A 136,534-nucleotide genomic window follows, 5' to 3' on the forward strand; every position below is an offset into this window, starting at 1 on the left:
TTAAGAGTTTGGGGTTAGAGCGTTGCAGAAAAACCAGCTCGAGGGGTAAGGAAATTGGGGTTAAGAGTTTGGGGTTAAAGCGTAGCAGAAAAACCAGCTCGAGGGGTAAGGAAATTGGGGTTAATAGTTTGGGGTTACAGCGTGGTAGGGAAACAAGCTCGAGGGTTAAGGAAATTGGGGTTAATAGTTTGGGGTTACAGCGTGGCAGGGAAACCAGTTCGAGGGTTAAGGAAATTAGGGTTAAAAGTTTGGGGTTACAGTGTGGCAGGGAAATCAGTTCGAGGGTTAAGGAAATTGGGGTTAAGAGTTTGAGGTTACAGCGTGGTAGGCTAAGCAGCTCGAGGGTTAAGGAAATTGGGGTTAAGAGTTTGGGGTTGGGGAAATTGGGGTTAAGAATTTGGGGTTACAGCGTGGTAGGGAAACAAGCTCGAGAGTTAAGGAAATTGGGGTTAATAGTTTGGGGTTACAGTGTGGCAGGGAAACAAGCTCGAGGGATAAGGAAATTGGGGTTAAGAGTTTGGGGTTACAGCGTGGCAGGGAAACCAGCACGAGGGTTGAAGAAATAGGGGTTAAGAGTTTGGGGTTAGAGCGTTGCAGGAAAACCAGCTCGAGGGGTAAGGAAATTGGGGTTAAGAGTTTGGGGTTAGAGCGTGGCAGGGTAACCGGCTCGAGGGGTAAAGAAATTGGGGTTAAGAGTTTGGGGTTCGAGCGTGGCAGGGTAACCAGCTCGAGGTTTGAAGAAATAGGGGTTAAGAGTTTGGGGTTAGGGAAAATGGGGTTAAGAGTTTGGGGTTACAGCGTGGTTCGGTAAACAGCGCGAGGGTTAAGGAAATTGGGGTTAATAGTTTGGGGTTCGAGCGTGGCAGGGTAACCAGCTCGAGGGTTAAGGAAATTGGCGTTAAGAGTTTGGGGTTACAGCGTGGCAGGGAAACAAGCTCGAGGGTTAAGGGAATTGGGGTTAATAGTTTGGGGTTACAGAGTGGCAGGGAAACCAGTTCGAGGGATAAGGAAATTGGGGTTAAGAATTTCAGTTCGAGCGTGGCAGGGTAACCAGCTCGAGGGTTAAGGAAATTGGGGTTAATAGTTTGGGGTTACAGCGTGGCAGGGAAACCAGTTCGAGGGTTAAGGAAATTAGGGTTAAAAGTTTGGGGTTACAGTGTGGCAGGGAAATCAGTTCGAGGGTTAAGGAAATTGGGGTTAAGAGTTTGAGGTTACAGCGTGGTAGGGTAAGCAGCTCGAGGGTTAAGGAAATTGGGATTAATAGTTTGGGGTTACAATGTGGCAGGGAAACCAGTTCGAGGGTTAAAGAAATTGGGGTTAAGAGTTTGCGGTTAGAGCGTGGCAGGGTAACCAGCACGAGGGTTGAAGAAATAGGGGTTAAGAGTTTGGGGTTAGAGCGTTGCAGGAAAACCAGCTCGAGGGGTAAGGAAATTGGGGTTAAGAGTTTGGGGTTAGAGCGTGGCAGGGTAACCGGCTCGAGGGTTGAAGAAATAGGGGTTAAGAGTTTGGGGTTAGAGCGTTGCAGAAAAACCAGCTCTAGGGGTAAGGAAATTGGGGTTAAGAGTTTGGGGTTAGAGCGTAGCAGAAAAACCAGCTCGAGGGGTAAGGAAATTGGGGTTAATAGTTTGGGGTTACAGCGTGGTAGGGAAACAAGCTCGAGGGTTAAGGGAATTGGGGTTAATAGTTTGGGGTTACAGCGTGGCAGGGAAACCAGTTCGAGGGTTAAGGAAATTAGGGTTAAAAGTTTGGGGTTACAGTGTGGCAGGGAAATCAGTTCGAGGGTTAAGGAAATTGGGGTTAAGAGTTTGAGGTTACAGCGTGGTAGGGTAAGCAGCTCGAGGGTTAAGGAAATTGGGGTTAAGAGTTTGGGGTTGGGGAAATTGGGGTTAAGAATTTGGGGTTACAGCGTGGTAGGGAAACAAGCTCGAGGGTAAAGGAAATTGGGGTTAATAGTTTGGGGTTACAGTGTGGCAGGGAAACAAGCTCGAGGGATAAGGAAATTGGGGTTAATAGTTTGGGGTTACAGCATGGCAGGGAAACCAGTTCGAGGGTTAAGGAAATTAGGGTTAAAAGTTTGGGGTTACAGTGTGGCAGGGAAACCAGTTCGAGGGTTAAGGAAATTGGGGTTAAGAGTTTGAGGTTACAGCGTTGCAGGAAAACCAGCTCGAGGGGTAAGGAAATTGGGGTTAAGAGTTTGGGGTTAGAGCGTGGCAGGGTAACCGGCTCGAGGGTTGAAGAAATAGGGGTTAAGAGTTTGGGGTTAGAGCGTTGCAGAAAAACCAGCTCGAGGGGTAAGGAAATTGGGGTTAAGAGTTTGGGGTTAAAGCGTAGCAGAAAAACCAGCTCGAGGGGTAAGGAAATTGGGGTTAATAGTTTGGGGTTACAGCGTGGTAGGGAAACAAGCTCGAGGGTTAAGGAAATTGGGGTTAATAGTTTGGGGTTACAGCGTGGCAGGGAAACCAGTTCGAGGGTTAAGGAAATTAGGGTTAAAAGTTTGGGGTTACAGTGTGGCAGGGAAATCAGTTCGAGGGTTAAGGAAATTGGGGTTAAGAGTTTGAGGTTACAGCGTGGTAGGCTAAGCAGCTCGAGGGTTAAGGAAATTGGGGTTAAGAGTTTGGGGTTGGGGAAATTGGGGTTAAGAATTTGGGGTTACAGCGTGGTAGGGAAACAAGCTCGAGAGTTAAGGAAATTGGGGTTAATAGTTTGGGGTTACAGTGTGGCAGGGAAACAAGCTCGAGGGATAAGGAAATTGGGGTTAAGAGTTTGGGGTTACAGCGTGGCAGGGAAACCAGCACGAGGGTTGAAGAAATAGGGGTTAAGAGTTTGGGGTTAGAGCGTTGCAGGAAAACCAGCTCGAGGGGTAAGGAAATTGGGGTTAAGAGTTTGGGGTTAGAGCGTGGCAGGGTAACCGGCTCGAGGGGTAAAGAAATTGGGGTTAAGAGTTTGGGGTTCGAGCGTGGCAGGGTAACCAGCTCGAGGTTTGAAGAAATAGGGGTTAAGAGTTTGGGGTTAGGGAAAATGGGGTTAAGAGTTTGGGGTTACAGCGTGGTTCGGTAAACAGCGCGAGGGTTAAGGAAATTGGGGTTAATAGTTTGGGGTTCGAGCGTGGCAGGGTAACCAGCTCGAGGGTTAAGGAAATTGGCGTTAAGAGTTTGGGGTTACAGCGTGGCAGGGAAACAAGCTCGAGGGTTAAGGGAATTGGGGTTAATAGTTTGGGGTTACAGAGTGGCAGGGAAACCAGTTCGAGGGATAAGGAAATTGGGGTTAAGAATTTCAGTTCGAGCGTGGCAGGGTAACCAGCTCGAGGGTTAAGGAAATTGGGGTTAATAGTTTGGGGTTACAGCGTGGCAGGGAAACCAGTTCGAGGGTTAAGGAAATTAGGGTTAAAAGTTTGGGGTTACAGTGTGGCAGGGAAATCAGTTCGAGGGTTAAGGAAATTGGGGTTAAGAGTTTGAGGTTACAGCGTGGTAGGGTAAGCAGCTCGAGGGTTAAGGAAATTGGGATTAATAGTTTGGGGTTACAATGTGGCAGGGAAACCAGTTCGAGGGTTAAAGAAATTGGGGTTAAGAGTTTGCGGTTAGAGCGTGGCAGGGTAACCAGCACGAGGGTTGAAGAAATAGGGGTTAAGAGTTTGGGGTTAGAGCGTTGCAGGAAAACCAGCTCGAGGGGTAAGGAAATTGGGGTTAAGAGTTTGGGGTTAGAGCGTGGCAGGGTAACCGGCTCGAGGGTTGAAGAAATAGGGGTTAAGAGTTTGGGGTTAGAGCGTTGCAGAAAAACCAGCTCTAGGGGTAAGGAAATTGGGGTTAAGAGTTTGGGGTTAGAGCGTAGCAGAAAAACCAGCTCGAGGGGTAAGGAAATTGGGGTTAATAGTTTGGGGTTACAGCGTGGTAGGGAAACAAGCTCGAGGGTTAAGGGAATTGGGGTTAATAGTTTGGGGTTACAGCGTGGCAGGGAAACCAGTTCGAGGGTTAAGGAAATTAGGGTTAAAAGTTTGGGGTTACAGTGTGGCAGGGAAATCAGTTCGAGGGTTAAGGAAATTGGGGTTAAGAGTTTGAGGTTACAGCGTGGTAGGGTAAGCAGCTCGAGGGTTAAGGAAATTGGGGTTAAGAGTTTGGGGTTGGGGAAATTGGGGTTAAGAATTTGGGGTTACAGCGTGGTAGGGAAACAAGCTCGAGGGTAAAGGAAATTGGGGTTAATAGTTTGGGGTTACAGTGTGGCAGGGAAACAAGCTCGAGGGATAAGGAAATTGGGGTTAATAGTTTGGGGTTACAGCATGGCAGGGAAACCAGTTCGAGGGTTAAGGAAATTAGGGTTAAAAGTTTGGGGTTACAGTGTGGCAGGGAAACCAGTTCGAGGGTTAAGGAAATTGGGGTTAAGAGTTTGAGGTTACAGCGTTGCAGGAAAACCAGCTCGAGGGGTAAGGAAATTGGGGTTAAGAGTTTGGGGTTAGAGCGTGGCAGGGTAACCGGCTCGAGGGTTGAAGAAATAGGGGTTAAGAGTTTGGGGTTAGAGCGTTGCAGAAAAACCAGCTCGAGGGGTAAGGAAATTGGGGTTAAGAGTTTGGGGTTAAAGCGTAGCAGAAAAACCAGCTCGAGGGGTAAGGAAATTGGGGTTAATAGTTTGGGGTTACAGCGTGGTAGGGAAACAAGCTCGAGGGTTAAGGAAATTGGGGTTAATAGTTTGGGGTTACAGCGTGGCAGGGAAACCAGTTCGAGGGTTAAGGAAATTAGGGTTAAAAGTTTGGGGTTACAGTGTGGCAGGGAAATCAGTTCGAGGGTTAAGGAAATTGGGGTTAAGAGTTTGAGGTTACAGCGTGGTAGGCTAAGCAGCTCGAGGGTTAAGGAAATTGGGGTTAAGAGTTTGGGGTTGGGGAAATTGGGGTTAAGAATTTGGGGTTACAGCGTGGTAGGGAAACAAGCTCGAGAGTTAAGGAAATTGGGGTTAATAGTTTGGGGTTACAGTGTGGCAGGGAAACAAGCTCGAGGGATAAGGAAATTGGGGTTAAGAGTTTGGGGTTACAGCGTGGCAGGGAAACCAGCACGAGGGTTGAAGAAATAGGGGTTAAGAGTTTGGGGTTAGAGCGTTGCAGGAAAACCAGCTCGAGGGGTAAGGAAATTGGGGTTAAGAGTTTGGGGTTAGAGCGTGGCAGGGTAACCGGCTCGAGGGGTAAAGAAATTGGGGTTAAGAGTTTGGGGTTCGAGCGTGGCAGGGTAACCAGCTCGAGGTTTGAAGAAATAGGGGTTAAGAGTTTGGGGTTAGGGAAAATGGGGTTAAGAGTTTGGGGTTACAGCGTGGTTCGGTAAACAGCGCGAGGGTTAAGGAAATTGGGGTTAATAGTTTGGGGTTCGAGCGTGGCAGGGTAACCAGCTCGAGGGTTAAGGAAATTGGCGTTAAGAGTTTGGGGTTACAGCGTGGCAGGGAAACAAGCTCGAGGGTTAAGGGAATTGGGGTTAATAGTTTGGGGTTACAGAGTGGCAGGGAAACCAGTTCGAGGGATAAGGAAATTGGGGTTAAGAATTTCAGTTCGAGCGTGGCAGGGTAACCAGCTCGAGGGTTAAGGAAATTGGGGTTAATAGTTTGGGGTTACAGCGTGGCAGGGAAACCAGTTCGAGGGTTAAGGAAATTAGGGTTAAAAGTTTGGGGTTACAGTGTGGCAGGGAAATCAGTTCGAGGGTTAAGGAAATTGGGGTTAAGAGTTTGAGGTTACAGCGTGGTAGGGTAAGCAGCTCGAGGGTTAAGGAAATTGGGATTAATAGTTTGGGGTTACAATGTGGCAGGGAAACCAGTTCGAGGGTTAAAGAAATTGGGGTTAAGAGTTTGCGGTTAGAGCGTGGCAGGGTAACCAGCACGAGGGTTGAAGAAATAGGGGTTAAGAGTTTGGGGTTAGAGCGTTGCAGGAAAACCAGCTCGAGGGGTAAGGAAATTGGGGTTAAGAGTTTGGGGTTAGAGCGTGGCAGGGTAACCGGCTCGAGGGTTGAAGAAATAGGGGTTAAGAGTTTGGGGTTAGAGCGTTGCAGAAAAACCAGCTCGAGGGGTAAGGAAATTGGGGTTAAGAGTTTGGGGTTAGAGCGTAGCAGAAAAACCAGCTCGAGGGGTAAGGAAATTGGGGTTAATAGTTTGGGGTTACAGCGTGGTAGGGAAACAAGCTCGAGGGTTAAGGAAATTGGGGTTAATAGTTTGGGGTTACAGCGTGGCAGGGAAACCAGTTCGAGGGTTAAGGAAATTAGGGTTAAAAGTTTGGGGTTACAGCGTGGTAGGGTAAGCAGCTCGAGGGTTAAGGAAATTGGGGTTAAGAGTTTGGGGTTGGGGAAATTGGGGTTAAGAATTTGGGGTTACAGCGTGGTAGGGAAACAAGCTCGAGGGTAAAGGAAATTGGGGTTAATAGTTTGGGGTTACAGTGTGGCAGGGAAATAAGCTCGAGGGATAAGGAAATTGGGGTTAATAGTTTGGGGTTACAGCATGGCAGGGAAACCAGTTCGAGGGTTAAGGAAATTAGGGTTAAAAGTTTGGGGTTACAGTGTGGCAGGGAAACCAGTTCGAGGGTTAAGGAAATTGGGGTTAAGAGTTTGAGGTTACAGCGTTGCAGGAAAACCAGCTCGAGGGGTAAGGAAATTGGGGTTAAGAGTTTGGGGTTAGAGCGTGGCAGGGTAACCGGCTCGAGGGTTGAAGAAATAGGGGTTAAGAGTTTGGGGTTAGAGCGTTGCAGAAAAACCAGCTCGAGGGGTAAGGAAATTGGGGTTAAGAGTTTGGGGTTAGAGCGTAGCAGAAAAACCAGCTCGAGGGGTAAGGAAATTGGGGTTAATAGTTTGGGGTTACAGCGTGGTAGGGAAACAAGCTCGAGGGTTAAGGAAATTGGGGTTAATAGTTTGGGGTTACAGCGTGGCAGGGAAACCAGTTCGAGGGTTAAGGAAATTAGGGTTAAAAGTTTGGGGTTACAGTGTGGCAGGGAAATCAGTTCGAGGGTTAAGGAAATTGGGGTTAAGAGTTTGAGGTTACAGCGTGGTAGGGTAATCAGCTCGAGGGTTAAGGAAATTGGGGTTAAGAGTTTGGGGTTGGGGAAATTGGGGTTAAGAATTTGGGGTTACAGCGTGGTAGGGAAACAAGCTCGAGGTTTAAGGAAATTGGGGTTAATAGTTTGGGGTTACAGTGTGGCAGGGAAACAAGCTCGAGGGATAAGGAAATTGGGGTTAAGAGTTTGGGGTTACAGCGTGGTAGGGAAACAAGCTCGTGGGTTAAGGAAATTGGGATTAATAGTTTGGGGTTACAGTGTGGCAGGGAAAGAAGCTCGAGGGTTAAGGAAATTGGGGTTAATAGTTTGGGGTTACAGTGTTGCAAGGAAACCAGCTCGAGTTTAAGAAAATTGGGGTCAAGAGTTTCAGTTCGAGCGTGGCAGGGTAAGCAGCTCGAGGGTTAAGGAAATTGGGGTTAAGAGTTTGGGGTTACAGCGTGGTAGGGAAACAAGCTCGAGGGTTAAGGAAATTGGGGTTAAGAGTTTGGGGTTACAGCGTGGCAGGGAAACAAGCTCGAGGGTTAAGGAAATTGGGGTTAATAGTTTGGGGTTACAGCGTGGCAGGGAAACCAGTTCGAGGGATAAGGAAATTGGGGTTAAGAGTTTGGGGTTAGAGCGTTGCAGGGAAACCAGCTCGAGTTTAAGAAAATTGGGGTTAAGAGTTTCAGTTCGAGCGTGGCAGGGTAAGCAGCTGGAGGGTTAAGGAAATTGGGGTTAAGAATTTGGGATTACAGCGTTGCAGGGAAACCAGTTCGAGGGATAAGGAAATTGGGGTTTATAGATTGGGGTTACAGCGTGGCAGGGAAACCAGTTCGAGGGTTAAGGAAATTAGTGTTAAAAGTTTGGGGTTACCGTGTGGCAGGGAAACCAGTTCGAGGGTTAAGGAAATTGGGGTTAAGAGTTTGAGGTTACAGCGTGGTAGGGTAAGCAGCTCGAGGGTTAAGGAAATTGGGGTTAAGAGTTTGAGGTTACAGCGTGGTAGGGTAAGCAGCTCGAGGGTTAAGGAAATTGGGGTTAAGAGTTTGGGGTTAGGGAAATTGGGGTTAAGAATTTGGGGTTACAGCGTGGTAGGGAAACAAGCTCGAGGGTTAAGGAAATTGGGGTTAATAGTTTGGGGTTACAGCGTGGCAGGGAAACCAGTTCGAGGGTTAAGGAAATTAGGGTTAAAAGTTTGGGGTTACAGTGTGGCAGGGAAATCTGTTCGAGGGTTAAGGAAATTGGGGTTAAGAGTTTGAGGTTACAGCGTGGTAGGGTAAGCAGCTCGAGGGTTAAGGAAATTGGGATTAATAGTTTGGGGTTACAATGTGGCAGGGAAACCAGTTCGAGGGTTAAAGAAATTGGGGTTAAGAGTTTGCGGTTAGAGCGTGGCAGGGTAACCAGCACGAGGGTTGAAGAAATAGGGGTTAAGAGTTTGGGGTTAGAGCGTTGCAGGAAAACCAGCTCGAGGGGTAAGGAAATTGGGGTTAAGAGTTTGGGGTTAGAGCGTGGCAGGGTAACCGGCTCGAGGGTTGAAGAAATAGGGGTTAAGAGTTTGGGGTTAGAGCGTTGCAGAAAAACCAGCTCGAGGGGTAAGGAAATTGGGGTTAAGAGTTTGGGGTTAGAGCGTAGCAGAAAAACCAGCTCGAGGGGTAAGGAAATTGGGGTTAATAGTTTGGGGTTACAGCGTGGTAGGGAAACAAGCTCGAGGGTTAAGGAAATTGGGGTTAATAGTTTGGGGTTACAGCGTGGCAGGGAAACCAGTTCGAGGGTTAAGGAAATTAGGGTTAAAAGTTTGGGGTTACAGTGTGGCAGGGAAATCAGTTCGAGGGTTAAGGAAATTGGGGTTAAGAGTTTGGGGTTACAGCGTGGTAGGGAAACAAGCTCGAGGGTTAAGGAAATTGGGGTTAAGAGTTTGGGGTTACAGCGTGGCAGGGAAACAAGCTCGAGGGTTAAGGAAATTGGGGTTAATAGTTTGGGGTTACAGCGTGGCAGGGAAACCAGTTCGAGGGATAAGGAAATTGGGGTTAAGAGTTTGGGGTTAGAGCGTTGCAGGGAAACCAGCTCGAGTTTAAGAAAATTGGGGTTAAGAGTTTCAGTTCGAGCGTGGCAGGGTAAGCAGCTGGAGGGTTAAGGAAATTGGGGTTAAGAATTTGGGGTTACAGCGTGGTAGGGAAACAAGCTCGAGGGTTAAGGAAATTGGGGTTAATAGTTTGGGGTTACAGTGTGGCAGAGAAACAAGCTCGAGGGTTAAGGAAATTGGGGTTAATAGTTTGGGATTACAGCGTTGCAGGGAAACCAGTTCGAGGGATAAGGAAATTGGGGTTTATAGATTGGGGTTACAGCGTGGCAGGGAAACCAGTTCGAGGGTTAAGGAAATTAGTGTTAAAAGTTTGGGGTTACCGTGTGGCAGGGAAACCAGTTCGAGGGTTAAGGAAATTGGGGTTAAGAGTTTGGGGTTACAGCGTGGTAGGGTAAGCAGCTCGAGGGTTAAGGAAATTGGGGTTAAGAGTTTGAGGTTACAGCGTGGTAGGGTAAGCAGCTCGAGGGTTAAGGAAATTGGGGTTTATAGATTGGGGTTACAGCGTGGCAGGGAAACCAGTTCGAGGGTTAAGGAAATTAGGGTTAAAAGTTTGGGGTTACAGTGTGGCAGGGAAATCTGTTCGAGGGTTAAGGAAATTGGGGTTAAGAGTTTGAGGTTACAGCGTGGTAGGGTAAGCAGCTCGAGGGTTAAGGAAATTGGGATTAATAGTTTGGGGTTACAATGTGGCAGGGAAACCAGTTCGAGGGTTAAAGAAATTGGGGTTAAGAGTTTGCGGTTAGAGCGTGGCAGGGTAACCAGCACGAGGGTTGAAGAAATAGGGGTTAAGAGTTTGGGGTTAGAGCGTTGCAGGAAAACCAGCTCGAGGGGTAAGGAAATTGGGGTTAAGAGTTTGGGGTTAGAGCGTGGCAGGGTAACCGGCTCGAGGGTTGAAGAAATAGGGGTTAAGAGTTTGGGGTTAGAGCGTTGCAGAAAAACCAGCTCGAGGGGTAAGGAAATTGGGGTTAAGAGTTTGGGGTTAGAGCGTAGCAGAAAAACCAGTTCGAGGGGTAAGGAAATTGGGGTTAATAGTTTGGGGTTACAGCGTGGTAGGGAAACAAGCTCGAGGGTTAAGGAAATTGGGGTTAATAGTTTGGGGTTACAGCGTGGCAGGGAAACCAGTTCGAGGGTTAAGGAAATTAGGGTTAAAAGTTTGGGGTTACAGTGTGGCAGGGAAATCAGTTCGAGGGTTAAGGAAATTGGGGTTAAGAGTTTGGGGTTACAGCGTGGTAGGGAAACAAGCTCGAGGGTTAAGGAAATTGGGGTTAAGAGTTTGGGGTTACAGCGTGGCAGGGAAACAAGCTCGAGGGTTAAGGAAATTGGGGTTAATAGTTTGGGGTTACAGCGTGGCAGGGAAACCAGTTCGAGGGATAAGGAAATTGGGGTTAAGAGTTTGGGGTTAGAGCGTTGCAGGGAAACCAGCTCGAGTTTAAGAAAATTGGGGTTAAGAGTTTCAGTTCGAGCGTGGCAGGGTAAGCAGCTGGAGGGTTAAGGAAATTGGGGTTAAGAATTTGGGGTTACAGCGTGGTAGGGAAACAAGCTCGAGGGTTAAGGAAATTGGGGTTAATAGTTTGGGGTTACAGTGTGGCAGAGAAACAAGCTCGAGGGTTAAGGAAATTGGGGTTAATAGTTTGGGATTACAGCGTTGCAGGGAAACCAGTTCGAGGGATAAGGAAATTGGGGTTTATAGATTGGGGTTACAGCGTGGCAGGGAAACCAGTTCGAGGGTTAAGGAAATTAGTGTTAAAAGTTTGGGGTTACCGTGTGGCAGGGAAACCAGTTCGAGGGTTAAGGAAATTGGGGTTAAGAGTTTGAGGTTACAGCGTGGTAGGGTAAGCAGCTCGAGGGTTAAGGAAATTGGGGTTAAGAGTTTGAGGTTACAGCGTGGTAGGGTAAGCAGCTCGAGGGTTAAGGAAATTGGGGTTAAGAGTTTGGGGTTAGGGAAATTGGGGTTAAGAATTTGGGGTTACAGCGTGGTAGGGAAACAAGCTCGAGGGTTAAGGAAATTGGGGTTAATAGTTTGGGGTTACAGCGTGCAGGGAAACCAGTTCGAGGGTTAAGGAAATTAGGGTTAAAAGTTTGGGGTTACAGTGTGGCAGGGAAATCTGTTCGAGGGTTAAGGAAATTGGGGTTAAGAGTTTGAGGTTACAGCGTGGTAGGGTAAGCAGCTCGAGGGTTAAGGAAATTGGGATTAATAGTTTGGGGTTACAATGTGGCAGGGAAACCAGTTCGAGGGTTAAAGAAATTGGGGTTAAGAGTTTGCGGTTAGAGCGTGGCAGGGTAACCAGCACGAGGGTTGAAGAAATAGGGGTTAAGAGTTTGGGGTTAGAGCGTTGCAGGAAAACCAGCTCGAGGGGTAAGGAAATTGGGGTTAAGAGTTTGGGGTTAGAGCGTGGCAGGGTAACCGGCTCGAGGGTTGAAGAAATAGGGGTTAAGAGTTTGGGGTTAGAGCGTTGCAGAAAAACCAGCTCGAGGGGTAAGGAAATTGGGGTTAAGAGTTTGGGGTTAGAGCGTAGCAGAAAAACCAGCTCGAGGGGTAAGGAAATTGGGGTTAATAGTTTGGGGTTACAGCGTGGTAGGGAAACAAGCTCGAGGGTTAAGGAAATTGGGGTTAATAGTTTGGGGTTACAGCGTGGCAGGGAAACCAGTTCGAGGGTTAAGGAAATTAGGGTTAAAAGTTTGGGGTTACAGTGTGGCAGGGAAATCAGTTCGAGGGTTAAGGAAATTGGGGTTAAGAGTTTGAGGTTACAGCGTGGTAGGGTAAGCAGCTCGAGGGTTAAGGAAATTGGGGTTAAGAGTTTGGGGTTGGGGAAATTGGGGTTAAGAATTTGGGGTTACAGCGTGGTAGGGAAACAAGCTCGAGGGTAAAGGAAATTGGGGTTAATAGTTTGGGGTTACAGTGTGACAGGGAAACAAGCTCGAGGGATAAGGAAATTGGGGTTAATAGTTTGGGGTTACAGCATGGCAGGGAAACCAGTTCGAGGGTTAAGGAAATTAGGGTTAAAAGTTTGGGGTTACAGTGTGGCAGGGAAACCAGTTCGAGGGATAAGGAAATTGGGGTTAAGAGTTTGGGGTTAGAGCGTTGCAGGGAAACCAGCTCGAGTTTAAGAAAATTGGGGTTAAGAGTTTCAGTTCGAGCGTGGCAGGGTAAGCAGCTGGAGGGTTAAGGAAATTGGGGTTAAGAATTTGGGGTTACAGCGTGGTAGGGAAACAAGCTCGAGGGTTAAGGAAATTGGGGTTAATAGTTTGGGGTTACAGTGTGGCAGAGAAACAAGCTCGAGGGTTAAGGAAATTGGGGTTAATAGTTTGGGATTACAGCGTTGCAGGGAAACCAGTTCGAGGGATAAGGAAATTGGGGTTAATAGATTGGGGTTACAGCGTGGCAGGGAAACCAGTTCGAGGGTTAAGGAAATAAGTGTTAAAAGTTTGGGGTTACAGTGTGGCAGGGAAACCAGTTCGAGGGTTAAGGAAATTGGGGTTAAGAGTTTGAGGTTACAGCGTGGTAGGGTAAGCAGCTCGAGGGGTAAAGAAATTGGGGTTAAGAGTTTGGGGTTCGAGCGTGGCAGGGTAACCAGCTCGAGGTTTGAAGAAATAGGGGTTAAGAGTTTGGGGTTAGGGAAAATGGGGTTAAGGGTTTGGGGTTACAGCGTGGTTCGGTAAACAGCGCGAGGGTTAAGGAAATTGGGGTTAATAGTTTGGGGTTCGAGCGTGGCAGGGTAACCAGCTCGAGGGTTAAGGAAATTGGCGTTAAGAGTTTGGGGTTACAGCGTGGCAGGGAAACAAGCTCGAGGGTTAAGGGAATTGGGGTTAATAGTTTGGGGTTACAGAGTGGCAGGGAAACCAGTTCGAGGGATAAGGAAATTGGGGTTAAGAATTTCAGTTCGAGCGTGGCAGGGTAACCAGCTCGAGGGTTAAGGAAATTGGGGTTAATAGTTTGGGGTTACAGCGTGGCAGGGAAACCAGTTCGAGGGTTAAGGAAATTGGGATTAATAGTTTGGGGTTACAATGTGGCAGGGAAACCAGTTCGAGGGTTAAAGAAATTGGGGTTAAGAGTTTGCGGTTAGAGCGTGGCAGGGTAACCAGCACGAGGGTTGAAGAAATAGGGGTTAAGAGTTTGGGGTTAGAGCGTTGCAGAAAAACCAGCTCGAGGGGTAAGGAAATTGGGGTTAAGAGTTTGGGGTTAGAGCGTAGCAGAAAAACCAGCTCGAGGGGTAAGGAAATTGGGGTTAATAGTTTGGGGTTACAGCGTGGTAGGGAAACAAGCTCGAGGGTTAAGGAAATTGGGGTTAATAGTTTGGGGTCACAGCGTGGCAGGGAAACCAGTTCGAGGGTTAAGGAAATTAGGGTTAAAAGTTTGGGGTTACAGCGTGGTAGGGTAAGCAGCTCGAGGGTTAAGGAAATTGGGGTTAAGAGTTTGGGGTTGGGGAAATTGGGGTTAAGAATTTGGGGTTACAGCGTGGTAGGGAAACAAGCTCGAGGGGTAAGGAAATTGGGGTTAAGAGTTTGGGGTTAGAGCGTGGCAGGGTAACCGGCTCGAGGGTTGAAGAAATAGGGGTTAAGAGTTTGGGGTTAGAGCGTTGCAGAAAAACCAGCTCGAGGGGTAAGGAAATTGGGGTTAAGAGTTTGGGGTTAGAGCGTAGCAGAAAAACCAGCTCGAGGGGTAAGGAAATTGGGGTTAATAGTTTGGGGTTACAGCGTGGTAGGGAAACAAGCTCGAGGGTTAAGGAAATTGGGGTTAATAGTTTGGGGTTACAGCGTGGCAGGGAAACCAGTTCGAGGGTTAAGGAAATTAGGGTTAAAAGTTTGGGGTTACAGTGTGGCAGGGAAATCAGTTCGAGGGTTAAGGAAATTGGGGTTAAGAGTTTGAGGTTACAGCGTGGTAGGGTAAGCAGCTCGAGGGTTAAGGAAATTGGGGTTAAGAGTTTGGGGTTGGGGAAATTGGGGTTAAGAATTTGGGGTTACAGCGTGGTAGGGAAACAAGCTCGAGGGTAAAGGAAATTGGGGTTAAGAATTTGGGGTTACAGCGTGGTAGGGAAACAAGCTCGAGGGTAAAGGAAATTGGGGTTAATAGTTTGGGGTTACAGTGTGACAGGGAAACAAGCTCGAGGGATAAGGAAATTGGGGTTAATAGTTTGGGGTTACAGCATGGCAGGGAAACCAGTTCGAGGGTTAAGGAAATTAGGGTTAAAAGTTTGGGGTTACAGTGTGGCAGGGAAACCAGTTCGAGGGATAAGGAAATTGGGGTTAAGAGTTTGGGGTTAGAGCGTTGCAGGGAAACCAGCTCGAGTTTAAGAAAATTGGGGTTAAGAGTTTCAGTTCGAGCGTGGCAGGGTAAGCAGCTGGAGGGTTAAGGAAATTGGGGTTAAGAATTTGGGGTTACAGCGTGGTAGGGAAACAAGCTCGAGGGTTAAGGAAATTGGGGTTAATAGTTTGGGGTTACAGTGTGGCAGAGAAACAAGCTCGAGGGTTAAGGAAATTGGGGTTAATAGTTTGGGATTACAGCGTTGCAGGGAAACCAGTTCGAGGGATAAGGAAATTGGGGTTAATAGATTGGGGTTACAGCGTGGCAGGGAAACCAGTTCGAGGGTTAAGGAAATAAGTGTTAAAAGTTTGGGGTTACAGTGTGGCAGGGAAACCAGTTCGAGGGTTAAGGAAATTGGGGTTAAGAGTTTGAGGTTACAGCGTGGTAGGGTAAGCAGCTCGAGGGTTAAGGAAATTGGGGTTAAGAGTTTGAGGTTACAGCGTGGTAGGGTAAGCAGCTCGAGGGTTAAGGAAATTGGGGTTAAGAGTTTGGGGTTAGGGAAATTGGGGTTAAGAATTTGGGGTTACAGCGTGGTAGGGAAACAAGCTCGAGGGTTAAGGAAATTGGGGTTAATAGTTTGGGGTTACAGCGTGGCAGGGAAACCAGTTCGAGGGTTAAGGAAATTAGGGTTAAAAGTTTGGGGTTACAGTGTGGCAGGGAAATCTGTTCGAGGGTTAAGGAAATTGGGGTTAAGAGTTTGAGGTTACAGCGTGGTAGGGTAAGCAGCTCGAGGGTTAAGGAAATTGGGATTAATAGTTTGGGGTTACAATGTGGCAGGGAAACCAGTTCGAGGGTTAAAGAAATTGGGGTTAAGAGTTTGCGGTTAGAGCGTGGCAGGGTAACCAGCACGAGGGTTGAAGAAATAGGGGTTAAGAGTTTGGGGTTAGAGCGTTGCAGGAAAACCAGCTCGAGGGGTAAGGAAATTGGGGTTAAGAGTTTGGGGTTAGAGCGTGGCAGGGTAACCGGTTCGAGGGTTGAAGAAATAGGGGTTAAGAGTTTGAGGTTACAGCGTGGTAGGGTAAGCAGCTCGAGGGTTAAGGAAATTGGGGTTAAGAGTTTGGGGTTGGGGAAATTGGGGTTAAGAATTTGGGGTTACAGCGTGGTAGGGAAACAAGCTCGAGGGTTAAGGAAATTGGGGTTAATAGTTTGGGGTTATAGTGTGGCAGAGAAACAAGCTCGAGGGTTAAGGAAATTGGGGTTAATAGTTTGGGATTACAGCGTTGCAGGGAAACCAGTTCGAGGGATAAGGAAATTGGGGTTAATAGATTGGGGTTACAGCGTGGCAGGGAAACCAGTTCGAGGGTTAAGGAAATTAGTGTTAAAAGTTTGGGGTTACAGTGTGGCAGGGAAACCAGTTCGAGGGTTAAGGAAATTGGGGTTAAGAGTCTGAGGTTACAGCGTGGTAGGGTAAGCAGCTCGAGGGTTAAGGAAATTGGGGTTAAGAGTTTGAGGTTACAGCGTGGTAGGGTAAGCAGCTCGAGGGTTAAGGAAATTGGGGTTAAGAGTTTGGGGTTAGGGAAATTGGGGTTAAGAATTTGGGGTTACAGCGTGGTAGGGAAACAAGCTCGAGGGTTAAGGAAATTGGGGTTAATAGTTTGGGGTTACAGCGTGGCAGGGAAACCAGTTCGAGGGTTAAGGAAATTAGGGTTAAAAGTTTGGGGTTACAGTGTGGCAGGGAAATCTGTTCGAGGGTTAAGGAAATTGGGGTTAAGAGTTTGAGGTTACAGCGTGGTAGGGTAAGCAGCTCGAGGGTTAAGGAAATTGGGATTAATAGTTTGGGGTTACAATGTGGCAGGGAAACCAGTTCGAGGGTTAAAGAAATTGGGGTTAAGAGTTTGCGGTTAGAGCGTGGCAGGGTAACCAGCACGAGGGTTGAAGAAATAGGGGTTAAGAGTTTGGGGTTAGAGCGTTGCAGGAAAACCAGCTCGAGGGGTAAGGAAATTGGGGTTAAGAGTTTGGGGTTAGAGCGTGGCAGGGTAACCGGCTCGAGGGTTGAAGAAATAGGGGTTAAGAGTTTGGGGTTAGAGCGTTGCAGAAAAACCAGCTCTAGGGGTAAGGAAATTGGGGTTAAGAGTTTGGGGTTAGAGCGTAGCAGAAAAATCAGCTCGAGGGGTAAGGAAATTGGGGTTAATAGTTTGGGGTTACAGCGTGGTAGGGAAACAAGCTCGAGGGTTAAGGGAATTGGGGTTAATAGTTTGGGGTTACAGCGTGGCAGGGAAACCAGTTCGAGGGTTAAGGAAATTAGGGTTAAAAGTTTGGGGTTACAGTGTGGCAGGGAAATCAGTTCGAGGGTTAAGGAAATTGGGGTTAAGAGTTTGAGGTTACAGCGTGGTAGGGTAAGCAGCTCGAGGGTTAAGGAAATTGGGGTTAAGAGTTTGGGGTTGGGGAAATTGGGGTTAAGAATTTGGGGTTACAGCGTGGTAGGGAAACAAGCTCGAGGGTAAAGGAAATTGGGGTTAATAGTTTGGGGTTACAGTGTGGCAGGGAAACAAGCTCGAGGGATAAGGAAATTGGGGTTAATAGTTTGGGGTTACAGCATGGCAGGGAAACCAGTTCGAGGGTTAAGGAAATTAGGGTTAAAAGTTTGGGGTTACAGTGTGGCAGGGAAACCAGTTCGAGGGTTAAGGAAATTGGGGTTAAGAGTTTGAGGTTACAGCGTTGCAGGAAAACCAGCTCGAGGGGTAAGGAAATTGGGGTTAAGAGTTTGGGGTTAGAGCGTGGCAGGGTAACCGGCTCGAGGGTTGAAGAAATAGGGGTTAAGAGTTTGGGGTTAGAGCGTTGCAGAAAAACCAGCTCGAGGGGTAAGGAAATTGGGGTTAAGAGTTTGGGGTTAGAGCGTAGCAGAAAAACCAGCTCGAGGGGTAAGGAAATTGGGGTTAATAGTTTGGGGTTACAGCATGGCAGGGAAACCAGTTCGAGGGTTAAGGAAATTAGGGTTAAAAGTTTGGGGTTACAGTGTGGCAGGGAAACCAGTTCGAGGGATAAGGAAATTGGGGTTAAGAGTTTGGGGTTAGAGCGTTGCAGGGAAACCAGCTCGAGTTTAAGAAAATTGGGGTTAAGAGTTTCAGTTCGAGCGTGGCAGGGTAAGCAGCTGGAGGGTTAAGGAAATTGGGGTTAAGAATTTGGGGTTACAGCGTGGTAGGGAAACAAGCTCGAGGGTTAAGGAAATTGGGGTTAATAGTTTGGGGTTACAGTGTGGCAGAGAAACAAGCTCGAGGGTTAAGGAAATTGGGGTTAATAGTTTGGGATTACAGCGTTGCAGGGAAACCAGTTCGAGGGATAAGGAAATTGGGGTTAATAGATTGGGGTTACAGCGTGGCAGGGAAACCAGTTCGAGGGTTAAGGAAATAAGTGTTAAAAGTTTGGGGTTACAGTGTGGCAGGGAAACCAGTTCGAGGGTTAAGGAAATTGGGGTTAAGAGTTTGAGGTTACAGCGTGGTAGGGTAAGCAGCTCGAGGGTTAAGGAAATTGGGGTTAAGAGTTTGAGGTTACAGCGTGGTAGGGTAAGCAGCTCGAGGGTTAAGGAAATTGGGGTTAAGAGTTTGGGGTTAGGGAAATTGGGGTTAAGAATTTGGGGTTACAGCGTGGTAGGGAAACAAGCTCGAGGGTTAAGGAAATTGGGGTTAATAGTTTGGGGTTACAGCGTGGCAGGGAAACCAGTTCGAGGGTTAAGGAAATTAGGGTTAAAAGTTTGGGGTTACAGTGTGGCAGGGAAATCTGTTCGAGGGTTAAGGAAATTGGGGTTAAGAGTTTGAGGTTACAGCGTGGTAGGGTAAGCAGCTCGAGGGTTAAGGAAATTGGGATTAATAGTTTGGGGTTACAATGTGGCAGGGAAACCAGTTCGAGGGTTAAAGAAATTGGGGTTAAGAGTTTGCGGTTAGAGCGTGGCAGGGTAACCAGCACGAGGGTTGAAGAAATAGGGGTTAAGAGTTTGGGGTTAGAGCGTTGCAGGAAAACCAGCTCGAGGGGTAAGGAAATTGGGGTTAAGAGTTTGGGGTTAGAGCGTGGCAGGGTAACCGGTTCGAGGGTTGAAGAAATAGGGGTTAAGAGTTTGAGGTTACAGCGTGGTAGGGTAAGCAGCTCGAGGGTTAAGGAAATTGGGGTTAAGAGTTTGGGGTTGGGGAAATTGGGGTTAAGAATTTGGGGTTACAGCGTGGTAGGGAAACAAGCTCGAGGGTTAAGGAAATTGGGGTTAATAGTTTGGGGTTATAGTGTGGCAGAGAAACAAGCTCGAGGGTTAAGGAAATTGGGGTTAATAGTTTGGGATTACAGCGTTGCAGGGAAACCAGTTCGAGGGATAAGGAAATTGGGGTTAATAGATTGGGGTTACAGCGTGGCAGGGAAACCAGTTCGAGGGTTAAGGAAATTAGTGTTAAAAGTTTGGGGTTACAGTGTGGCAGGGAAACCAGTTCGAGGGTTAAGGAAATTGGGGTTAAGAGTCTGAGGTTACAGCGTGGTAGGGTAAGCAGCTCGAGGGTTAAGGAAATTGGGGTTAAGAGTTTGAGGTTACAGCGTGGTAGGGTAAGCAGCTCGAGGGTTAAGGAAATTGGGGTTAAGAGTTTGGGGTTAGGGAAATTGGGGTTAAGAATTTGGGGTTACAGCGTGGTAGGGAAACAAGCTCGAGGGTTAAGGAAATTGGGGTTAATAGTTTGGGGTTACAGCGTGGCAGGGAAACCAGTTCGAGGGTTAAGGAAATTAGGGTTAAAAGTTTGGGGTTACAGTGTGGCAGGGAAATCTGTTCGAGGGTTAAGGAAATTGGGGTTAAGAGTTTGAGGTTACAGCGTGGTAGGGTAAGCAGCTCGAGGGTTAAGGAAATTGGGATTAATAGTTTGGGGTTACAATGTGGCAGGGAAACCAGTTCGAGGGTTAAAGAAATTGGGGTTAAGAGTTTTGCGGTTAGAGCGTGGCAGGGTAACCAGCACGAGGGTTGAAGAAATAGGGGTTAAGAGTTTGGGGTTAGAGCGTTGCAGGAAAACCAGCTCGAGGGGTAAGGAAATTGGGGTTAAGAGTTTGGGGTTAGAGCGTGGCAGGGTAACCGGCTCGAGGGTTGAAGAAATAGGGGTTAAGAGTTTGGGGTTAGAGCGTTGCAGAAAAACCAGCTCTAGGGGTAAGGAAATTGGGGTTAAGAGTTTGGGGTTAGAGCGTAGCAGAAAAATCAGCTCGAGGGGTAAGGAAATTGGGGTTAATAGTTTGGGGTTACAGCGTGGTAGGGAAACAAGCTCGAGGGTTAAGGGAATTGGGGTTAATAGTTTGGGGTTACAGCGTGGCAGGGAAACCAGTTCGAGGGTTAAGGAAATTAGGGTTAAAAGTTTGGGGTTACAGTGTGGCAGGGAAATCAGTTCGAGGGTTAAGGAAATTGGGGTTAAGAGTTTGAGGTTACAGCGTGGTAGGGTAAGCAGCTCGAGGGTTAAGGAAATTGGGGTTAAGAGTTTGGGGTTGGGGAAATTGGGGTTAAGAATTTGGGGTTACAGCGTGGTAGGGAAACAAGCTCGAGGGTAAAGGAAATTGGGGTTAATAGTTTGGGGTTACAGTGTGGCAGGGAAACAAGCTCGAGGGATAAGGAAATTGGGGTTAATAGTTTGGGGTTACAGCATGGCAGGGAAACCAGTTCGAGGGTTAAGGAAATTAGGGTTAAAAGTTTGGGGTTACAGTGTGGCAGGGAAACCAGTTCGAGGGTTAAGGAAATTGGGGTTAAGAGTTTGAGGTTACAGCGTTGCAGGAAAACCAGCTCGAGGGGTAAGGAAATTGGGGTTAAGAGTTTGGGGTTAGAGCGTGGCAGGGTAACCGGCTCGAGGGTTGAAGAAATAGGGGTTAAGAGTTTGGGGTTAGAGCGTTGCAGAAAAACCAGCTCGAGGGGTAAGGAAATTGGGGTTAAGAGTTTGGGGTTAGAGCGTAGCAGAAAAACCAGCTCGAGGGGTAAGGAAATTGGGGTTAATAGTTTGGGGTTACAGCGTGGTAGGGAAACAAGCTCGAGGGTTAAGGAAATTGGGGTTAATAGTTTGGGGTTACAGCGTGGCAGGGAAACCAGTTCGAGGGTTAAGGAAATTAGGGTTAAAAGTTTGGCGTTACAGTGTGGTAGGGAAATCAGTTCGAGGGTTAAGGAAATTGGGGTTAAGAGTTTGAGGTTACAGCGTGGTAGGGTAAGCAGCTCGAGGGTTAAGGAAATTGGGGTTAAGAGTTTGGGGTTGGGGAAATTGGGGTTAAGAATTTGGGGTTACAGCGTGGTAGGGAAACAAGCTCGAGAGTTAAGGAAATTGGGGTTAATAGTTTGGGGTTACAGTGTGGCAGGGAAACAAGCTCGAGGGATAAGGAAATTGGGGTTAAGAGTTTGGGGTTACAGCGTGGCAGGGAAACCAGCACGAGGGTTGAAGAAATAGGGGTTAAGAGTTTGGGGTTAGAGCGTTGCAGGAAAACCAGCTCGAGGGGTAAGGAAATTGGGGTTAAGAGTTTGGGGTTAGAGCGTGGCAGGGTAACCGGCTCGAGGGGTAAAGAAATTGGGGTTAAGAGTTTGGGGTTCGAGCGTGGCAGGGTAACCAGCTCGAGGTTTGAAGAAATAGGGGTTAAGAGTTTGGGGTTAGGGAAAATGGGGTTAAGAGTTTGGGGTTACAGCGTGGTTCGGTAAACAGCGCGAGGGTTAAGGAAATTGGGGTTAATAGTTTGGGGTTTGAGCGTGGCAGGGTAACCAGCTCGAGGGTTAAGGAAATTGGCGTTAAGAGTTTGGGGTTACAGCGTGGCAGGGAAACAAGCTCGAGGGTTAAGGGAATTGGGGTTAATAGTTTGGGGTTACAGAGTGGCAGGGAAACCAGTTCGAGGGATAAGGAAATTGGGGTTAAGAATTTCAGTTCGAGCGTGGCAGGGTAACCAGCTCGAGGGTTAAGGAAATTGGGGTTAATAGTTTGGGGTTACAGCGTGGCAGGGAAACCAGTTCGAGGGTTAAGGAAATTAGGGTTAAAAGTTTGGGGTTACAGTGTGGCAGGGAAATCAGTTCGAGGGTTAAGGAAATTGGGGTTAAGAGTTTGAGGTTACAGCGTGGTAGGGTAAGCAGCTCGAGGGTTAAGGAAATTGGGATTAATAGTTTGGGGTTACAATGTGGCAGGGAAACCAGTTCGAGGGTTAAAGAAATTGGGGTTAAGAGTTTGGGGTTAGAGCGTGGCAGGGTAACCGGCTCGAGGGTTGAAGAAATAGGGGTTAAGAGTTTGGGGTTAGAGCGTTGCAGAAAAACCAGCTCGAGGGGTAAGGAAATTGGGGTTAAGAGTTTGGGGTTAGAGCGTAGCAGAAAAACCAGCTCGAGGGGTAAGGAAATTGGGGTTAATAGTTTGGGGTTACAGCGTGGTAGGGAAACAAGCTCGAGGGTTAAGGAAATTGGGGTTAATAGTTTGGGGTTACAGCGTGGCAGGGAAACCAGTTCGAGGGTTAAGGAAATTAGGGTTAAAAGTTTGGAGTTACAGTGTGGCAGGGAAATCAGTTCGAGGGTTAAGGAAATTGGGGTTAAGAGTTTGAGGTTACAGCGTGGTAGGGTAAGCAGCTCGAGGGTTAAGGAAATTGGGGTTAAGAGTTTGGGGTTGGGGAAATTGGGGTTAAGAATTTGGGGTTACAGCGTGGTAGGGAAACAAGCTCGAGGGTAAAGGAAATTGGGGTTAATAGTTTGGGGTTACAGTGTGGCAGGGAAACAAGCTCGAGGGATAAGGAAATTGGGGTTAAGAGTTTGGGGTTACAGCGTGGTAGGGAAACAAGCTCGTGGGTTAAGGAAATTGGGATTAATAGTTTGGGGTTACAGTGTGGCAGGGAAAGAAGCTCGAGGGTTAAGGAAATTGGGGTTAATAGTTTGGAGTTACAGTGTTGCAAGGAAACTAGTTCGAGGGTTTAAGAAAATTGGGGTCAAGAGTTTCAGTTCGAGCGTGGCAGGGTAAGCAGCTCGAGGGTTAAGGAAATTGGGGTTAAGAGTTTGGGGTTACAGCGTGGTAGGGAAACAAGCTCGAGGGTTAAGGAAATTGGGGTTAAGAGTTTGGGGTTACAGCGTGGCAGGGAAACAAGCTCGAGGGTTAAGGAAATTGGGGTTAATAGTTTGGGGTTACAGCGTGGCAGGGAAACCAGTTCGAGGGTTAAGGAAATTAGGGTTAAAAGTTTGGGGTTACAGTGTGGCAGGGAAATCAGTTCGAGGGTTAAGGAAATTGGGGTTAAGAGTTTGAGGTTACAGCGTGGTAGGGTAAGCAGCTCGAGGGTTAAGGAAATTGGGGTTAAGAGTTTGGGGTTGGGGAAATTGGGGTTAAGAATTTGGGGTTACAGCGTGGTAGGGAAACAAGCTCGAGAGTTAAGGAAATTGGGGTTAATAGTTTGGGGTTACAGTGTGGCAGGGAAACAAGCTCGAGGGATAAGGAAATTGGGGTTAAGAGTTTGGGGTTACAGCGTGGCAGGGAAACCAGCACGAGGGTTGAAGAAATAGGGGTTAAGAGTTTGGGGTTAGAGCGTTGCAGGAAAACCAGCTCGAGGGGTAAGGAAATTGGGGTTAAGAGTTTGGGGTTAGAGCGTGGCAGGGTAACCGGCTCGAGGGTTGAAGAAATAGGGGTTAAGAGTTAGGGGTTAGAGCGTTGCAGAAAAACCAGCTCGAGGGGTAAGGAAATTGGGGTTAAGAGTTTGGGGTTAGAGCGTAGCAGAAAAACCAGCTCGAGGGGTAAGGAAATTGGGGTTAATAGTTTGGGGTTACAGCGTGGTAGGGAAACAAGCTCGAGGGTTAAGGAAATTGGGGTTAATAGTTTGGGGTTACAGCGTGGCAGGGAAACCAGTTCGAGGGTTAAGGAAATTAGGGTTAAAAGTTTGGGGTTACAGTGTGGCAGGGAAATCAGTTCGAGGGTTAAGGAAATTGGGGTTAAGAGTTTGAGGTTACAGCGTGGTAGGGTAAGCAGCTCGAGGGTTAAGGAAATTGGGGTTAAGAGTTTGGGGTTGGGGAAATTGGGGTTAAGAATTTGGGGTTACAGCGTGGTAGGGAAACAAGCTCGAGGGTAAAGGAAATTGGGGTTAATAGTTTGGGGTTACAGTGTGGCAGGGAAACAAGCTCGAGGGATAAGGAAATTGGGGTTAAGAGTTTGGGGTTACAGCGTGGTAGGGAAACAAGCTCGTGGGTTAAGGAAATTGGGATTAATAGTTTGGGGTTACAGTGTGGCAGGGAAAGAAGCTCGAGGGTTAAGGAAATTGGGGTTAATAGTTTGGAGTTACAGTGTTGCAAGGAAACTAGTTCGAGGGTTTAAGAAAATTGGGGTCAAGAGTTTCAGTTCGAGCGTGGCAGGGTAAGCAGCTCGAGGGTTAAGGAAATTGGGGTTAAGAGTTTGGGGTTACAGCGTGGTAGGGAAACAAGCTCGAGGGTTAAGGAAATTGGGGTTAAGAGTTTGGGGTTACAGCGTGGCAGGGAAACAAGCTCGAGGGTTAAGGAAATTGGGGTTAATAGTTTGGGGTTACAGCGTGGCAGGGAAACCAGTTCGAGGGTTAAGGAAATTAGGGTTAAAAGTTTGGGGTTACAGTGTGGCAGGGAAATCAGTTCGAGGGTTAAGGAAATTGGGGTTAAGAGTTTGAGGTTACAGCGTGGTAGGGTAAGCAGCTCGAGGGTTAAGGAAATTGGGGTTAAGAGTTTGGGGTTGGGGAAATTGGGGTTAAGAATTTGGGGTTACAGCGTGGTAGGGAAACAAGCTCGAGAGTTAAGGAAATTGGGGTTAATAGTTTGGGGTTACAGTGTGGCAGGGAAACAAGCTCGAGGGATAAGGAAATTGGGGTTAAGAGTTTGGGGTTACAGCGTGGCAGGGAAACCAGCACGAGGGTTGAAGAAATAGGGGTTAAGAGTTTGGGGTTAGAGCGTTGCAGGAAAACCAGCTCGAGGGGTAAGGAAATTGGGGTTAAGAGTTTGGGGTTAGAGCGTGGCAGGGTAACCGGCTCGAGGGGTAAAGAAATTGGGGTTAAGAGTTTGGGGTTCGAGCGTGGCAGGGTAACCAGCTCGATGTTTGAAGAAATAGGGGTTAAGAGTTTGGGGTTAGGGAAAATGGGGTTAAGAGTTTGGGGTTACAGCGTGGTTCGGTAAACAGCGCGAGGGTTAAGGAAATTGGGGTTAATAGTTTGGGGTTCGAGCGTGGCAGGGTAACCAGCTCGAGGGTTAAGGAAATTGGCGTTAAGAGTTTGGGGTTACAGCGTGGCAGGGAAACAAGCTCGAGGGTTAAGGGAATTGGGGTTAATAGTTTGGGGTTATAGAGTGGCAGGGAAACCAGTTCGAGGGATAAGGAAATTGGGGTTAAGAATTTCAGTTCGAGCGTGGCAGGGTAACCAGCTCGAGGGTTAAGGAAATTGGGTTTAATAGTTTGGGGTTACAGCGTGGCAGGGAAACCAGTTCGAGGGTTAAGGAAATTAGGGTTAAAAGTTTGGGGTTACAGTGTGGCAGGGAAATCAGTTCGAGGGTTAAGGAAATTGGGGTTAAGAGTTTGAGGTTACAGCGTGGTAGGGTAAGCAGCTCGAGGGTTAAGGAAATTGGGATTAATAGTTTGGGGTTACAATGTGGCAGGGAAACCAGTTCGAGGGTTAAAGAAATTGGGGTTAAGAGTTTGCGGTTAGAGCGTGGCAGGGTAACCAGCACGAGGGTTGAAGAAATAGGGGTTAAGAGTTTGGGGTTAGAGCGTTGCAGGAAAACCAGCTCGAGGGGTAAGGAAATTGGGGTTAAGAGTTTGGGGTTAGAGCGTGGCAGGGTAACCGGCTCGAGGGTTGAAGAAATAGGGGTTAAGAGTTTGGGGTTAGAGCGTTGCAGAAAAACCAGCTCGAGGGGTAAGGAAATTGGGGTTAAGAGTTTGGGGTTAGAGCGTAGCAGAAAAACCAGCTCGAGGGGTAAGGAAATTGGGGTTAATAGTTTGGGGTTACAGCGTGGTAGGGAAACAAGCTCGAGGGTTAAGGAAATTGGGGTTAATAGTTTGGGGTTACAGCGTGGCAGGGAAACCAGTTCGAGGGTTAAGGAAATTAGGGTTAAAAGTTTGGGGTTACAGTGTGGCAGGGAAATCAGTTCGAGGGTTAAGGAAATTGGGGTTAAGAGTTTGAGGTTACAGCGTGGTAGGGTAAGCAGCTCGAGGGTTAAGGAAATTGGGGTTAAGAGTTTGGGGTTGGGGAAATTGGGGTTAAGAATTTGGGGTTACAGCGTGGTAGGGAAACAAGCTCGAGGGTAAAGGAAATTGGGGTTAATAGTTTGGGGTTACAGTGTGGCAGGGAAACAAGCTCGAGGGATAAGGAAATTGGGGTTAAGAGTTTGGGGTTACAGCGTGGTAGGGAAACAAGCTCGTGGGTTAAGGAAATTGGGATTAATAGTTTGGGGTTACAGTGTGGCAGGGAAAGAAGCTCGAGGGTTAAGGAAATTGGGGTTAATAGTTTGGAGTTACAGTGTTGCAAGGAAACTAGTTCGAGGGTTTAAGAAAATTGGGGTCAAGAGTTTCAGTTCGAGCGTGGCAGGGTAAGCAGCTCGAGGGTTAAGGAAATTGGGGTTAAGAGTTTGGGGTTATAGCGTGGTAGGGAAACAAGCTCGAGGGTTAAGGAAATTGGGGTTAAGAGTTTGGGGTTACAGCGTGGCAGGGAAACAAGCTCGAGGGTTAAGGAAATTGGGGTTAATAGTTTGGGGTTACAGCGTGGTAGGGAAACAAGCTCGAGGGTTAAGGAAATTGGGGTTAATAGTTTGGGGTTACAGCGTGGCAGGGAAACCAGTTCGAGGGTTAAGGAAATTAGGGTTAAAAGTTTGGGGTTACAGTGTGGCAGGGAAATCAGTTCGAGGGTTAAGGAAATTGGGGTTAAGAGTTTGAGGTTACAGCGTGGTAGGGTAAGCAGCTCGAGGGTTAAGGAAATTGGGGTTAAGAGTTTGGGGTTGGGGAAATTGGGGTTAAGAATTTGGGGTTACAGCGTGGTAGGGAAACAAGCTCGAGGGTTAAGGAAATTGGGGTTAATAGTTTGGGGTTACAGTGTGGCAGGGAAACAAGCTCGAGGGATAAGGAAATTGGGGTTAATAGTTTGGAGTTACAGTGTTGCAAGGAAACTAGTTCGAGGGTTTAAGAAAATTGGGGTCAAGAGTTTCAGTTCGAGCGTGGCAGGGTAAGCAGCTCGAGGGTTAAGGAAAATGGGGTTAAGAGTTTGGGGTTACAGCGTGGTAGGGAAACAAGCTCGAGGGTTAAGGAAATTGGGGTTAAGAGTTTGGGGTTACAGCGTGGCAGGGAAACAAGCTCGAGGGTTAAGGAAATTGGGGTTAATAGTTTGGGGTTACAGCGTGGCAGGGAAACCAGTTCGAGGGATAAGGAAATTGGGGTTAAGAGTTTGGGGTTAGAGCGTTGCAGGGAAACCAGTTCGAGGGATAAGGAAATTGGGGTTAATAGTTTGGGGTTACAGTGTGGCAGGGAAACCAGTTCGAGGGTTAAGGAAATTGGGGTTAAGAGTTTGAGGTTACAGCGTGGCAGGGTAAGCAGCTGGAGGGTTAAGGAAATTGGGGTTAAGAATTTGGGGTTACAGCGTGGTAGGGAAACAAGCTCGAGGGTTAAGGAAATTGGGGTTAATAGTTTGGGGTTACAGTGTGGCAGAGAAACAAGCTCGAGGGTTAAGGAAATTGGGGTTAATAGTTTGGGATTACAGCGTTGCAGGGAAACCAGTTCGAGGGATAAGGAAATTGGGGTTAATAGATTGGGGTTACAGCGTGGCAGGGAAACCAGTTCGAGGGTTAAGGAAATTAGTGTTAAAAGTTTGGGGTTACAGTGTGGCAGGGAAACCAGTTCGAGGGTTAAGGAAATTGGGGTTAAGAGTTTGAGGTTACAGCGTGGTAGGGTAAGCAGCTCGAGGGTTAAGGAAATTGGGGTTAAGAGTTTGAGGTTACAGCGTGGTAGGGTAAGCAGCTCGAGGGTTAAGGAAATTGGGGTTAAGAGTTTGGGGTTAGGGAAATTGGGGTTAAGAATTTGGGGTTACAGCGTGGTAGGGAAACAAGCTCGAGGGTTAAGGAAATTGGGGTTAATAGTTTGGGGTTACAGCGTGGCAGGGAAACCAGTTCGAGGGTTAAGGAAATTAGGGTTAAAAGTTTGGGGTTACAGTGTGGCAGGGAAATCTGTTCGAGGGTTAAGGAAATTGGGGTTAAGAGTTTGAGGTTACAGCGTGGTAGGGTAAGCAGCTCGAGGGTTAAGGAAATTGGGATTAATAGTTTGGGGTTACAATGTGGCAGGGAAACCAGTTCGAGGGTTAAAGAAATTGGGGTTAAGAGTTTGCGGTTAGAGCGTGGCAGGGTAACCAGCACGAGGGTTGAAGAAATAGGGGTTAAGAGTTTGGGGTTAGAGCGTTGCAGGAAAACCAGCTCGAGGGGTAAGGGAATTGGTGTTAAGAGTTTGGGGTTAGAGCGTGGCAGGGTAACCGGCTCGAGGGTTGAAGAAATAGGGGTTAAGAGTTTGGGGTTAGAGCGTTGCAGAAAAACCAGCTCTAGGGGTAAGGAAATTGGGGTTAAGAGTTTGGGGTTAGAGCGTAGCAGAAAAACCAGCTCGAGGGGTAAGGAAATTGGGGTTAATAGTTTGGGGTTACAGCGTGGTAGGGAAACAAGCTCGAGGGTTAAGGGAATTGGGGTTAATAGTTTGGGGTTACAGCGTGGCAGGGAAACCAGTTCGAGGGTTAAGGAAATTAGGGTTAAAAGTTTGGGGTTACAGTGTGGCAGGGAAATCAGTTCGAGGGTTAAGGAAATTGGGGTTAAGAGTTTGAGGTTACAGCGTGGTAGGGTAAGCAGCTCGAGGGTTAAGGAAATTGGTGTTAAGAGTTTGGGGTTGGGGAAATTGGGGTTAAGAATTTGGGGTTACAGCGTGGTAGGGAAACAAGCTCGAGGGTAAAGGAAATTGGGGTTAATAGTTTGGGGTTACAGTGTGGCAGGGAAACAAGCTCGAGGGATAAGGAAATTGGGGTTAATAGTTTGGGGTTACAGCATGGCAGGGAAACCAGTTCGAGGGTTAAGGAAATTAGGGTTAAAAGTTTGGGGTTACAGTGTGGCAGGGAAACCAGTTCGAGGGTTAAGGAAATTGGGGTTAAGAGTTTGAGGTTACAGCGTTGCAGGAAAACCAGCTCGAGGGGTAAGGAAATTGGGGTTAAGAGTTTGGGGTTAGAGCGTGGCAGGGTAACCGGCTCGAGGGTTGAAGAAATAGGGGTTAAGAGTTTGGGGTTAGAGCGTTGCAGAAAAACCAGTTCGAGGGGTAAGGAAATTGGGGTTAAGAGTTTGGGGTTAGAGCGTAGCAGAAAAACCAGCTCGAGGGGTAAGGAAATTGGGGTTAATAGTTTGGGGTTACAGCGTGGTAGGGAAACAAGCTCGAGGGTTAAGGAAATTGGGGTTAATAGTTTGGGGTTACAGCGTGGCAGGGAAACCAGTTCGAGGGTTAAGGAAATTAGGGTTAAAAGTTTGGGGTTACAGTGTGGCAGGGAAATCAGTTCGAGGGTTAAGGAAATTGGGGTTAAGAGTTTGAGGTTACAGCGTGGTAGGGTAAGCAGCTCGAGGGTTAAGGAAATTGGGGTTAAGAGTTTGGGGTTGGGGAAATTGGGGTTAAGAATTTGGGGTTACAGCGTGGTAGGGAAACAAGCTCGAGAGTTAAGGAAATTGGGGTTAATAGTTTGGGGTTACAGTGTGGCAGGGAAACAAGCTCGAGGGATAAGGAAATTGGGGTTAAGAGTTTGGGGTTACAGCGTGGTAGGGAAACAAGCTCGAGGGTTAAGGAAATTGGGATTAATAGTTTGGGGTTACAGTGTGGCAGGGAAAGAAGCTCGAGGGTTAAGGAAATTGGGGTTAATAGTTTGGGGTTACAGTGTGGCAAGGAAACTAGTTCGAGGGTTTAAGAAAATTGGGGTCAAGAGTTTCAGTTCGAGCGTGGCAGGGTAAGCAGCTCGAGGGTTAAGGAAATTGGGGTTAAGAGTTTGGGGTTACAGCGTCGTAGGGAAACAAGCTCGAGGGTTAAGGAAATAGGGGTTAATAGTTTGGGGTTACAGTGTGGCAAGGAAACAAGCTCGAGGGATAAGGAAATTGGGGTTAATAGTTTGGGGTTACAGCATGGCAGGGAAACCAGTTCGAGGGTTAAGGAAATTAGGGTTAAAAGTTTGGGGTTACAGTGTGGCAGGGAAACCAGTTCGAGGGTTAAGGAAATTGGGGTTAAGAGTTTGAGGTTACAGCGTGGTAGGGTAAGCAGCTCGAGGGTTAAGGAAATTGGGGTTAAGAGTTTGGGGTTAGGGAAATTGGGGTTAAGAATTTGGGGTTACAGCGTGGTAGGGAAACAAGCTCGAGGGTTAAGGAAATTGGGGTTAATAGTTTGGGGTTACAGCGTGGCAGGGAAACCAGCTCGAGGGTTGAAGAAATAGGGGTTAAAAGTTTGGGGTTACAGTGTGGCAGGAAAACCAGTTCGAGGGTTTGGGAAAATGGGGTTAAGAGTTTGATGTAACAGCGTGGTAGGGTAAGCAGCTCGAGGATTAAGGAAATTGGGGTTAAGAGTTTGGGGTTACAGCGTGGCAGGGAAACAAGCTCGAAGGTTAAGGAAATTGGGGTTAATAGTTTGGGGTTACATTTTGGCAGGGAAACTAGTTCGAGGGTTAAAGAAATTGGGGTTCAGAGTTTGCGGTTCGAGCGTGGCAGGGTAACCAGCTCGAGGGTTGAAGAAATAAGGGTTAAGAGTTTGGGGTTAAGGAAATTGGGGTTAAGAGTTTGAGGTTACAGCGTGGTAGGGTAAGCAGCTCGAGGGTTAAGGAAATTGGGGTTAAGAGTTTGGGGTTACAGCGTGGCAGGGAAACAAGCTCGAGGGTTAAGGAAATTGGGGTTAATAGTTTGGGGTTACAGCGTTGCAGGGAAACCAGTTCGAGGGATAAGGAAATTGGGGTTAAGAGTTTGGGGTTAGAGCGTTGCAGGGAAACCAGCTCGAGTTTAAGAAAATTGGGGTTAAGAGTTTCAGTTCGAGCGCGGCAGGGTAAGCAGCTGGAGGGTTAAGGAAATTGGGGTTAAGAATTTGGGGTTACAGCGTGGTAGGGAAACAAGCTCGAGGGTTAAGGAAATTGGGGTTAATAGTTTGGGGTTACAGTGTGGCAGAGAAACAAGCTCGAGGGTTAAGGAAATTGGGGTTAATAGTTTGGGATTACAGCGTTGCAGGGAAACCAGTTCGAGGGATAAGGAAATTGGGGTTAATAGATTGGGGTTACAGCGTGGCAGGGAAACCAGGTCGAGGGTTAAGGAAATTAGTGTTAAAAGTTTGGGGTTACAGTGTGGCAGGGAAACAAGTTCGGGGGTTAAGGAAATTGGGGTTAAGAGTTTGAGGTTACAGCGTGGTAGGGTAAGCAGCTCGAGGGTTAAGGAATTTGGGGTTAAGAGTTTGGGGTTAGGGAAATTGGGGTTAAGAATTTGGGGTTACAGCGTGGTAGGGAAACAAGCTCGAGGGTTAAGGAAATTGGGGTTAATAGTTTGGGGTTACAGTGTGGCAGGGAAACAAGCTCGAGGGTTGAAGAAATAGGGGTTAAAAGTTTGGGGTTACAGTGTGGCAGGGAAACCAGTTCGAGGGTTTGGGAAAATGGGGTTAAGAGTTTGATGTAACAGCGTGGTAGGGTAAGCAGCTCGAGGATTAAGGAAATTGGGGTTAAGAGTTTGGGGTTACAGCGTGGCAGGGAAACAAGCTCGAAGGTTAAGGAAATTGGGGTTAATAGTTTGGGGTTACAGTTTGGCAGGGAAACTAGTTCGAGGGTTAAAGAAATTGGGGTTCAGAGTTTGCGGTTCGAGCGTGGCAGGGTAACCAGCTCGAGGGTTGAAGAAATAAGGGTTAAGAGTTTGGGGTTAAGGAAATTGGGGTTAAGAGTTTGAGGTTACAGCGTGGTAGGGTAAGCAGCTCGAGGGTTAAGGAAATTGGGGTTAAGAGTTTGGGGTTACAGCGTGGCAGGGAAACAAGCTCGAGGGTTAAGGAAATTGGGGTTAATAGTTTGGGGTTACAGCGTGGCAGGGAAACCAGTTCGAGGGATAAGGAAATTGGGGTTAAGAGTTTGGGGTTAGAGCGTTGCAGGGAAACCAGCTCGAGTTTAAGAAAATTGGGGTTAAGAGTTTCAGTTCGAGCGCGGCAGGGTAAGCAGCTGGAGGGTTAAGGAAATTGGGGTTAAGAATTTGGGGTTACAGCGTGGTAGGGAAACAAGCTCGAGGGTTAAGGAAATTGGGGTTAATAGTTTGGGGTTACAGTGTGGCAGAGAAACAAGCTCGAGGGTTAAGGAAATTGGGGTTAATAGTTTGGGATTACAGCGTTGCAGGGAAACCAGTTCGAGGGATAAGGAAATTGGGGTTAATAGATTGGGGTTACAGCGTGGCAGGGAAACCAGGTCGAGGGTTAAGGAAATTAGTGTTAAAAGTTTGGGGTTACAGTGTGGCAGGGAAACAAGTTCGGGGGTTAAGGAAATTGGGGTTAAGAGTTTGAGGTTACAGCGTGGTAGGGTAAGCAGCTCGAGGGTTAAGGAATTTGGGGTTAAGAGTTTGGGGTTAGGGAAATTGGGGTTAAGAATTTGGGGTTACAGCGTGGTAGGGAAACAAGCTCGAGGGTTAAGGAAATTGGGGTTAATAGTTTGGGGTTACAGTGTGGCAGGGAAACAAGCTCGAGGGTTAAGGAAATTGGGGTTAATAGTTTGGGGTTACAGCGTGGCAGGGAAACCAGTTCGAGGGTTAAGGAAATTAGGGTTAAAAGTTTGGGGTTACAGTGTGGCAGGGAAACCAGTTCGAGGGTTAAGGATATTGGGGTTAAGAGTTTGAGGTTACAGCGTGGTAGGGTAAGCAGCTTGAGGGTTAAGGAAATTGGGGTTAAGAGTTTGGGGTTAGTGAAAATGGGGTTAAGCGTTTGGGGTTACAGCGTGGTAGGGTAAGCAGCTCGAGTGTTAAGGAAATTGGCGTTAGGAGTTTGGGGTTACAGCGTGGCAGGGAAACAAGCTCGAGGGTTAAGGAAATTGGGGTTAATAGTTTGGGGTTACAGAGTGGCAGGGAAACCAGTTCGAGGGATAAGGAAATTGAGGTTAAGAGTTTGGGGTTAGAGCGTGGCAGGGAAACCAGTTCGAGGGATAAGGAAATTGGGGTTAAGAATTTCAGTTCGAGCGTGGCAGGGTAAGCAGCTCGAGGGTTAAGGAAATTGGGGTTAAGAGTTTGGGGTTACAGCGTGGTAGGGAAACAAGCTCGATGGTTAAGGAAATTGGGATTAATAGTTTGGGGTTACAGTGTGGCAGGGAAACCAGTTCGAGGGTTAAGGAAATTGGGGTTAAGAGTTTGCGGTTAGAGCGTGGCAGGGTAACCAGCACGAGGGTTGAAGAAATAGGGGTTAAGAGTTCGGGGTTAGAGCGTTGCAGGAAAACCAGCTCGAGGGGTAAGGAAATTGGGGTTAAGAGTTTGAGGTTACAGCGTGGTAGGGTAAGCAGCTCGAGGGTTAAGGAAATTGGCGTTAAGAGTTTGGGGTTACAGCGTGGCAGGGAAAGAAGCTCGAGGGTTAAGGAAATTGGGGTTAATAGTTTGGGGTTACAGTGTGGCAGGGAAACTAGTTCGAGGGGTAAAGAAATTGGGGTTAAGAGTTTGGGGTTCGAGCGTGGCAGGGTAACCAGCTCGAGGTTTGAAGAAATAGGGGTTAAGAGTTTGGGGTTAGGGAAAATGGGGTTAAGAGTTTGGGGTTACAGCGTGGTTCGGTAAACAGCGCGAGGGTTAAGGAAATTGGGGTTAATAGTTTGGGGTTCGAGCGTGGCAGGGTAACCAGCTCGAGGGTTGAAGAAATAGGGATTAAGAGTTTAGGGTTATATCGTTGCAGGGAAGCCAGCTCGAGGGTTAAGGAAAATGGGGTTAAGAGTTTGAGGTTACAGCGTGGTAGGGTAAGCAGCTCGAGGGTTAAGGAAATTGGCGTTAAGAGTTTGGGGTTACAGCGTGGCAGGGAAAGAAGCTCGAGGGTTAAGGAAATTGGGGTTAATAGTTTGGGGTTACAGTGTGGCAAGGAAATTAGTTCGAGGGTTTAAGAAAATTGGGGTCAAGAGTTTCAGTTCGAGCGTGGCAGGGTAGGCAGCTCGAGGGTTAAGGAAATTGGGGTTAAGAATTTGGGGTTACAGCGTGGTAGGGAAACAAGCTCGAGGGTTAAGGAAATTGGGGTTAATAGTTTGGGGTTACAGTGTGGCAGGGAAACAAGCTCGAGGGTTAAGGAAATTGGGGTTAATAGTTGGGGGTTAGAGCGTTGCAGGAAAACCAGCTCGAGGGGTAAGGAAATTGGGGTTAAGAGTTTGGGGTTAGAGCGTAGCAGAAAAACCAGCTCGAGGGGTAAGGAAATTGGGGTTAATAGTTTGGGGTTACAGTGTGGCAGGGAAACAAGCTCGAGGGTTAAGGAAATTGGGTTTAATAGTTTGGGGTTACAGCGTTGCAGGGAAACCAGTTCGAGGGATAAGGAAATTGGGGTTAATAGTTTGGGGTTACAGCGTGGCAGGGAAACCAGTTCGAGGGTTAAGGAAATTAGTGTTAAAAGTTTGGGGTTACAGTGTGGCAGGGAAACCAGTTCGAGGGTTAAGGAAATTGGGGTTAAGAGTTTGAGGTTACAGCGTGGTAGGGTAAGCAGCTCGAGGGTTAAGGAAATTGGGATTAATAGTTTGGGGTTACAATGTGGCAGGGAAACCAGCACGAGGGTTGAAGAAATAGGGGTTAAGAGTTTGGGGTTAGAGCGTTGCAGGAAAACCAGCTCGAGGGGTAAGGAAATTGGGGTTAAGAGTTTGAGGTTACAGCGTGGTAGGGTAAGCAGCTCGAGGGTTAAGGAAATTGGGGTTAAGAGTTTGAGGTTACAGCGTGGTAGGGTAAGCAGCTCGAGGGTTAAGGAAATTGGGGTTAAGAGTTTGGGGTTAGGGAAATTGGCGTTAGGAGTTTGGGGTTACAGCGTGGCAGGGAAACAAGCTCGAGGGTTAAGGAAATTGGGGTTAATAGTTTGGGGTTACAGAGTGGCAGGGAAACCAGTTCGAGGGATAAGGAAATTGGGGTTAATAGTTTGGGGTTACAGCGTGGCAGGGAAACCAGTTCGAGGGTTAAGGAAATTAGTGTGAAAAGTTTGGGGTTACAGTGTGGCAGGGAAACCAGTTCGAGGGTTAAGGAAATTGGGGTTAAGAGTTTGAGGTTACAGCGTGGTAGGGTAAGCAGCTCGAGGGTTAAGGAAATTGGGGTTAAGAGTTTGAGGTTACAGCGTGGTAGGGTAAGCAGCTCGAGGGTTAAGGAAATTGGGGTTAAGAGTTTGGGGTTAGGGAAATTGGGGTTAAGAATTTGGGGTTACAGCGTGGTAGGGAAACAAGCTCGAGGGTTAAGGAAATTGGGGTTAATAGTTTGGGGTTCGAGCGTGGCAGGGTAACCAGCTCGAGGGTTGAAGAAATAAGGGTTAAGAGTTTGGGGTTAGGGAAATTAGTGTTAAAAGTTTGGGGTGACAGTGTGGCAGGGAAACAAGTTCGAGGGTTAAGGAAATTGGGGTTAAGAGTTTGGGGTTACAGCGTGGCAGGGAAACAAGCTCGAGGGGTAAGGAAATTGGGGTTAATAGTTTGGGGTTACAGCGTGGCAGGGAAACCAGTTCGAGGGATAAGGAAATTGGGGTTAAGAGTTTGGGGTTAGAGCGTTGCAGGGAAACCAGCTCGAGTTTAAGAAAATTGGGGTTAAGAGTTTCAGTTCGAGCGTGGCAGGGTAAGCAGCTGGAGGGTTAAGGAAATTGGGGTTAAGAATTTGGGGTTACAGCGTGGTAGGGAAACAAGCTCGAGGGTTAAGGAAATTGGGGTTAATAGTTTGGGGTTACAGTGTGGCAGAGAAACAAGCTCGAGGGTTAAGGAAATTGGGGTTAATAGTTTGGGATTACAGCGTTGCAGGGAAACCAGTTCGAGGGATAAGGAAATTGGGGTTAATAGATTGGGGTTACAGCGTGGCAGGGAAACCAGTTCGAGGGTTAAGGAAATTAGTGTTAAAAGTTTGGGGTTACAGTGTGGCAGGGAAACAAGTTCGGGGGTTAAGGAAATTGGGGTTAAGAGTTTGTGGTTACAGCGTGGTAGGGTAAGCAGCTCGAGGGTTAAGGAAATTAGGGTTAAGAGTTTGGGGTTAGGGAAATTGGGGTTAAGAATTTGGGGTTACAGCGTGGTAGGGAAACAAGCTCGAGGGTTAAGGAAATTGGGGTTAATAGTTTGGGGTTCGAGCGTGGCAGGGTAACCAGCTCGAGGGTTGAAGAAATAGGGATTAAGAGTTTGGGGTTATATCGTTGCAGGGAAGCCAGCTCGAGGGTTAAGGAAAATGGGGTTAAGAGTTTGAGGTTACAGCGTGGTAGGGTAAGCTGCTCGAGGGTTAAGGAAATTGGCGTTAAGAGTTTGGGGTTACAGCGTGGCAGGGAAAGAAGCTCGTGGGTTAAGGAAATTGGGGTTAATAGTTTGGGGTTACAGTGTGGCAAGGAAATTAGTTCGAGGGTTTAAGAAAATTGGGGTCAAGAGTTTCAGTTCGAGCGTGGCAGGGTAGGCAGCTCGAGGGTTAAGGAAATTGGGGTTAAGAATTTGGGGTTACAGTGTGGCAGGGAAACAAGCTCGAGGGATAAGGAAATTGGGGTTAAGAGTTTGGGGTTACAGCGTGGTAGGGAAACAAGCTCGAGGGTTAAGGAAATTGGGGTTAAGAGTTTGGGGTTAGAGCGTAGCAGAAAAACCAGCTCGAGGGGTAAGGAAATTGGGGTTAATAGTTTGGGGTTACAGCGTGGTAGGGAAATCTGTTCGAGGGTTAAGGAAATTGGGGTTAAGAGTTTGAGGTTACAGCGTGGTAGGGTAAGCAGCTCGAGGGTTAAGGAAATTGGGATTAATAGTTTGGGGTTACAATGTGGCAGGGAAACCAGTTCGAGGGTTAAAGAAATTGGGGTTAAGAGTTTGCGGTTAGAGCGTGGCAGGGTAACCAGCACGAGGGTTGAAGAAATAGGGGTTAAGAGTTTGGGGTTAGAGCGTTGCAGGAAAACCAGCTCGAGGGGTAAGGAAATTGGGGTTAAGAGTTTGGGGTTAGAGCGTGGCAGGGTAACCGGCTCGAGGGTTGAAGAAATAGGGGTTAAGAGTTTGGGGTTAGAGCGTTGCAGAAAAACCAGCTCGAGGGGTAAGGAAATTGGGGTTAAGAGTTTGGGGTTAGAGCGTAGCAGAAAAACCAGCTCGAGGGGTAAGGAAATTGGGGTTAATAGTTTGGGGTTACAGCGTGGTAGGGAAACAAGCTCGAGGGTTAAGGAAATTGGGGTTAATAGTTTGGGGTTACAGCGTGGCAGGGAAACCAGTTCGAGGGTTAAGGAAATTAGGGTTAAAAGTTTGGGGTTACAGTGTGGCAGGGAAATCAGTTCGAGGGTTAAGGAAATTGGGGTTAAGAGTTTGGGGTTGGGGAAATTGGGGTTAAGAATTTGGGGTTACAGCGTGGTAGGGAAACAAGCTCGAGGGTAAAGGAAATTGGGGTTAATAGTTTGGGGTTACAGTGTGGCAGGGAAACAAGCTCGAGGGATAAGGAAATTGGGGTTAATAGTTTGGGGTTACAGCATGGCAGGGAAACCAGTTCGAGGGTTAAGGAAATTAGGGTTAAAAGTTTGGGGTTACAGTGTGGCAGGGAAACCAGTTCGAGGGTTAAGGAAATTGGGGTTAAGAGTTTGAGGTTACAGCGTTGCAGGAAAACCAGCTCGAGGGGTAAGGAAATTGAGGTTAAGAGTTTGGGGTTAGAGCGTGGCAGGGAAACCAGTTCGAGGGATAAGGAAATTGGGGTTAAGAATTTCAGTCTAGCGTGGCAGGGTAAGCAGCTCGAGGGTTAAGGAAATTGGGGTTAAGAGTTTGGGGTTACAGCGTGGTAGGGAAACAAGCTCGATAGTTAAGGAAATTGGGATTAATAGTTTGGGGTTACAGTGTGGCAGGGAAACCAGTTCGAGGGTTAAGGAAATTGGGGTTAAGAGTTTGCGGTTAGAGCGTGGCAGGGTAACCAGCACGAGGGTTGAAGAACTAGGGGTTAAGAGTTCGGGGTTAGAGCGTTGCAGGAAAACCAGCTCGAGGGGTAAGGAAATTGGGGTTAAGTTTTTGAGGTTACAGCGTGGTAGGGTAAGCAGCTCGAGGGTTAAGGAAATTGGCGTTAAGAGTTTGGGGTTACAGCGTGGCAGGGAAAGAAGCTCGAGGGTTAAGGAAATTGGGGTTAATAGTTTGGGGTTACAGTGTGGCAGGGAAACTAGTTCGAGGGGTAAAGAAATTGGGGTTAAGAGTTTGGGGTTCGAGCGTGGCAGGGTAACCAGCTCGAGGTTTGAAGAAATAGGGGTTAAGAGTTTGGGGTTACAGCGTGGTTCGGTAAACAGCGCGAGGGTTAAGGAAATTGGGGTTAATAGTTTGGGGTTCGAGCGTGGCAGGGTAACCAGCTCGAGGGTTGAAGAAATAGGGATTAAGAGTTTGGGGTTATATCGTTGCAGGGAAGCCAGCTCGAGGGTTAAGGAAAATGGGGTTAAGAGTTTGAGGTTACAGCGTGGTAGGGTAAGCTGCTCGAGGGTTAAGGAAATTGGCGTTACGAGTTTGGGGTTACAGCGTGGCAGGGAAAGAAGCTCGAGGGTTAAGGAAATTGGGGTTAATAGTTTGGGGTTACAGTGTGGCAAGGAAATTAGTTCGAGGGTTTAAGAAAATTGGGGTCAAGAGTTTCAGTTCGAGCGTGGCAGGGTAGGCAGCTCGAGGGTTAAGGAAATTGGGGTTAAGAATTTGGGGTTACAGCGTGGTAGGGAAACAAGCTCGAGGGTTAAGGAAATTGGGGTTAATAGTTTGGGGTTACAGTGTGGCAGGGAAACAAGCTCGAGGGTTAAGGAAATTGGGGTTAATAGTTTGGGGTTACAGCGTGGCAGGGAAACCAGTTCGAGGGTTAAGGAAATTAGGGTTAAAAGTTTGGGTTTACAGTGTGCCAGGGAAATCTGTTCGAGGGTTAAGGAAATTGGGGTTAAGAGTTTGAGGTTACAGCGTGGTAGGGTAAGCAGCTCGAGGGTTAAGGAAATTGGGATTAATAGTTTGGGGTTACAATGTGGCAGGGAAACCAGTTCGAGGGTTAAAGAAATTGGGGTTAAGAGTTTGCGGTTAGAGCGTGGCAGGGTAACCAGCACGAGGGTTGAAGAAATAGGGGTTAAGAGTTTGGGGTTAGAGCGTTGCAGGAAAACCAGCTCGAGGGGTAAGGAAATTGGGGTTAAGAGTTTGGGGTTAGAGCGTGGCAGGGTAACCGGCTCGAGGGTTGAAGAAATAGGGGTTAAGAGTTTGGGGTTAGAGCGTAGCAGAAAAACCAGCTCGAGGGTTAAGGAAATTGGGGTTAAGAGTTTGAGGTTACAGCGTGGTAGGGTAAGCAGCTCGAGGGTTAAGGAAATTGGGGTTAAGAGTTTGGGGTTGGGGAAATTGGGGTTAAGAATTTGGGGTTACAGCGTGGTAGGGAAACAAGCTCGAGGGTAAAGGAAATTGGGGTTAATAGTTTGGGGTTACAGTGTGGCAGGGAAACAAGCTCGAGGGATAAGGAAATTGGGGTTAAGAGTTTGGGATTAGAGCGTGGCAGGGTAACCGGCTCGAGGGCTGAAGAAATAGGGGTTAAGAGTTTGGGGTTAGAGCGTTGCAGAAAAACCAGCTCGAGGGGTAAGGAAATTGGGGTTAAGAGTTTGGGGTTAGAGCGTAGCAGAAAAACCAGCTCGAGGGGTAAGGAAATTGGGGTTAATAGTTTGGGGTTACAGCGTGGTAGGGAAACAAGCTCGAGGGTTAAGGAAATTGGGGTTAATAGTTTGGGGTTACAGCGTGGCAGGGAAACCAGTTCGAGGGTTAAGGAAATTAGGGTTAAAAGTTTGGGGTTACAGTGTGGCAGGGAAATCAGTTCGAGGGTTAAGGAAATTGGGGTTAAGAGTTTGAGGTTACAGCGTGGTAGGGTAAGCAGCTCGAGGGTTAAGGAAATTGGGGTTAAGAGTTTGGGGTTGGGGAAATTGGGGTTAAGAATTTGGGGTTACAGCGTGGTAGGGAAACAAGCTCGAGGGTAAAGGAAATTGGGGTTAATAGTTTGGGGTTACAGTGTGGCAGGGAAACAAGCTCGAGGGATAAGGAAATTGGGGTTAAAAGTTTGGGGTTACAGCATGGCAGGGAAACCAGTTCGAGGGTTAAGGAAATTAGGGTTAAAAGTTTGGGGTTACAGTGTGGCAGGGAAACCAGTTCGAGGGTTAAGGAAATTGGGGTTAAGAGTTTGAGGTTACAGCGTTGCAGGAAAACCAGCTCGAGGGGTAAGGAAATTGGGGTTAAGAGTTTGGGGTTAGAGCGAGGCAGGGTAACCGGCTCGAGGGTTGAAGAAATAGGGGTTAAGAGTTTGGGGTTAGAGCGTTGCAGAAAAACCAGCTCGAGGGGTAAGGAAATTGGGGTTAAGAGTTTGGGGTTAGAGCGTAGCAGAAAAACCAGCTCGAGGGGTAAGGAAATTGGGGTTAATAGTTTGGGGTTACAGCGTGGTAGGGAAACAAGCTCGAGGGTTAAGGAAATTGGGGTTAATAGTTTGGGGTTACAGCGTGGCAGGGAAACCAGTTCGAGGGTTAAGGAAATTAGGGTTAAAAGTTTGGGGTCACAGTGTGGCAGGGAAATCAGTTCGAGGGTTAAGGAAATTGGGGTTAAGAGTTTGAGGTTACAGCGTGGTAAGGTAAGCAGCTCGAGGGTTAAGGAAATTGGGGTTAAGAGTTTGGGGTTGGGGAAATTGGGGTTAAGAATTTGGGGTTACAGCGTGGTAGGGAAACAAGCTCGAGGGTTAAGGAAATTGGGGTTAATAGTTTGGGGTTACAGTGTGGCAGGGAAACAAGCTCGAGGGATAAGGAAATTGGGGTTAAGAGTTTGGGGTTACAGCGTGGTAGGGAAACAAGCTCGAGGGTTAAGGAAATTGGGATTAATAGTTTGGGGTTACAGTGTGGCAGGGAAAGAAGCTCGAGGGTTAAGGAAATTGGGGTTAATAGTTTGGGGTTACAGTGTGGCAAGGAAACTAGTTCGAGGGTTTAAGAAAATTGGGGTCAAGAGTTTCAGTTCGAGCGTGGCAGGGTAAGCAGCTCGAGGGTTAAGGAAATTGGGGTTAAGAGTTTGAGGTTACAGAGTGGTAGGGTAAGCAGCTCGAGGGTTAAGGAAATTGGGGTTAAGAGTTTGGGGTTAGGGAAATTGGGGTTAAGAATTTGGGGTTACAGCGTGGTAGGGAAACAAGCTCGAGGGTTAAGGAAATTGGGGTTAATAGTTTGGGGTTACAGCGTGGCAGGGAAACCAGCTCGAGGGTTGAAGAAATAGGGGTTAAAAGTTTGGGGTTACAGTGTGGCAGGGAAACCAGTTCGAGGGTTTGGGAAAATGGGGTTAAGAGTTTGATGTTACAGCGTGGTAGGGTAAGCAGCTCGAGGATTAAGGAAATTGGGGTTAAGAGTTTGGGGTTACAGCGTTGCAGGGAAACAAGCTCGAAGGTTAAGGAAATTGGGGTTAATAGTTTGGGGTTACAGTTTGGCAGGGAAACTAGTTCGAGGGTTAAAGAAATTGGGGTTCAGAGTTTGGGGTTCGAGCGTGGCAGGGTAACCAGCTCGAGAGTTGAAGAAATAAGGGTTAAGAGTTTGGGGTTAGGGAAAATGGGGTTAAGAGTTTGGGGTACAGCGTGGTTGAGTAAGCAGCTCGAGGGTTAAGGAAATTGGGGTTAAGAGTTTGGGGTTACAGCGTGGCAGGGAAACAAGCTCGAGGGTTAAGGAAATTGGGGTTAATAGTTTGGGGTTACAGCGTGGCAGGGAAACCAGTACGAGGGATAAGGAAATTGGGGTTAAGAGTTTGGGGTTAGAGCGTTGCAGGGAAACAAGCTCGAGGGTTAAGGAAATTGGGGTTAATAGTTTGGGATTACAGCGTTGCAGGGAAACCAGTTCGAGGGATAAGGAAATTGGGGTTAATAGATTGGGGTTACAGCGTGGCAGGGAAACCAGTTCGAGGGTTAAGGAAATTAGTGTTAAAAGTTTGGGGTTACAGTGTGGCAGGGAAACCAGTTCGAGGGTTAAGGAAATTGGGGTTAAGAGTTTGGGGTTGGGGAAATTGGGGTTAAGAATTTGGGGTTACAGCGTGGTAGGGAAACAAGCTCGAGAGTTAAGGAAATTGGGGTTAATAGTTTGGGGTTACAGTGTGGCAGGGAAACAAGCTCGAGGGATAAGGAAATTGGGGTTAAGAGTTTGGGGTTACAGCGTGGTAGGGAAACAAGCTCGAGGGTTAAGGAAATTGGGATTAATAGTTTGGGGTTACAGTGTGGCAGGGAAAGAAGCTCGAGGGTTAAGGAAATTGGGGTTAATAGTTTGGGGTTACAGTGTGGCAAGGAAACTAGTTCGAGGGTTTAAGAAAATTGGGGTCAAGAGTTTCAGTTCGAGCGTGGCAGGGTAAGCAGCTCGAGGGTTAAGGAAATTGGGGTTAAGAGTTTGGGGTTACAGCGTCGTAGGGAAACAAGCTCTAGGGTTAAGGAAATTGGGGTTAATAGTTTGGGGTTACAGTGTGGCAAGGAAACAAGCTCGAGGGATAAGGAAATTGGGGTTAATAGTTTGGGGTTACAGCATGGCAGGGAAACCAGTTCGAGGGTTAAGGAAATTGGGGTTAAGAGTTTGAGGTTACAGCGTGGTAGGGTAAGCAGCTCGAGGGTTAAGGAAATTGGGGTTAAGAGTTTGGGGTTGGGGAAATTGGGGTTAAGAATTTGGGGTTACAGCGTGGTAGGGAAACAAGCTCGAGGGTAAAGGAAATTGGGGTTAATAGTTTGGGGTTACAGTGTGGCAGGGAAACAAGCTCGAGGGATAAGGAAATTGGGGTTAAGAGTTTGGGGTTACAGCGTGGTAGGGAAACAAGCTCGTGGGTTAAGGAAATTGGGATTAATAGTTTGGGGTTACAGTGTGGCAGGGAAAGAAGCTCGAGGGTTAAGGAAATTGGGGTTAATAGTTTGGAGTTACAGTGTTGCAAGGAAACTAGTTCGAGGGTTTAAGAAAATTGGGGTCAAGAGTTTCAGTTCGAGCGTGGCAGGGTAAGCAGCTCGAGGGTTAAGGAAATTGGGGTTAAGAGTTTGGGGTTATAGCGTGGTAGGGAAACAAGCTCGAGGGTTAAGGAAATTGAAGTTAAGAGTTTGGGGTTACAGCGTGGCAGGGAAACAAGCTCGAGGGTTAAGGAAATTGGGGTTAATAGTTTGGGGTTACAGCGTGGTAGGGAAACAAGCTCGAGGGTTAAGGAAATTGGGGTTAATAGTTTGGGGTTACAGCGTGGCAGGGAAACCAGTTCGAGGGTTAAGGAAATTAGGGTTAAAAGTTTGGGGTTACAGTGTGGCAGGGAAATCAGTTCGAGGGTTAAGGAAATTGGGGTTAAGAGTTTGAGGTTACAGCGTGGTAGGGTAAGCAGCTCGAGGGTTAAGGAAATTGGGGTTAAGAGTTTGGGGTTGGGGAAATTGGGGTTAAGAATTTGGGGTTACAGCGTGGTAGGGAAACAAGCTCGAGGGTTAAGGAAATTGGGGTTAATAGTTTGGGGTTACAGTGTGGCAGGGAAACAAGCTCGAGGGATAAGGAAATTGGGGTTAAGAGTTTGGGGTTACAGCGTGGTAGGGAAACAAGCTCGTGGGTTAAGGAAATTGGGATTAATAGTTTGGGGTTACAGTGTGGCAGGGAAAGAAGCTCGAGGGTTAAGGAAATTGGGGTTAATAGTTTGGAGTTACAGTGTTGCAAGGAAACTAGTTCGAGGGTTTAAGAAAATTGGGGTCAAGAGTTTCAGTTCGAGCGTGGCAGGGTAAGCAGCTCGAGGGTTAAGGAAATTGGGGTTAAGAGTTTGGGGTTACAGCGTGGTAGGGAAACAAGCTCGAGGGTTAAGGAAATTGGGGTTAAGAGTTTGGGGTTACAGCGTGGCAGGGAAACAAGCTCGAGGGTTAAGGAAATTGGGGTTAATAGTTTGGGGTTACAGCGTGGCAGGGAAACCAGTTCGAGGGATAAGGAAATTGGGGTTAAGAGTTTGGGGTTAGAGCGTTGCAGGGAAACCAGTTCGAGGGATAAGGAAATTGGGGTTAATAGTTTGGGGTTACAGTGTGGCAGGGAAACCAGTTCGAGGGTTAAGGAAATTGGGGTTAAGAGTTTGAGGTTACAGCGTGGCAGGGTAAGCAGCTGGAGGGTTAAGGAAATTGGGGTTAAGAATTTGGGGTTACAGCGTGGTAGGGAAACAAGCTCGAGGGTTAAGGAAATTGGGGTTAATAGTTTGGGGTTACAGTGTGGCAGAGAAACAAGCTCGAGGGTTAAGGAAATTGGGGTTAATAGTTTGGGGATTACAGCGTTGCAGGGAAACCAGTTCGAGGGATAAGGAAATTGGGGTTAATAGATTGGGGTTACAGCGTGGCAGGGAAACCAGTTCGAGGGTTAAGGAAATTAGTGTTAAAAGTTTGGGGTTACAGTGTGGCAGGGAAACCAGTTCGAGGGTTAAGGAAATTGGGGTTAAGAGTTTGAGGTTACAGCGTGGTAGGGTAAGCAGCTCGAGGGTTAAGGAAATTGGGGTTAAGAGTTTGAGGTTACAGCGTGGTAGGGTAAGCAGCTCGAGGGTTAAGGAAATTGGGGTTAAGAGTTTGGGGTTAGGGAAATTGGGGTTAAGAATTTGGGGTTACAGCGTGGTAGGGAAACAAGCTCGAGGGTTAAGGAAATTGGGGTTAATAGTTTGGGGTTACAGCGTGGCAGGGAAACCAGTTCGAGGGTTAAGGAAATTAGGGTTAAAAGTTTGGGGTTACAGTGTGGCAGGGAAATCTGTTCGAGGGTTAAGGAAATTGGGGTTAAGAGTTTGAGGTTACAGCGTGGTAGGGTAAGCAGCTCGAGGGTTAAGGAAATTGGGATTAATAGTTTGGGGTTACAATGTGGCAGGGAAACCAGTTCGAGGGTTAAAGAAATTGGGGTTAAGAGTTTGCGGTTAGAGCGTGGCAGGGTAACCAGCACGAGGGTTGAAGAAATAGGGGTTAAGAGTTTGGGGTTAGAGCGTTGCAGGAAAACCAGCTCGAGGGGTAAGGGAATTGGTGTTAAGAGTTTGGGGTTAGAGCGTGGCAGGGTAACCGGCTCGAGGGTTGAAGAAATAGGGGTTAAGAGTTTGGGGTTAGAGCGTTGCAGAAAAACCAGCTCTAGGGGTAAGGAAATTGGGGTTAAGAGTTTGGGGTTAGAGCGTAGCAGAAAAACCAGCTCGAGGGGTAAGGAAATTGGGGTTAATAGTTTGGGGTTACAGCGTGGTAGGGAAACAAGCTCGAGGGTTAAGGGAATTGGGGTTAATAGTTTGGGGTTACAGCGTGGCAGGGAAACCAGTTCGAGGGTTAAGGAAATTAGGGTTAAAAGTTTGGGGTTACAGTGTGGCAGGGAAATCAGTTCGAGGGTTAAGGAAATTGGGGTTAAGAGTTTGAGGTTACAGCGTGGTAGGGTAAGCAGCTCGAGGGTTAAGGAAATTGGTGTTAAGAGTTTGGGGTTGGGGAAATTGGGGTTAAGAATTTGGGGTTACAGCGTGGTAGGGAAACAAGCTCGAGGGTAAAGGAAATTGGGGTTAATAGTTTGGGGTTACAGTGTGGCAGGGAAACAAGCTCGAGGGATAAGGAAATTGGGGTTAATAGTTTGGGGTTACAGCATGGCAGGGAAACCAGTTCGAGGGTTAAGGAAATTAGGGTTAAAAGTTTGGGGTTACAGTGTGGCAGGGAAACCAGTTCGAGGGTTAAGGAAATTGGGGTTAAGAGTTTGAGGTTACAGCGTTGCAGGAAAACCAGCTCGAGGGGTAAGGAAATTGGGGTTAAGAGTTTGGGGTTAGAGCGTGGCAGGGTAACCGGCTCGAGGGTTGAAGAAATAGGGGTTAAGAGTTTGGGGTTAGAGCGTTGCAGAAAAACCAGCTCGAGGGGTAAGGAAATTGGGGTTAAGAGTTTGGGGTTAGAGCGTAGCAGAAAAACCAGCTCGAGGGGTAAGGAAATTGGGGTTAATAGTTTGGGGTTACAGCGTGGTAGGGAAACAAGCTCGAGGGTTAAGGAAATTGGGGTTAATAGTTTGGGGTTACAGCGTGGCAGGGAAACCAGTTCGAGGGTTAAGGAAATTAGGGTTAAAAGTTTGGGGTTACAGTGTGGCAGGGAAATCAGTTCGAGGGTTAAGGAAATTGGGGTTAAGAGTTTGAGGTTACAGCGTGGTAGGGTAAGCAGCTCGAGGGTTAAGGAAATTGGGGTTAAGAGTTTGGGGTTGGGGAAATTGGGGTTAAGAATTTGGGGTTACAGCGTGGTAGGGAAACAAGCTCGAGAGTTAAGGAAATTGGGGTTAATAGTTTGGGGTTACAGTGTGGCAGGGAAACAAGCTCGAGGGATAAGGAAATTGGGGTTAAGAGTTTGGGGTTACAGCGTGGTAGGGAAACAAGCTCGAGGGTTAAGGAAATTGGGATTAATAGTTTGGGGTTACAGTGTGGCAGGGAAAGAAGCTCGAGGGTTAAGGAAATTGGGGTTAATAGTTTGGGGTTACAGTGTGGCAAGGAAACTAGTTCGAGGGTTTAAGAAAATTGGGGTCAAGAGTTTCAGTTCGAGCGTGGCAGGGTAAGCAGCTCGAGGGTTAAGGAAATTGGGGTTAAGAGTTTGGGGTTACAGCGTCGTAGGGAAACAAGCTCGAGGGTTAAGGAAATAGGGGTTAATAGTTTGGGGTTACAGTGTGGCAAGGAAACAAGCTCGAGGGATAAGGAAATTGGGGTTAATAGTTTGGGGTTACAGCATGGCAGGGAAACCAGTTCGAGGGTTAAGGAAATTAGGGTTAAAAGTTTGGGGTTACAGTGTGGCAGGGAAACCAGTTCGAGGGTTAAGGAAATTGGGGTTAAGAGTTTGAGGTTACAGCGTGGTAGGGTAAGCAGCTCGAGGGTTAAGGAAATTGGGGTTAAGAGTTTGGGGTTAGGGAAATTGGGGTTAAGAATTTGGGGTTACAGCGTGGTAGGGAAACAAGCTCGAGGGTTAAGGAAATTGGGGTTAATAGTTTGGGGTTACAGCGTGGCAGGGAAACCAGCTCGAGGGTTGAAGAAATAGGGGTTAAAAGTTTGGGGTTACAGTGTGGCAGGAAAACCAGTTCGAGGGTTTGGGAAAATGGGGTTAAGAGTTTGATGTAACAGCGTGGTAGGGTAAGCAGCTCGAGGATTAAGGAAATTGGGGTTAAGAGTTTGGGGTTACAGCGTGGCAGGGAAACAAGCTCGAAGGTTAAGGAAATTGGGGTTAATAGTTTGGGGTTACATTTTGGCAGGGAAACTAGTTCGAGGGTTAAAGAAATTGGGGTTCAGAGTTTGCGGTTCGAGCGTGGCAGGGTAACCAGCTCGAGGGTTGAAGAAATAAGGGTTAAGAGTTTGGGGTTAAGGAAATTGGGGTTAAGAGTTTGAGGTTACAGCGTGGTAGGGTAAGCAGCTCGAGGGTTAAGGAAATTGGGGTTAAGAGTTTGGGGTTACAGCGTGGCAGGGAAACAAGCTCGAGGGTTAAGGAAATTGGGGTTAATAGTTTGGGGTTACAGCGTGGCAGGGAAACCAGTTCGAGGGATAAGGAAATTGGGGTTAAGAGTTTGGGGTTAGAGCGTTGCAGGGAAACCAGCTCGAGTTTAAGAAAATTGGGGTTAAGAGTTTCAGTTCGAGCGCGGCAGGGTAAGCAGCTGGAGGGTTAAGGAAATTGGGGTTAAGAATTTGGGGTTACAGCGTGGTAGGGAAACAAGCTCGAGGGTTAAGGAAATTGGGGTTAATAGTTTGGGGTTACAGTGTGGCAGAGAAACAAGCTCGAGGGTTAAGGAAATTGGGGTTAATAGTTTGGGATTACAGCGTTGCAGGGAAACCAGTTCGAGGGATAAGGAAATTGGGGTTAATAGATTGGGGTTACAGCGTGGCAGGGAAACCAGGTCGAGGGTTAAGGAAATTAGTGTTAAAAGTTTGGGGTTACAGTGTGGCAGGGAAACAAGCTCGAGGGTTAAGGAAATTGGGGTTAATAGTTTGGGGTTACAGCGTGGCAGGGAAACCAGTTCGAGGGTTAAGGAAATTAGGGTTAAAAGTTTGGGGTTACAGTGTGGCAGGGAAACCAGTTCGAGGGTTAAGGATATTGGGGTTAAGAGTTTGAGGTTACAGCGTGGTAGGGTAAGCAGCTTGAGGGTTAAGGAAATTGGGGTTAAGAGTTTGGGGTTAGTGAAAATGGGGTTAAGCGTTTGGGGTTACAGCGTGGTAGGGTAAGCAGCTCGAGTGTTAAGGAAATTGGCGTTAGGAGTTTGGGGTTACAGCGTGGCAGGGAAACAAGCTCGAGGGTTAAGGAAATTGGGGTTAATAGTTTGGGGTTACAGAGTGGCAGGGAAACCAGTTCGAGGGATAAGGAAATTGAGGTTAAGAGTTTGGGGTTAGAGCGTGGCAGGGAAACCAGTTCGAGGGATAAGGAAATTGGGGTTAAGAATTTCAGTTCGAGCGTGGCAGGGTAAGCAGCTCGAGGGTTAAGGAAATTGGGGTTAAGAGTTTGGGGTTACAGCGTGGTAGGGAAACAAGCTCGATGGTTAAGGAAATTGGGATTAATAGTTTGGGGTTACAGTGTGGCAGGGAAACCAGTTCGAGGGTTAAGGAAATTGGGGTTAAGAGTTTGCGGTTAGAGCGTGGCAGGGTAACCAGCACGAGGGTTGAAGAAATAGGGGTTAAGAGTTCGGGGTTAGAGTGTGGCAGGGAAACCAGTTCGAGGGTTAAGGAAATTGGGGTTAAGAGTTTGAGGTTACAGCGTGGTAGGGTAAGCAGCTTGAGGGTTAAGGAAATTGGGGTTAAGAGTTTGGGGTTAGTGAAAATGGGGTTAAGATTTTGGGGTTACAGCGTGGTAGGGTAAGCAGCTCGAGGGTTAAGGAAATTGGCGTTAAGAGTTTGGGGTTACAGCGTGGCAGGGAAACAAGCTCGAGGGTTAAGGAAATTGGGGTTAATAGTTTGGGGTTACAGAGTGGCAGGGAAACCAGTTCGAGGGATAAGGAAATTGAGGTTAAGAGTTTGGGGTTAGAGCGTGGCAGGGAAACCAGTTCGAGGGTTTAAGAAAATTGGGGTCAAGAGTTTCAGTTCGAGCGTGGCAGGGTAAGCAGCTCGAGGGTTAAGGAAATTGGGGTTAAGAGTTTGGGGTTACAGCGTCGTAGGGAAACAAGCTCGAGGGTTAAGGAAATTGGGGTTAATAGTTTGGGGTTACAGTGTGGCAAGGAAACAAGCTCGAGGGATAAGGAAATTGGGGTTAATAGTTTGGGGTTACAGCATGGCAGGGAAACCAGTTCGAGGGTTAAGGAAATTAGGGTTAAAAGTTTGGGGTTACAGTGTGGCAGGGAAACCAGTTCGAGGGTTAAGGAAATTGGGGTTAAGAGTTTGAGGTTACAGCGTGGTAGGGTAAGCAGCTCGAGGGTTAAGGAAATTGGGGTTAAGAGTTTGGGGTTAGGGAAATTGGGGTTAAGAATTTGGGGTTACAGCGTGGTAGGGAAACAAGCTCGAGGGTTAAGGAAATTGGGGTTAATAGTTTGGGGTTACAGCGTGGCAGGGAAACCAGCTCGAGGGTTGAAGAAATAGGGGTTAAAAGTTTGGGGTTACAGTGTGGCAGGAAAACCAGTTCGAGGGTTTGGGAAAATGGGGTTAAGAGTTTGATGTAACAGCGTGGTAGGGTAAGCAGCTCGAGGATTAAGGAAATTGGGGTTAAGAGTTTGGGGTTACAGCGTGGCAGGGAAACAAGCTCGAAGGTTAAGGAAATTGGGGTTAATAGTTTGGGGTTACAGTTTGGCAGGGAAACTAGTTCGAGGGTTAAAGAAATTGGGGTTCAGAGTTTGCGGTTCGAGCGTGGCAGGGTAACCAGCTCGAGGGTTGAAGAAATAAGGGTTAAGAGTTTGGGGTTAAGGAAATTGGGGTTAAGAGTTTGAGGTTACAGCGTGGTAGGGTAAGCAGCTCGAGGGTTAAGGAAATTGGGGTTAAGAGTTTGGGGTTACAGCGTGGCAGGGAAACAAGCTCGAGGGTTAAGGAAATTGGGGTTAATAGTTTGGGGTTACAGCGTGGCAGGGAAACCAGTTCGAGGGATAAGGAAATTGGGGTTAAGAGTTTGGGGTTAGAGCGTTGCAGGGAAACCAGCTCGAGTTTAAGAAAATTGGGGTTAAGAGTTTCAGTTCGAGCGCGGCAGGGTAAGCAGCTGGAGGGTTAAGGAAATTGGGGTTAAGAATTTGGGGTTACAGCGTGGTAGGGAAACAAGCTCGAGGGTTAAGGAAATTGGGGTTAATAGTTTGGGGTTACAGTGTGGCAGAGAAACAAGCTCGAGGGTTAAGGAAATTGGGGTTAATAGTTTGGGATTACAGCGTTGCAGGGAAACCAGTTCGAGGGATAAGGAAATTGGGGTTAATAGATTGGGGTTACAGCGTGGCAGGGAAACCAGGTCGAGGGTTAAGGAAATTAGTGTTAAAAGTTTGGGGTTACAGTGTGGCAGGGAAACAAGTTCGGGGGTTAAGGAAATTGGGGTTAAGAGTTTGAGGTTACAGCGTGGTAGGGAAACCAGTTCGAGGGTTAGGGAAATTGGGGTTAAGAATTTGGGGTTACAGCGTGGTAGGGAAACAAGCTCGAGGGTTAAGGAAATTGGGGTTAATAGTTTGGGGTTACAGTGTGGCAGGGAAACAAGCTCGAGGGTTAAGGAAATTGGGGTTAATAGTTTGGGGTTACAGCGTGGCAGGGAAACCAGTTCGAGGGTTAAGGAAATTAGGGTTAAAAGTTTGGGGTTACAGTGTGGCAGGGAAACCAGTTCGAGGGTTAAGGATATTGGGGTTAAGAGTTTGAGGTTACAGCGTGGTAGGGTAAGCAGCTTGAGGGTTAAGGAAATTGGGGTTAAGAGTTTGGGGTTAGTGAAAATGGGGTTAAGCGTTTGGGGTTACAGCGTGGTAGGGTAAGCAGCTCGAGTGTTAAGGAAATTGGCGTTAGGAGTTTGGGGTTACAGCGTGGCAGGGAAACAAGCTCGAGGGTTAAGGAAATTGGGGTTAATAGTTTGGGGTTACAGAGTGGCAGGGAAACCAGTTCGAGGGATAAGGAAATTGAGGTTAAGAGTTTGGGGTTAGAGCGTGGCAGGGAAACCAGTTCGAGGGATAAGGAAATTGGGGTTAAGAATTTCAGTTCGAGCGTGGCAGGGTAAGCAGCTCGAGGGTTAAGGAAATTGGGGTTAAGAGTTTGGGGTTACAGCGTGGTAGGGAAACAAGCTCGATGGTTAAGGAAATTGGGATTAATAGTTTGGGGTTACAGTGTGGCAGGGAAACCAGTTCGAGGGTTAAGGAAATTGGGGTTAAGAGTTTGCGGTTAGAGCGTGGCAGGGTAACCAGCACGAGGGTTGAAGAAATAGGGGTTAAGAGTTCGGGGTTAGAGCGTTGCAGGAAAACCAGCTCGAGGGGTAAGGAAATTGGGGTTAAGAGTTTGAGGTTACAGCGTGGTAGGGTAAGCAGCTCGAGGGTTAAGGAAATTGGCGTTAAGAGTTTGGGGTTACAGCGTGGCAGGGAAAGTAGCTCGAGGGTTAAGGAAATTGGGGTTAATAGTTTGGGGTTACAGTGTGGCAGGGAAACTAGTTCGAGGGATAAAGAAATTGGGGTTAAGAGTTTGGGGTTCGAGCGTGGCAGGGAAACCAGTTCGAGGGTTAAGGAAATTAGTGTTAAAAGTTTGGGGTTACAGTGTGGCAGGGAAACAAGTTCGGGGGTTAAGGAAATTGGGGTTAAGAGTTTGAGGTTACAGCGTGGTAGGGTAAGCAGCTCGAGGGTTAAGGAAATTGGGGTTAAGAGTTTGGGGTTAGGGAAATTGGGGTTAAGAATTTGGGGTTACAGCGTGGTAGGGAAACAAGCTCGAGGGTTAAGGAAATTGGGGTTAATAGTTTGGGGTTACAGTGTGGCAGGGAAACAAGCTCGAGGGTTAAGGAAATTGGGGTTTATAGTTTGGGTTACAGCGTGGCAGGGAAACCAGTTCGAGGGTTAAGGAAATTAGGGTTAAAAGTTTGGGGTTACAGTGTGGCAGGGAAACCAGTTCGAGGGTTAAGGAAATTGGGGTTAAGAGTTTGAGGTTACAGCGTGGTAGGGTAAGCAGCTTGAGGGTTAAGGAAATTGGGGTTAAGAGTTTGGGGTTAGTGAAAATGGGGTTAAGATTTTGGGGTTACAGCGTGGTAGGGTAAGCAGCTCGAGGGTTAAGGAAATTGGCGTTAAGAGTTTGGGGTTACAGCGTGGCAGGGAAACAAGCTCGAGGGTTAAGGAAATTGGGGTTAATAGTTTGGGGTTACAGAGTGGCAGGGAAACCAGTTCGAGGGATAAGGAAATTGAGGTTAAGAGTTTGGGGTTAGAGCGTGGCAGGGAAACCAGTTCGAGGGATAAGGAAATTGGGGTTAAGAATTTCAGTCGAGCGTGGCAGGGTAAGCAGCTCGAGGGTTAAGGAAATTGGGGTTAAGAGTTTGGGGTTACAGCGTGGTAGGGAAACAAGCTCGATGGTTAAGGAAATTGGGATTAATAGTTTGGGGTTACAGTGTGGCAGGGAAACCAGTTCGAGGGTTAAGGAAATTGGGGTTAAGAGTTTGCGGTTAGAGCGTGGCAGGGTAACCAGCACGAGGGTTGAAGAAATAGGGGTTAAGAGTTCGGGGTTAGAGCGTTGCAGGAAAACCAGCTCGAGGGGTAAGGAAATTGGGGTTAAGAGTTTGAGGTTACAGCGTGGTAGGGTAAGCAGCTCGAGGGTTAAGGAAATTGGCGTTAAGAGTTTGGGGTTACAGCGTGGCAGGGAAAGAAGCTCGAGGGTTAAGGAAATTGGGGTTAATAGTTTGGGGTTACAGTGTGGCAGGGAAACTAGTTCGAGGGGTAAAGAAATTGGGGTTAAGAGTTTGGGGTTCGAGCGTGGCAGGGTAACCAGCTCGAGGTTTGAAGAAATAGGGGTTAAGAGTTTGGGGTTAGGGAAAATGGGGTTAAGAGTTTGGGGTTACAGCGTGGTTCGGTAAACAGCGCGAGGGTTAAGGAAATTGGGGTTAATAGTTTGGGGTTCGAGCGTGGCAGGGTAACCAGCTCGAGGGTTGAAGAAATAGGGATTAAGAGTTTGGGGTTATATCGTTGCAGGGAAGCCAGCTCGAGGGTTAAGGAAAATGGGGTTAAGAGTTTGAGGTTACAGCGTGGTAGGGTAAGCTGCTCGAGGGTTAAGGAAATTGGCGTTAAGAGTTTGGGGTTACAGCGTGGCAGGGAAAGAAGCTCGTGGGTTAAGGAAATTGGGGTTAATAGTTTGGGGTTACAGTGTGGCAAGGAAATTAGTTCGAGGGTTTAAGAAAATTGGGGTCAAGAGTTTCAGTTCGAGCGTGGCAGGGTAGGCAGCTCGAGGGTTAAGGAAATTGGGGTTAAGAATTTGGGGTTACAGTGTGGCAGGGAAACAAGCTCGAGGGATAAGGAAATTGGGGTTAAGAGTTTGGGGTTACAGCGTGGTAGGGAAACAAGCTCGAGGGTTAAGGAAATTGGGGTTAAGAGTTTGGGGTTAGAGCGTAGCAGAAAAACCAGCTCGAGGGGTAAGGAAATTGGGGTTAATAGTTTGGGGTTACAGCGTGGTAGGGAAATCTGTTCGAGGGTTAAGGAAATTGGGGTTAAGAGTTTGAGGTTACAGCGTGGTAGGGTAAGCAGCTCGAGGGTTAAGGAAATTGGGATTAATAGTTTGGGGTTACAATGTGGCAGGGAAACCAGTTCGAGGGTTAAAGAAATTGGGGTTAAGAGTTTGCGGTTAGAGCGTGGCAGGGTAACCAGCACGAGGGTTGAAGAAATAGGGGTTAAGAGTTTGGGGTTAGAGCGTTGCAGGAAAACCAGCTCGAGGGGTAAGGAAATTGGGGTTAAGAGTTTGGGGTTAGAGCGTGGCAGGGTAACCGGCTCGAGGGTTGAAGAAATAGGGGTTAAGAGTTTGGGGTTAGAGCGTTGCAGAAAAACCAGCTCGAGGGGTAAGGAAATTGGGGTTAAGAGTTTGGGGTTAGAGCGTAGCAGAAAAACCAGCTCGAGGGGTAAGGAAATTGGGGTTAATAGTTTGGGGTTACAGCGTGGTAGGGAAACAAGCTCGAGGGTTAAGGAAATTGGGGTTAATAGTTTGGGGTTACAGCGTGGCAGGGAAACCAGTTCGAGGGTTAAAGAAATTAGGGTTAAAAGTTTGGGGTTACAGTGTGGCAGGGAAATCAGTTCGAGGGTTAAGGAAATTGGGGTTAAGAGTTTGGGGTTGGGGAAATTGGGGTTAAGAATTTGGGGTTACAGCGTGGTAGGGAAACAAGCTCGAGGGTAAAGGAAATTGGGGTTAATAGTTTGGGGTTACAGTGTGGCAGGGAAACAAGCTCGAGGGATAAGGAAATTGGGGTTAATAGTTTGGGGTTACAGCATGGCAGGGAAACCAGTTCGAGGGTTAAGGAAATTAGGGTTAAAAGTTTGGGGTTACAGTGTGGCAGGGAAACCAGTTCGAGGGTTAAGGAAATTGGGGTTAAGAGTTTGAGGTTACAGCGTTGCAGGAAAACCAGCTCGAGGGGTAAGGAAATTGAGGTTAAGAGTTTGGGGTTAGAGCGTGGCAGGGAAACCAGTTCGAGGGATAAGGAAATTGGGGTTAAGAATTTCAGTCGAGCGTGGCAGGGTAAGCAGCTCGAGGGTTAAGGAAATTGGGGTTAAGAGTTTGGGGTTACAGCGTGGTAGGGAAACAAGCTCGATAGTTAAGGAAATTGGGATTAATAGTTTGGGGTTACAGTGTGGCAGGGAAACCAGTTCGAGGGTTAAGGAAATTGGGGTTAAGAGTTTGCGGTTAGAGCGTGGCAGGGTAACCAGCACGAGGGTTGAAGAACTAGGGGTTAAGAGTTCGGGGTTAGAGCGTTGCAGGAAAACCAGCTCGAGGGGTAAGGAAATTGGGGTTAAGAGTTTGAGGTTACAGCGTGGTAGGGTAAGCAGCTCGAGGGTTAAGGAAATTGGCGTTAAGAGTTTGGGGTTACAGCGTGGCAGGGAAAGAAGCTCGAGGGTTAAGGAAATTGGGGTTAATAGTTTGGGGTTACAGTGTGGCAGGGAAACTAGTTCGAGGGGTAAAGAAATTGGGGTTAAGAGTTTGGGGTTCGAGCGTGGCAGGGTAACCAGCTCGAGGTTTGAAGAAATAGGGGTTAAGAGTTTGGGGTTACAGCGTGGTTCGGTAAACAGCGCGAGGGTTAAGGAAATTGGGGTTAATAGTTTGGGGTTCGAGCGTGGCAGGGTAACCAGCTCGAGGGTTGAAGAAATAGGGATTAAGAGTTTGGGGTTATATCGTTGCAGGGAAGCCAGCTCGAGGGTTAAGGAAAATGGGGTTAAGAGTTTGAGGTTACAGCGTGGTAGGGTAAGCTGCTCGAGGGTTAAGGAAATTGGCGTTACGAGTTTGGGGTTACAGCGTGGCAGGGAAAGAAGCTCGAGGGTTAAGGAAATTGGGGTTAATAGTTTGGGGTTACAGTGTGGCAAGGAAATTAGTTCGAGGGTTTAAGAAAATTGGGGTCAAGAGTTTCAGTTCGAGCGTGGCAGGGTAGGCAGCTCGAGGGTTAAGGAAATTGGGGTTAAGAATTTGGGGTTACAGCGTGGTAGGGAAACAAGCTCGAGGGTTAAGGAAATTGGGGTTAATAGTTTGGGGTTACAGTGTGGCAGGGAAACAAGCTCGAGGGTTAAGGAAATTGGGGTTAATAGTTTGGGGTTACAGCGTGGCAGGGAAACCAGTTCGAGGGTTAAGGAAATTAGGGTTAAAAGTTTGGGGTTACAGTGTGCCAGGGAAATCTGTTCGAGGGTTAAGGAAATTGGGGTTAAGAGTTTGAGGTTACAGCGTGGTAGGGTAAGCAGCTCGAGGGTTAAGGAAATTGGGATTAATAGTTTGGGGTTACAATGTGGCAGGGAAACCAGTTCGAGGGTTAAAGAAATTGGGGTTAAGAGTTTGCGGTTAGAGCGTGGCAGGGTAACCAGCACGAGGGTTGAAGAAATAGGGGTTAAGAGTTTGGGGTTAGAGCGTTGCAGGAAAACCAGCTCGAGGGGTAAGGAAATTGGGGTTAAGAGTTTGGGGTTAGAGCGTGGCAGGGTAACCGGCTCGAGGGTTGAAGAAATAGGGGTTAAGAGTTTGGGGTTAGAGCGTAGCAGAAAAACCAGCTCGAGGGTTAAGGAAATTGGGGTTAAGAGTTTGAGGTTACAGCGTGGTAGGGTAAGCAGCTCGAGGGTTAAGGAAATTGGGGTTAAGAGTTTGGGGTTGGGGAAATTGGGGTTAAGAATTTGGGGTTACAGCGTGGTAGGGAAACAAGCTCGAGGGTAAAGGAAATTGGGGTTAATAGTTTGGGGTTACAGTGTGGCAGGGAAACAAGCTCGAGGGATAAGGAAATTGGGGTTAAGAGTTTGGGATTAGAGCGTGGCAGGGTAACCGGCTCGAGGGCTGAAGAAATAGGGGTTAAGAGTTTGGGGTTAGAGCGTTGCAGAAAAACCAGCTCGAGGGGTAAGGAAATTGGGGTTAAGAGTTTGGGGTTAGAGCGTAGCAGAAAAACCAGCTCGAGGGGTAAGGAAATTGGGGTTAATAGTTTGGGGTTACAGCGTGGTAGGGAAACAAGCTCGAGGGTTAAGGAAATTGGGGTTAATAGTTTGGGGTTACAGCGTGGCAGGGAAACCAGTTCGAGGGTTAAGGAAATTAGGGTTAAAAGTTTGGGGTTACAGTGTGGCAGGGAAATCAGTTCGAGGGTTAAGGAAATTGGGGTTAAGAGTTTGAGGTTACAGCGTGGTAGGGTAAGCAGCTCGAGGGTTAAGGAAATTGGGGTTAAGAGTTTGGGGTTGGGGAAATTGGGGTTAAGAATTTGGGGTTACAGCGTGGTAGGGAAACAAGCTCGAGGGTAAAGGAAATTGGGGTTAATAGTTTGGGGTTACAGTGTGGCAGGGAAACAAGCTCGAGGGATAAGGAAATTGGGGTTAAAAGTTTGGGGTTACAGCATGGCAGGGAAACCAGTTCGAGGGTTAAGGAAATTAGGGTTAAAAGTTTGGGGTTACAGTGTGGCAGGGAAACCAGTTCGAGGGTTAAGGAAATTGGGGTTAAGAGTTTGAGGTTACAGCGTTGCAGGAAAACCAGCTCGAGGGGTAAGGAAATTGGGGTTAAGAGTTTGGGGTTAGAGCGAGGCAGGGTAACCGGCTCGAGGGTTGAAGAAATAGGGGTTAAGAGTTTGGGGTTAGAGCGTTGCAGAAAAACCAGCTCGAGGGGTAAGGAAATTGGGGTTAAGAGTTTGGGGTTAGAGCGTAGCAGAAAAACCAGCTCGAGGGGTAAGGAAATTGGGGTTAATAGTTTGGGGTTACAGCGTGGTAGGGAAACAAGCTCGAGGGTTAAGGAAATTGGGGTTAATAGTTTGGGGTTACAGCGTGGCAGGGAAACCAGTTCGAGGGTTAAGGAAATTAGGGTTAAAAGTTTGGGGTCACAGTGTGGCAGGGAAATCAGTTCGAGGGTTAAGGAAATTGGGGTTAAGAGTTTGAGGTTACAGCGTGGTAGGGTAAGCAGCTCGAGGGTTAAGGAAATTGGGGTTAAGAGTTTGGGGTTGGGGAAATTGGGGTTAAGAATTTGGGGTTACAGCGTGGTAGGGAAACAAGCTCGAGGGTTAAGGAAATTGGGGTTAATAGTTTGGGGTTACAGTGTGGCAGGGAAACAAGCTCGAGGGATAAGGAAATTGGGGTTAAGAGTTTGGGGTTACAGCGTGGTAGGGAAACAAGCTCGAGGGTTAAGGAAATTGGGATTAATAGTTTGGGGTTACAGTGTGGCAGGGAAAGAAGCTCGAGGGTTAAGGAAATTGGGGTTAATAGTTTGGGGTTACAGTGTGGCAAGGAAACTAGTTCGAGGGTTTAAGAAAATTGGGGTCAAGAGTTTCAGTTCGAGCGTGGCAGGGTAAGCAGCTCGAGGGTTAAGGAAATTGGGGTTAAGAGTTTGAGGTTACAGCGTGGTAGGGTAAGCAGCTCGAGGGTTAAGGAAATTGGGGTTAAGAGTTTGGGGTTAGGGAAATTGGGGTTAAGAATTTGGGGTTACAGCGTGGTAGGGAAACAAGCTCGAGGGTTAAGGAAATTGGGGTTAATAGTTTGGGGTTACAGCGTGGCAGGGAAACCAGCTCGAGGGTTGAAGAAATAGGGGTTAAAAGTTTGGGGTTACAGTGTGGCAGGGAAACCAGTTCGAGGGTTTGGGAAAATGGGGTTAAGAGTTTGATGTTACAGCGTGGTAGGGTAAGCAGCTCGAGGATTAAGGAAATTGGGGTTAAGAGTTTGGGGTTACAGCGTTGCAGGGAAACAAGCTCGAAGGTTAAGGAAATTGGGGTTAATAGTTTGGGGTTACAGTTTGGCAGGGAAACTAGTTCGAGGGTTAAAGAAATTGGGGTTCAGAGTTTGGGGTTCGAGCGTGGCAGGGTAACCAGCTCGAGAGTTGAAGAAATAAGGGTTAAGAGTTTGGGGTTAGGGAAAATGGGGTTAAGAGTTTGGGGTACAGCGTGGTTGAGTAAGCAGCTCGAGGGTTAAGGAAATTGGGGTTAAGAGTTTGGGGTTACAGCGTGGCAGGGAAACAAGCTCGAGGGTTAAGGAAATTGGGGTTAATAGTTTGGGGTTACAGCGTGGCAGGGAAACCAGTACGAGGGATAAGGAAATTGGGGTTAAGAGTTTGGGGTTAGAGCGTTGCAGGGAAACAAGCTCGAGGGTTAAGGAAATTGGGGTTAATAGTTTGGGATTACAGCGTTGCAGGGAAACCAGTTCGAGGGATAAGGAAATTGGGGTTAATAGATTGGGGTTACAGCGTGGCAGGGAAACCAGTTCGAGGGTTAAGGAAATTAGTGTTAAAAGTTTGGGGTTACAGTGTGGCAGGGAAACCAGTTCGAGGGTTAAGGAAATTGGGGTTAAGAGTTAAAGGTTACAGCGTGGTAGGGTAAGCAGCTCGAGGGTTAAGGAAATTGGGGTTAAGAGTTTGGGGTTAGGGAAATTGGGGTTAAGAATTTGGGGTTACAGCGTCGTAGGGAAACAAGCTCGAGGGTTAAGGAAATTGGGGTTAATAGTTTGGGGTTACAGCGTGGCAGGGAAACCAGCTCGAGGGTTGAAGAAATAGGGGTTAAAAGTTTGGGGTTACAGTGTGGCAGGGAAACCAGTTCGAGGGTTTGGGAAAATGGGGTTAAGAGTTTGATGTTACAGCGTGGTAGGGTAAGCAGCTCGAGGATTAAGGAAATTGGGGTTAAGAGTTTGGGGTTACAGCGTGGCAGGGAAACAAGCTCGAAGGTTAAGGAAATTGGGGTTAATAGTTTGGGGTTACAGTTTGGCAGGGAAACTAGTTCGAGGGTTAAAGAAATTGGGGTTCAGAGTTTGGGGTTCGAGCGTGGCAGGGTAACCAGCTCGAGGGTTGAAGAAATAAGGGTTAAGAGTTTGGGGTTAGGGAAAATGGGGTTAAGAGTTTGGGGTACAGCGTGGTTGAGTAAGCAGCTCGAGGGTTAAGGAAATTGGGGTTAAGAGTTTGGGGTTACAGCGTGGCAGGGAAACAAGCTCGAGGGTTAAGGAAATTGGGGTTAATAGTTTGGGGTTACAGCGTGGCAGGGAAAACAGTTCGAGGGATAAGGAAATTGGGGTTAAGAGTTTGGGGTTAGAGCGTTGCAGGGAAACCAGCTCGAGTTTAAGAAAATTGGGGTTAAGAGTTTCAGTTCGAGCGTGGCAGGGTAAGCAGCTGGAGGTTTAAGGAAATTGGGGTTAAGAATTTGGGGTTACAGCGTGGTAGGGAAACGAGCTCGAGGGTTAAGGAAATTGGGGTTAATAGTTTGGGGTTACAGTGTGGCAGAGAAACAAGCTCGAGGGTTAAGGAAATTGGGGTTAATAGTTTGGGATTACAGCGTTGCAGGGAAACCAGTTCGAGGGGTAAGGAAATTGGGGTTAATAGTTTGGGGTTACAGCGTGGTAGGGAAACAAGCTCGAGGGTTAAGGAAATTAGTGTTAAAAGTTTGGGGTTACAGTGCGGCAGGGAAACAAGTTCGGGGGTTAAGGAAATTGGGGTTAAGAGTTTGAGGTTACAGCGTGGTAGGGAAATCAGTTCGAGGGTTAAGGAAATTGGGGTTAAGCGTTTGAGGTTACAGCGTGGTAGGGAAACAAGCTCGAGGGTAAAGGAAATTGGGGTTAATAGTTTGGGGTTACAGTGTGGCAGGGAAACAAGCTCGAGGGATAAGGAAATTGGGGTTAATAGTTTGGGGTTACAGCATGGCAGGGAAACCAGTTCGAGGGTTAAGGAAATTAGGGTTAAAAGTTTGGGGTTACAGTGTGGCAGGGAAACCAGTTCGAGGGTTAAGGAAATTGGGGTTAAGAGTTTGAGGTTACAGCGTTGCAGGAAAACCAGCTCGAGGGGTAAGGAAATTGGGGTTAATAGTTTGGGGTTACAGCGTGGCAGGGAAACGAGTTCGAGGGATTAAAAAATTGGGGTTAAGAGTTTGGGGTTAGAGCGTGGCAGGGTATCCAGCTCGAGGGTTAAGGAAAATGGGGTTAAGAGTTTGAGGTTACAGCGTGGCAGGGTAACCAGCTCGAGGGTTGAAGAAATAGGGATTATGAGTTTGGGGTTATATCGTTGCAGGGAAACCAGCTCGAGGGTTAAGGAAAATGGGGTTCAGAGTTTGGGGTTACAGTGTGGCAGGGAAAATAGTTCGAGGGTTAAAGAAATTGGGGTTAAGAGTTTGCAGTTACAGCGTGGTAGGGAAACAAGCTCGAGGGTTAAGGAAATTGGGGTTAAGAGTTTGGGGTTACAGCGTGGTAGGGAAACAAGCTCGAGGGTTAAGGAAATTGGGGTTAATATTTTGGGGTTACAGCGTGGCAGGGAAACCAGTTCAAGGGATTAAAAAATTGGGGTTAAGAGTTTGGGGTTAGAGCGTGGCAGGGTATCCAGCTCGAGGGTTAAGGAAAATGGGGTTAAGAGTTTGAGGTTACAGCGTGGCAGGGAAACAAGCTCGAGGGTTAAGGAAATTGGGGTTAATAGTTTGGGGTTACAGTGTGGCAGGGAAACTATTTCGAGGGGTAAAGAAATTGGGGTTAAGAGTTTTGGGTTCGAGCGTGGCAGGGTAACCAGCTCGAGGTTTGAAGAAATAGGGGTTAAGAGTTTGGGGTTAGGGAAAATGGGGTTAAGAGTTTGGGGTTACAGCGTGGTTCGGTAAACAGCGCGAGGGTTAAGGAAATTGGGGTTAAGAGTTTCCGGTTACAGCGTGGCAGGGAAACAAGCTCGAGGGATAAGGAAATTGGGGTTAATAGTTTGGGGTTACAGAGTGGCAGGGAAACCAGTTCGAGGGATAAGGAAATTGGGGTTAAGAATTTCAGTTCGAGCGTGGCAGAAAAACCAGCTCGAGGGGTAAAGAAATTGGGGTTAATAGTTTGGGATTACAGTGTGGTAGGGAAACCAGTTCGAGGGTTAAGGGAATTAGGGTTAAGAGTTTCAGTTCGAGCGTGGCAGGGTAACCAGCTCGAGGGTTGAAGAAATAGGGATTATGAGTTTGGGGTTATATCGTTGCAGGGAAACCAGCTCGAGGGTTAAGGCAAATGGGGTTCAGAGTTTGGGGTTACAGTGTGGCAGGGAAAATAGTTCGAGGGTTAAAGAAATTGGGGTTAAGAGTTTGGGGTTAGAGCGTGGCAGGGTAACCAGCTCGAGGGTTGAAGAAATAGGGATTAAGAGTTTGGGGTTATATCGTTGCAGGGAAACCAGCTCGAGGGTTAAGGAAAATGGGGTTAAGAGTTTGGGGTTACAGCGTGGCAGGGAAACAAGCTCGAGGGTTAAGGAAATTGGGGTTAATAGTTTGGGGTTACAGTGTGGCAGGGAAACAAGCTCGAGGGTTAAGGAAATTGGGGTTAATAGTTTGGGGTTACAGAGTGGCAGGGAAACCAGTTCGAGGGATAAGGAAATTGGGGTTAAGAGTTTGGGGTTAGAGCGTGGCAGGGAAACCAGCTCGAGGTTAAGAAAATTGGCGTTGGGTTCCGTATTTCAGTTCGAGCGTGGTAGGTTAAGCAGCTTGAGGGTTAAGGAAATTGGGGTTAAGAGTTTGGAGTTACAGCATGGTAGGGAAACAAGCTCGAGGGTTAAGGAAATTGGGATTAAGAGTTTGGGGTTACAGCGTGGTAGGGAAACAAGCTCGAGGGTTAAGGAAATTGGGGTTAATAGTTTGGGGTTACAGCGTGGCAGGGAAACCAGTTCGAGGGATTAAAAAATTGGGGTTAAGAGTTTGGGGTTAGAGCGTGGCAGGGTATCCAGCTCGAGGGTTAAGGAAAATGGGGTTATGAATTTCAGTTCGAGCGTGGTAGGGTAAGCAGCTCGAGGGTTAAGTAAAGTGGGGTTAAGAGTTTGGGGTTACAGCGTGGTAGGGAAACAAGCTCGAGGGTTAAGGAAATTGGGGTTAAGAGTTTGGGGTTACAGCGTGGTAGGGAAACAAGCTCGAGGGTTAAGGAAATTGGGGTTAATAGTTTGGGGTTACAGCGTGGCAGGGAAACCAGTTCGAGGGATAAAAAAATTGGTGTTAAGAGTTTGGGGTTAGAGCGTGGCAGGGTAACAAGCTCGAGGGTTAAGGAAATTGGGGTTAATAGTTTGGGGTTACAGCGTGGCAGGGAAACCAGTTCGAGGGATAAAAAAATTGGTGTTAAGAGTTTGGGGTTAGAGCGTGGCAGGGAAACCAGCTCGAGGTTAAGAAAATTGGCGTTGGGTTCAGAATTTCAGTTCAGGCGTGGTAGGTTAAGCAGCTCGAGGGTTAAGGAAATTGGGGTTAAGAGTTTGGAGTTACAGCGTGGCAGGGAATTCAGTTCGAGAGATAAAAAAATTACGGTTAAGAGTTTGGGGTTAGAGCGTGGCAGGTAAACAATCTCGAGGGTTAAGGAAATTGGGGTTAATAGTTTGGGGTTACAGAGTGGCAGGGAAACCAGTTCGAGGGATAAGGAAATTGGGGTTAAGAGTTTGGGGTTAGAGCGTGGCAGGGAAACCAGCTCGAGGTTAAGAAAATTGGCGTTGGGTTCCGTATTTCAGTTCGAGCGTGGTAGGTTAAGCAGCTTGAGGGTTAAGTAAAGTGGGGTTAAGAGTTTGGGGTTACAGCGTGGTAGGGAAACAAGCTCGAGGGTTAAGGAAATTGGGGTTAAGAGTTTGGGGTTACAGCGTGGTAGGGAAACAAGCTCGAGGGTTAAGGAAATTGGGGTTAATAGTTTGGGGTTACAGCGTGGCAGGGAAACCAGTTCGAGGGATAAAAAAATTGGTGTTAAGAGTTTGGGGTTAGAGCGTGGCAGGGAAACCAGCTCGAGGTTAAGAAAATTGGCGTTGGGTTCAGAATTTCAGTTCAGGCGTGGTAGGTTAAGCAGCTCGAGGGTTAAGGAAATTGGGGTTAAGAGTTTGGAGTTACAGCGTGGCAGGGAATTCAGTTCGAGAGATAAAAAAATTACGGTTAAGAGTTTGGGGTTAGAGCGTGGCAGGTAAACAATCTCGAGGGTTAAGGAAATTGGGGTTAATAGTTTGGGGTTACAGAGTGGCAGGGAAACCAGTTCGAGGGATAAGGAAATTGGGGTTAAGAATTTGGGGTTAGAGCGTGGCAGGAAAACCAGCTCGAGGTTAAGAAAATTGGGGTTAAGAATTTCAGTTCGTGCGTGGTAGGGTAAGCAGCTCGAGGGTTAAGGAAATTGGGGTTAAGAGTTTGGGGTTACAGCGTGGTAGCGAAACAAGCTTGAGGGTTAAGGAAATTGGGGTTAAGAGTTTGGGGTTACAGCGTGGTAGGGAAACAAGCTCGAGGGTTAAGGAAATTGGGGTTAATAGTTTGGGGTAACAGCGTGGCAGGGAATTCAGTTCGAGGGATAAAAAAATTACGGTTAAGAGTTTGGGGTTAGAGCGTGGCAGGGTAACCAGCTCGAGGGTTGAAGAAATAGGGATTAAGAGTTTGGGGTTATATCGTTGCAGGGCAACCAGCTCGAGGGTTAAGGAAAATGGGGTTAAGAGTTTGAGGTTACAGCGTGGTAGGGTAAGAGGCTCGAGGGTTAAGGAAATTGGCGTTAAGAGTTTGGGGTTACAATGTGGCAGGGAAACAAGCTCGAGGGTTGAAGAAATAGGGATTATGAGTTTGGGGTTATATCGTTGCAGGGAAACCAGCTCGAGGGTTAAGGAAAATGGGGTTCAGAGTTTGGGGTTATAGTGTGGCAGGGAAAATAGTTCGAGGGTTAAAGAAATTGGGGTTAAGAGTTTGGAGTTACAGCGTGGTAGGGAAACAAGCTCGAGGGTTAAGGAAATTGGGGTTAAGAGTTTGGGGTTACAGCGTGGTAGGGAAACAAGCTCGAGCGTTAAGGAAATTGGGGTTAATAGTTTGGGGTTACAGCGTGGCAGGGAAACCAGTTCGAGGGATTAAAAAATTGGGGTTAAGAGTTTGGGGTTAGAGCGTGGCAGGGTATCCAGCTCGAGGGTTAAGGAAAATGGGGTTAAGAGTTTGAGGTTACAGCGTGGCAGGGTAACCAGCTCAAGGGTTGAAGAAATAGGGATTTTGAGTTTGGGGTTATATCGTTGCAGGGAAACCAGTTCGAGGGTTAAGGCAAATGGGGTTCAGAGTTTGGGGTTACAGTGTGGCAGGGAAAATAGTTCGAGGGTTAAAGAAATTGGGGTTAAGAGTTTGGAGTTACAGCGTGGTAGGGAAACAAGCTCGAGGGTTAAGGAAATTGGGGTTAAGAGTTTGGGGTTACAGCGTGGTAGGGAAACAAGCTCGAGGGTTAAGGAAATTGGGGTTAATAGTTTGGGGTTACAGCGTGGCAGGGAAACCAGTTCGAGGGATTAAAAAATTGGGGTTAGGAGTTTGGGGTTAGAGCGTGGCAGGGTATCCAGCTCGAGGGTTAAGGAAAATGGGGTTAAGAGTTTGAGGTTACAGCGTGGCAGGGAAACAAGCTCGAGGGTTAAGTAAATTGGGGTTAATAGTTTGGGATTACAGAGTGGCAGGGAAACTATTTCGAGGGGTAAAAAAATTACGGTTAAGAGTTTGGGGTTAGAGCGTGGCAGGGTAACCAGCTCGAGGGTTGAAGAAATAGGGATTAAGAGTTTGGGGTTATATCGTTGCAGGGAAACCAGCTCGAGGGTTAAGGAAAATGGGGTTAAGAGTTTGAGGTTACAGCGTGGTAGGGTAAGAGGCTCGAGGGTTAAGGAAATTGGCGTTAAGAGTTTGGGGTTACAGCGTGGCAGGGAAACAAGCTCGAGGGATAAGGGAATTGGGGTTAATAGTTTGGGGTTACAGAGTGGCAGGGAAACCAGTTCGAGGGATAAGGAAATTGGGGTTAAGAATTTCAGTTCGAGCGTGGCAGAAAAACCAGCTCGAGGGGTAAGGAAATTGGGGTTAATAGTTTGGGATTACAGTGTGGTAGGGAAACCAGTTCGAGGGTTAAGGAAATTAGGGTTAAGAGTTTCAGTTCGAGCGTGGCAGGGTAACCAGCTCGAGGGTTGAAGAAATAGGGATTATGAGTTTGGGGTTATATCGTTGCAGGGAAACCAGCTCGAGGGTTAAGGAAAATGGGGTTCAGAGTTTGGGGTTACAGTGTGGCAGGGAAAATAGTTCGAGGGTTAAAGAAATTGGGGTTAAGAGTTTGGGGTTAGAGCGTGGCAGGGTAACCAGCTCGAGGGTTGAAGAAATAGGGATTAAGAGTTTGGGGTTATATCGTTGCAGGGAAACCAGCTCGAGGGTTAAGGAAAATGGGGTTAAGAGTTTGAGGTTACAGCGTGGTAGGGTAAGCAGCTCGAGGGTTAAGGAAATTTGGGTTAAGAGTTTGGGGTTACAGCGTGGTAGGGAAACAAGCTTGAGGGTTAAGGAAATTGGGGTTAAGAGTTTGGGGTTACAGCGTGGTAGGGAAACAAGCTCGAGGGTTAAGGAAATTGGGGTTAATAGTTTGGGGTAACAGCGTGGCAGGGAATTCAGTTCGAGAGATAAAAAATATACGGTTAAGAGTTTGGGGTTAGAGCGTGGCAGGGAAACAATCTCGAGGGTTAAGGAAATTGGGGTTAATAGTTTGGGGTTACAGAGTGGCAGGGAAACCAGCTCGAGGGATAAGGAAATTGGGGTTAAGAGTTTGGGGTTATATCGTTGCAGGGTAACCAGCTCGAGGGTTAAGGAAAATGAGGTTAAGAGTATGAGGTTACAGCGTAGTAGGGTAAGCAGCTCGAGGTTAAGAAAATTGGGGTTAAGAATTTCAGTTCGAGCGTGGTAGGGTAAGCAGCTCGAGGGTTAAGGAAATTGGGGTTAAGAGTTTGGAGTTACAGCGTGGTAGGGAAACAAGCTCGAGGGTTAAGGAAATTGGGGTTAATAGTTTGGGGTTACAGCGTGGCAGGGAAACCAGTTCGAGGGATAAAAAAATTGGTGTTAAGAGTTTGGGGTTAGAGCGTGGCAGGGTAACCAGCTCGAGGGTTGAAGAAATAGGGATTAAGAGTTTGGGGTTATATCGTTGCAGGGAAACCAGCTCGAGGGTTAAGGAAAATGGGGTTAAGAGTTTGAGGTTACAGCGTGGTAGGGTAAGAGGCTCGAGGGTTAAGGAAATTGGTGTTAAGAGTTTGGGGTTACAGCGTGGCAGGGAAACAAGCTCGAGGGTTGAAGAAATAGGGATTATGAGTTTAGGGTTATATCGTTGCAGGGAAACCAGCTCGAGGGTTAAGGAAAATGGGGTTCAGAGTTTGGTGTTACAGTGTGGCAGGGAAAATAGTTCGAGGGTTAAAGAAATTGGGGTTAAGAGTTTGGAGTTACAGCGTGGTAGGGAAACAAGCTCGAGGGTTAAGGAAATTGGGGTTAAGAGTTTGGGGTTACAGCGTGGTAGGGAAACAAGCTCGAGCGTTAAGGAAATTGGGGTTAATAGTTTGGGGTTACAGCGTGGCAGGGAAACCAGTTCGAGGGATTAAAAAATTGGGGTTAAGAGTTTGGGGTTAGAGCGTGGCAGGGTATCCAGCTCGAGGGTTAAGGAAAATGGGGTTAAGAGTTTGAGGTTACAGCGTGGCAGGGTAACCAGCTCGAGGGTTGAAGAAATAGGGATTATGAGTTTGGGGTTATATCGTTGCAGGGAAACCAGCTCGAGGGTTAAGGAAAATGGGGTTCAGAGTTTGGGGTTACAGTGTGGCAGGGAAAATAGTTCGAGGGTTAAAGAAATTGGGGTTAAGAGTTTGCAGTTACAGCGTGGTAGGGAAACAAGCTCGAGGGTTAAGGAAATTGGGGTTAAGAGTTTGGGGTTACAGCGTGGTAGGGAAACAAGCTCGAGGGTTAAGGAAATTGGGGTTAATAGTTTGGGGTTACAGCGTGGCAGGGAAACCAGTTCGAGGGATTAAAAAATTGGGGTTAAGGGTTTGGGGTTAGAGCGTGGCAGGGTATCTAGCTCGAGGGTTAAGGAAAATGGGGTTAAGAGTTTGAGGTTACAGCGTGGCAGGGAAACAAGCTCGAGGGTTAAGGAAATTGGGGTTAATAGTTTGGGGTTACAGTGTGGCAGGGAAACTATTTCGAGGGGTAAAGAAATTGGGGTTAAGAGTTTTGGGTTCGAGCGTGGCAGGGTAACCAGCTCGAGGTTTGAAAAAATAGGGGTTAAGAGTTTGGGGTTAGGGAAAATGGGGTTAAGAGTTTGGGGTTACAGCGTGGTTCGGTAAACAGCGCGAGGGTTAAGGAAATTGGGGTTAAGAGTTTGGGGTTACAGCGTGGCAGGGAAACAAGCTCGAGGGATAAGGGAATTGGGGTTAATAGTTTGGGGTTACAGAGTGGCAGGGAAACCAGTTCGAGGGATAAGGAAATTGGGGTTAAGAATTTCAGTTCGAGCGTGGCAGAAAAACCAGCTCGAGGGGTAAAGAAATTGGGGTTAATAGTTTGGGATTACAGTGTGGTAGGGAAACCAGTTCGAGGGTTAAGGAAATTAGGGTTAAGAGTTTCAGTTCGAGCGTGGCAGGGTAACCAGCTCGGGGGTTGAAGAAATAGGGATTATGAGTTTGGGGTTATATCGTTGCAGGGAAACCAGCTCGAGGGTTAAGGAAAATGGGGTTCAGAGTTTGGGGTTACAGTGTGGCAGGGAAAATAGTTCGAGGGGTAAAGAAATTGGGGTTAATAGTTTGGGATTACAGTGTGGCAGGGAAACCAGTTCGAGGGTTAAGGAAATTAGGGTTAAGAGTTTCAGTTCGAGCGTGGCAGGGTAACCAGCTCGAGGGTTGAAGAAATAGGGATTATGAGTTTGGGGTTATATCGTTGCAGGGAAACCAGCTCGAGGGTTAAGGAAAATGGGGTTCAGAGTTTGGTGTTACAGTGTGGCAGGGAAAATAGTTCGAGGGTTAAAGAAATTGGGGTTAAGAGTTTGGAGTTACAGCGTGGTAGGGAAACAAGCTCGAGGGTTAAGGAAATTGGGGTTAAGAGTTTGGGGTTACAGCGTGGTAGGGAAACAAGCTCGAGCGTTAAGGAAATTGGGGTTAATAGTTTGGGGTTACAGCGTGGCAGGGAAACCAGTTCGAGGGATTAAAAAATTGGGGTTAAGAGTTTGGGGTTAGAGCGTGGCAGGGTATCCAGCTCGAGGGTTAAGGAAAATGGGGTTAAGAGTTTGAGGTTACAGCGTGGCAGGGTAACCAGCTCGAGGGTTGAAGAAATAGGGATTATGAGTTTGGGGTTATATCGTTGCAGGGAAACCAGCTCGAGGGTTAAGGAAAATGGGGTTCAGAGTTTGGGGTTACAGTGTGGCAGGGAAAATAGTTCGAGGGTTAAAGAAATTGGGGTTAAGAGTTTGCAGTTACAGCGTGGTAGGGAAACAAGCTCGAGGGTTAAGGAAATTGGGGTTAAGAGTTTGGGGTTACAGCGTGGTAGGGAAACAAGCTCGAGGGTTAAGGAAATTGGGGTTAATAGTTTGGGGTTACAGCGTGGCAGGGAAACCAGTTCGAGGGATTAAAAAATTGGGGTTAAGAGTTTGGGGTTAGAGCGTGGCAGGGTATCCAGCTCGAGGGTTAAGGAAAATGGGGTTAAGAGTTTGAGGTTACAGCGTGGCAGGGAAACAAGCTCGAGGGTTAAGGAAATTGGGGTTAATAGTTTGGGGTTACAGTTTGGCAGGGAAACTATTTCGAGGGGTAAAGAAATTGGGGTTAAGAGTTTTGGGTTCGAGCGTGGCAGGGTAACCAGCTCGAGGTTTGAAAAAATAGGGGTTAAGAGTTTGGGGTTAGGGAAAATGGGGTTAAGAGTTTGGGGTTACAGCGTGGTTCGGTAAACAGCGCGAGGGTTAAGGAAATTGGGGTTAAGAGTTTGGGGTTACAGCGTGGCAGGGAAACAAGCTCGAGGGATAAGGGAATTGGGGTTAATAGTTTGGGGTTACAGAGTGGCAGGGAAACCAGTTCGAGGGATAAGGAAATTGGGGTTAAGAATTTCAGTTCGAGCGTGGCAGAAAAACCAGCTCGAGGGGTAAAGAAATTGGGGTTAATAGTTTGGGATTACAGTGTGGTAGGGAAACCAGTTCGAGGGTTAAGGAAATTAGGGTTAAGAGTTTCAGTTCGAGCGTGGCAGGGTAACCAGCTCGAGGGTTGAAGAAATAGGGATTATGAGTTTGGGGTTATATCGTTGCAGGGAAACCAGCTCGAGGGTTAAGGAAAATGGGGTTCAGAGTTTGGGGTTACAGTGTGGCAGGGAAAATAGTTCGAGGGGTAAAGAAATTGGGGTTAATAGTTTGGGATTACAGTGTGGTAGGGAAACCAGTTCGAGGGTTAAGGAAATTAGGGTTAAGAGTTTCAGTTCGAGCGTGGCAGGGTAACCAGCTCGAGGGTTGAAGAAATAGGGATTAAGAGTTTGGGGTTATATCGTTGCAGGGAAACCAGCTCGAGGGTTAAGGAAAATGGGGTTAAGAGTTTGGGGTTACAGCGTGATTCGGTAAACAGCGCGAGGGTTAAGGAAATTGGGGTTAAGAGTTTGGGGTTACAGCGTGGCAGGGAAACAAGCTCGAGGGTTAAGGGAATTGGGGTTAATAGTTCGCGGTTACAGAGTGGCAGGGAAACCAGTTCGAGGGATAAGGAAATTGGGGTTAAGAATTTCAGTTCGAGCGTGGCAGGGTAAGCAGCTCGAGGGTTAAGGAAATTGGGGTTAAGAGTTTAGGGTTACAGCGTTGTAGGGAAACAAGCTCGAGGGTTAAGGAAATTGGGGTTAATAGTTTGGGGTTATATCGTTGCAGGGTAACCAGCTCGAGGGTTAAGGAAAATGAGGTTAAGAGTATGAGGTTACAGCGTAGTAGGGTAAGCAGCTCGAGGTTAAGAAAATTGGGGTTAAGAATTTCAGTTCGAGCGTGGTAGGGTAAGCAGCTCGAGGGTTAAGGAAATTGGGGTTAAGAGTTTGGAGTTACAGCGTGGTAGGGAAACAAGCTCGAGGGTTAAGGAAATTGGGGTTAATAGTTTGGGGTTACAGCGTGGCAGGGAAACCAGTTCGAGGGATAAAAAAATTGGTGTTAAGAGTTTGGGGTTAGAGCGTGGCAGGGTAACCAGCTCGAGGGTTGAAGAAATAGGGATTAAGAGTTTGGGGTTATATCGTTGCAGGGAAACCAGCTCGAGGGTTAAGGAAAATGGGGTTAAGAGTTTGATGTTACAGCGTGGTAGGGTAAGCAGCTCGAGGGTTAAGGAAATTGGCATTAAGAGTTTGGGGTTACAGCGTGGCAGGGAAACAAGCTCGAGGGTTAAGGAAATTGGGGTTAATAGTTTGGGGTTACAGAGTGGCAGGGAAACCAGTTCGAGGGATAAGGAAATTGGGGTTAAGAGTTTGGGGTTAGAGCGTGGCAGGGAAACCAGCTCGAGGTTAAGAAAATTGGCGTTGGGTTCCGTATTTCAGTTCGAGCGTGGTAGGTTAAGCAGCTTGAGGGTTAAGGAAATTGGGGTTAAGAGTTTGGAGTTACAGCGTGGTAGGGAAACAAGCTCGAGGGTTAAGGAAATTGGGGTTAAGAGTTTGGGGTTACAGCGTGGTAGGGAAACAAGCTCGAGGGTTAAGGAAATTGGGGTTAATAGTTTGGGGTTACAGCGTGGCAGGGAAACCAGTTCGAGGGATTAAAAAATTGGGGTTATGAGTTTGGGGTTAGAGCGTGGCAGGGTATCCAGCTCGAGGGTTAAGGAAAATGGGGTTATGAATTTCAGTTCGAGCGTGGTAGGGTAAGCAGCTCGAGGGTTAAGTAAAGTGGGGTTAAGAGTTTGGGGTTACAGCGTGGTAGGGAAACAAGCTCGAGGGTTAAGGAAATTGGGGTTAATAGTTTGGGGTTACAGCGTGGCAGGGAAACCAGTTCGAGGGATAAAAAAATTGGTGTTAAGAGTTTGGGGTTAGAGCGTGGCAGGGTAACCAGCTCGAGGGTTGAAGAAATAGGGATTAAGAGTTTGGGGTTATATCGTTGCAGGGAAACCAGCTCGAGGGTTAAGGAAAATGGGGTTAAGAGTTTGAGGTTACAGCGTGGTAGGGTAAGAGGCTCGAGGGATAAGGAAATTGGCGTTAAGAGTTTGGGGTTACAGCGTGGCAGGGAAACAAGCTCGAGGGATAAGGGAATTGGGGTTAATAGTTTGGGGTTACAGAGTGGCAGGGAAACCAGTTCGAGGGATAAGGAAATTGGGGTTAAGAATTTCAGTTCGAGCGTGGCAGAAAAACCAGCTCGAGGGGTAAAGAAATTGGGGTTAATAGTTTGGGATTACAGTGTGGTAGGGAAACCAGTTCGAGGGTTAAGGAAATTAGGGTTAAGAGTTTCAGTTCGAGCGTGGCAGGGTAACCAGCTCGAGGGTTGAAGAAATAGGGATTATGTGTTTGGGGTTATATCGTTGCAGGGAAACCAGCTGGAGGGTTAAGGAAAATGGGGTTCAGAGTTTGGGGTTACAGTGTGGCAGGGAAAATAGTTCGAGGGGTAAAGAAATTGGGGTTAATAGTTTGGGATTACAGTGTGGTAGGGAAACCAGTTCGAGGGTTAAGGAAATTAGGGTTAAGAGTTTCAGTTCGAGCGTGGCAGGGTAACCAGCTCGAGGGTTGAAGAAATAGGGATTATGAGTTTGGGGTTATATCGTTGCAGGGAAACCAGCTCGAGGGTTAAGGAAAATGGGGTTCAGAGTTTGGTGTTACAGTGTGGCAGGGAAAATAGTTCGAGGGTTAAAGAAATTGGGGTTAAGAGTTTGGAGTTACAGCGTGGTAGGGAAACAAGCTCGAGGGTTAAGGAAATTGGGGTTAAGAGTTTGGGGTTACAGCGTGGTAGGGAAACAAGCTCGAGCGTTAAGGAAATTGGGGTTAATAGTTTGGGGTTACAGCGTGGCAGGGAAACCAGTTCGAGGGATTAAAAAATTGGGGTTAAGAGTTTGGGGTTAGAGCGTGGCAGGGTATCCAGCTCGAGGGTTAAGGAAAATGGGGTTAAGAGTTTGAGGTTACAGCGTGGCAGGGTAACCAGCTCGAGGGTTGAAGAAATAGGGATTATGAGTTTGGGGTTATATCGTTGCAGGGAAACCAGCTCGAGGGTTAAGGAAAATGGGGTTCAGAATTTGGGGTTACAGTGTGGCAGGGAAAATAGTTCGAGGGTTAAAGAAATTGGGGTTAAGAGTTTGCAGTTACAGCGTGGTAGGGAAACAAGCTCGAGGGTTAAGGAAATTGGGGTTAAGAGTTTGGGGTTACAGCGTGGTAGGGAAACAAGCTCGAGGGTTAAGGAAATTGGGGTTAATAGTTTGGGGTTACAGCGTGGCAGGGAAACCAGTTCGAGGGATTAAAAAATTGGGGTTAAGAGTTTGGGGTTAGAGCGTGGCAGGGTATCCAGCTCGAGGGTTAAGGAAAATGGGGTTAAGAGTTTGAGTTTACAGCGTGCCAGGGAAACAAGCTCGAGGGTTAAGGAAATTGGGGTTAATAGTTTGGGGTTACAGTTTGGCAGGGAAACTATTTCGAGGGGTAAAGAAATTGGGGTTAAGAGTTTTGGGTTCGAGCGTGGCAGGGTAACCAGCTCGAGGTTTGAAAAAATAGGGGTTAAGAGTTTGGGGTTAGGGAAAATGGGGTTAAGAGTTTGGGGTTACAGCGTGGTTCGGTAAACAGCGCGAGGGTTAAGGAAATTGGGGTTAAGAGTTTGGGGTTACAGCGTGGCAGGGAAACAAGCTCGAGGGATAAGGGAATTGGGGTTAATAGTTTGGGGTTACAGAGTGGCAGGGAAACCAGTTCGAGGGATAAGGAAATTGGGGTTAAGAATTTCAGTTCGAGCGTGGCAGAAAAACCAGCTCGAGGGGTAAAGAAATTGGGGTTAATAGTTTGGGATTACAGTGTGGTAGGGAAACCAGTTCGAGGGTTAAGGAAATTAGGGTTAAGAGTTTCAGTTCGAGCGTGGCAGGGTAACCAGCTCGAGGGTTGAAGAAATAGGGATTATGAGTTTGGGGTTATATCGTTGCAGGGAAACCAGCTCGAGGGTTAAGGAAAATGGGGTTCAGAGTTTGGGGTTACAGTGTGGCAGGGAAAATAGTTCGAGGGGTAAAGAAATTGGGGTTAATAGTTTGGGATTACAGTGTGGTAGAGAAACCAGTTCGAGGGTTAAGGAAATTAGGGTTAAGAGTTTCAGTTCGAGCGTGGCAGGGTAACCAGCTCGAGGGTTGAAGAAATAGGGATTAAGAGTTTGGGGTTATATCGTTGCAGGGAAACCAGCTCGAGGGTTAAGGAAAATGGGGTTAAGAGTTTGGGGTTACAGCGTGATTCGGTAAACAGCGCGAGGGTTAAGGAAATTGGGGTTAAGAGTTTGGGGTTACAGCGTGGCAGGGAAACAAGCTCGAGGGTTAAGGGAATTGGGGTTAATAGTTCGCGGTTACAGAGTGGCAGGGAAACCAGTTCGAGGGATAAGGAAATTGGGGTTAATAGTTTGGGGTTATATCGTTGCAGGGTAACCAGCTCGAGGGTTAAGGAAAATGAGGTTAAGAGTATGAGGTTACAGCGTAGTAGGGTAAGCAGCTCGAGGTTAAGAAAATTGGGGTTAAGAATTTCAGTTCGAGCGTGGTAGGGTAAGCAGCTCGAGGGTTAAGGAAATTGGGGTTAAGAGTTTGGAGTTACAGCGTGGTAGGGAAACAAGCTCGAGGGTTAAGGAAATTGGGGTTAATAGTTTGGGGTTACAGCGTGGCAGGGAAACCAGTTCGAGGGATAAAAAAATTGGTGTTAAGAGTTTGGGGTTAGAGCGTGGCAGGGTAACCAGCTCGAGGGTTGAAGAAATAGGGATTAAGAGTTTGGGGTTATATCGTTGCAGGGAAACCAGCTCGAGGGTTAAGGAAAATGGGGTTAAGAGTTTGATGTTACAGCGTGGTAGGGTAAGCAGCTCGAGGGTTAAGGAAATTGGCATTAAGAGTTTGGGGTTACAGCGTGGCAGGGAAACAAGCTCGAGGGTTAAGGAAATTGGGGTTAATAGTTTGGGGTTACAGAGTGGCAGGGAAACCAGTTCGAGGGATAAGGAAATTGGGGTTAAGAGTTTGGGGTTAGAGCGTGGCAGGGAAACCAGCTCGAGGTTAAGAAAATTGGCGTTGGGTTCCGTATTTCAGTTCGAGCGTGGTAGGTTAAGCAGCTTGAGGGTTAAGGAAATTGGGGTTAAGAGTTTGGAGTTACAGCGTGGTAGGGAAACAAGCTCGAGGGTTAAGGAAATTGGGGTTAAGAGTTTGGGGTTACAGCGTGGTAGGGAAACAAGCTCGAGGGTTAAGGAAATTGGGGTTAATAGTTTGGGGTTACAGCGTGGCAGGGAAACCAGTTCGAGGGATTAAAAAATTGGGGTTATGAGTTTGGGGTTAGAGCGTGGCAGGGTATCCAGCTCGAGGGTAAAGGAAAATGGGGTTATGAATTTCAGTTCGAGCGTGGTAGGGTAAGCAGCTCGAGGGTTAAGTAAAGTGGGGTTAAGAGTTTGGGGTTACAGCGTGGTAGGGAAACAAGCTCGAGGGTTAAGGAAATTGGGGTTAATAGTTTGGGGTTACAGCGTGGCAGGGAAACCAGTTCGAGGGATAAAAAAATTGGTGTTAAGAGTTTGGGGTTAGAGCGTGGCAGGGTAACCAGCTCGAGGGTTGAAGAAATAGGGATTAAGAGTTTGGGGTTATATCGTTGCAGGGAAACCAGCTCGAGGGTTAAGGAAAATGGGGTTAAGAGTTTGAGGTTACAGCGTGGTAGGGTAAGAGGCTCGAGGGTTAAGGAAATTGGCGTTAAGAGTTTGGGGTTACAGCGTGGCAGGGAAACAAGCTCGAGGGATAAGGGAATTGGGGTTAATAGTTTGGGGTTACAGAGTGGCAGGGAAACCAGTTCGAGGGATAAGGAAATTGGGGTTAAGAATTTCAGTTCGAGCGTGGCAGAAAAACAAGCTCGAGGGGTAAGGAAATTGGGGTTAATAGTTTGGGATTACAGTGTGGTAGGGAAACCAGTTCGAGGGTAAAGGAAATTAGGGTTAAGAGTTTCAGTTCGAGCGTGGCAGGGTAAACAGCTCGAGGGTTGAAGAAATAGGGATTATGAGTTTGGGGTTATATCGTTGCAGGGAAACCAGCTCGAGGGTTAAGGAAAATGGGGTTCAGAGGTTGGGGTTACAGTGTGGCAGGGAAAATAGTTCGAGGGTTAAAGAAATTGGGGTTAAGGGTTTGGGGTTAGAGCGTGGCAGGGTAACCAGCTCGAGGGTTGAAGAAATAGGGATTAAGAGTTTGGGGTTATATCGTTGCAGGGAAACCAGCTCGAGGGTTAAGGAAAATGGGGTTAAGAGTTTGAGGTTACAGCGTGGTAGGGTAAGCAGCTCGAGGGTTAAGGAAATTGGCGTTAAGAGTTTGGGGTTACAGCGTGGCAGGGAAACAAGCTCGAGGGTTAAGGAAATTGGGGTTAATAGTTTGGGGTTACAGTGTGGCAGGGAAACTAGTTCGAGGTTTGAAGAAATAGGGGTTAAGAGTTTGGGCTTAAGGAAAATGGGGTTAAGAGTTTGGGGTTACAGCGTGATTCGGTAAACAGCGCGAGGGTTAAGGAAATTGGGGTTAAGAGTTTGGGGTTACAGCGTGGCAGGGAAACAAGCTCGAGGGTTAAGGGAATTGGGGTTAATAGTTCGCGGTTACAGAGTGGCAGGGAAACCAGTTCGAGGGATAAGGAAATTGGGGTTAAGAATTTCAGTTCGAGCGTGGCAGGGTAAGCAGCTCGAGGGTTAAGGAAATTGGGGTTAAGAGTTTAGGGTTACAGCGTGGTAGGGAAACAAGCTCGAGGGTTAAGGAAATTGGGGTTAATAGTTTGGGGTTATATCGTTGCAGGGTAACCAGCTCTAGGGTTAAGGAAAATGAGGTTAAGAGTATGAGGTTACAGCGTAGTAGGGTAAGCAGCTCGAGGGTTAAGGAAATTGGGGTTAAGAGTTTGGGGTTACAGCGTGGCAGGGAAACAAGCTCGAGGGTTAAGGAAATTGGGGTTAAGGAAATTGGGGTTAAGAGTTTGGGGTAACAGCGTGGCAGGGAAACATTCTCGAGGGTTAAGGAAATTGGGGTTAATAGTTTGGGGTTACAGAGTGGCAGGGAAACCAGTTCGAGGGATAAGGAAATTGGGGTTAAGAGTTTGAGGTTACAGCGTGGTAGGGTAAGCAGCTCGAGGGTTAAGGAAATTGGCGTTAAGAGTTTGGGGTTACAGCGTGGCAGGGAAACAAGCTCGAGGGTTAAGGAAATTGGGGTTAATAGTTTGGGGTTACAGTGTGGCAGGGAAACTAGTTCGAGGTTTGAAGAAATAGGGGTTAAGAGTTAGGGCTTAAGGAAAATGGGGTTAAGAGTTTGGGGTTACAGCGTGATTCGGTAAACAGCGCGAGGGTTAAGGAAATTGGGGTTAAGAGTTTGGGGTTACAGCGTGGCAGGGAAACAAGCTCGAGGGTTAAGGGAATTGGGGTTAATAGTTCGCGGTTACAGAGTGGCAGGGAAACCAGTTCGAGGGATAAGGAAATTGGGGTTAAGAATTTCAGTTCGAGCGTGGCAGGGTAAGCAGCTCGAGGGTTAAGGAAATTGGGGTTAAGAGTTTAGGGTTACAGCGTGGTAGGGAAACAAGCTCGAGGGTTAAGGAAATTGGGGTTAATAGTTTGGGGTTATATCGTTGCAGGGTAACCAGCTCGAGGGTTAAGGAAAATGAGGTTAAGAGTATGAGGTTACAGCGTAGTAGGGTAAGCAGCTCGAGGTTAAGAAAATTGGGGTTAAGAATTTCAGTTCGAGCGTGGTAGGGTAAGCAGCTCGAGGGTTAAGGAAATTGGGGTTAAGAGTTTGGAGTTACAGCGTGGTAGGGAAACAAGCTCGAGGGTTAAGGAAATTGGGGTTAATAGTTTGGGGTTACAGCGTGGCAGGGAAACCAGTTCGAGGGATAAAAAAATTGGTGTTAAGAGTTTGGGGTTAGAGCGTGGCAGGGTAACCAGCTCGAGGGTTGAAGAAATAAGGATTAAGAGTTTGGGGTTATATCGTTGCAGGGAAACCAGCTCGAGGGTTAAGGAAAATGGGGTTAAGAGTTTGATGTTACAGCGTGGTAGGTTAAGCAGCTCGAGGGTTAAGGAAATTGGCATTAAGAGTTTGGGGTTACAGCGTGGCAGGGAAACAAGCTCGAGGGTTAAGGAAATTGGGGTTAATAGTTTGGGGTTACAGAGTGGCAGGGAAACCAGTTCGAGGGATAAGGAAATTGGGGTTAAGAGTTTGGGGTTAGAGCGTGGCAGGGAAACCAGCTCGAGGTTAAGAAAATTGGCGTTGGGTTCCGTATTTCAGTTCGAGCGTGGTAGGTTAAGCAGCTTGAGGGTTAAGGAAATTGGGGTTAAGAGTTTGGAGTTACAGCGTGGTAGGGAAACAAGCTCGAGGGTTAAGGAAATTGGGGTTAAGAGTTTGGGGTTACAGCGTGGTAGGGAAACAAGCTCGAGGATTAAGGAAATTGGGGTTAATAGTTTGGGGTTACAGCGTGGCAGGGAAACCAGTTCGAGGGATTAAAAAATTGGGGTTAAGAGTTTGGGGTTAGAGCGTGGCAGGGTATCCAGCTCGAGGGTTAAGGAAAATGGGGTTATGAATTTCAGTTCGAGCGTGGCAGGGTAAACAGCTCGAGGGTTGAAGAAATAGGGATTATGAGTTTGGGGTTATATCGTTGCAGGGAAACCAGCTCGAGGGTTAAGGAAAATGGGGTTCAGAGTTTGGGGTTACAGTGTGGCAGGGAAAATAGTTCGAGGGTTAAAGAAATTGGGGTTAAGAGTTTGGGGTTTGAGCGTGGCAGGGTAACCAGCTCGAGGGTTGAAGAAATAGGGATTAAGAGTTTGGGGTTATATCGTTGCAGGGAAACCAGCTCGAGGGTTAAGGAAAATGGGGTTAAGAGTTTGAGGTTACAGCGTGGTAGGGTAAGCAGCTCGAGGGTTAAGGAAATTGGCGTTAAGAGTTTGGGGTTACAGCGTGGCAGGGAAACAAGCTCGAGGGTTAAGGAAATTGGGGTTAATAGTTTGGGGTTACAGTGTGGCAGGGAAACTAGTTCGAGGTTTGAAGAAATAGGGGTTAAGAGTTTGGGCTTAAGGAAAATGGGGTTAAGAGTTTGGGGTTACAGCGTGATTCGGTAAACAGCGCGAGGGTTAAGGAAATTGGGGTTAAGAGTTTGGGGTTACAGCGTGGCAGGGAAACAAGCTCGAGGGTTAAGGAAATTGGGGTTAATAGTTTGGGGTTATATCGTTGCAGGGTAACCAGCTCGAGGGTTAAGGAAAATGAGGTTAAGAGTATGAGGTTACAGCGTAGTAGGGTAAGCAGCTCGAGGGTTAAGGAAATTGGGGTTAAGAGTTTGGGGTTAGAGCGTGGCAGGGAAACCAGCTCGAGGTTAAGAAAATTGGGGTTAAGAATTTCAGTTCGAGCGTGGTAGGGTAAGCAGCTCGAGGGTTAAGGAAATTTGGGTTAAGAGTTTGGGGTTACAGCGTGGTAGGGAAACAAGCTTGAGGGTTAAGGAAATTGGGGTTAAGAGTTTGGGGTTACAGCGTGGTAGGGAAACAAGCTCGAGGGTTAAGGAAATTGGGGTTAATAGTTTGGGGTAACAGCGTGGCAGGGAATTCAGTTCGAGAGATAAAAAAATTACGGTTAAGAGTTTGGGGTTAGAGCGTGGCAGGGAAACAATCTCGAGGGTTAAGGAAATTGGGGTTAATAGTTTGGGGTTACAGAGTGGCAGGGAAACCAGTTCGAGGGATAAGGAAATTGGGGTTAAGAGTTTGGGGTTAGAGCGTGGCAGGGAAACCAGCTCGAGGTTAAGAAAATTGGGGTTAATAGTTTGGGGTTACAGCGTGGCAGGGAAACCAGTTCGAGGGATTAAAAAATTCGGGTTAAGAGTTTGGGGTTAGAGCGTGGCAGGGTATCCAGCTCGAGGGTTAAGGAAAATGGGGTTAAGAGTTTGAGGTTACAGCGTGGCAGGGTAACCAGCTCGAGGGTTGAAGAAATAGGGATTATGAGTTTGGGGTTATATCGTTGCAGGGAAACCAGCTCGAGGGTTAAGGAAAATGAGGTTCAGAGTTTGGGGTTACAGTGTGGCAGGGAAAATAGTTCGAGGGTTAAAGAAATTGGGGTTAAGAGTTTGCAGTTACAGCGTGGTAGGGAAACAAGCTCGAGGGTTAAGGAAATTGGGGTTAAGAGTTTGGGGTTACAGCGTGGTAGGGAAACAAGCTCGAGGGTTAAGGAAATTGGGGTTAATAGTTTGGGGTTATAGCGTGGTAGGGAAACAAGCTCGAGCGTTAAGGAAATTGGGGTTAATAGTTTGGGGTTACAGCGTGGCAGGGAAACCAGTTCGAGGGATTAAAAAATTGGGGTTAAGAGTTTGGGGTTAGAGCGTGGCAGGGTATCCAGCTCGAGGGTTAAGGAAAATGGGGTTAAGAGTTTGAGGTTACAGCGTGGCAGGGAAACAAGCTCGAGGGTTAAGGAAATTGGGGTTAAGAGTTTGGGGTTAGAGCGTGGTAGGGAAACAAGCTCGAGGGTTAAGGAAATTGGGGTTAAGAGTTTGGGGTTACAGCGTGGTAGGGAAACAAGCTCGAGGGTTAAGGAAATTGGGGTTAATAGTTTGGGGTTACAGCGTGGTAGGGAAACCAGTTCGAGGGATTAAAAAATTGGGGTTAGGAGTTTGGGGTTAGAGCGTGGCAGGGTATCCAGCTCGAGGGTTAAGGAAAATGGGGTTAAGAGTTTGAGGTTACAGCGTGGCAGGGAAACAAGCTCGAGGGTTAAGTAAATTGGGGTTAATAGTTTGGGATTACAGTGTGGCAGGGAAACTATTTCGAGGGGTAAAAAAATTACGGTTAAGAGTTTGGGGTTAGAGCGTGGCAGGGTAACCAGCTCGAGGGTTGAAGAAATAGGGATTAAGAGTTTGGGGTTATATCGTTGCAGGGAAACCAGCTCGAGGGTTAAGGAAAATGGGGTTAAGAGTTTGAGGTTACAGCGTGGTAGGGTAAGAGGCTCGAGGGTTAAGGTAATTGGCGTTAAGAGTTTGGGGTTACAGCGTGGCAGGGAAACAAGCTCGAGGGATAAGGGAATTGGGGTTAATAGTTTGGGGTTACAGAGTGGCAGGGAAACCAGTTCGAGGGATAAGGAAATTGGGGTTAAGAATTTCAGTTCGAGCGTGGCAGAAAAACCAGCTCGAGGGGTAAGGAAATTGGGGTTAATAGTTTGGGATTACAGTGTGGTAGGGAAACCAGTTCGAGGGTTTAGGAAATTAGGGTTAAGAGTTTCAGTTCGAGCGTGGCAGGGTAAACAGCTCGAGGGTTGAAGAAATAGGGATTATGAGTTTGGGGTTATATCGTTGCAGGGAAACCAGCTCGAGGGTTAAGGAAAATGGGGTTCAGAGTTTGGGGTTACAGTGTGGCAGGGAAAATAGTTCGAGGGTTAAAGAAATTGGGGTTAAGAGTTTGGGGTTTGAGCGTGGCAGGGTAACCAGCTCGAGGGTTGAAGAAATAGGGATTAAGAGTTTGGGGTTATATCGTTGCAGGGAAACCAGCTCGAGGGTTAAGGAAAATGGGGTTAAGAGTTTGAGGTTACAGCGTGGTAGGGTAAGCAGCTCGAGGGTTAAGGAAATTGGCGTTAAGAGTTTGGGGTTACAGCGTGGCAGGGAAACAAGCTCGAGGGTTAAGGAAATTGGGGTTAATAGTTTGGGGTTACAGTGTGGCAGGGAAACTAGTTCGAGGTTTGAAGAAATAGGGGTTAAGAGTTTGGGCTTAAGGAAAATGGGGTTAAGAGTTTGGGATTACAGCGTGATTCGGTAAACAGCGCGAGGGTTAAGGAAATTGGGGTTAAGAGTTTGGGGTTACAGCGTGGCAGGGAAACAAGCTCGAGGGTTAAGGGAATTGGGGTTAATAGTTCGCGGTTACAGAGTGGCAGGGAAACCAGTTCGAGGGATAAGGAAATTGGGGTTAAGAATTTCAGTTCGAGCGTGGCAGGGTAAGCAGCTCGAGGGTTAAGGAAATTGGGGTTAAGAGTTTAGGGTTACAGCGTGGTAGGGAAACAAGCTCGAGGGTTAAGGAAATTGGGGTTAATAGTTTGGGGTTATATCGTTGCAGGGTAACCAGCTCGAGGGTTAAGGAAAATGAGGTTAAGAGTATGAGGTTACAGCGTAGTAGGGTAAGCAGCTCGAGGGTTAAGGAAATTGGGGTTAAGAGTTTGGGGTTACAGCGTGGCAGGGAAACAAGCTCGAGGGTTAAGGAAATTGGGGTTAAGGAAATTGGGGTTAAGAGTTTGGGGTAACAGCGTGGCAGGGAAACATTCTCGAGGGTTAAGGAAATTGGGGTTAATAGTTTGGGGTTACAGAGTGGCAGGGAAACCAGTTCGAGGGATAAGGAAATTGGGGTTAAGAGTTTGGGGTTAGAGCGTGGCAGGGAAACCAGCTCGAGGTTAAGAAAATTGGGGTTAAGAATTTCAGTTCGAGCGTGGTAGGGTAAGCAGCTCGAGGGTTAAGGAAATTTGGGTTAAGAGTTTGGGGTTACAGCGTGGTAGGGAAACAAGCTTGAGGGTTAAGGAAATTGGGGTTAAGAGTTTGGGGTTACAGCGTGGTAGGGAAACAAGCTCGAGGGTTAAGGAAATTGGGGTTAATAGTTTGGGGTAACAGCGTGGCAGGGAATTCAGTTCGAGAGATAAAAAAATTACGGTTAAGAGTTTGGGGTTAGAGCGTGGCAGGGAAACAATCTCGAGGGTTATGGAAATTGGGGTTAATAGTTTGGGGTTACAGAGTGGCAGGGAAACCAGTTCGAGGGATAAGGAAATTGGGGTTAAGAGTTTGGGGTTAGAGCGTGGCAGGGAAACCAGCTCGAGGTTAAGAAAATTGGGGTTAATAGTTTGGGGTTACAGCGTGGCAGGGAAACCAGTTCGAGGGATTAAAAAATTGGGGTTAAGAGTTTGGGGTTAGAGCGTGGCAGGGTATCCAGCTCGAGGGTTAAGGAAAATGGGGTTAAGAGTTTGAGGTTACAGCGTGGCAGGGTAACCAGCTCGAGGGTTGAAGAAATAGGGATTATGAGTTTGGGGTTATATCGTTGCAGGGAAACCAGCTCGAGGGTTAAGGAAAATGAGGTTCAGAGTTTGGGGTTACAGTGTGGCAGGGAAAATAGTTCGAGGGTTAAAGAAATTGGGGTTAAGAGTTTGCAGTTACAGCGTGGTAGGGAAACAAGCTCGAGGGTTAAGGAAATTGGGGTTAAGAGTTTGGGGTTACAGCGTGGTAGGGAAACAAGCTCGAGGGTTAAGGAAATTGGGGTTAATAGTTTGGGGTTACAGCGTGGCAGGGAAACCAGTTCGAGGGATTAAAAAATTGGGGTTAAGAGTTTGGGGTTAGAGCGTGGCAGGGTATCCAGCTCGAGGGTTAAGGAAAATGGGGCTAAGAGTTTGAGGTTACAGCGTGGCAGGGAAACAAGCTCGAGGGTTAAGGAAATTGGGGTTAATAGTTTGGGGTTACAGTGTGGCAGGGAAACTATTTCGAGGGGTAAAGAAATTGGGGTTAAGAATTTCAGTTCGAGCGTGGCAGGGTAAGCAGCTCGAGGGTTAAGGAAATTGGGGTTAAGAGTTTAGGGTTACAGCGTGGTAGGGAAACAAGCTCGAGGGTTAAGGAAATTGGGGTTAATAGTTTGGGGTTATATCGTTGCAGGGTAACCAGCTCGAGGGTTAAGGAAAATGAGGTTAAGAGTATGAGGTTACAGCGTAGTAGGGTAAGCAGCTCGAGGGTTAAGGAAATTGGGGTTAAGAGTTTGGGGTTACAGCGTGGCAGGGAAACAAGCTCGAGGGTTAAGGAAATTGGGGTTAAGGAAATTGGGGTTAAGAGTTTGGGGTAACAGCGTGGCAGGGAAACATTCTCGAGGGTTAAGGAAATTGGGGTTAATAGTTTGGGGTTACAGAGTGGCAGGGAAACCAGTTCGAGGGATAAGGAAATTGGGGTTAAGAGTTTGGGGTTAGAGCGTGGCAGGGAAACCAGCTCGAGGTTAAGAAAATTGGGGTTAATAGTTTGGGGTTACAGCGTGGCAGGGAAACCAGTTCGAGGGATTAAAAAATTGGGGTTAAGAGTTTGGGGTTAGAGCGTGGCAGGGTATCCAGCTCGAGGGTTAAGGAAAATGGGGTTAAGAGTTTGAGGTTACAGCGTGGCAGGGTAACCAGCTCGAGGGTTGAAGAAATAGGGATTATGAGTTTGGGGTTATATCGTTGCAGGGAAACCAGCTCGAGGGTTAAGGAAAATGAGGTTCAGAGTTTGGGGTTACAGTGTGGCAGGGAAAATAGTTCGAGGGTTAAAGAAATTGGGGTTAAGAGTTTGCAGTTACAGCGTGGTAGGGAAACAAGCTCGAGGGTTAAGGAAATTGGGGTTAAGAGTTTGGGGTTACAGCGTGGTAGGGAAACAAGCTCGAGGGTTAAGGAAATTGGGGTTAATAGTTTGGGGTTACAGCGTGGCAGGGAAACCAGTTCGAGGGATTAAAAAATTGGGGTTAAGAGTTTGGGGTTAGAGCGTGGCAGGGTATCCAGCTCGAGGGTTAAGGAAAATGGGGCTAAGAGTTTGAGGTTACAGCGTGGCAGGGAAACAAGCTCGAGGGTTAAGGAAATTGGGGTTAAGAGTTTGGGGTTAGAGCGTGGCAGGGAAACCAGCTCGAGGTTAAGAAAATTGGGGTTAAGAATTTCAGTTCGAGCGTGGTAGGGTAAGCAGCTCGAGGGTTAAGGAAATTTGGGTTAAGAGTTTGGGGTTACAGCGTGGTAGGGAAACAAGCTTGAGGGTTAAGGAAATTGGGGTTAAGAGTTTGGGGTTACAGCGTGGTAGGGAAACAAGCTCGAGGGTTAAGGAAATTGGGGTTAATAGTTTGGGGTAACAGCGTGGCAGGGAATTCAGTTCGAGAGATAAAAAAATTACGGTTAAGAGTTTGGGGTTAGAGCGTGGCAGGGAAACAATCTCGAGGGTTAAGGAAATTGGGGTTAATAGTTTGGGGTTACAGAGTGGCAGGGAAACCAGTTCGAGGGATAAGGAAATTGGGGTTAAGAGTTTGGGGTTAGAGCGTGGCAGGGAAACCAGCTCGAGGTTAAGAAAATTGGGGTTAATAGTTTGGGGTTACAGCGTGGCAGGGAAACCAGTTCGAGGGATTAAAAAATTGGGGTTAAGAGTTTGGGGTTAGAGCGTGGCAGGGTATCCAGCTCGAGGGTTAAGGAAAATGGGGTTAAGAGTTTGAGGTTACAGCGTGGCAGGGTAACCAGCTCGAGGGTTTAAGAAATAGGGATTATGAGTTTGGGGTTATATCGTTGTAGGGAAACCAGCTCGAGGGTTAAGGAAAATGAGGTTCAGAGTTTGGGGTTACAGTGTGGCAGGGAAAATAGTTCGAGGGTTAAAGAAATTGGAATTAAGAGTTTGCAGTTACAGCGTGGTAGGGAAACAAGCTCGAGGGTTAAGGAAATTGGGGTTAAGAGTATGGGGTTACAGCGTGGTAGGGAAACAAGCTCGAGGGTTAAGGAAATTGGGGTTAATAGTTTGGGGTTACAGCGTGGCAGGGAAACCAGTTCGAGGGATTAAAAAATTGGGGTTAAGAGTTTGGGGTTAGAGCGTGGCAGGGTATCCAGCTCGAGGGTTAAGGAAAATGGGGCTAAGAGTTTGAGGTTACAGCGTGGCAGGGAAACAAGCTCGAGGGTTAAGGAAATTGGGGTTAATAGTTTGGGGTTACAGTGTGGCAGGGAAACTATTTCGAGGGGTAAAGAAATTGGGGTTAAGAGTTTTGGGTTCGAGCGTGGCAGGGTAACAAGCTCGAGGTTTGAAGAAATAGGGGTTAAGAGTTTGGGGTTAGGGAAAATGGGGTTAAGAGTTTGGGGTTACAGCGTGGTTCGGTAAACAGCGCGAGGGTTAAGGAAATTGGGGTTCAGAGTTTGGGGTTACAGTGTGGCAGGGAAAATAGTTCGAGGGTTAAAGAAATTGGGGTTAAGAGTTTGGGGTTAGAGCGTGGCAGGGTAACCAGCTCGAGGGTTGAAGAAATAGGGATTAAGAGTTTGGGGTTATATCGTTGCAGGGAAACCAGCTCGAGGGTTAAGGAAAATGGGGTTAAGAGTTTGAGGTTACAGCGTGGTAGGGTAAGCAGCTCGAGGGTTAAGGAAATTGGCGTTAAGAGTTTGGGGTTACAGCGTGGCAGGGAAACAAGCTCGAGGGTTAAGGAAATTGGGGTTAATAGTTTGGGGTTACAGTGTGGCAGGGAAACTAGTTCGAGGTTTGAAGAAATAGGGGTTAAGAGTTTGGGCTTAAGGAAAATGGGGTTAAGAGTTTGGGGTTACAGCGTGATTCGGTAAACAGCGCGAGGGTTAAGGAAATTGGGGTTAAGAGTTTGGGGTTACAGCGTGGCAGGGAAACAAGCTCGAGGGTTAAGGGAATTGGGGTTAATAGTTCGCGGTTACAGAGTGGCAGGGAAACCAGTTCGAGGGATAAGGAAATTGGGGTTAAGAATTTCAGTTCGAGCGTGGCAGGGTAAGCAGCTCGAGGGTTAAGGAAATTGGGGTTAAGAGTTTAGGGTTACAGCGTGGTAGGGAAACAAGCTCGAGGGTTAAGGAAATTGGGGTTAATAGTTTGGGGTTATATCGTTGCAGGGTAACCAGCTCGAGGGTTAAGGAAAATGAGGTTAAGAGTATGAGGTTACAGCGTAGTAGGGTAAGCAGCTCGAGGGTTAAGGAAATTGGGGTTAAGAGTTTGGGGTTACAGCGTGGCAGGGAAACAAGCTCGAGGGTTAAGGAAATTGGGGTTAAGGAAATTGGGGTTAAGAGTTTGGGGTAACAGCGTGGCAGGGAAACATTCTCGAGGGTTAAGGAAATTGGGGTTAATAGTTTGGGGTTACAGAGTGGCAGGGAAACCAGTTCGAGGGATAAGGAAATTGGGGTTAAGAGTTTGGGGTTAGAGCGTGGCAGGGAAACCAGCTCGAGGTTAAGAAAATTGGGGTTAAGAATTTCAGTTCGAGCGTGGTAGGGTAAGCAGCTCGAGGGTTAAGGAAATTTGGGTTAAGAGTTTGGGGTTACAGCGTGGTAGGGAAACAAGCTTGAGGGTTAAGGAAATTGGGGTTAAGAGTTTGGGGTTACAGCGTGGTAGGGAAACAAGCTCGAGGGTTAAGGAAATTGGGGTTAATAGTTTGGGGTAACAGCGTGGCAGGGAATTCAGTTCGAGAGATAAAAAAATTACGGTTAAGAGTTTGGGGTTAGAGCGTGGCAGGGAAACAATCTCGAGGGTTAAGGAAATTGGGGTTAATAGTTTGGGGTTACAGAGTGGCAGGGAAACCAGTTCGAGGGATAAGGAAATTGGGGTTAAGAGTTTGGGGTTAGAGCGTGGCAGGGAAACCAGCTCGAGGTTAAGAAAATTGGGGTTAATAGTTTGGGGTTACAGCGTGGCAGGGAAACCAGTTCGAGGGATTAAAAAATTGGGGTTAAGAGTTTGGGGTTAGAGCGTGGCAGGGTATCCAGCTCGAGGGTTAAGGAAAATGGGGTTAAGAGTTTGAGGTTACAGCGTGGCAGGGTAACCAGCTCGAGGGTTGAAGAAATAGGGATTATGAGTTTGGGGTTATATTGTTGCAGGGAAACCAGCTCGAGGGTTAAGGAAAATGAGGTTCAGAGTTTGGGGTTACAGTGTGGCAGGGAAAATAGTTCGAGGGTTAAAGAAATTGGGGTTAAGAGTTTGCAGTTACAGCGTGGTAGGGAAACAAGCTCGAGGGTTAAGGAAATTGGGGTTAAGAGTTTGGGGTTACAGCGTGGTAGGGAAACAAGCTCGAGGGTTAAGGAAATTGGGGTTAATAGTTTGGGGTTACAGCGTGGCAGGGAAACCAGTTCGAGGGATTAAAAAATTGGGGTTAAGAGTTTGGGGTTAGAGCGTGGCAGGGTATCCAGCTCGAGGGTTAAGGAAAATGGGGCTAAGAGTTTGAGGTTACAGCGTGGCAGGGTAACAAGCTCGAGGGTTAAGGAAATTGGGGTTAATAGTTTGGGGTTACAGTGTGGCAGGGAAACTATTTCGAGGGGTAAAGAAATTGGGGTTAAGAGTTTTGGGTTCGAGCGTGGCAGGGAAACCAGCTCGAGGTTAAGAAAATTGGGGTTAATAGTTTGGGGTTACAGCGTGGCAGGGAAACCAGTTCGAGGGATTAAAAAATTGGGGTTAAGAGTTTGGGGTTAGAGCGTGGCAGGGTATCCAGCTCGAGGGTTAAGGAAAATGGGGTTAAGAGTTTGAGGTTACAGCGTGGCAGGGTAACCAGCTCGAGGGTTGAAGAAATAGGGATTATGAGTTTGGGGTTATATTGTTGCAGGGAAACCAGCTCGAGGGTTAAGGAAAATGAGGTTCAGAGTTTGGGGTTACAGTGTGGCAGGGAAAATAGTTCGAGGGTTAAAGAAATTGGGGTTAAGAGTTTGCAGTTACAGCGTGGTAGGGAAACAAGCTCGAGGGTTAAGGAAATTGGGGTTAAGAGTTTGGGGTTACAGCGTGGTAGGGAAACAAGCTCGAGGGTTAAGGAAATTGGGGTTAATAGTTTGGGGTTACAGCGTGGCAGGGAAACCAGTTCGAGGGATTAAAAAATTGGGGTTAAGAGTTTGGGGTTAGAGCGTGGCAGGGTATCCAGCTCGAGGGTTAAGGAAAATGGGGCTAAGAGTTTGAGGTTACAGCGTGGCAGGGTAACAAGCTCGAGGGTTAAGGAAATTGGGGTTAATAGTTTGGGGTTACAGTGTGGCAGGGAAACTATTTCGAGGGGTAAAGAAATTGGGGTTAAGAGTTTTGGGTTCGAGCGTGGCAGGGTAACCAGCTCGAGGTTTGAAGAAATAGGGGTTAAGAGTTTGGGGTTATATCGTTGCAGGGCAACCAGCTAGAGGGTTAAGGAAAATGGGGTTCAGAGTTTGGGGTTACAGTGTGGCAGGGAAAATAGTTCGAGGGTTAAAGAAATTGAGGTTAAGAGTTTGGGGTTAGAGCGTGGCAGGGTAACCAGCTCGAGGGTTGAAGAAATAGGGATTAAGAGTTTGGGGTTATATCGTTGCAGGGAAACCAGCTCGAGGGTTAAGGAAAATGGGGTTAAGAGTTTGAGGTTACAGCGTGGTAGGGTAAGCAGCTCGAGGGTTAAGGAAATTGGCGTTAAGAGTTTGGGGTTACAGCGTGGCAGGGAAACAAGCTCGAGGGTTAAGGAAATTGGGGTTAATAGTTTGGGGTTACAGTATGGCAGGGAAACTAGTTCGAGGTTTGAAGAAATAGGGGTTAAGAGTTTGGGCTTAAGGAAAATGGAGTTAAGAGTTTGGGGTTATAGCGTGATTCGGTAAACAGCGCGAGGGTTAAGGAAATTGGGGTTAAGAGTTTGGGGTTACAGCGTGGCAGGGAAACAAGCTCGAGGGTTAAGGGAATTGGGGTTAATAGTTCGCGGTTACAGAGTGGCAGGGAAACCAGTTCGAGGGATAAGGAAATTGGGGTTAAGAATTTCAGTTCGAGCGTGGCAGGGTAAGCAGCTCGAGGGTTAAGGAAATTGGGGTTAAGAGTTTAGGGTTACAGCGTGGTAGGGAAACAAGCTCGAGGGTTAAGGAAATTGGGGTTAATAGTTTGGGGTTATATCGTTGCAGGGTAACCAGCTCGAGGGTTAAGGAAAATGAGGTTAAGAGTATGAGGTTACAGCGTAGTAGGGTAAGCAGCTCGAGGGTTAAGGAAATTGGGGTTAAGAGTTTGGGGTTAGAGCGTGGCAGGGAAACCAGCTCGAGGTTAAGAAAATTGGCGTTGGGTTCAGAATTTCAGTTCGAGCGTGGTAGGTTAAGCAGCTCGAGGGTTAAGGAAATTGGGGTTAAGAGTTTGGAGTTACAGCGTGGTAGGGATACAAGCTCGAGGGTTAAGGAAATTGGGGTTAATAGTTTGGGGTAACAGCGTGGCAGGGAATTCAGTTCGAGAGATAAAAAAATTACGGTTAAGAGTTTGGGGTTAGAGCGTGGCAGGGAAACAATCTCGAGGGTTAAGGAAATTGGGGTTAATATTTTGGGGTTACAGAGTGGCAGGGAAACCAGTTCGAGGGATAAGAAATTGGGGTTAAGAGTTTGTGGTTAGAGCGTGGCAGGGAAACCAGCTCGAGGTTAAGAAAATTGGGGTTAAGAATTTCAGTTCGAGCGTGGTAGGGTAAGCAGCTCGAGGGTTAAGGAAATTGGGGTTAAGAGTTTGGGGTTACAGCGTGGTAGGGAAACAAGCTCGAGGGTTAAGGAAATTGGGGTTAATAGTTTGGGGTAACAGCGTGGCAGGGAATTCAGTTCGAGAGATAAAAAAATTACGGTTAAGAGTTTGGGGTTAGAGCGTGGCAGGGAAACAATCTCGAGGGTTAAGGAAATTGGGGTTAATATTTTGGGGTTACAGAGTGGCAGGGAAACCAGTTCGAGGGATAAGAAATTGGGGTTAAGAGTTTGTGGTTAGAGCGTGGCAGGGAAACCAGCTCGAGGTTAAGAAAATTGGGGTTAAGAATTTCAGTTCGAGCGTGGTAGGGTAAGCAGCTCGAGGGTTAAGGAAATTGGGGTTAAGAGTTTGGGGTTACAGCGTGGCAGGGAAACCAATTCGAGGGATAAAAAAATTGGGGTTAAGAGTTTGGGGTTAGAGCGTGGCAGGGTAACCAGCTCGAGGGTTAAGGAAATTGGGGTTAATAGTTTAGGGTTTCAGAGTGGCAGGGAAACCAGTTCGAGGGATAAGGAAATTGGGGTTAAGAGTTTGGGGTTAGAGCGTGGCAGGGAAACCAGCTCGAGGGTTGAAGAAATAGGGATTAAGAGTTTGGGGTTATATCGTTGCAGGGAAACCAGCTCGAGGGTTAAGGAAAATGGGGTTAAGAGTTTGAGGTTACAGCGTGGTAGGGTAAGCAGCTCGAGGGTTAAGGAAATTGGCGTTAAGAGTTTGGGGTTACAGCGTGGCAGGGAAACAAGCTCGAGGGTTAAGGAAATTGGGGTTAATAGTTTGGGGTTACAGTGTGGCAGGGAAACTAGTTAGAGGTTTGAAGAAATAGGGGTTAAGAGTTTGGGGTTAAGGAAAATGGGGTTAAGAGTTTGGGGTTACAGCGTGGTTCGGTAAACAGCGCGAGGGTTAAGGAAATTGGGGTTAAGAGTTTGGGGTTACAGCGTGGCAGGGAAACAAGCTCGAGGGTTAAGGGAATTGGGGTTAATAGTTTGGGGTTATATCGTTACAGGGTAACCAGCTCGAGAGTTAAGGAAAATGAGGTTAAGAGTATGAGGTTACAGCGTGGTAGAGTAAGCAGCTCGAGGGTTAAGGAAATTGGGGTTAAGAGTTTGGGGTTACAGCGTGGCAGGGAAACAAGCTCGAGGGTTAAGGAAATTGGGGTTAAGGAAATTGGGGTTAAGAGTTTGGGGTAACAGCGTGGCAGGGAAACAATCTCGAGGGTTAAGGAAATTGGGGTTAATAGTTTGGGGTTACAGAGTGGCAGGGAAACCAGTTCGAGGGATAAGGAAATTGGGGTTAAGAGTTTGGGGTTAGAGCGTGGCAGGGAAACCAGCTCGAGGTTAAGAAAATTGGGGTTAAGAATTTGAGTTTGAGCGTGGTAGGGTAAGCAGCTCGAGGGTTAAGGAAATTGGGGTTAAGAGTTTGGGGTTACAGCGTGGTAGGGAAACAAGCTCGAGGGTTAAGGAAATTGGGGTTAATAGTTTGGGGTAACAGCGTGGCACGGAATTCAGTTCGAGAGATAAAAAAATTACGGTTAAGAGTTTGGGGTTAGAGCGTGGCAGGGAAACAATCTCGAGGGTTAAGGAAATTGGGGTTAATATTTTGGGGTTACAGAGTGGCAGGGAAACCAGTTCGAGGGATAAGGAAATTGGGGTTAAGAGTTTGGGGTTAGAGCGTGGCAGGGAAACCAGCTCGAGGTTAAGAAAATTGGGGTTAAGAATTTCAGTTCGTGCGTGGTAGGGTAAGCAGCTCGAGGGTTAAGGAAATTGGGGTTAAGAGTTTGGGGTTACAGCGTGGTAGGGAAACAAGCTTGAGGGTTAAGGAAATTGGGGTTAAGAGTTTGGGGTTACAGCGTGGTAGGGAAACAAGCTCGAGGGATAAGGAAATTGGGGTTAATAGTTTGGGGTAACAGCGTGGCAGGGAATTCAGTTCGAGGGATAAAAAAATTACGGTTAAGAGTTTGGGGTTAGAGCGTGGCAGGGTAACCAGCTCGAGGGTTGAAGAAATAGGGATTAACAGTTTGGGGTTATATCTTTGCAGGGAAACCAGCTCGAGGGTTAAGGAAAATGGGGTTAAGAGTTTGAGGTTACAGCGTGGTAGGGTAAGAGGCTCGAGGGTTAAGGAAATTGGCGTTAAGAGTTTGGGGTTACAGCGTGGCAGGGAAACAAGCTCGAGGGTTAAGGAAATTGGGGTTAATAGCTTGCGGTTACAGTGTGGCAGGGAAACTAATTCGAGGGGTAAAGAAATTGGGGTTAAGAGTTTGGGGTTCGAGCGGTGCAGGGAAACCAGCTCGAGGTTAAGAAAATTGGGGTTAAGAGTTTCAGTTCGAGCGTGGCAAGGTTAGCAGCTCGAGGCTTAAGGAAATTGGGGTTAAGAGTTTGGGGTTACAGCGTGGCAGGGAAACCAGTTCGAGGGATAAGGAAATTGGGGTTAAGAGTTTGGGGTTAGAGCGTGGCAGGGAAACCAGTTCGAGGGATAAGGAAATTGGGGTTAAGAGTTTGGGGTTAGAGCGAGGCAGGGAAACCAGCTTGAGGTTAAGAAAATTGGGGTTGGGTTAAGAATTTCAGTTCGAGCGTGGTAGGGTAAGCAGCTCGAGGGTTAAGAAAATTGGGTTGGGTTAAGAATTTCGGTTCGAGCGTGGTAGGGTAAGCAGCTCGAGGATTAAGGAAATTGGGGTTAAGAGTTTGGAGTTACAGCGTGGTAGGGAAACAAGCTCGAGGGTTAAGGAAATTGGGGTTAAGAGTTTGGGGTTACAGCGTGGTAGGGAAACAAGCTCGAGGGTTAAGGAAATTGGGGTTAATAGTTTGGGGTTACAGCGTGGCAAGGAAACCAATTCGAGGGATAAAAAAATTGGGGTTAAGAGTTTGGGGTTAGAGCGTGGCAGGGAAACCAGCTCGAGGTTAAGAAAATTGGCGTTGGGTTCAGAATTTCAGTTCGAGCGTGGTAGGTTAAGCAGCTCGAGGGTTAAGGAAAGGTGGGTTAAGAGTTTGGGGTTACAGCGTGGCATGGAAACCAGTTCGAGGGATAAGGAAATTGGGGTTAAGAGTTTGGGGTTAGAGCGTGGCAGGGAAACCAGTTCGAGGGATAAGGAAATTGGGGTTAAGAGTTTGGGGTTAGAGCGAGGCAGGGAAACCAGCTCGAGGTTAAGAAAATTGGGGTTGGGTTAAGAATTTCAGTTCGAGCGTGGTAGGGTAAGCAGCTCGAGGGTTAAGAAAATTGGGTTGGGTTAAGAATTTCGGTTCGAGCGTGGTAGGGTAAGCAGCTCGAGGGTTAAGGAAATTGGGGTTAAGAGTTTGGAGTTACAGCGTGGTAGGGAAACAAGCTCGAGGGTTAAGGAAATTGGGGTTAAGAGTTTGGGGTTACAGCGTGGTAGGGAAACAAGCTCGAGGGTTAAGGAAATTGGGGTTAATAGTTTGGGGTTACAGCGTGGCAGGGAAACCAATTCGAGGGATAAAAAAATTGGGGTTAAGAGTTTGGGGTTAGAGCGTGGCAGGGTAACCAGCTCGAGGGTTAAGGAAATTGGGGTTAATAGTTTAGGGTTACAGAGTGGCAGGGAAACCAGTTCGAGGGATAAGGAAATTGGGGTTGGGTTAAGAATTTCGGTTCGAGCGTGGTAGGGTAAGCAGCTCGAGGGTTAAGGAAATTGGGGTTAAGAGTTTGGAGTTACAGCGTGGTAGGGAAACAAGCTCGAGGGTTAAGGAAATTGGGGTTAAGAGTTTGGGGTTACAGCGTGGTAGGGAAACAAGCTCGAGGGTTAAGGAAATTGGGGTTAATAGTTTGGGGTTACAGCGTGGCAGGGAAACCAATTCGAGGGATAAAAAAATTGGGGTTAAGAGTTTGGGGTTAGAGCGTGGCAGGGTAACCAGCTCGAGGGTTAAGGAAATTGGGGTTAATAGTTTAGGGTTACAGAGTGGCAGGGAAACCAGTTAGAGGGATAAGGAAATTGGGGTTAAGAGTTTGGGGTTAGAGCGTGGCAGGGAAACCAGCTCGAGGTTAAGAAAATTGGCGTTGGGTTCAGAATTTCAGTTCGAGCGTGGTAGGTTAAGCAGCTCGAGGGTTAAGGAAAGGTGGGTTAAGAGTTTGGAGTTACAGCGTGGTAGGGAAACAAGCTCGAGGGTTAAGGAAATTGGGGTTAAGAGTTTGGGGTTACAGCGTGGTAGGGAAACAAGCTCGAGGCTTAAGGAAATTGGGGTTAAGAGTTTGGGGTTACAGCGTGGCAGGGAAACCAGCTCGAGGGTTGAAGAAATAGGGATTAAGAGTTTGGGGTTATATCGTTGCAGGGAAACCAGCTCGAGGGTTAAGGAAAATGGGGTTAAGAGTTTGAGGTTACAGCGTGGTAGGGTAAGCAGCTCGAGGGTTAAGGAAATTGGCGTTAAGAGTTTGGGGTTACAGCGTGGCAGGGAAACAAGCTCGAGGGTTAAGGAAATTGGGGTTAATAGTTTGGGGTTACAGTGTGGCAGGGAAACTAGTTCGAGGTTTGAAGAATAGGGGTTAAGAGTTTGGGGTTAAGGAAAATGGGGTTAAGAGTTTGGGGTTACAGCGTGGTTCGGTAAACAGCGCGAGGATTAAGGAAATTGGGGTTAAGAGTTTGGGGTTACAGCGTGGCAGGGAAACAAGCTCGAGGGTTAAGGAAATTGGGGTTAATAGTTTGGGGTTACAGCGTGGCAGGGATTTCAGTTCGAGAGATAAAAAAATTACGGTTAAGAGTTTGGGGTTAGAGCGTGGCAGGGAAACATTCTCGAGGGTTAAGGAAATTGGGGTTAATAGTTTGGGGTTACAGAGTGGCAGGGAAACCAGTTCGAGGGATAAGGAAATTGGGGTTAAGAGTTTGGGGTTAGAGCGTGGCAGGGAAACCAGCTCGAGGTTAAGAAAATTGGGGTTAAGAATTTCAGTTCGAGCGTGGTAGGGTAAGCAGCTCGAGGGTTAAGGAAATTGGGGTTAAGAGTTTGGGGTTACAGCGTGGTAGGGAAACAAGCTCGAGGGTTAAGGAAATTGGCGTTAAGAGTTTGGGGTTACAGCGTGGCAGGGAAACAAGCTCGAGGGTTAAGGAAATTTGGGTTAATAGTTTGCGGTTACAGTGTGGCAGGGAAACTAATTCGAGGGGTAAAGAAATTGGGGTTAAGAGTTTGGGGTTAGAGCGTGGCAGGGAAACCAGTTCGAGGGATAAGGAAATTGGGGTTAAGAGATTGGGGTTAGAGCGAGGCAGGGAAACCAGCTCGAGGTTAAGAAAATTGGGGTTGGGTTAAGAATTTCAGTTCGAGCGTGGTAGGGTAAGCAGCTCGAGGGTTAAGAAAATTGGGGTTGGGTTAAGAATTTCGGTTCGAGCGTGGTAGGGTAAGCAGCTCGAGGGTTAAGGAAATTGGGGTTAAGAGTTTGGAGTTACAGCGTGGTAGGGAAACAAGCTCGAGGGTTAAGGAAATTGGGGTTAAGAGTTTGGGGTTACAGCGTGGTAGGGAAACAAGCTCGAGGGTTAAGGAAATTGGGGTTAATAGTTTGGGGTTACAGCGTGGCAGGGAAACCAATTCGAGGGATAAAAAAATTGGGGTTAAGAGTTTGGGGTTAGAGCGTGGCAGGGTAACCAGCTCGAGGGTTAAGGAAATTGGGGTTAATAGTTTAGGGTTACAGAGTGGCAGGGAAACCAGTTCGAGGGATAAGGAAATTTGGGTTAAGAGTTTGGGGTTAGAGCGTGGCAGGGAAACCAGCTCGAGGTTAAGAAAATTGGCGTTGGGTTCAGAATTTCAGTTCGAGCGTGGTAGGGTAAGCAGCTCGAGGGTTAAGAAAATTGGGTTGGGTTAAGAATTTCGGTTCGAGCGTGGTAGGGTAAGCAGCTCGAGGGTTAAGGAAATTGGGGTTAAGAGTTTGGAGTTACAGCGTGGTAGGGAAACAAGCTCGAGGGTTAAGGAAATTGGGGTTAAGAGTTTGGGGTTACAGCGTGGTAGGGAAACAAGCTCGAGGGTTAAGGAAATTGGGGTTAATAGTTTGGGGTTACAGCGTGGCAGGGAAACCATTTCGAGGGATAAAAAAATTGGGGTTAAGAGTTTGGGGTTAGAGCGTGGCAGGGTAACCAGCTCGAGGGTTAAGGAAATTGGGGTTAATAGTTTAGGGTTACAGAGTGGCAGGGAAACCAGTTCGAGGGATAAGGAAATTGGGGTTGGGTTAAGAATTTCGGTTCGAGCGTGGTAGGGTAAGCAGCTCGAGGGTTAAGGAAATTGGGGTTAAGAGTTTGGAGTTACAGCGTGGTAGGGAAACAAGCTCGAGGGTTAAGGAAATTGGGGTTAAGAGTTTGGGGTTACAGCGTGGTAGGGAAACAAGCTCGAGGCTTAAGGAAATTGGGGTTAAGAGTTTGGGGTTACAGCGTGGCAGGGAAACCAGCTCGAGGGTTGAAGAAATAGGGATTAAGAGTTTGGGGTTATATCGTTGCAGGGAAACCAGCTCGAGGGTTAAGGAAAATGGGGTTAAGAGTTTGAGGTTACAGCGTGGTAGGGTAAGCAGCTCGAGGGTTAAGGAAATTGGCGTTAAGAGTTTGGGGTTACAGCGTGGCAGGGAAACAAGCTCGAGGGTTAAGGAAATTGGGGTTAATAGTTTGGGGTTACAGTGTGGCAGGGAAACTAGTTCGAGGTTTGAAGAATAGGGGTTAAGAGTTTGGGGTTAAGGAAAATGGGGTTAAGAGTTTGGGGTTACAGCGTGGTTCGGTAAACAGCGCGAGGATTAAGGAAATTGGGGTTAAGAGTTTGGGGTTACAGCGTGGCAGGGAAACAAGCTCGAGGGTTAAGGAAATTGGGGTTAATAGTTTGGGGTTACAGCGTGGCAGGGATTTCAGTTCGAGAGATAAAAAAATTACGGTTAAGAGTTTGGGGTTAGAGCGTGGCAGGGAAACATTCTCGAGGGTTAAGGAAATTGGGGTTAATAGTTTGGGGTTACAGAGTGGCAGGGAAACCAGTTCGAGGGATAAGGAAATTGGGGTTAAGAGTTTGGGGTTAGAGCGTGGCAGGGAAACCAGCTCGAGGTTAAGAAAATTGGGGTTAAGAATTTCAGTTCGAGCGTGGTAGGGTAAGCAGCTCGAGGGTTAAGGAAATTGGGGTTAAGAGTTTGGGGTTACAGCGTGGTAGGGAAACAAGCTCGAGGGTTAAGGAAATTGGCGTTAAGAGTTTGGGGTTACAGCGTGGCAGGGAAACAAGCTCGAGGGTTAAGGAAATTTGGGTTAATAGTTTGCGGTTACAGTGTGGCAGGGAAACTAATTCGAGGGGTAAAGAAATTGGGGTTAAGAGTTTGGGGTTAGAGCGTGGCAGGGAAACCAGTTCGAGGGATAAGGAAATTGGGGTTAAGAGTTTGGGGTTAGAGCGAGGCAGGGAAACCAGCTCGAGGTTAAGAAAATTGGGGTTGGGTTAAGAATTTCAGTTCGAGCGTGGTAGGGTAAGCAGCTCGAGGGTTAAGAAAATTGGGGTTGGGTTAAGAATTTCGGTTCGAGCGTGGTAGGGTAAGCAGCTCGAGGGTTAAGGAAATTGGGGTTAAGAGTTTGGAGTTACAGCGTGGTAGGGAAACAAGCTCGAGGGTTAAGGAAATTGGGGTTAAGAGTTTGGGGTTAGAGCGTGGCAGGGTAACCAGCTCGAGGGTTAAGGAAATTGGGGTTAATAGTTTAGGGTTACAGAGTGGCAGGGAAACCAGTTCGAGGGATAAGGAAATTTGGGTTAAGAGTTTGGGGTTAGAGCGTGGCAGGGAAACCAGCTCGAGGTTAAGAAAATTGGCGTTGGGTTCAGAATTTCAGTTCGAGCGTGGTAGGGTAAGCAGCTCGAGGGTTAAGAAAATTGGGTTGGGTTAAGAATTTCGGTTCGAGCGTGGTAGGGTAAGCAGCTCGAGGGTTAAGGAAATTGGGGTTAAGAGTTTGGAGTTACAGCGTGGTAGGGAAACAAGCTCGAGGGTTAAGGAAATTGGGGTTAAGAGTTTGGGGTTACAGCGTGGTAGGGAAACAAGCTCGAGGGTTAAGGAAATTGGGGTTAATAGTTTGGGGTTACAGCGTGGCAGGGAAACCATTTCGAGGGATAAAAAAATTGGGGTTAAGAGTTTGGGGTTAGAGCGTGGCAGGGTAACCAGCTCGAGGGTTAAGGAAATTGGGGTTAATAGTTTAGGGTTACAGAGTGGCAGGGAAACCAGTTCGAGGGATAAGGAAATTGGGGTTGGGTTAAGAATTTCGGTTCGAGCGTGGTAGGGTAAGCAGCTCGAGGGTTAAGGAAATTGGGGTTAAGAGTTTGGAGTTACAGCGTGGTAGGGAAACAAGCTCGAGGGTTAAGGAAATTGGGGTTAAGAGTTTGGGGTTAAGAGTTTGGGGTAACAGCGTGGCAGGGAAACATTCTCGAGGGTTAAGGAAATTGGGGTTAATAGTTTGGGGTTACAGAGTGGCAGGGAAACCAGTTCGAGGGATAAGGAAATTGGGGTTAAGAGTTTGGGGTTAGAGCGTGGCAGGGAAACCAGCTCGAGGTTAAGAAAATTGGGGTTAAGAATTTCAGTTCGAGCGTGGTAGGGTAAGCAGCTCGAGGGTTAAGGAAATTTGGGTTAAGAGTTTGGGGTTACAGCGTGGTAGGGAAACAAGCTTGAGGGTTAAGGAAATTGGGGTTAAGAGTTTGGGGTTAGAGCGTGGCAGGGAAACAATCTCGAGGGTTAAGGAAATTGGGGTTAATAGTTTGGGGTTACAGAGTGGCAGGGAAACCAGTTCGAGGGATAAGGAAATTGGGGTTAAGAGTTTGGGGTTAGAGCGTGGCAGGGAAACCAGCTCGAGGTTAAGAAAATTGGAGTTAAGAATTTCATTTCGTGCGTGGTAGGGTAAGCAGCTCGAGGGTTAAGGAAATTGGGGTTAAGAGTTTGGGGTTACAGCGTGGTAGGGAAACAAGCTTGAGGGTTAAGGAAATTGGGGTTAAGAGTTTGGGGTTACAGCGTGGTAGGGAAACAAGCTCGAGGGTTAAGGAAATTGGGGTTAATAGTTTGGGGTAACAGCGTGGCAGGGAATTCAGTTCGAGGGATAAAAAAATTACGGTTAAGAGTTTGGGGTTAGAGCGTGGCAGGGTAACCAGCTCGAGGGTTGAAGAAATAGGGATTAAGAGTTTGGGGTTATATCGTTGCAGGGAAACCAGATCGAGGGTTAAGGAAAATGGGGTTAAGAGTTTGAGGTTACAGCGTGGTAGGGTAAGAGGCTCGAGGGTTAAGGAAATTGGCGTTAAGAGTTTGGGGTTACAGCGTGGCAGGGAAACAAGCTCGAGGGTTGAAGTAATAGGGATTATGAGTTTGGGGTTATATCGTTGCAGGGAAACCAGCTCGAGGGTTAAGGAAAATGGGTTTCAGAGTTTGGGGTTACAGTGTGGCAGGGAAAATAGTTCGAGGGTTAAAGAAATTGGGGTTAAGAGTTTGGAGTTACAGCGTGGTAGGGAAACAAGCTCGAGGGTTAAGGAAATTGGGGTTAAGAGTTTGGGGTTACAGCGTGGTAGGGAAACAAGCTCGAGCGTTAAGGAAATTGGGGTTAATAGTTTGGGGTTACAGCGTGGCAGGGAAACCAGTTCGAGGGATTAAAAAATTGGGGTTAAGAGTTTGGGGTTAGAGCGTGGCAGGGTATCCAGCTCGAGGGTTAAGGAAAATGGGGTTAAGGGTTTGAGGTTACAGCGTGGCAGGGTAACCAGCTCGAGGGTTGAAGAAATAGGGATTATGAGTTTGGGGTTATATCGTTGCAGGGAAACCAGCTCGAGGGTTAAGGAAAATGGGGCTAAGAGTTTGAGGTTACAGCGTGGCAGGGAAACCAGCTCGAGGTTAAGAAAATTGGCGTTGGGTTCAGAATTTCAGTTCGAGCGTGGTAGGTTAAGCAGCCTCGAGGGTTAAGGAAATTGGGGTTAAGAGTTTAGGGTTACAGCGTGGTAGGGAAACAAGCTCGAGGGGTAAAGAAATTGGGGTTAATAGTTTGGGATTACAGTGTGGTAGGGAAACCAGTTCGAGGGTTAAGGAAATTAGGGTTAAGAGTTTCAGTTCGAGCGTGGCAGGGTAACCAGCTCGAGGGTTGAAGAAATAGGGATTATGAGATTGGGGTTATATCGTTGCAGGGAAACCAGCTCGAGGGTTAAGGAAAATGGGGTTCAGAGTTTGGGGTTACAGTGTGGCAGGGAAAATAGTTCGAGGGTTAAAGAAATTGAGGTTAAGAGTTTGGGGTTAGAGCGTGGCAGGGTAACCAGCTCGAGGGTTGAAGAAATAGGGATTAAGAGTTTGGGGTTATATCGTTGCAGGGAAACCAGCTCGAGGGTTAAGGAAAATGGGGTTAAGAGTTTGGGGTTACAGCGTGGCAGGGAAACAAGCTCGAGGGTTAAGGAAATTGGGGTTAATAGTTTGGGGTTACAGTGTGGCAGGGAAACTAGTTCGAGGTTTGAAGAAATAGGGGTTAAGAGTTTGGGCTTAAGGAAAATGGGGTTAAGAGTTTGGGGTTACAGCGTGATTCGGTAAACAGCGCGAGGGTTAAGGAAATTGGGGTTAAGAGTTTGGGGTTACAGCGTGGCAGGGAAACAAGCTCGAGGGTTAAGGGAATTGGGGTTAATAGTTCGCGGTTACAGAGTGGCAGGGAAACCAGTTCGAGGGATAAGGAAATTGGGGTTAAGAATTTCAGTTCGAGCGTGGCAGGGTAAGCAGCTCGAGGGTTAAGGAAATTGGGGTTAAGAGTTTAGGGTTACAGCGTGGCAGGGAAACAAGCTCGAGGGTAAAGGAAATTGGGGTTAATAGTTTGGGGTTCCAGTGTGGCAGGGAAACTATTTCGAGGGGTAAAGAAATTGGGGTTAAGAGTTTTGGGTTCGAGCGTGGCAGGGTAACCAGCTCGAGGTTTGAAGAAATAGGGGTTAAGAGTTTGGGGTTAGGGAAAATGGGGTTAAGAGTTTGGGGTTACAGCGTGGTTCGGTAAACAGCGCGAGGGTTAAGGAAATTAGGGTTAAGAGTTTGGGGTTACAGCGTGGCAGGGAAACAAGCTCGAGGGATAAGGGAATTGGGGTTAATAGTTTGGGGTTACAGAGTGGCAGGGAAACCAGTTCGAGGGATAAGGAAATTGGGGTTAAGAATTTCAGTTCGAGCGTGGCAGAAAAACCGGCTCGAGGGGTAAAGAAATTGGGGTTAATAGTTTGGGATTACAGTGTGGTAGGGAAACCAGTTCGAGGGTTAAGGAAATTAGGGTTAAGAGTTTCAGTTCGAGCGTGGCAGGGTAACCAGCTCGAGGGTTGAAGAAATAGGGATTATGAGATTGGGGTTATATCGTTGCAGGGAAACCAGCTCGAGGGTTAAGGAAAATGGGGTTCAGAGTTTGGGGTTACAGTGTGGCAGGGAAAATAGTTCGAGGGTTAAAGAAATTGAGGTTAAGAGTTTGGGGTTAGAGCGTGGCAGGGTAACCAGCTCGAGGGTTGAAGAAATAGGGATTAAGAGTTTGGGGTTATATCGTTGCAGGGAAACCAGCTCGAGGGTTAAGGAAAATGGGGTTAAGAGTTTGGGGTTACAGCGTGGCAGGGAAACAAGCTCGAGGGTTAAGAAAATTGGGGTTAATAGTTTGGGGTTACAGTGTGGCAGGGAAACTAGTTCGAGGTTTGAAGAAATAGGGGTTAAGAGTTTGGGCTTAAGGAAAATGGGGTTAAGAGTTTGGGGTTACAGCGTGATTCGGTAAACAGCGCGAGGGTTAAGGAAATTGGGGTTAAGAGTTTGGGGTTACAGCGTGGCAGGGAAACAAGCTCGAGGGTTAAGGGAATTGGGGTTAATAGTTCGCGGTTACAGAGTGGCAGGGAAACCAGTTCGAGGGATAAGGAAATTGGGGTTAAGAATTTCAGTTCGAGCGTGGCAGGGTAAGCAGCTCGAGGGTTAAGGAAATTGGGGTTAAGAGTTTAGGGTTACAGCGTGGTAGGGAAACAAGCTCGAGGGTTAAGGAAATTGGGGTTAATAGTTTGGGGTTATATCGTTGCAGGGTAACCAGCTCGAGGGTTAAGGAAAATGAGGTTAAGAGTATGAGGTTACAGCGTAGTAGGGTAAGCAGCTCGAGGGTTAAGGAAATTGGGGTTAAGAGTTTGGGGTTAGAGCGTGGCAGGGAAACCAGCTCGAGGTTAAGAAAATTGGCGTTGGGTTCAGAATTTCAGTTCGAGCGTGGTAGGTTAAGCAGCCTCGAGGGTTAAGGAAATTGGGGTTAAGAGTTTAGGGTTACAGCGTGGTAGGGAAACAAGCTCGAGGGTTAAGGAAATTGGGGTTAAGAGTTTGGAGTTACAGCGTGGTAGGGAAACAAGCTCGAGGGTTAAGGAAATTGGGGTTAATAGTTTGGGGTAACAGCGTGGCAGGGAATTCAGTTCGAGAGATAAAAAAATTACGGTTAAGAGTTTGGGGTTAGAGCGTGGCAGGGAAACAATCTCGAGGGTTAAGGAAATTGGGGTTAATATTTTGGGGTTACAGAGTGGCAGGGAAACCAGTTCGAGGGATAAGAAATTGGGGTTAAGAGTTTGTGGTTAGAGCGTGGCAGGGAAACCAGCTCGAGGTTAAGAAAATTGGGGTTAAGAATTTCAGTTCGAGCGTGGTAGGGTAAGCAGCTCGAGGGTTAAGGAAATTGGGGTTAAGAGTTTGGGGTTACAGCGTGGTAGGGAAACAAGCTTGAGGGTTAACGAAATTGGGGTTAAGAGTTTGGGGTTACAGCGTGGTAGGGAAACAAGCTCGAGGGTTAAGGAAATTGGGGTTAATAGTTTGGGGTAACAGCGTGGCAGGGAATTCAGTTCGAGGGATAAAAAAATTACGGTTAAGAGTTTGGGGTTAGAGCGTGGCAGGGTAACCAGCTCGAGGGTTGAAGAAATAGGGATTAAGAGTTTGGGGTTATATCGTTGCAGGGAAACCAGCTCGAGGGTTAAGGAAAATGGGGTTAAGAGTTTGAGGTTACAGCGTGGTAGGGTAAGAGGCTCGAGGGTTAAGGAAATTGGCGTTAAGAGTTTGGGGTTACAGCGTTGCAGGGAAACAAGCTCGAGGGTTAAGGAAATTGGGGTTAATAGTTTGCGGTTACAGTGTGGCAGGGAAACTAATTCGAGGGGTAAAGAAATTGGCGTTAAGAGTTTGGGGTTCGAGCGGTGCAGGGAAACCAGCTCGAGGTTAAGAAAATTGGGGTTAAGAGTTTCAGTTCGAGCGTGGCAAGGTTAGCAGCTCGAGGCTTAAGGAAATTGGGGTTAAGAGTTTGGGGTTACAGCGTGGCAGGGAAACCAGTTCGAGGGATAAGGAAATTGGGGTTAAGAGTTTGGGGTTAGAGCGTGGCAGGGAAACCAGTTCGAGGGATAAGGAAATTGGGGTTAAGAGTTTGGGGTTAGAGCGAGGCAGGGAAACCAGCTCGAGGTTAAGAAAATTGGGGTTGGGTTAAGAATTTCAGTTCGAGCGTGGTAGGGTAAGCAGCTCGAGGGTTAAGAAAATTGGGGTTGGGTTAAGAATTTCGGTTCGAGCGTGGTAGGGTAAGCAGCTCGAGGGTTAAGGAAATTGGGGTTAAGAGTTTGGAGTTACAGCGTGGTAGGGAAACAAGCTCGAGGGTTAAGGAAATTGGGGTTAAGAGTTTGGGGTTACAGCGTGGTAGGGAAACCAGTTCGAGGGATAAGGAAATTGGGGTTAAGAGTTTGGGGTTACAGCGTGATTCGGTAAACAGCGCGAGGGTTAAGGAAATTGGGGTTAAGAGTTTGGGGTTAGAGCGTGGCAGGGTAACCAGCTCGAGGGTTAAGGAAATTGGGGTTAATAGTTTAGGGTTACAGAGTGGCAGGGAAACCAGTTCGAGGGATAAGGAAATTGGGGTTAAGAGTTTGGGGTTAGAGCGTGGCAGGGAAACCAGCTCGAGGGTTGAAGAAATAGGGATTAAGAGTTTGGGGTTATATCGTTGCAGGGAAACCAGCTCGAGGGTTAAGGAAAATGGGGTTAAGAGTTTGAGGTTACAGCGTGGTAGGGTAAGCAGCTCGAGGGTTAAGGAAATTGGCGTTAAGAGTTTGGGGTTACAGCGTGGCAGGGAAACAAGCTCGAGGGTTAAGGAAATTGGGGTTAATAGTTTGGGGTTACAGTGTGGCAGGGAAACTAGTTAGAGGTTTGAAGAAATAGGGGTTAAGAGTTTGGGGTTAAGGAAATTGGGGTTAAGAGTTTGGGGTTACAGCGTGGTAGGGAAACAAGCTCGAGGGTTAAGGAAATTGGGGTTAATAGTTTGGGGTTACAGCGTGGCAGGGAAACAAGCTCGAGGGTTGAAGTAATAGGGATTAAGAGTTTGGGGTTATATCGTTGCAGGGAAACCAGCTCGAGGGTTAAGGAAAATGGGGTTAAGAGTTTGGGGTTACAGCGTGGTAGGGAAACAAGCTCGAGGGTTAAGGAAATTGGGGTTAAGAGTTTGGAGTTACAGCGTGGTAGGGAAACAAGCTCGAGGGTTAAGGAAATTGGGGTTAAGAGTTTGGGGTTACAGCGTGGTAGGGAAACCAGTTCGAGGGATAAGGAAATTGGGGTTAAGAGTTTGGGGTTACAGCGTGATTCGGTAACCAGCTCGAGGGTTGAAGAAATAGGGATTATGAGTTTGGGGTTATATTGTTGCAGGGAAACCAGCTCGAGGGTTAAGGAAAATGGGGTTCAGAGTTTGGGGTTACAGCGTGGCAGGGAAACAAGCTCGAGGGTTAAGGGAATTGGGGTTAATAGTTCGCGGTTACAGCGTGGTAGGGAAACAAGCTCGAGGGTTAAGGAAATTGGGGTTAATAGTTTGGGGTTACAGCGTGGCAGGGAAACAAGCTCGAGGGTTGAAGTAATAGGGATTATGAGTTTGGGGTTATATCGTTGCAGGGAAATCAGCTCGAGGGTTAAGGAAAATGGGTTTCAGAGTTTGGGGTTACAGTGTGGCAGGGAAAATAGTTCGAGGGTTAAAGAAATTGGGGTTAAGAGTTTGGAGTTACAGCGTGGTAGGGAAACAAGCTCGAGGGTTAAGGAAATTGGGGTTAAGAGTTTGGGGTTACAGCGTGGTAGGGAAATAAGCTCGAGCGTTAAGGAAATTGGGGTTAATAGTTTGGGGTTACAGCGTGGCAGGGAAACCAGTTCGAGGGATTAAAAAATTGGGGTTAAGAGTTTGGGGTTAGAGCGTGGCAGGGTATCCAGCTCGAGGGTTAAGGAAAATGGGGTTAAGAGTTTGAGGTTACAGCGTGGCAGGGTAACCAGCTCGAGGGTTGAAGAAATAGGGATTATGAGTTTGGGGTTATATCGTTGCAGGGAAACCAGCTCGAGGGTTAAGGAAAATGGGGTTCAGAGTTTGGGGTTACAGTGTGGCAGGGAAAATAGTTCGAGGGTTAAAGAAATTGCGGTTAAGAGTTTGCAGTTACAGCGTGGTAGGGAAACAAGCTCGAGGGTTAAGGAAATTGGGGTTAAGAGTTTGGGGTTACAGCGTGGTAGGGAAACAAGCTCGAGGGTTAAGGAAATTGGGGTTAATAGTTTGGGGTTACAGCGTGGCAGGGAAACCAGTTCGAGGGATTAAAAAATTGGGGTTAAGAGTTTGGGGTTAGAGCGTGGCAGGGTATCCAGCTCGAGGGTTAAGGAAAATGGGGCTAAGAGTTTGAGGTTACAGCGTGGCAGGGAAACAAGCTCGAGGGTTAAGGAAATTGGGGTTAATAGTTTGGGGTTACAGTGTGGCAGGGAAACTATTTCGAGGGGTAAAGAAATTGGGGTTAAGAGTTTTGGGTTCGAGCGTGGCAGGGTAACCAGCTCGAGGTTTGAAGAAATAGGGGTTAAGAGTTTGGGGTTAGGGAAAATGGGGTTAAGAGTTTGGGGTTACAGCGTGGTTCGGTAAACAGCGCGAGGGTTAAGGAAATTGGGGTTAAGAGTTTGGGGTTACAGCGTGGCAGGGAAACAAGCTCGAGGGATAAGGGAATTGGGGTTAATAGTTTGGGGTTACAGAGTGGCAGGGAAACCAGTTCGAGGGTTAAGGAAATTAGGGTTAAGAGTTTCAGTTCGAGCGTGGCAGGGTAACCAGCTCGAGGGTTGAAGAAATAGGGATTATGAGTTTGGGGTTATATCGTTGCAGGGAAACCAGCTCGAGGGTTAAGGAAAATGGGGTTCAGAGTTTGGGGTTACAGTGTGGCAGGGAAAATAGTTCGAGGGTTAAAGAAATTGAGGTTAAGAGTTTGGGGTTAGAGCGTGGCAGGGTAACCAGCTCGAGGGTTGAAGAAATAGGGATTAAGAGTTTAGGGTTATATCGTTGCTGGGAAACCAGCTCGAGGGTTAAGGAAAATGGGGTTAAGAGTTTGGGGTTACAGCGTGGCAGGGAAACAAGCTCGAGGGTTAAGGAAATTGGGGTTAATAGTTTGGGGTTACAGTGTGGCAGGGAAACTAGTTCGAGGTTTGAAGAAATAGGGGTTAAGAGTTTGGGCTTAAGGAAAATGGGGTTAAGAGTTTGGGGTTACAGCGTGATTCGGTAAACAGCGCGAGGGTTAAGGAAATTGGGGTTAAGAGTTTGGGGTTACAGCGTGGCAGGGAAACAAGCTCGAGGGTTAAGGGAATTGGGGTTAATATTTTGGGGTTACAGAGTGGCAGGGAAACCAGTTCAAGGGATAAGAAATTGGGGTTAAGAGTTTGTGGTTAGAGCGTGGCAGGGAAACCAGCTCGAGGTTAAGAAAATTGGGGTTAAGAATTTCAGTTCGAGCGTGGTAGGGTAAGCAGCTCGAGGGTTAAGGAAATTGGGGTTAAGAGTTTGGGGTTACAGCGTGGTAGGGAAACAAGCTTGAGGGTTAACGAAATTGGGGTTAAGAGTTTGGGGTTACAGCGTGGTAGGGAAACAAGCTCGAAGGGTTAAGGAAATTGGGGTTAATAGTTTGGGGTAACAGCGTGGCAGGGAATTCAGTTCGAGGGATAAAAAAATTACGGTTAAGAGTTTGGGGTTAGAGCGTGGCAGGGTAACCAGCTCGAGGGTTGAAGAAATAGGGATTAAGAGTTTGGGGTTATATCGTTGCAGGGAAACCAGCTCGACGGTTAAGGAAAATGGGGTTAAGAGTTTGAGGTTACAGCGTGGTAGGGTAAGAGGCTCGAGGGTTAAGGAAATTGGCGTTAAGAGTTTGGGGTTACAGCGTTGCAGGGAAACAAGCTCGAGGGTTAAGGAAATTGGGGTTAATAGTTTGCGGTTACAGTGTGGCAGGGAAACTAATTCGAGGGGTAAAGAAATTGGCGTTAAGAGTTTGGGGTTCGAGCGGTGCAGGTAAACCAGCTCGAGGTTAAGAAAATTGGGGTTAAGAGTTTCAGTTCGAGCGTGGCAAGGTTAGCAGCTCGAGGCTTAAGGAAATTGGGGTTAAGAGTTTGGGGTTACAGCGTGGCAGGGAAACCAGTTCGGGGATAAGGAAATTGGGGTTAAGAGTTTGGGGTTAGAGCGTGGCAGGGAAACCAGTTCGAGGGATAAGGAAATTGGGGTTAAGAGTTTGGGGTTAGAGCGAGGCAGGGAAACCAGCTCGAGGTTAAGAAAATTGGGGTTGGGTTAAGAATTTCAGTTCGAGCGTGGTAGGGTAAGCAGCTCGAGGGTTAAGAAAATTGGGGTTGGGTTAAGAATTTCGGTTCGAGCGTGGTAGGGTAAGCAGCTCGAGGGTTAAGGAAATTGGGGTTAAGAGTTTGGAGTTACAGCGTGGTGGGGAAACAAGCTCGAGGGTTAAGGAAATTGGGGTTAAGAGTTTGGGGTTACAGCGTGGTAGGGAAACCAGTTCGAGGGATAAGGAAATTGGGGTTAAGAGTTTGGGGTTACAGCGTGGCAGGGAAACCAATTCGAGGGATAAAAAAATTGGGGTTAAGAGTTTGGGGTTAGAGCGTGGCAGGGTAACCAGCTCGAGGGTTAAGGAAATTGGGGTTAATAGTTTAGGGTTACAGAGTGGCAGGGAAACCAGTTCGAGGGATAAGGAAATTGGGGTTAAGAGTTTGGGGATAGAGCGTGGCAGGGAAACCAGCTCGAGGGTTGAAGAAATAGGGATTAAGAGTTTGGGGTTATATCGTTGCAGGGAAACCAGCTCGAGGGTTAAGGAAAATGGGGTTAAGAGTTTGAGGTTACAGCGTGGTAGGGTAAGCAGCTCGAGGGTTAAGGAAATTGGCGTTAAGAGTTTGGGGTTACAGCGTGGCAGGGAAACAAGCTCGAGGGTTAAGGAAATTGGGGTTAATAGTTTGGGGTTACAGTGTGGCAGGGAAACTATTTCGAGGGGTAAAGAAATTGGGGTTAAGAGTTTTGGGTTCGAGCGTGGCAGGGTAACCAGCTCGAGGTTTGAAGAAATAGGGGTTAAGAGTTTGGGGTTAGGGAAAATGGGGTTAAGAGTTTGGGGTTACAGCGTGGTTCGGTAAACAGCGCGAGGGTTAAGGAAATTGGGGTTAAGAGTTTGGGGTTACAGCGTGGCAGGGAAACAAGCTCGAGGGATAAGGGAATTGGGGTTAATAGTTTGGGGTTACAGAGTGGCAGGGAAACCAGTTCGAGGGATAAGGAAATTGGGGTTAAGAATTTCAGTTCGAGCGTGGCAGAAAAACCGGCTCGAGGGGTAAAGAAATTGGGGTTAATAGTTTGGGATTACAGTGTGGTAGGGAAACCAGTTCGAGGGTTAAGGAAATTAGGGTTAAGAGTTTCAGTTCGAGCGTGGCAGGGTAACCAGCTCGAGGGTTGAAGAAATAGGGATTATGAGTTTGGGGTTATATCGTTGCAGGGAAACCAGCTCGAGGGTTAAGGAAAATGGGGTTCAGAGTTTGGGGTTACAGTGTGGCAGGGAAAATAGTTCGAGGGTTAAAGAAATTGAGGTTAAGAGTTTGGGGTTAGAGCGTGGCAGGGTAACCAGCTCGAGGGTTGAAGAAATAGGGATTAAGAGTTTGGGGTTATATCGTTGCAGGGAAACCAGCTCGAGGGTTAAGGAAAATGGGGTTAAGAGTTTGGGGTTACAGCGTGGCAGGGAAACAAGCTCGAGGGTTAAGGAAATTGGGGTTAATAGTTTGGGGTTACAGTGTGGCAGGGAAACTAGTTCGAGGTTTGAAGAAATAGGGGTTAAGAGTTTGGGCTTAAGGAAAATGGGGTTAAGAGTTTGGGGTTACAGCGTGATTCGGTAAACAGCGCGAGGGTTAAGGAAATTGGGGTTAAGAGTTTGGGGTTACAGCGTGGCAGGGAAACAAGCTCGAGGGTTAAGGGAATTGGGGTTAATATTTTGGGGTTACAGAGTGGCAGGGAAACCAGTTCAAGGGATAAGAAATTGGGGTTAAGAGTTTGTGGTTAGAGCGTGGCAGGGAAACCAGCTCGAGGTTAAGAAAATTGGGGTTAAGAATTTCAGTTCGAGCGTGGTAGGGTAAGCAGCTCGAGGGTTAAGGAAATTGGGGTTAAGAGTTTGGGGTTACAGCGTGGTAGGGAAACAAGCTTGAGGGTTAACGAAATTGGGGTTAAGAGTTTGGGGTTACAGCGTGGTAGGGAAACAAGCTCGAGGGTTAAGGAAATTGGGGTTAATAGTTTGGGGTAACAGCGTGGCAGGGAATTCAGTTCGAGGGATAAAAAAATTACGGTTAAGAGTTTGGGGTTAGAGCGTGGCAGGGTAACCAGCTCGAGGGTTGAAGAAATAGGGATTAAGAGTTTGGGGTTATATCGTTGCAGGGAAACCAGCTCGAGGGTTAAGGAAAATGGGGTTAAGAGTTTGAGGTTACAGCGTGGTAGGGTAAGAGGCTCGAGGGTTAAGGAAATTGGCGTTAAGAGTTTGGGGTTACAGCGTTGCAGGGAAACAAGCTCGAGGGTTAAGGAAATTGGGGTTAATAGTTTGCGGTTACAGTGTGGCAGGGAAAGTAATTCGAGGGGTAAAGAAATTGGCGTTAAGAGTTTGGGGTTCGAGCGGTGCAGGGAAACCAGCTCGAGGTTAAGAAAATTGGGGTTAAGAGTTTCAGTTCGAGCGTGGCAAGGTTAGCAGCTCGAGGCTTAAGGAAATTGGGGTTAAGAGTTTGGGGTTACAGCGTGGCAGGGAAACCAGTTCGAGGGATAAGGAAATTGGGGTTAAGAGTTTGGGGTTAGAGCGTGGCAGGGAAACCAGTTCGAGGGATAAGGAAATTGGGGTTAAGAGTTTGGGGTTAGAGCGAGGCAGGGAAACCAGCTCGAGGTTAAGAAAATTGGGGTTGGGTTAAGAATTTCAGTTCGAGCGTGGTAGGGTAAGCAGCTCGAGGGTTAAGAAAATTGGGGTTGGGTTAAGAATTTCGGTTCGAGCGTGGTAGGGTAAGCAGCTCGAGGGTTAAGGAAATTGGGGTTAAGAGTTTGGAGTTACAGCGTGGTAGGGAAACAAGCTCGAGGGTTAAGGAAATTGGGGTTAAGAGTTTGGGGTTACAGCGTGGTAGGGAAACCAGTTCGAGGGATAAGGAAATTGGGGTTAAGAGTTTGGGGTTAGAGCGTGGCAGGGAAACCAGCTCGAGGGTTGAAGAAATAGGGATTAAGAGTTTGGGGTTATATCGTTGCAGGGAAACCAGCTCGAGGGTTAAGGAAAATGGGGTTAAGAGTTTGAGGTTACAGCGTGGTAGGGTAAGCAGCTCGAGGGTTAAGGAAATTGGCGTTAAGAGTTTGGGGTTACAGCGTGGCAGGGAAACAAGCTCGAGGGTTAAGGAAATTGGGGTTAATAGTTTGGGGTTACAGTGTGGCAGGGAAACTAGTTAGAGGTTTGAAGAAATAGGGGTTAAGAGTTTGGGGTTAAGGAAATTGGGGTTAAGATTTTGGGGTTACAGCGTGGTAGGGAAACAAGCTCGAGGGTTAAGGAAATTGGGGTTAATAGTTTGGGGTTACAGCGTGGCAGGGAAACCAATTCGAGGGATAAAAAAATTGGGGTTAAGAGTATGGGGTTAGAGCGTGGCAGGGTAACCAGCTCGAGGGTTAAGGAAATTGGGGTTAATAGTTTAGGGTTACAGAGTGGCAGGGAAACCAGTTCGAGGGATAAGGAAATTGGGGTTGGGTTAAGAATTTCGGTTCGAGCGTGGTAGGGTAAGCAGCTCGAGGGTTAAGGAAATTGGGGTTAAGAGTTTGGAGCTACAGTGTGGTAGGGAAACAAGTTCGAGGGTTAAGGAAATTGGGGTTAAGAGTTTGGGGTTACAGCGTGGTAGGGAAACAAGCTCGAGGATTAAGGAAATTGGGGTTAATAGTTTGGGGTTACAGCGTGGCAGGGAAACCAATTCGAGGGATAAGGAAATTGGGGTTAAGAGTTTGGGGTTAGAGCGTGGCAGGGAAACCAGCTCGAGGTTAAGAAAATTGGGGTTAAGAATTTCAGTTCGAGCGTGGTAGGGTAAGCAGCTCGAGGGTTAAGAAAATTGGGGTTGGGTTAAGAATTTCGGTTCGAGCGTGGTAGGGTAAGCAGCTCGAGGGTTAAGGAAATTGGGGTTAAGAGTTTGGAGTTACAGCGTGGTGGGGAAACAAGCTCGAGGGTTAAGGAAATTGGGGTTAAGAGTTTGGGGTTACAGCGTGGTAGGGAAACCAGTTCGAGGGATAAGGAAATTGGGGTTAAGAGTTTGGGGTTACAGCGTGGCAGGGAAACCAATTCGAGGGATAAAAAAATTGGGGTTAAGAGTTTGGGGTTAGAGCGTGGCAGGGTAACCAGCTCGAGGGTTAAGGAAATTGGGGTTAATAGTTTAGGGTTACAGAGTGGCAGGGAAACCAGTTCGAGGGATAAGGAAATTGGGGTTAAGAGTTTGGGGATAGAGCGTGGCAGGGAAACCAGCTCGAGGGTTGAAGAAATAGGGATTAAGAGTTTGGGGTTATATCGTTGCAGGGAAACCAGCTCGAGGGTTAAGGAAAATGGGGTTAAGAGTTTGAGGTTACAGCGTGGTAGGGTAAGCAGCTCGAGGGTTAAGGAAATTGGCGTTAAGAGTTTGGGGTTACAGCGTGGCAGGGAAACAAGCTCGAGGGTTAAGGAAATTGGGGTTAATAGTTTGGGGTTACAGTGTGGCAGGGAAACTATTTCGAGGGGTAAAGAAATTGGGGTTAAGAGTTTTGGGTTCGAGCGTGGCAGGGTAACCAGCTCGAGGTTTGAAGAAATAGGGGTTAAGAGTTTGGGGTTAGGGAAAATGGGGTTAAGAGTTTGGGGTTACAGCGTGGTTCGGTAAACAGCGCGAGGGTTAAGGAAATTGGGGTTAAGAGTTTGGGGTTACAGCGTGGCAGGGAAACAAGCTCGAGGGATAAGGGAATTGGGGTTAATAGTTTGGGGTTACAGAGTGGCAGGGAAACCAGTTCGAGGGATAAGGAAATTGGGGTTAAGAATTTCAGTTCGAGCGTGGCAGAAAAACCGGCTCGAGGGGTAAAGAAATTGGGGTTAATAGTTTGGGATTACAGTGTGGTAGGGAAACCAGTTCGAGGGTTAAGGAAATTAGGGTTAAGAGTTTCAGTTCGAGCGTGGCAGGGTAACCAGCTCGAGGGTTGAAGAAATAGGGATTATGAGTTTGGGGTTATATCGTTGCAGGGAAACCAGCTCGAGGGTTAAGGAAAATGGGGTTCAGAGTTTGGGGTTACAGTGTGGCAGGGAAAATAGTTCGAGGGTTAAAGAAATTGAGGTTAAGAGTTTGGGGTTAGAGCGTGGCAGGGTAACCAGCTCGAGGGTTGAAGAAATAGGGATTAAGAGTTTGGGGTTATATCGTTGCAGGGAAACCAGCTCGAGGGTTAAGGAAAATGGGGTTAAGAGTTTGGGGTTACAGCGTGGCAGGGAAACAAGCTCGAGGGTTAAGGAAATTGGGGTTAATAGTTTGGGGTTACAGTGTGGCAGGGAAACTAGTTCGAGGTTTGAAGAAATAGGGGTTAAGAGTTTGGGCTTAAGGAAAATGGGGTTAAGAGTTTGGGGTTACAGCGTGATTCGGTAAACAGCGCGAGGGTTAAGGAAATTGGGGTTAAGAGTTTGGGGTTACAGCGTGGCAGGGAAACAAGCTCGAGGGTTAAGGGAATTGGGGTTAATATTTTGGGGTTACAGAGTGGCAGGGAAACCAGTTCAAGGGATAAGAAATTGGGGTTAAGAGTTTGTGGTTAGAGCGTGGCAGGGAAACCAGCTCGAGGTTAAGAAAATTGGGGTTAAGAATTTCAGTTCGAGCGTGGTAGGGTAAGCAGCTCGAGGGTTAAGGAAATTGGGGTTAAGAGTTTGGGGTTACAGCGTGGTAGGGAAACAAGCTTGAGGGTTAACGAAATTGGGGTTAAGAGTTTGGGGTTACAGCGTGGTAGGGAAACAAGCTCGAGGGTTAAGGAAATTGGGGTTAATAGTTTGGGGTAACAGCGTGGCAGGGAATTCAGTTCGAGGGATAAAAAAATTACGGTTAAGAGTTTGGGGTTAGAGCGTGGCAGGGTAACCAGCTCGAGGGTTGAAGAAATAGGGATTAAGAGTTTGGGGTTATATCGTTGCAGGGAAACCAGCTCGAGGGTTAAGGAAAATGGGGTTAAGAGTTTGAGGTTACAGCGTGGTAGGGTAAGAGGCTCGAGGGTTAAGGAAATTGGCGTTAAGAGTTTGGGGTTACAGCGTTGCAGGGAAACAAGCTCGAGGGTTAAGGAAATTGGGGTTAATAGTTTGCGGTTACAGTGTGGCAGGGAAAGTAATTCGAGGGGTAAAGAAATTGGCGTTAAGAGTTTGGGGTTCGAGCGGTGCAGGGAAACCAGCTCGAGGTTAAGAAAATTGGGGTTAAGAGTTTCAGTTCGAGCGTGGCAAGGTTAGCAGCTCGAGGCTTAAGGAAATTGGGGTTAAGAGTTTGGGGTTACAGCGTGGCAGGGAAACCAGTTCGAGGGATAAGGAAATTGGGGTTAAGAGTTTGGGGTTAGAGCGTGGCAGGGAAACCAGTTCGAGGGATAAGGAAATTGGGGTTAAGAGTTTGGGGTTAGAGCGAGGCAGGGAAACCAGCTCGAGGTTAAGAAAATTGGGGTTGGGTTAAGAATTTCAGTTCGAGCGTGGTAGGGTAAGCAGCTCGAGGGTTAAGAAAATTGGGGTTGGGTTAAGAATTTCGGTTCGAGCGTGGTAGGGTAAGCAGCTCGAGGGTTAAGGAAATTGGGGTTAAGAGTTTGGAGTTACAGCGTGGTAGGGAAACAAGCTCGAGGGTTAAGGAAATTGGGGTTAAGAGTTTGGGGTTACAGCGTGGTAGGGAAACCAGTTCGAGGGATAAGGAAATTGGGGTTAAGAGTTTGGGGTTAGAGCGTGGCAGGGAAACCAGCTCGAGGGTTGAAGAAATAGGGATTAAGAGTTTGGGGTTATATCGTTGCAGGGAAACCAGCTCGAGGGTTAAGGAAAATGGGGTTAAGAGTTTGAGGTTACAGCGTGGTAGGGTAAGCAGCTCGAGGGTTAAGGAAATTGGCGTTAAGAGTTTGGGGTTACAGCGTGGCAGGGAAACAAGCTCGAGGGTTAAGGAAATTGGGGTTAATAGTTTGGGGTTACAGTGTGGCAGGGAAACTAGTTAGAGGTTTGAAGAAATAGGGGTTAAGAGTTTGGGGTTAAGGAAATTGGGGTTAAGAGTTTGGGGTTACAGCGTGGTAGGGAAACAAGCTCGAGGGTTAAGGAAATTGGGGTTAATAGTTTGGGGTTACAGCGTGGCAGGGAAACCAATTCGAGGGATAAAAAAATTGGGGTTAAGAGTATGGGGTTAGAGCGTGGCAGGGTAACCAGCTCGAGGGTTAAGGAAATTGGGGTTAATAGTTTAGGGTTACAGAGTGGCAGGGAAACCAGTTCGAGGGATAAGGAAATTGGGGTTGGGTTAAGAATTTCGGTTCGAGCGTGGTAGGGTAAGCAGCTCGAGGGTTAAGGAAATTGGGGTTAAGAGTTTGGAGCTACAGTGTGGTAGGGAAACAAGTTCGAGGGTTAAGGAAATTGGGGTTAAGAGTTTGGGGTTACAGCGTGGTAGGGAAACAAGCTCGAGGATTAAGGAAATTGGGGTTAATAGTTTGGGGTTACAGCGTGGCAGGGAAACCAATTCGAGGGATAAGGAAATTGGGGTTAAGAGTTTGGGGTTAGAGCGTGGCAGGGAAACCAGCTCGAGGTTAAGAAAATTGGGGTTAAGAATTTCAGTTCGAGCGTGGTAGGGTAAGCAGCTCGAGGGTTAAGGAAATTGGGGTTAAGAGTTTGGGGTTACAGCGTGGTAGGGAAACAAGCTCGAGGGTTAAGGAAATTGGCGTTAAGAGTTTGGGGTTACAGCGTGGCAGGGAAACAAGCTCGAGGGTTAAGGAAATTTGGGTTAATAGTTTGCGGTTACAGTGTGGCAGGGAAACTAATTCGAGGGGTAAAGAAATTGGGGTTAAGAGTTTGGGGTTAGAGCGTGGCAGGGAAACCAGTTCGAGGGATAAGGAAATTGGGGTTAAGAGTTTGGGGTTAGAGCGAGGCAGGGAAACCAGCTCGAGGTTAAGAAAATTGGCGTTGGGTTAAGAATTTCAGTTCGAGCGTGGTAGGGTAAGCAGCTCGAGGGTTAAGAAAATTGGGGTTGGGTTAAGAATTTCGGTTCGAGCGTGGTAGGGTAAGCAGCTCGAGGGTTAAGGAAATTGGGGTTAAGAGTTTGGAGTTACAGCGTGGTAGGGAAACAAGCTCGAGGGTTAAGGAAATTGGGGTTAAGAGTTTGGGGTTACAGCGTGGTAGGGAAACAAGCTCGAGGGTTAAGGAAATTGGGGTTAATAGTTTAGGGTTACAGAGTGGCAGGGAAACCAGTTCGAGGGATAAGGAAATTTGGGTTAAGAGTTTAGGGTTACAGAGTGGCAGGGAAACCAGTTCGAGGGATAAGGAAATTTGGGTTAAGAGTTTGGGGTTAGAGCGTGGCAGGGAAACCAGCTCGAGGTTAAGAAAATTGGCGTTGGGTTCAGAATTTCAGTTCGAGCGTGGTAGGGTAAGCAGCTCGAGGGTTAAGAAAATTGGGTTGGGTTAAGAATTTCGGTTCGAGCGTGGTAGGGTAAGCAGCTCGAGGGTTAAGGAAATTGGGGTTAAGAGTTTGGAGTTACAGCGTAGTAGGGAAACAAGCTCGAGGGTTAAGGAAATTGGGGTTAAGAGTTTGGGGTTACAGCGTGGTAGGGAAACAAGCTCGAGGGTTAAGGAAATTGGGGTTAATAGTTTGGGGTTACAGCGTGGCAGGGAAACCAATTCGAGGGATAAAAAAATTGGGGTTAAGAGGTTGGGGTTAGAGCGTGGCAGGGTAACCAGCTCGAGGGTTAAGGAAATTGGGGTTAATAGTTTAGGGTTACAGAGTGGCAGGGAAACCAGTTCGAGGGATAAGGAAATTGGGGTTGGGTTAAGAATTTCGGTTCGAGCGTGGTAGGGTAAGCAGCTCGAGGGTTAAGGAAATTGGGGTTAAGAGTTTGGAGTTACAGCGTGGTAGGGAAACAAGCTCGAGGGTTAAGGAAATTGGGGTTAAGCGTTTGGGGTTACAGCGTGGTAGGGAAACAAGCTCGAGGGTTAAGGAAATTGGGGTTAATAGTTTGGGGTTACAGCGTGGCAGGGAAACCAATTCGAGGGATAAAAAAATTGGGGTTAAGAGTTTGGGGTTAGAGCGTGGCAGGGTAACCAGCTCGAGGGTTAAGGAAATTGGGGTTAATAGTTTAGGGTTACAGAGTGGCAGGGAAACCAGTTCGAGGGATAAGGAAATTGGGGTTAAGAGTTTGGGGTTAGAGCGTGGCAGGGAAACCAGCTCGAGGTTAAGAAAATTGGCGTTGGGTTCAGAATTTCAGTTCGAGCGTGGTAGGTTAAGCAGCTCGAGGGTTAAGGAAAGGTGGGTTAAGAGTTTGGAGTTACAGCGTGGTAGGGAAACAAGCTCGAGGGTTAAGGAAATTGGGGTTAAGAGTTTGGGGTTACAGCGTGGTAGGGAAACAAGCTCGAGGCTTAAGGAAATTGGGGTTAAGAGTTTGGGGTTACAGCGTGGCAAGGAAACCAGCTCGAGGGTTGAAGAAATAGGGATTAAGAGTTTGGGGTTATATCGTTGCAGGGAAACCAGATCGAGGGTTAAGGAAAATGGGGTTAAGAGTTTGAGGTTACAGCGTGGTAGGGTAAGCAGCTCGAGGGTTAAGGAAATTGGCGTTAAGAGTTTGGGGTTACAGCGTGGCAGGGAAACAAGCTCGAGGGTTAAGGAAATTGGGGTTAATAGTTTGGGGTTACAGTGTGGCAGGGAAACTAGTTCGAGGTTTGAAGAAATAGGGGTTAAGAGTTTGGGGTTAAGGAAAATGGGGTTAAGAGTTTGGGGTTACAGCGTGGTTCGGTAAACAGCGCGAGGATTAAGGAAATTGGGGTTAAGAGTTTGGGGTTACACCGTGGCAGGGAAACAAGCTCGAGGGTTAAGGGAATTGGGGTTAATAGTTTGCGGTTACAGATGGTAGGGAAACAAGCTCGAGGGTTAAGGAAATTGGGGTTAATAGTTTGGGGTTATATCGTTACAGGGTAACCAGCTCGAGGGTTAAGGAAAATGAGGTTAAGAGTATGAGGTTACAGCGTGGTAGGGTAAGCAGCTCGAGGGTTAAGGAAATTGGGGTTAAGAGTTTGGGGTTAGAGCGTGGCATGGAAACAAGCTCGAGGGTTAAGGAAATTGGGGTTAAGGAAATTGGGGTTAAGAGTTTGGGGTAACAGCGTGGCAGGGAAACAATCTCGAGGGTTAAGGAAATTGGGGTTAATAGTTTGGGGTTACAGAGTGGCAGGGAAACCAGTTCGAGGGATAAGGAAATTGGGGTTAAGAGTTTGGGGTTAGAGCGTGGCAGGGAAACCAGCTCGAGGTTAAGAAAATTGGGGTTAAGAATTTGAGTTCGAGCGTGGTAGGGTAAGCAGCTCGAGGGTTAAGGAAATTGGGGTTAAGAGTTTGGGGTTACAGCGTGGTAGGGAAACAAGCTTGAGGGTTAAGGAAATTGGGGTTAAGAGTTTGGGGTTACAGCGTGGTAGGGAAACAAGCTCGAGGGTTAAGGAAATTGGGGTTAATAGTTTGGGGTAACAGCGTGGCAGGGATTTCAGTTCGAGAGATAAAAAAATTACGGTTAAGAGTTTGGGGTTAGAGCGTGGCAGGGAAACATTCTCGAGGGTTAAGGAAATTGGGGTTAATAGTTTGGGGTTACAGAGTGGCAGGGAAACCAGTTCGAAGGATAAGGAAATTGGCGTTAAGAGTTTGGGGTTAGAGCGAGGCAGGGAAACCAGCTCGAGGTTAAGAAAATTGGGGTTGGGTTAAGAATTTCAGTTCGAGCGTGGTAGGGTAAGCAGCTCGAGGGTTAAGGAAATTGGGGTTAAGAGTTTGGGATTACAGCGTGGTAGGGAAACAAGCTCGAGGGTTAAGGAAATTGGCGTTAAGAGTTTGGGGTTACAGCGTGGCAGGGAAACAAGCTCGAGGGTTAAGGAAATTTGGGTTAATAGTTTGCGGTTACAGTGTGGCAGGGAAACTATTTCGAGGGGTAAAGAAATTGGGGTTAAGAGTTTTGGGTTCGAGCGTGGCAGGGTAACCAGCTCGAGGTTTGAAGAAATAGGGGTTAAGAGTTTGGGGTTAGGGAAAATGGGGTTAAGAGTTTGGGGTTACAGCGTGGTTCGGTAAACAGCGCGAGGGTTAAGGAAATTGGGGTTAAGAGTTTGGGGTTACAGCGTGGCAGGGAAACAAGCTCGAGGGATAAGGGAATTGGGGTTAATAGTTTGGGGTTACAGAGTGGCAGGGAAACCAGTTCGAGGGATAAGGAAATTGGGGTTAAGAATTTCAGTTCGAGCGTGGCAGAAAAACCGGCTCGAGGGGTAAAGAAATTGGGGTTAATAGTTTGGGATTACAGTGTGGTAGGGAAACCAGTTCGAGGGTTAAGGAAATTAGGGTTAAGAGTTTCAGTTCGAGCGTGGCAGGGTAACCAGCTCGAGGGTTGAAGAAATAGGGATTATGAGTTTGGGGTTATATCGTTGCAGGGAAACCAGCTCGAGGGTTAAGGAAAATGGGGTTCAGAGTTTGGGGTTACAGTGTGGCAGGGAAAATAGTTCGAGGGTTAAAGAAATTGAGGTTAAGAGTTTGGGGTTAGAGCGTGGCAGGGTAACCAGCTCGAGGGTTGAAGAAATAGGGATTAAGAGTTTGGGGTTATATCGTTGCAGGGAAACCAGCTCGAGGGTTAAGGAAAATGGGGTTAAGAGTTTGGGGTTACAGCGTGGCAGGGAAACAAGCTCGAGGGTTAAGGAAATTGGGGTTAATAGTTTGGGGTTACAGTGTGGCAGGGAAACTAGTTCGAGGTTTGAAGAAATAGGGGTTAAGAGTTTGGGCTTAAGGAAAATGGGGTTAAGAGTTTGGGGTTACAGCGTGATTCGGTAAACAGCGCGAGGGTTAAGGAAATTGGGGTTAAGAGTTTGGGGTTACAGCGTGGCAGGGAAACAAGCTCGAGGGTTAAGGGAATTGGGGTTAATATTTTGGGGTTACAGAGTGGCAGGGAAACCAGTTCAAGGGATAAGAAATTGGGGTTAAGAGTTTGTGGTTAGAGCGTGGCAGGGAAACCAGCTCGAGGTTAAGAAAATTGGGGTTAAGAATTTCAGTTCGAGCGTGGTAGGGTAAGCAGCTCGAGGGTTAAGGAAATTGGGGTTAAGAGTTTGGGGTTACAGCGTGGTAGGGAAACAAGCTTGAGGGTTAACGAAATTGGGGTTAAGAGTTTGGGGTTACAGCGTGGTAGGGAAACAAGCTCGAGGGTTAAGGAAATTGGGGTTAATAGTTTGGGGTAACAGCGTGGCAGGGAATTCAGTTCGAGGGATAAAAAAATTACGGTTAAGAGTTTGGGGTTAGAGCGTGGCAGGGTAACCAGCTCGAGGGTTGAAGAAATAGGGATTAAGAGTTTGGGGTTATATCGTTGCAGGGAAACCAGCTCGAGGGTTAAGGAAAATGGGGTTAAGAGTTTGAGGTTACAGCGTGGTAGGGTAAGAGGCTCGAGGGTTAAGGAAATTGGCGTTAAGAGTTTGGGGTTACAGCGTTGCAGGGAAACAAGCTCGAGGGTTAAGGAAATTGGGGTTAATAGTTTGCGGTTACAGTGTGGCAGGGAAAGTAATTCGAGGGGTAAAGAAATTGGCGTTAAGAGTTTGGGGTTCGAGCGGTGCAGGGAAACCAGCTCGAGGTTAAGAAAATTGGGGTTAAGAGTTTCAGTTCGAGCGTGGCAAGGTTAGCAGCTCGAGGCTTAAGGAAATTGGGGTTAAGAGTTTGGGGTTACAGCGTGGCAGGGAAACCAGTTCGAGGGATAAGGAAATTGGGGTTAAGAGTTTGGGGTTAGAGCGTGGCAGGGAAACCAGTTCGAGGGATAAGGAAATTGGGGTTAAGAGTTTGGGGTTAGAGCGAGGCAGGGAAACCAGCTCGAGGTTAAGAAAATTGGGGTTGGGTTAAGAATTTCAGTTCGAGCGTGGTAGGGTAAGCAGCTCGAGGGTTAAGAAAATTGGGGTTGGGTTAAGAATTTCGGTTCGAGCGTGGTAGGGTAAGCAGCTCGAGGGTTAAGGAAATTGGGGTTAAGAGTTTGGAGTTACAGCGTGGTAGGGAAACAAGCTCGAGGGTTAAGGAAATTGGGGTTAAGAGTTTGGGGTTACAGCGTGGTAGGGAAACAAGCTCGAGGGTTAAGGAAATTGGGGTTAATAGTTTAGGGTTACAGAGTGGCAGGGAAACCAGTTCGAGGGATAAGGAAATTTGGGTTAAGAGTTTAGGGTTACAGAGTGGCAGGGAAACCAGTTCGAGGGATAAGGAAATTTGGGTTAAGAGTTTGGGGTTAGAGCGTGGCAGGGAAACCAGCTCGAGGTTAAGAAAATTGGCGTTGGGTTCAGAATTTCAGTTCGAGCGTGGTAGGGTAAGCAGCTCGAGGGTTAAGAAAATTGGGTTGGGTTAAGAATTTCGGTTCGAGCGTGGTAGGGTAAGCAGCTCGAGGGTTAAGGAAATTGGGGTTAAGAGTTTGGAGTTACAGCGTAGTAGGGAAACAAGCTCGAGGGTTAAGGAAATTGGGGTTAAGAGTTTGGGGTTACAGCGTGGTAGGGAAACAAGCTCGAGGGTTAAGGAAATTGGGGTTAATAGTTTGGGGTTACAGCGTGGCAGGGAAACCAATTCGAGGGATAAAAAAATTGGGGTTAAGAGGTTGGGGTTAGAGCGTGGCAGGGTAACCAGCTCGAGGGTTAAGGAAATTGGGGTTAATAGTTTAGGGTTACAGAGTGGCAGGGAAACCAGTTCGAGGGATAAGGAAATTGGGGTTGGGTTAAGAATTTCGGTTCGAGCGTGGTAGGGTAAGCAGCTCGAGGGTTAAGGAAATTGGGGTTAAGAGTTTGGAGTTACAGCGTGGTAGGGAAACAAGCTCGAGGGTTAAGGAAATTGGGGTTAAGCGTTTGGGGTTACAGCGTGGTAGGGAAACAAGCTCGAGGGTTAAGGAAATTGGGGTTAATAGTTTGGGGTTACAGCGTGGCAGGGAAACCAATTCGAGGGATAAAAAAATTGGGGTTAAGAGTTTGGGGTTAGAGCGTGGCAGGGTAACCAGCTCGAGGGTTAAGGAAATTGGGGTTAATAGTTTAGGGTTACAGAGTGGCAGGGAAACCAGTTCGAGGGATAAGGAAATTGGGGTTAAGAGTTTGGGGTTAGAGCGTGGCAGGGAAACCAGCTCGAGGTTAAGAAAATTGGCGTTGGGTTCAGAATTTCAGTTCGAGCGTGGTAGGTTAAGCAGCTCGAGGGTTAAGGAAAGGTGGGTTAAGAGTTTGGAGTTACAGCGTGGTAGGGAAACAAGCTCGAGGGTTAAGGAAATTGGGGTTAAGAGTTTGGGGTTACAGCGTGGTAGGGAAACAAGCTCGAGGCTTAAGGAAATTGGGGTTAAGAGTTTGGGGTTACAGCGTGGCAAGGAAACCAGCTCGAGGGTTGAAGAAATAGGGATTAAGAGTTTGGGGTTATATCGTTGCAGGGAAACCAGATCGAGGGTTAAGGAAAATGGGGTTAAGAGTTTGAGGTTACAGCGTGGTAGGGTAAGCAGCTCGAGGGTTAAGGAAATTGGCGTTAAGAGTTTGGGGTTACAGCGTGGCAGGGAAACAAGCTCGAGGGTTAAGGAAATTGGGGTTAATAGTTTGGGGTTACAGTGTGGCAGGGAAACTAGTTCGAGGTTTGAAGAAATAGGGGTTAAGAGTTTGGGGTTAAGGAAAATGGGGTTAAGAGTTTGGGGTTACAGCGTGGTTCGGTAAACAGCGCGAGGATTAAGGAAATTGGGGTTAAGAGTTTGGGGTTACACCGTGGCAGGGAAACAAGCTCGAGGGTTAAGGGAATTGGGGTTAATAGTTTGCGGTTACAGATGGTAGGGAAACAAGCTCGAGGGTTAAGGAAATTGGGGTTAATAGTTTGGGGTTATATCGTTACAGGGTAACCAGCTCGAGGGTTAAGGAAAATGAGGTTAAGAGTATGAGGTTACAGCGTGGTAGGGTAAGCAGCTCGAGGGTTAAGGAAATTGGGGTTAAGAGTTTGGGGTTAGAGCGTGGCATGGAAACAAGCTCGAGGGTTAAGGAAATTGGGGTTAAGGAAATTGGGGTTAAGAGTTTGGGGTAACAGCGTGGCAGGGAAACAATCTCGAGGGTTAAGGAAATTGGGGTTAATAGTTTGGGGTTACAGAGTGGCAGGGAAACCAGTTCGAGGGATAAGGAAATTGGGGTTAAGAGTTTGGGGTTAGAGCGTGGCAGGGAAACCAGCTCGAGGTTAAGAAAATTGGGGTTAAGAATTTGAGTTCGAGCGTGGTAGGGTAAGCAGCTCGAGGGTTAAGGAAATTGGGGTTAAGAGTTTGGGGTTACAGCGTGGTAGGGAAACAAGCTTGAGGGTTAAGGAAATTGGGGTTAAGAGTTTGGGGTTACAGCGTGGTAGGGAAACAAGCTCGAGGGTTAAGGAAATTGGGGTTAATAGTTTGGGGTAACAGCGTGGCAGGGATTTCAGTTCGAGAGATAAAAAAATTACGGTTAAGAGTTTGGGGTTAGAGCGTGGCAGGGAAACATTCTCGAGGGTTAAGGAAATTGGGGTTAATAGTTTGGGGTTACAGAGTGGCAGGGAAACCAGTTCGAAGGATAAGGAAATTGGCGTTAAGAGTTTGGGGTTAGAGCGAGGCAGGGAAACCAGCTCGAGGTTAAGAAAATTGGGGTTGGGTTAAGAATTTCAGTTCGAGCGTGGTAGGGTAAGCAGCTCGAGGGTTAAGGAAATTGGGGTTAAGAGTTTGGGATTACAGCGTGGTAGGGAAACAAGCTCGAGGGTTAAGGAAATTGGCGTTAAGAGTTTGGGGTTACAGCGTGGCAGGGAAACAAGCTCGAGGGTTAAGGAAATTTGGGTTAATAGTTTGCGGTTACAGTGTGGCAGGGAAACTATTTCGAGGGGTAAAGAAATTGGGGTTAAGAGTTTTGGGTTCGAGCGTGGCAGGGTAACCAGCTCGAGGTTTGAAGAAATAGGGGTTAAGAGTTTGGGGTTAGGGAAAATGGGGTTAAGAGTTTGGGGTTACAGCGTGGTTCGGTAAACAGCGCGAGGGTTAAGGAAATTGGGGTTAAGAGTTTGGGGTTACAGCGTGGCAGGGAAACAAGCTCGAGGGATAAGGGAATTGGGGTTAATAGTTTGGGGTTACAGAGTGGCAGGGAAACCAGTTCGAGGGATAAGGAAATTGGGGTTAAGAATTTCAGTTCGAGCGTGGCAGAAAAACCGGCTCGAGGGGTAAAGAAATTGGGGTTAATAGTTTGGGATTACAGTGTGGTAGGGAAACCAGTTCGAGGGTTAAGGAAATTAGGGTTAAGAGTTTCAGTTCGAGCGTGGCAGGGTAACCAGCTCGAGGGTTGAAGAAATAGGGATTATGAGTTTGGGGTTATATCGTTGCAGGGAAACCAGCTCGAGGGTTAAGGAAAATGGGGTTCAGAGTTTGGGGTTACAGTGTGGCAGGGAAAATAGTTCGAGGGTTAAAGAAATTGAGGTTAAGAGTTTGGGGTTAGAGCGTGGCAGGGTAACCAGCTCGAGGGTTGAAGAAATAGGGATTAAGAGTTTGGGGTTATATCGTTGCAGGGAAACCAGCTCGAGGGTTAAGGAAAATGGGGTTAAGAGTTTGGGGTTACAGCGTGGCAGGGAAACAAGCTCGAGGGTTAAGGAAATTGGGGTTAATAGTTTGGGGTTACAGTGTGGCAGGGAAACTAGTTCGAGGTTTGAAGAAATAGGGGTTAAGAGTTTGGGCTTAAGGAAAATGGGGTTAAGAGTTTGGGGTTACAGCGTGATTCGGTAAACAGCGCGAGGGTTAAGGAAATTGGGGTTAAGAGTTTGGGGTTACAGCGTGGCAGGGAAACAAGCTCGAGGGTTAAGGGAATTGGGGTTAATATTTTGGGGTTACAGAGTGGCAGGGAAACCAGTTCAAGGGATAAGAAATTGGGGTTAAGAGTTTGTGGTTAGAGCGTGGCAGGGAAACCAGCTCGAGGTTAAGAAAATTGGGGTTAAGAATTTCAGTTCGAGCGTGGTAGGGTAAGCAGCTCGAGGGTTAAGGAAATTGGGGTTAAGAGTTTGGGGTTACAGCGTGGTAGGGAAACAAGCTTGAGGGTTAACGAAATTGGGGTTAAGAGTTTGGGGTTACAGCGTGGTAGGGAAACAAGCTCGAGGGTTAAGGAAATTGGGGTTAATAGTTTGGGGTAACAGCGTGGCAGGGAATTCAGTTCGAGGGATAAAAAAATTACGGTTAAGAGTTTGGGGTTAGAGCGTGGCAGGGTAACCAGCTCGAGGGTTGAAGAAATAGGGATTAAGAGTTTGGGGTTATATCGTTGCAGGGAAACCAGCTCGAGGGTTAAGGAAAATGGGGTTAAGAGTTTGAGGTTACAGCGTGGTAGGGTAAGAGGCTCGAGGGTTAAGGAAATTGGCGTTAAGAGTTTGGGGTTACAGCGTTGCAGGGAAACAAGCTCGAGGGTTAAGGAAATTGGGGTTAATAGTTTGCGGTTACAGTGTGGCAGGGAAAGTAATTCGAGGGGTAAAGAAATTGGCGTTAAGAGTTTGGGGTTCGAGCGGTGCAGGGAAACCAGCTCGAGGTTAAGAAAATTGGGGTTAAGAGTTTCAGTTCGAGCGTGGCAAGGTTAGCAGCTCGAGGCTTAAGGAAATTGGGGTTAAGAGTTTGGGGTTACAGCGTGGCAGGGAAACCAGTTCGAGGGATAAGGAAATTGGGGTTAAGAGTTTGGGGTTAGAGCGTGGCAGGGAAACCAGTTCGAGGGATAAGGAAATTGGGGTTAAGAGTTTGGGGTTAGAGCGAGGCAGGGAAACCAGCTCGAGGTTAAGAAAATTGGGGTTGGGTTAAGAATTTCAGTTCGAGCGTGGTAGGGTAAGCAGCTCGAGGGTTAAGAAAATTGGGGTTGGGTTAAGAATTTCGGTTCGAGCGTGGTAGGGTAAGCAGCTCGAGGGTTAAGGAAATTGGGGTTAAGAGTTTGGAGTTACAGCGTGGTAGGGAAACAAGCTCGAGGGTTAAGGAAATTGGGGTTAAGAGTTTGGGGTTACAGCGTGGTAGGGATACCAGTTCGAGGGATAAGGAAATTGGGGTTAAGAGTTTGGGGTTAGAGCGTGGCAGGGAAACCAGCTCGAGGGTTGAAGAAATAGGGATTAAGAGTTTGGGGTTATATCGTTGCAGGGAAACCAGCTCGAGGGTTAAGGAAAATGGGGTTAAGAGTTTGAGGTTACAGCGTGGTAGGGTAAGCAGCTCGAGGGTTAAGGAAATTGGCGTTAAGAGTTTGGGGTTACAGCGTGGCAGGGAAACAAGCTCGAGGGTTAAGGAAATTGGGGTTAATAGTTTGGGGTTACAGTGTGGCAGGGAAACTAGTTAGAGGTTTGAAGAAATAGGGGTTAAGAGTTTGGGGTTAAGGAAATTGGGGTTAAGAGTTTGGGGTTACAGCGTGGTAGGGAAACAAGCTCGAGGGTTAAGGAAATTGGGGTTAATAGTTTGGGGTTACAGCGTGGCAGGGAAACCAATTCGAGGGATAAAAAAATTGGGGTTAAGAGTATGGGGTTAGAGCGTGGCAGGGTAACCAGCTCGAGGGTTAAGGAAATTGGGGTTAATAGTTTAGGGTTACAGAGTGGCAGGGAAACCAGTTCGAGGGATAAGGAAATTGGGGTTGGGTTAAGAATTTCGGTTCGAGCGTGGTAGGGTAAGCAGCTCGAGGGTTAAGGAAATTGGGGTTAAGAGTTTGGAGCTACAGTGTGGTAGGGAAACAAGCTCGAGGGTTAAGGAAATTGGGGTTAAGAGTTTGGGGTTACAGCGTGGTAGGGAAACAAGCTCGAGGGTTAAGGAAATTGGGGTTAATAGTTTGGGGTTACAGCGTGGCAGGGAAACCAATTCGAGGGATAAAAAAATTGGGGTTAAGAGTTTGGGGTTAGAGCGTGGCAGGGTAACCAGCTCGAGGGTTAAGGAAATTGGGGTTAATAGTTTAGGGTTACAGAGTGGCAGGGAAACCAGTTCGAGGGATAAGGAAATTGGGGTTAAGAGTTTGGGGTTAGAGCGTGGCAGGGAAACCAGCTCGAGGTTAAGAAAATTGGCGTTGGGTTCAGAATTTCAGTTCGAGCGTGGTAGGTTAAGCAGCTCGAGGGTTAAGGAAAGGTGGGTTAAGAGTTTGGAGTTACAGCGTGGTAGGGAAACAAGCTCGAGGGTTAAGGAAATTGAGGTTAAGAGTTTGGGGTTACAGCGTGGTAGGGAAACAAGCTCGAGGCTTAAGGAAATTGGGGTTAAGAGTTTGGGGTTACAGCATGGCAGGGAAACCAGCTCGAGGGTTGAAGAAATAGGGATTAAGAGTTTGGGGTTATATCGTTGCAGGGAAACCAGCTCGAGGGTTAAGGAAAATGGGGTTAAGATGTTGAGGTTACAGCGTGGTAGGGTAAGCAGCTCGAGGGTTAAGGAAATTGGCGTTGAGAATTTGGGGTTACAGCGTGGCAGGGAAACAAGCTCGAGGGTTAAGGAAATTGGGGTTAATAGTTTGGGGTTACAGTGTGGCAGGGAAACTAGTTCGAGGTTTGAAGAAATAGGGGTTAAGAGTTTGGGGTTAAGGAAAATGGGGTTAAGAGTTTGGGGTTACAGCGTGGTTCGGTAAACAGCGCGAGGATTAAGGAAATTGGGGTTAAGAGTTTGGGGTTACAGCGTGGCAGGGAAACAAGCTCGAGGGTTAAGGAAATTGGGGTTAATAGTTTGGGGTTACAGAGTGGCAGGGAAACCAGTTCGAGGGATAAGGAAATTGGGGTTAAGAGTTTGGGGTTACAGCGTGGTAGGGAAACAAGCTTGAGGGTTAAGGAAATTGGGGTTAAGAGTTTGGGGTTACAGCGTGGTAGGGAAACAAGCTCGAGGGTTAAGGAAATTGGGGTTAATAGTTTGGGGTAACAGCGTGGCAGGGATTTCAGTTCGAGAGATAAAAAAATTACGGTTAAGAGTTTGGGGTTAGAGCGTGGCAGGGAAACATTCTCGAGGGATAAGGAAATTGGGGTTAATTGTTTGGGGTTACAGAGTGGCAGGGAAACCAGTTCGAGGGATAAGGAAATTGGGGTTAAGAGTTTGGGGTTAGAGCGTGGCAGGGAAACCAGCTCGAGGTTAAGAAAATTGGGGTTAAGAATTTCAGTTCGAGCGTGGTAGGGTAAGCAGCTCGAGGGTTAAGGAAATTGGGGTTAAGAGTTTGGGGTTACAGCGTGGTAGGGAAACAAGCTCGAGGGTTAAGGAAATTGGCGTTAAGAGTTTGGGGTTACAGCGTGGCAGGGAAACAAGCTCGAGGGTTAAGGAAATTTGGGTTAATAGTTTGCGGTTACAGTGTGGCAGGGAAACTAATTCGAGGGGTAAAGAAATTGGGGTTAAGAGTTTGGGGTTAGAGCGTGGCAGGGAAACCAGTTCGAGGGATAAGGAAATTGGGGTTAAGAGTTTGGGGTTAGAGCGAGGCAGGGAAACCAGCTCGAGGTTAAGAAAATTGGCGTTGGGTTAAGAATTTCAGTTCGTGCGTGGTAGGGTAAGCAGCTCGAGGGTTAAGAAAATTGGGGTTGGGTTAAGAATTTCGGTTCGAGCGTGGTAGGGTAAGCAGCTCGAGGGTTAAGGAAATTGGGGTTAAGAGTTTGGAGTTACAGCGTGGTAGGGAAACAAGCTCGAGGGTTAAGGAAATTGGGGTTAAGAGTTTGGGGTTACAGCGTGGTAGGGAAACAAGCTCGAGGGTTAAGGAAATTGGGGTTAATAGTTTAGGGTTACAGAGTGGCAGGGAAACCAGTTCGAGGGATAAGGAAATTTGGGTTAAGAGTTTAGGGTTACAGAGTGGCAGGGAAACCAGTTCGAGGGATAAGGAAATTTGGGTTAAGAGTTTGGGGTTAGAGCGTGGCAGGGAAACCAGCTCGAGGTTAAGAAAATTGGCGTTGGGTTCAGAATTTCAGTTCGAGCGTGGTAGGGTAAGCAGCTCGAGGGTTAAGAAAATTGGGTTGGGTTAAGAATTTCGGTTCGAGCGTGGTAGGGTAAGCAGCTCGAGGGTTAAGGAAATTGGGGTTAAGAGTTTGGAGTTACAGCGTAGTAGGGAAACAAGCTCGAGGGTTAAGGAAATTGGGGTTAAGAGTTTGGGGTTACAGCGTGGTAGGGAAACAAGCTCGAGGGTTAAGGAAATTGGGGTTAATAGTTTGGGGTTACAGCGTGGCAGGGAAACCAATTCGAGGGATAAAAAAATTGGGGTTAAGAGTTTGGGGTTAGAGCGTGGCAGGGTAACGAGCTCGAGGGTTAAGGAAATTGGGGTTAATAGTTTAGGGTTACAGAGTGGCAGGGAAACCAGTTCGAGGGATAAGGAAATTGGGGTTGGGTTAAGAATTTCGGTTCGAGCGTGGTAGGGTAAGCAGCTCGAGGGTTAAGGAAATTGGGGTTAAGAGTTTGGAGTTACAGCGTGGTAGGGAAACAAGCTCGAGGGTTAAGGAAATTGGGGTTAAGCGTTTGGGGTTACAGCGTGGTAGGGAAACAAGCTCGAGGGTTAAGGAAATTGGGGTTAATAGTTTGGGGTTACAGCGTGGCAGGGAAACCAATTCGAGGGATAAAAAAATTGGGGTTAAGAGTTTGGGGTTAGAGCGTGGCAGGGTAACCAGCTCGAGGGTTAAGGAAATTGGGGTTAATAGTTTAGGGTTACAGAGTGGCAGGGAAACAAGTTCGAGGGATAAGGAAATTGGGGTTAAGAGTTTGGGGTTAGAGCGTGGCAGGGAAACCAGCTCGAGGTTAAGAAAATTGGCGTTGGGTTCAGAATTTCAGTTCGAGCGTGGTAGGTTAAGCAGCTCGAGGGTTAAGGAAAGGTGGGTTAAGAGTTTGGAGTTACAGCGTGGTAGGGAAACAAGCTCGAGGGTTAAGGAAATTGGGGTTAAGAGTTTGGGGTTACAGCGTGGTAGGGAAACAAGCTCGAGGCTTAAGGAAATTGGGGTTAAGAGTTTGGGGTTACAGCGTGGCAAGGAAACCAGCTCGAGGGTTGAAGAAATAGGGATTAAGAGTTTGGGGTTATATCGTTGCAGGGAAACCAGCTCGAGGGTTAAGGAAAATGGGGTTAAGAGTTTGAGGTTACAGCGTGGTAGGGTAAGCAGCTCGAGGGTTAAGGAAATTGGCGTTAAGAGTTTGGGGTTACAGCGTGGCAGGGAAACAAGCTCGAGGGTTAAGGAAATTGGGGTTAATAGTTTGGGGTTACAGTGTGGCAGGGAAACTAGTTCGAGGTTTGAAGAAATAGGGGTTAAGAGTTTGGGGTTAAGGAAAATGGGGTTAAGAGTTTGGGGTTACAGCGTGGTTCGGTAAACAGCGCGAGGATTAAGGAAATTGGGGTTAAGAGTTTGGGGTTACACCGTGGCAGGGAAACAAGCTCGAGGGTTAAGGGAATTGGGGTTAATAGTTTGCGGTTACAGATGGTAGGGAAACAAGCTCGAGGGTTAAGGAAATTGGGGTTAATAGTTTGGGGTTATATCGTTACAGGGTAACCAGCTCGAGGGTTAAGGAAAATGAGGTTAAGAGTATGAGGTTACAGCGTGGTAGGGTAAGCAGCTCGAGGGTTAAGGAAATTGGGGTTAAGAGTTTGGGGTTAGAGCGTGGCATGGAAACAAGCTCGAGGGTTAAGGAAATTGGGGTTAAGGAAATTGGGGTTAAGAGTTTGGGGTAACAGCGTGGCAGGGAAACAATCTCGAGGGTTAAGGAAATTGGGGTTAATAGTTTGGGGTTACAGAGTGGCAGGGAAACCAGTTCGAGGGATAAGGAAATTGGGGTTAAGAGTTTGGGGTTAGAGCGTGGCAGGGAAACCAGCTCGAGGTTAAGAAAATTGGGGTTAAGAATTTGAGTTCGAGCGTGGTAGGGTAAGCAGCTCGAGGGTTAAGGAAATTGGGGTTAAGAGTTTGGGGTTACAGCGTGGTAGGGAAACAAGCTTGAGGGTTAAGGAAATTGGGGTTAAGAGTTTGGGGTTACAGCGTGGTAGGGAAACAAGCTCGAGGGTTAAGGAAATTGGGGTTAATAGTTTGGGGTAACAGCGTGGCAGGGATTTCAGTTCGAGAGATAAAAAAATTACGGTTAAGAGTTTGGGGTTAGAGCGTGGCAGGGAAACATTCTCGAGGGTTAAGGAAATTGGGGTTAATAGTTTGGGGTTACAGAGTGGCAGGGAAACCAGTTCGAAGGATAAGGAAATTGGCGTTAAGAGTTTGGGGTTAGAGCGAGGCAGGGAAACCAGCTCGAGGTTAAGAAAATTGGGGTTGGGTTAAGAATTTCAGTTCGAGCGTGGTAGGGTAAGCAGCTCGAGGGTTAAGGAAATTGGGGTTAAGAGTTTGGGATTACAGCGTGGTAGGGAAACAAGCTCGAGGGTTAAGGAAATTGGCGTTAAGAGTTTGGGGTTACAGCGTGGCAGGGAAACAAGCTCGAGGGTTAAGGAAATTTGGGTTAATAGTTTGCGGTTACAGTGTGGCAGGGAAACTATTTCGAGGGGTAAAGAAATTGGGGTTAAGAGTTTTGGGTTCGAGCGTGGCAGGGTAACCAGCTCGAGGTTTGAAGAAATAGGGGTTAAGAGTTTGGGGTTAGGGAAAATGGGGTTAAGAGTTTGGGGTTACAGCGTGGCAGGGAAACAAGCTCGAGGGTTAAGGAAATTGGGGTTAATAGTTTGTGGTTACAGAGTGGCAGGGAAACCAGTTCGAAGGATAAGGTAATTGGGGTTAAGAGTTTGGGGTTAGAGCGAGGCAGGGAAACCAGCTCGAGGTTAAGAAAATTGGGATTGGGTTAAGAATTTCAGTTCGAGCGTGGTAGGGTAAGCAGCTCGAGGGTTAAGGAAATTGGGGTTAAGAGTTTGGAGTTACAGCGTGGTAGGGAAACAAGCTCGAGGGTTAAGGAAATTGGGGTTAAGATTTTGGGGTTACAGCGTGGTAGGGAAACAAGCTCGAGGCTTAAGGAAATTGGGGTTAAGAGTTTGGGGTTACAGCGTGGCAGGGAAACCAGCTCGAGGGTTGAAGAAATAGGGATTAAGAGTTTGGGGTTATATCGTTGCAGGGAAACCAGCTCGAGGGTTAAGGAAAATGGGGTTAAGAGTTTGAGGTTACAGCGTGTTAGGGTAAGCAGCTCGAGGGTTAAGGAAATTGGCGTTAAGAGTTTGGGGTTACAGCGTGGCAGGGAAACAAGCTCGAGGGTTAAGGAAATTGTGGTTAATAGTTTGGGGTTACAGTGTGGCAGGGAAACTAGTTCGAGGTTTGAAGAAATAGGGGTTAAGAGTTTGGGGTTAAGGAAAATGGGGTTAAGAGTTTGGGGTTACAGCGTGGTTCGGTAAACAGCGCGAGGATTAAGGAAATTGGGGTTAAGAGTTTGGGGTTACAGCGTGGCAGGGAAACAAGCTCGAGGGTTAAGGGAATTGGGGTTAATAGTTTGCGGTTACAGCGTGGTAGGGAAACAAGCTCGAGGGTTAAGGAAATTGGGGTTAATAGTTTGGGGTTATATCGTTACAGGGTAACCAGCTCGAGGGTTAAGGAAAATGAGGTTAAGAGTATGAGGTTACAGCGTGGTAGGGTAAGCAGCTCGAGGGTTAAGGAAATTGGGGTTAAGAGTTTGGGGTTAGAGCGTGGCATGGAAACAAGCTCGAGGGTTAAGGAAATTGGGGTTAAGGAAATTGGGGTTAAGAGTTTGGGGTAACAGCGTGGCAGGGAAACAATCTCGAGGGTTAAGGAAATTGGGGTTAATAGTTTGGGGTTACAGCGTGGCAGGGAAACCAATTCGAGGGATAAAAAAATTGGGGTTAAGAGTTTGGGGTTAGAGCGTGGCAGGGAAACCAGCTCGAGGTTAAGAAAATTGGGGTTAAGAATTTGAGTTCGAGCGTGGTAGGGTAAGCAGCTCGAGGGTTAAGGAAATTGGGGTTAAGAGTTTGGGGTTACAGCGTGGTAGGGAAACAAGCTTGAGGGTTAAGGAAATTACGGTTAAGAGTTTGGGGTTAGAGCGTGGCAGGGAAACATTCTCGAGGGTTAAGGAAATTGGGGTTAATAGTTTGGGGTTACAGAGTGGCAGGGAAACCAGTTCGAAGGATAAGGAAATTGGCGTTAAGAGTTTGGGGTTAGAGCGTGGCAGGGAAACCAGCTCGAGGTTAAGAAAATTGGCGTTGGGTTCAGAATTTCAGTTCGAGCGTGGTAGGTTAAGCAGCTCGAGGGTTAAGGAAAGGTGGGTTAAGAGTTTGGAGTTACAGCGTGGTAGGGAAACAAGCTCGATGGTTAAGGAAATTGGGGTTAAGAGTTTGGGGTTACAGCGTGGTAGGGAAACAAGCTCGAGGCTTAAGGAAATTGGGGTTAAGAGTTTGGGGTTACAGCGTGGCAGGGAAACCAGCTCGAGGGTTGAAGAAATAGGGATTAAGAGTTTGGGGTTATATCGTTGCAGGGAAACAAGCTCGAGGGTTAAGGAAATTGGGGTTAAGAGTTTGGGGTTACAGCGTGGTAGGGAAACAAGCTTGAGGGTTAAGGAAATTGGGGTTAAGAGTTTGGGGTTACAGCGTGGTAGGGAAACAAGCTCGAGGGTTAAGGAAATTGGCGTTAAGAGTTTGGGGTTACAGCGTGGCAGGGAAACAAGCTCGAGGGTTAAGGAAATTGTGGTTAATAGTTTGGGGTTACAGTGTGGCAGGGAAACTAGTTCGAGGTTTGAAGAAATAGGGGTTAAGAGTTTGGGGTTAAGGAAAATGGGGTTAAGAGTTTGGGGTTACAGCGTGGTTCGGTAAACAGCGCGAGGATTAAGGAAATTGGGGTTAAGAGTTTGGGGTTACAGCGTGGCAGGGAAACAAGCTCGAGGGTTAAGGGAATTGGGGTTAATAGTTTGCGGTTACAGCGTGGTAGGGAAACAAGCTCGAGGGTTAAGGAAATTGGGGTTAATAGTTTGGGGTTATATCGTTACAGGGTAACCAGCTCGAGGGTTAAGGAAAATGAGGTTAAGAGTATGAGGTTACAGCGTGGTAGGGTAAGCAGCTCGAGGGTTAAGGAAATTGGGGTTAAGAGTTTGGGGTTAGAGCGTGGCATGGAAACAAGCTCGAGGGTTAAGGAAATTGGGGTTAAGGAAATTGGGGTTAAGAGTTTGGGGTAACAGCGTGGCAGGGAAACAATCTCGAGGGTTAAGGAAATTGGGCTTAATAGTTTGGGGTTACAGCGTGGCAGGGAAACCAATTCGAGGGATAAAAAAATTGGGGTTAAGAGTTTGGGGTTAGAGCGTGGCAGGGAAACCAGCTCGAGGTTAAGAAAATTGGGGTTAAGAATTTGAGTTCGAGCGTGGTAGGGTAAGCAGCTCGAGGGTTAAGGAAATTGGGGTTAAGAGTTTGGGGTTACAGCGTGGTAGGGAAACAAGCTTGAGGGTTAAGGAAATTACGGTTAAGAGTTTGGGGTTAGAGCGTGGCAGGGAAACATTCTCGAGGGTTAAGGAAATTGGGGTTAATAGTTTGGGGTTACAGAGTGGCAGGGAAACCAGTTCGAAGGATAAGGAAATTGGCGTTAAGAGTTTGGGGTTAGAGCGTGGCAGGGAAACCAGCTCGAGGTTAAGAAAATTGGCGTTGGGTTCAGAATTTCAGTTCGAGCGTGGTAGGTTAAGCAGCTCGAGGGTTAAGGAAAGGTGGGTTAAGAGTTTGGAGTTACAGCGTGGTAGGGAAACAAGCTCGATGGTTAAGGAAATTGGGGTTAAGAGTTTGGGGTTACAGCGTGGTAGGGAAACAAGCTCGAGGCTTAAGGAAATTGGGGTTAAGAGTTTGGGGTTACAGCGTGGCAGGGAAACCAGCTCGAGGGTTGAAGAAATAGGGATTAAGAGTTTGGGGTTATATCGTTGCAGGGAAACCAGCTCGAGGGTTAAGGAAAATGGGGTTAAGAGTTTGAGGTTACAGCGTGGTAGGGTAAGCAGCTCGAGGGTTAAGGAAATTGGCGTTAAGAGTTTGGGGTTACAGCGTGGCAGCGAAACAAGCTCGAGGGTTAAGGAAATTGGGGTTAATAGTTTGGGGTTACAGTGTGGCAGGGAAACTAGTTCGAGGTTTGAAGAAATAGGGGTTAAGAGTTTGGGGTTAAGGAAAATGGGGTTAAGAGTTTGGGGTTACAGCGTGGTTCGGTAAACAGCGCGAGGATTAAGGAAATTGGGGTTAAGAGTTAGGGGTTACAGCGTGGCAGGGAAACAAGCTCGAGGGTTAAGGGAATTGGGGTTAATAGTTTGCGGTTACAGCGTGGTAGGGAAACAAGCTCGAGGGTTAAGGAAATTGGGGTTAATAGTTTGGGGTTATATCGTTACAGGGTAACCAGCTCGAGGGTTAAGGAAAATGAGGTTAAGAGTATGAGGTTACAGCGTGGTAGGGTAAGCAGCTCGAGGGTTAAGGAAATTGGGGTTAAGAGTTTGGGGTTAGAGCGTGGCATGGAAACAAGCTCGAGGGTTAAGGAAATTGGGGTTAAGGAAATTGGGGTTAAGAGTTTGGGGGTAACAGCGTGGCAGGGAAACAATCTCGAGGGTTAAGGAAATTGGGGTTAATAGTTTGGGGTTACAGAGTGGCAGAGAAACCAGTTCGAGGGATAAGGAAATTGGGGTTAAGAGTTTGGGGTTAGAGCGTGGCAGGGAAACCAGCTCGAGGTTAAGAAAATTGGGGTTAAGAATTTGAGTTCGAGCGTGGTAGGGTAAGCAGCTCGAGGGTTAAGGAAATTGGGGTTAAGAGTTTGGGGTTACAGCGTGGTAGGGAAACAAGCTTGAGGGTTAAGGAAATTGGGGTTAAGAGTTTGGGGTTACAGCGTGGTAGGGAAACAAGCTCGAGGGTTAAGGAAATTGGGGTTAATAGTTTGGGGTAACAGCGTGGCAGGGATTTCAGTTCGAGAGATAAAAAAATTACGGTTAAGAGTTTGGGGTTAGAGCGTGGCAGGGAAACATTCTCGAGGGTTAAGGAAATTGGGGTTAATAGTTTGGGGTTACAGAGTGGCAGGGAAACCAGTTCGAAGGATAAGGAAATTGGCGTTAAGAGTTTGGGGTTAGAGCGAGGCAGGGAAACCAGCTCGAGGTTAAGAAAATTGGGGTTGGGTTAAGAATTTCAGTTCGAGCGTGGTAGGGTAAGCAGCTCGAGGGTTAAGGAAATTGGGGTTAAGAGTTTGGGATTACAGCGTGGTAGGGAAACAAGCTCGAGGGTTAAGGAAATTGGCGTTAAGAGTTTGGGGTTACAGCGTGGCAGGGAAACAAGCTCGAGGGTTAAGGAAATTTGGGTTAATAGTTTGCGGTTACAGTGTGGCAGGGAAACTAATTCGAGGGGTAAAGAAATTGGGGTTAAGAGTTTGGGGTTCGAGCGGTGCAGGGTAACCAGCTCGAGGTTTGAAGAAATAGGGGTTAAGAGTTTGGGGTTAGGGAAAATGGGGTTAAAAGTTTGGGGTTACAGCGTGGCAGGGAAACAAGCTCGAGGGTTAAGGAAATTGGGGTTAAGAGTTTGGAGTTACAGCGTGGTAGGGAAACAAGCTCGAGGGTTAAGGAAATTGGGGTTAAGATTTTGGGGTTACAGCGTGGTAGGGAAACAAGCTCGAGGGTTAAGGAAATTGGGGTTAATAGTTTGGGGTTACAGCGTGGCAGGGAAACCAATTCGAGGGATAAAAAAATTGGGTAAAGAGTTTGGGGTTAGAGCGTGGCAGGGTAACCAGCTCGAGGGTTAAGGAAATTGGGGTTAATAGTTTAGGGTTACAGAGTGGCAGGGAAACCAGTTCGAGGGATAAGGAAATTGGGGTTAAGAGTTTGGGGTTAGAGCGTGGCAGGGAAACCAGCTCGAGGTTAAGAAAATTGGCGTTGGGTTCAGAATTTCAGTTCGAGCGTGGTAGGTTAAGCAGCTCGAGGGTTAAGGAAAGGTGGGTTAAGAGTTTGGAGTTACAGCGTGGTAGGGAAACAAGCTCGAGGGTTAAGGAAATTGGGGTTAAGAGTTTGGGTTTACAGCGTGGTAGGGAAACAAGCTCGAGGCTTAAGGAAATTGGGGTTAAGAGTTTGGGGTTACAGCGTGGCAGGGAAACCAGCTCGAGGGTTGAAGAAATAGGGATTAAGAGTTTGGGGTTATATCGTTGCAGGGAAACCAGCTCGAGGGTTAAGGAAAATGGGGTTAAGAGTTTGAGGTTACAGCGTGGTAGGGTAAGCAGCTCGAGGGTTAAGGAAATTGGCGTTAAGAGTTTGGGGTTACAGCGTGGCAGCGAAACAAGCTCGAGGGTTAAGGAAATTGGGGTTAATAGTTTGGGGTTACAGTGTGGCAGGGAAACTAGTTCGAGGTTTGAAGAAATAGGGGTTAAGAGTTTGGGGTTAAGGAAAATGGGGTTAAGAGTTTGGGGTTACAGCGTGGTTCGGTAAACAGCGCGAGGATTAAGGAAATTGGGGTTAAGAGTTAGGGGTTACAGCGTGGCAGGGAAACAAGCTCGAGGGTTAAGGGAATTGGGGTTAATAGTTTGCGGTTACAGCGTGGTAGGGAAACAAGCTCGAGGGTTAAGGATATTGGGGTTAATAGTTTGGGGTTATATCGTTACAGGGTAACCAGCTCGAGGGTTAAGGAAAATGAGGTTAAGAGTATGAGGTTACAGCGTGGTAGGGTAAGCAGCTCGAGGGTTAAGGAAATTGGGGTTAAGAGTTTGGGGTTAGAGCGTGGCATGGAAACAAGCTCGAGGGTTAAGGAAATTGGGGTTAAGGAAATTGGGGTTAAGAGTTTGGGGTAACAGCGTGGCAGGGAAACAATCTCGAGGGTTAAGGAAATTGGGGTTAATAGTTTGGGGTTACAGAGTGGCAGAGAAACCAGTTCGAGGGATAAGGAAATTGGGGTTAAGAGTTTGGGGTTAGAGCGTGGCAGGGAAACCAGCTCGAGGTTAAGAAAATTGGGGTTAAGAATTTGAGTTCGAGCGTGGTAGGGTAAGCAGCTCGAGGGTTAAGGAAATTGGGGTTAAGAGTTTGGGGTTACAGCGTGGTAGGGAAACAAGCTTGAGGGTTAAGGAAATTGGGGTTAAGAGTTTGGGGTTACAGCGTGGTAGGGAAACAAGCTCGAGGGTTAAGGAAATTGGGGTTAATAGTTTGGGGTAACAGCGTGGCAGGGATTTCAGTTCGAGAGATAAAAAAATTACGGTTAAGAGTTTGGGGTTAGAGCGTGGCAGGGAAACATTCTCGAGGGTTAAGGAAATTGGGGTTAATAGTTTGGGGTTACAGAGTGGCAGGGAAACCAGTTCGAAGGATAAGGAAATTGGCGTTAAGAGTTTGGGGTTAGAGCGAGGCAGGGAAACCAGCTCGAGGTTAAGAAAATTGGGGTTGGGTTAAGAATTTCAGTTCGAGCGTGGTAGGGTAAGCAG

Source organism: Phymastichus coffea, unplaced genomic scaffold (genome assembly GCF_024137745.1).
Source record: "Phymastichus coffea isolate CEN01 unplaced genomic scaffold, Cenicafe_Pcof_1.1 PCOF00022, whole genome shotgun sequence".
Classification (NCBI taxonomy): domain Eukaryota; kingdom Metazoa; phylum Arthropoda; class Insecta; order Hymenoptera; family Eulophidae; genus Phymastichus; species Phymastichus coffea.